We start from the raw sequence: 144179 nt of genomic DNA on the forward strand, positions 1-144179 counted from the left end.
ACAAGTTTAATTTGTCTAATAAACTGACCTGTGAGTTGTAATTCTGCACTTGCGTGTAGTTCGGTAGAATGAAATGTCCATATTCCTTTTGTATCCGCGGGACTCGCGTCGCGTGTGGGGCTGATAGCTGTCTCTTAGCAATCCCGACCTGCTTCATATCACAGTCATGATAAAAACATCGATGTATTTACTCATCCATAAACATTATTAGATCGGTCGGCTTGAAGTTGACGACAAGATCCATAATTCTTAGCAAATGTTGCGTCATCAAACTACGCCTTTGTTATTGTAAAGAGGTTAGCGACCCCTAGCGGCGAAAAATTCCATACTGTACGTTTAAGGCAGCATAAAACTAGGTGTTTAGCATGGCTAGAACCTAAAAGTCTGTTTTTACTTATTGAACCATCCATACTGCATTCAGAACTGCACACACATACAATAACATGTACGGGCATTTAACATACACTGTTATATTAATAGGACAGCACCTCCTCAAGATTTGTCTTCTCTTGACTTTGTTTCTCATCATTTTCTCCATCAGTACTTTTCCATGTGTCAAAATATGGTCTGAGTCACTAAATCATCTTTTCCCCACCAAGCTTTCCGTGGCGGTCCAGCTGTGCTGAAATTCCTCTAACTGAAGATACAGTGAAGGCCTTCGAATCACACTCATCAGTCCCACATTACATTAGAGGGGGAGTTAAGTGAATGCAGGCTCATTTAAAGGGTGAGCATTTCTTAAAACATCTGAAATGTCTACATTGCTCCTCTCACATGCCTGATGTCATGACTCAGTGTCAGTATCCCATTTTATTTTTCCAAACCAGGAAGATCTGAATCCACTGTTTGTTGAAACAGTGTTCTCATCCACTGTTTTTTTTTTTTTTTTTTTTAAATGAGCTAACCAAACCCAATCATGGTCAGATAATTCATTTAATTTCTGAAAATAGCATATGAAAAAATGAAGGTTGGATTTCTGGTGTAGGATTGTTTCTGTCTTTAAGGACACTTATTTTTTTTTCTTTAAGGACAGTTAACTTGTTTCTGTCTTTAAGAACACCTCTTAACAAGACCAGCTTTGACCAGCACAAATTCCATGTCAAACAGGTGTACCAGCAATCCCTAGCTGGTGAATGCCTAGCCAAGCTCTACCAAAATATTCATCAACTTGAAAACATAGAGCCATACAATAAACTTCCAATAATGTGATTTGTTAATCAAAAATGCATTCAGAAAATTATACAGTTTTGAGTTGGCCCTGAGTTAACTACATGATTGACTTTATACACAGTACATGCCATTGTAAAAGTTGTACTGTTGGTCTGTCCCCTGACAGCCTAATTTTTATCCATGAAAAACAAATCAATATGGCATGCAAAATGCACAGCCTCAAACAGAGAGAAAAGAGGTGCATGTTCAGCTCTTCAGATCCCAATAGGCTGTTCCCATTCACCAAGGTACCCCGGTTACCACCCCCTGCCTTAAATTCATACATTTATAACAATGGATAAGTCAAGTCCCTAACTTTTTGCTTTCGGAAAGCACTCAGAAATATGTCACAATACAGAAATCAAGTCGACCATACATTTCATTACATGACTTTACGTTTTCTGAGCAAGATACTGATTATGAGGTGACATGAAATCAAAAATCTAAATGGCAAGATGCAATAGAGGTTACATTTAAAATGTACATTTTTTATAAGGTAAAAAAATATTGACTTAATGAAATACAGTATTGTTTAATTGGACTCTTTTGGCCTTTTGGACTCAGACTTAAGTTTGAATCGGCTCATTTTGGACTCGGCTTGACTTAAACTCGATTGGTTAAAGATTCGTACTTGACTCAGACTCGACTAAGGTGGACTCGAACCCAACACTAAATATTGGTCAGAATCCTGGTGGTTATACCAGAATACAGCATATGATTTAGACTAGTATGCAAAATATGCTAGTCATTTTAGTAGGCTATGAAGAATGTTTTTCTTCTTAATAGTGGAATGAATAGCTGTGCCGTAAACTGCAGAATATTTTCAATACCTAATCTCCAGCCTAGGCAAACACTATTTAGTCTGCTGTGTTGAATGGTTGGAACTGGTTTGTGAGCACCAGCTTTTATTCTGCCAACTGCTAAACAAGAAACTCCACCTTGATGCCTCAGAAAACAGGGTGGTTCCACTCTGTGATAACTCTAAAACCTGGATTTACCTCCACTCCGCCCCATAATAAATGTGTGAAAGTGTAATTAGAGAAAAAGAGAGGGTACTTGTGTGTCTGGATTTTTTTCTTAGACATAAACAGATGGGTGGCCAAGTTCCTTATGTGGTCAGGCCTGCACTGTGTAATCATTGCCTGTCAGTGGGCACTGCACTTGAAGGGACACATCAATTGACTTACGCCAGGTTCAGAATACACATTATTTGTGTCTGTTACGATAGTCATTGTGTCAGATTATGCAATTTTGACTCCTTAATTCTCGTCATGTCGTGGACAAGAAACATGTCAGACTACTCATTTCTTCCTGACCAATCATTGCTTGCCGTCTTTAATGAAGTACGTGATGTCACAGACAAGCGGTACTAGGGACTGACTTCTGGAAAGAAGACCGTAAACAAACAATGGCTACCGAAGCAGCATGTTAGCATAATGCTAAATCCAGTTGCTAAAGCACCTCCGCTATCGTTCACACTCTGTCATGGTAGTCCCTCGAGGAAACAACAAAAAGGCAGGATTATTGTTGCAATAGCTCCACCAACATTCCCTCCATTGCATATTTCCTCCAGGCAGCACCAGTACAATCGTCTCTCTTTCATTTCATGTTTCAAAGCTGTGTGCAGAACAGTTGGAACACAGTTTGGGACTTTAAGCTGTTTGGAAACTGTCGTGTAAGACAGTTCTGGCAGGTAATTATACCAAACCACTTTGAAAACAGACTTTGCTCAGACACAGAATGAGCAAAACAGCATTTTAGATGCTGTGCAATGAGAATCGGTCCGCTGGTTGGTCAAGTTATACCATCCCATCGCAAAGTTACATATCTTTTTTGAAGTGCATCAGGAAATTGATTTGGTAAATTTGTTTCCATCGTTTATACGCATGTTTTCTTAACAGATAAAAAGTTTATCCGACTCAATTGAGTGCTTACGTTTCTTATCCGCATTTTTATAATTTATGCTTATCCTTAGTTTCCATCCAGTGTTTTTGTATGTGATATCCCAAAAATGTGCATAAAAATAGGTGGATGGAAACATTGCTATTGTCATTTACGTCAAATGGATTGTGCCAAATACGGACTGATATCGTGTAGTAGTTGGAACCTGGCATTACACGTTCAACAACGACTCTTCACAAAGCATGATTTCCTGTCTGTGACCTTAAATGGACACCTTGAATGCAAAATTTGTTAAGAGCTGTTTCAAATAGCTGTCTTTACAAATTAAACATTAGGTAAGCCACTCATAGTCTGATTTCCTGAACAGTGGAACTACTTGTTTTTCTGAAGAATGGAAGATGTGGTAAATGTTTAGGAGGCCTTTTTGAAACCTTTTGAAGCTACTCTATCAGCTTTTTGGGAATTCCATTTGGTGTTGCAAACATTACACAAAATGATGTTTTATAAACAAAGTTCGGGAGGAGCACGTTCAAATAATCAATCAATCAGCCAATCTATCAATCATCTCATCAAACAATTACCATGTCTACCCTATCAGCATGAGAAGAAGCATATATATATTCACTCTGTCAACTCACCTAACTTCCTTGACAGTTTCAGCATCCCTCCACCACCCCGACTCCTCACCCTTGGCTTGTTCTTTCACAGCCAGGAATACGGGGGGAGTACTCTGGGTTCGGGCCGAATACCGAGCCCGGAGCCCTCTCCTCGGACAGCACGCCAAATACGCATTTATTCTATCTGACTTATTTGTAAGTGTGAACTAGTGAAACGGTTTTAATGCTTACCAACATGTAACATGTAGGACCCTCTCGTTGAATGTGCAGAGTATCAGAAAAATAAATAAATATGGTAAAGTGGCCTGATCTGACTTCACACTTCCTGGTCACTTTCACATTTTACACTGATCGTCTTGACTACAGATTTCCCTCTCAGCTCTGTTTGATAAGTTATCCTCAGCAAACCTGTAAGTTTATTAACCTTGCAAGTTTCCTGTGCCGCTGCCCTGCATCAATGTCATCTTTCAGAGCAATGAGCAGGGGGAAAGCGGCCACAAAGGGGTCTTTCTGTAGCTTGCTGCTGCGCTCGTGTCTCTGACCTACATGCCTCCCTCCTTCGCTGCATTTCTCAGCAGCTTCTCAAACCCGCAGACACAGACGGAAACATTGAACAAGTCAGGGATCTCTTCCCAGCAAGCCCCAACCAACAGACGAAAGATGAAGGGAAGGAAAAAGATCTCACACCTCAGCATTAGTGGGCATATCCGCTCCGCTACCTTCCATCTCCATGGCAACTTTCAAACTTTACTCTGTGGTCTACACCGAAAGTGCATTCACATTGACAAGACTTGCAGGTACAAAGAATCATGAACTCATTTGCTTTCAATGACAGTTGAAGTCACATGAGTTACAGAAACTGCTTATGCAACATGTATCAATCTACACATGACTGGGTTGTTTTCTACTTACATTTTATTTATTTTTATTGGACAGGAAAGTATAGAGCAGGGTTCCTCAAATCCGGCCACTGTCCTGCAGAGTTAGCTCAAACCCTGATCAAATTCAACTACCTGTGATTTGCTAGTGATCCTGAAGACTTTGATTAACTTGCTCAAGTGTGTTTGATCAGGGTTGGAGCTAAACTCTGCAGGGAACTGGCCCTCCAGGGCAAGATTTGAGGAACCGTGGTATAGAGGACAGGAAGTACACGGTGGAGAGAGGGGAAAAGGATCGGCAAAGAACCTCGAGCAGGAAATCGAACTCGAGTCGCTTGAGGTGCAGTTGCATTACATGTCGGAGCGCTGCCCACGAGGCTATCAGCTCCGACGTGACTTTGTCTGGTTGATTATATGAAATTATGTTTTATTAACAAAGTTTGGGTGGAAAACATTCAAATGATCTATCCAGTTAGCACGAGATGAGGCCAATTTATATACGTAGCTGACTCACCTATGTTCCGTGGCAAATTTCTGCATCCCTCAGCCACCCTGACTACTCACTTTTAGCTGGTTTCCTATCCCAGCCAGGGATACAAGGGGGTACTCTGGGTTCGGGCCAAAATACTAAGCTCAGAGCCCCTCCTCGGACAGCACGCCAAAGACGCATACTCTTTACTCAATCTGATTATTTGTAAGTATGAACTCGTGAACTCACTTATACCATGAACTCACTTATACCATTCAGACAATAATAATTTAAAGAGTTTAACCCTCTACTACACACATTTTGATGGCACATGATAAAAATTATTCCACATTATTTCTTGGGTCATTTGGGAACATTTTATTGATTTATTGATAATTCCACCTCTGTTGCCAACATTGTGCAACAATTCATAGAGAAATCATAGAGAAAATTATAATACTCAGAGAGCAATACAACATTTTTTTTTTTATATAAAATTTCAAGAAATAATTAAGTAAAAAGGAAACACATTGATATATTTGATACATGGGTTTGTATCATGTAGTATGTCATGTCATATCATGTACATCATGTATCCTAATGTCAACTGTTAGTGGTACTGTATTATAACAAAGTGGAAGCAAAAGTGGTAGGCCACGCAAAATCTTAGAGTGGGGCCAGCGTATGCTGAGGCTCACAGTGGGCAGAAGTCGCCATCTTTCTGCAGAGTCAATAGCTACAGACCTCCAAACTTCATGTGGCCTTCAGATTAACTAAAGAACAGTGCGTATAAAGCTTCATGGAATGGGTTTCCATGGCCAAGCAGCTGCATCCAAGCCTTGGGGCTTGGCCCCTTAGTTCCAGTGAAAGGAACTCTTAATGCTTCAGCATACCAAGACGTTTTGGACAATTTCATGCGACCAACTTTGTCAGAACAGTTTGTAGATGGCCCCTTTCTGTTCTAACATGACTGCGCCCCAGTCCTGACCGTAACCCGATAGAACACCTTTGGGATGAATTAGAGTGCAGACTGCGAGCCATCTATCACTCTTTCTCCTCCACCAATAAGATAGTGTGTGGTGGGCGTTCTGGCGCAGTATTCATAAAACCTGCCAAAAGGCTTCTCTACACCTTCATACACACACACACATTTTTTTTTTTTTTTATGCACAGTTCATGTCATTTTAAATAAGATTCCTAAAGCAAATAATCTTGTCTTCTTCTCACACCATGTGTCAATGTGACCATGTGTCAGAAAAGGATGTCCCACCTTCAAATGGTGCATGATAGCGACTCCCAAACCTTATTGGAATGTTCTTTGATACTTTTTCAAACATTATAATTGGTTGCAATCATTTAAGAAACATGTGCTGAACATAGGACTTAAGAAAACTTTCCATTGCCAGAGGACAATATTGTGCGAAGGATAAGCTCATCTCTGATTCCACTTAAAATGATCCAGCTGCATGGAAGGAGGAACCAGTTTCAACTCCCCCGCACAATCCTTAAATTGCTGCATTAAAATGGTATCATCTCATTTATCATACTAAAAGACAAGTTCAAGTATGTGTATCTGACACTGACCATGTACTGTAACAGCGATTGCACCAGTCTGGAGATGCATGAACACTGTCAACACATTCATTTCTCAGCTGTGACTGACTCTATAGAGACATGCATGGTTTGACAAGCCAAGTGGCATATGATGTATGACATGCAAGTGTTCACATACACATACTGACTGTATTACATTAGTATGACATGTGGAATGTGCATGTTTCAAGATGTCAAGCTTTGAACCATCACTGAACTTACTTAAGCTGGACTATGACGCTATTTTCTTCTAGAAACAAACTTTGTTGCATTATTTTCCTGTTATCACTGTAAAGCTGCTTTGCTAATCTGCTAATATGTATTGTAAAACGCACTATATAAATAAAGATGACGTCATAACATATTTTCTTAAATTAATGGTGTAAAAAGAAATCATACTTTTTTAAAGCTGCATTTTATTTTACAAGGTCAGTGTCTAAATTCTCGGAATGTTCCACATCTTGATCTTGTCTTGATCATATTTTTAGTGCAACAATCTTTTTTTATTAACAAATTTCAACACAAAGCATTTATTGTCAAATATAAAAAGCTTTTTCTCTTTAAAAAAACATTTTTATTATTTCAACAATTTCAAAATAAGTTAAGAGTTTGACCTGGCTGAGACATTTAAAAGGAACAAGAAAGTAAAACATTTGACATCTCTGAGATATTCTCAGTTCAGAAAATAAGGCATATTTTACCTTGTTTTTACAGTAAAAAAAAAAAAAAAAAAAACACCTTCAGCAAAACTTTAAAAAAAATAAAAATAAAAAAAACACTTAACCAGAATTCATTTTAAATCCTGTCGTTTCTTGTTGTGCAAACATACAAAATTATATGTATTTTGTTGACAGCATATTCATAGTTTCATAGTCATGTAACCTTGTCATGTAATGTAACATTACCTTCATGTCTTTAAAAACATGGTGCTACAACTGTTACATGGAAGAACTATTGAAGTCATGTTATTTCATTGCCTGTAACAGCTCTACAATCTATATTATTTTACAGTAATCTAGATTATTTTACAGTATTTGGAGCTCACCTTCCTTTGTACCAATTATCACAAAAAAAAAATAATGTGTTTTAATTTGAATTGAAAACTGAAATTAACAATTTTACCTTTTTATTTTATTTTACTGATGGTAGGAAGCTGACAGTGTAATAATTGCTGCCTTGAAATCATGTTTGAATAATTGCATTTATGAGTATTGTTCATTTGCACACTTTTTTTTTTTTTTTTGAGTTGGGGGCATGTCAGTTTGAGAATAATGGTGGAAGCTTTAATATTTATCATAAAGTTGTAACTCCCAATATTGATGGTAAAATAAAAAATTTTGACATTCAATGTAATGTGCTGATGATGTAGAATAGCACTAAAGTTTGCTAGCAAATAAAAGTTTAAAAGGGTGACAGGCTTGTGCAATGTTTATGCAATTGTATTCTAATAAGAATGACTTAAATGCACATCATATTGAAATGACAATTTCCAAACTAGTAAATGGGAACTTTCCAGGAGGACTTGAAGACAGCTATTATGAACGAGCGCCAATGCTAAACATCCCGGACCAAAGCTGTTTAAATGAAAAGTTACTGAGCTCACCTGATTTGTTTGTCAAAGTTATAGTAGAAAAATGATTATCAAATATCTCATGTAATTTTGAGTACTGACCGAGTTTATATGTATGAAGTCTGCCGGAGTGAGTATGTGTGTGTTTGTGTGCACCCACTTTATTAAACTTCAGATGAACAGCGTTTTCTCTTTCGACAGTAGTAAATGTTTCAAAAGACAGGAAAAACAAACAGTCACACAACACATAAACCAAGAATAAATCAGTAAAAACAAACAGCGGACACTACACAAACATACCAAGGCCAGTACATTTCTAGTGTAGAACTGCTAGAACTACCAGGAAGTCTAAGGATCTATGAAGGACACTGCTATGTAGCGTGTGCCGTTGGTCGTAGGTAGTCCTTCGTGAAGGTGGGTGAGTCTACCTGGATGCATGAAGCTCCAGCCTTTTCTAGGAGACTCTATGGAACAGTTATATCTGTGAAATCGGCAACCTCCGCCCTGAAATAGAAGGAAAAGTGTCATAAGTTTAACTACATGTGATTGAAGTATTTCAAATCTATTTTAGGAAAAGTAAGGCAAGCTTGCCTGGAAATCTAAGCCCTTGTTGTTGAGAGCAACATTAATGGTGAAAGTTGAGGAATCGTGATGTGGCCTCAGATAGGCTTGTCTTTCTGGAGTGTACTTCACCACAAAGTTCATAATTGCATAGCCCTGAAAGACATAAAAAGATAGGAGACACAATCAAAACCCAATTCAGATTTGCTTGACAACGATGTACTAAAACGTTTTTTTTTCCTTTGCGTTTTTCTCGTACAGACGACAATGTTGTCAATCTGTCCCTTTAATGGATGACCTACAAAGAACTCAGACTCATGGTGCAACCGGAGTTCACATTCCATGAGTCAAATCAACCAGAGACCTAATAACGCTCGCCCACTCAATAGAGCACAGAGCCTTCCCGAAAGAACAGCGAGAGAGGGAAAGCTGAAAATTACAGAGAGAAAAAGATGACTTGACTCATTCCATGAATCACGTCAACCAAAGACCTAACAAAGCTCATCTAGCAAGCTGTGTTTTAGCTGGCTGCTGTTGTAAGCCTTCGGAAATCATGCAGATGTGTAATGTACAAAAAAGATCCATGTGGCTGACAAAAAAAATAAATCTTTAAATTGCTCAAATTATAGAAAATGCCCTATTTATAACTAACAAGCAGCAGCTCAATGGTTTCATTAGAGTGTGAAGTCATGAGTCAAATCATCTAGACTTAACGGATGAATTTCAAGAAGCCTGTCAAGTAAATGTCTGGGTCATATTTCACCCCGCAAAGATTTTTTTTTTTTTTACAAGAACCAGTTATGAGTTCAAAACCAATAGTTTCCAATTAAAATGGTGGAACATCTAGTGTGGAATTTAAAAATACTGAACGCACTGAAAATGCAAACACTGAAATGCAAATGTGCAATAATTCAACAAATAAAACAAATTTTCACATGCTTACAGGTGTAAGGATACAGCTGGCTTTAAGTCTTTGGCGAGTGTTTTGTTTTGAGCATGCCACCTGTGTTTGGTTTAAATTAGTAATTTCAGATAATAATACAGAAAGACCTTTATAAGTAAAACATGCATTACTGTAATGACAGTGATTAACTGTAATAAAAAAGTCACAACACATGATCTTTTGCTCTTAATGTTTTTAATTGCCTTAAATCTTAAACTATTTTGACTTGGGGGTGTAAAATAGCCATGATTTTTCTATAAGCTTCACAGATGTTTTTTTAATAGTCTTTTTTATATACTTTAAGTAGGCTATTAATATTATGCAACATCATGCAGTTGTCATGTAAATACATGTATGGCACCTTTGAGCAACTGCATACTGTCTGTGTAAATAAACATGCCATGTCAGATACAGCTTCGATGACTTTTGCTGATTTGGGGAAACTGTCTATAGTATTCTGGTTGAAGTAATTGATTAAATAAAAGACGACACATATACATTTAATAAGGTAATCATACAAATTACCTTTACAAAGTAAAAAAAAAAAAAGGCCCCTTAATTGAAAAGTTGATTTTTGACACTGGTTTCAACCTAATAAACATAGGAAGACATAATACCTTACAAAAAGATGAAGTAGAGTAGAAGAGACTGATTTAAGAGCTGATTATGACTCAGTCCAGACCCAGAGAGACTGGCTCACCTTGGTGTAATAGCCAGAGAAAACCTTGAGAGTGACGGGGGAGATGAATTCTCTGATAAAGTGCAGCCATTCTTTATCGAAATCGATCTGTCTCATATGAATGTCATCTGTCGGGACACTCTCATAGCCTCCAGTGATACGCTTGTCCTGCAAAGAGAAAACACAATGACTGGGCAAACAGTCAACGATAAAAAACGCACAATTGCACTGCTGTGTAAAGTCTATTTTAAAGTTAATTTACACTGGGGAAAATCTCCAAAATAAGGATTAAATATGTGCATGAGTAGATATTCACACATTTTCTTCTGCTAATAATTTTCTTTTGTATTTACACATTTTTAAGTAATTTTCATTCAAGGGTGATCCCTGTACAAAGTGTGCAGACTGTTTTAAGGCCGGCGGGTTTATCTGACCTGGTGATTTCCACCAGACCATGATCCGTACTTTTCCATCTCCTCCACCAGCTCATCGCAGGCTTTCTCCGAGAACACGGGGAACCAGAAAACATCTGGGCATGGCTGCAGAAAGATAAACAGGTGAAAAGGATTCATATTTCAAATTAAATCATGAGAATAATCTTTATGAGCAAAAAAAGAAATATGAAGTCCGCACACTGCAGATAGATTTATTGAAAGCACAACGTTTCGACCATCAGGTCTTCATCAGGTACAATGATGAAGTACCTGATGAAGACCTGATGGTCGAAACGTTGTGCTTTTAATAAATCTATCTGGAGTAGCTTGCAGTGTGCGGATTTCACTTTTCTTTTTTTGTTTATGTTACTTTGATGTTCTGCACCTGAGCCCAATCTGGGTGTTTGGGATGTGCACACCAGTTTTGTATTATTGATTCTCCAATAATCTTTATGAAAACAGAATAATCATTATGAGATCAACAATGAGCATATTAATATATGGCTGGCTGCTCACATTTACATATCTATCTGACAATCATAACAGAAGCAACTTACAGATAGAAGTCTGAAAGGTACAGTCGCAAAAACAGCCAGTTTAGGGATCAAAGAGGTGGAAAATGATGAAATCTAAATTACAATTATTTTCAGTGCACAAAGCTTGACTAACATTACAATTAGAAAAATGAATTGCTACAAAAGTGTAGAGGGTGATTTTTCTGCTTTAAGGCCTCCAAATCCATTCTTTCTCCAAACTGCATTTCCTATACAGTATAGCAAGGGCGGGAAACTCTGGCCCTTGAAATCAGCTTTCCTGCAGGGTTTAGCTCCAACTCTAATCAAACACCTGGAAAAGCTAATCAAGGTTTTCAGGATATCTAATGCTACAGGCAGGTCAGTTTGATCCAGGCTGGAAATAAACTCTGCAGGTCAGTGGACCTCGAGGGCCTGACTTGCCCAGCCATGCTATATAGGGTTGCGGGAATGTTGGAGCCCATGTCTTTAGGTGCTCCGGTTTCCCCCACAATCCAGAGGAAACCCAAACCAACATGGGAAGAATATGCAATCTCCACACAGAAAGGCTGGGACTCAAACTAGCTTGGATTTTTTTGACACTGTAAATCGCCAGATCCTGCCATAAACTTTTCATAAACATCATGGAAACTGCTGGTTTGAATCCTATCTCCTCTGTATTTGAAGAAATTGCCATCAAGTAACCACAGTGGACTCTGGGTTCAGTGCTTTGCCTTATCTTCTTCTCAATATACACAACGTTGTTTAGACTTATCATTAATACCATGGATTTTCCTAACACTTCTATTTCCTAACAGTTCTAATTCTCATTCTTGCCTTTGGCAGCCCAAATCTCGGCTCAGCCTAACAAAGACAAAGCCTCTTGTCTTCAGCATCATAGTTCAGCTTGGCCCATTATAGAAAACAACATCCAGGTCAGAAAAGAATTTGGAGGGAGTGTTTGATGACCAGTTTAGCTTCACGCACCACTGCAAAGGCTGTCCAGACCATAGACTGTAAAAAATATGGACAAAGCGTCTGTGACGTCACCCATAGACTTTCTGAAGAACGGGTTTGAAGCCGTTTATGGGGGGTATGGGCGGCGCCATCTTGGAAAATCTTGGGAAATCCTAACCCCGCCCACCTTCTAACGCAGCGCGCGTCACAGCTCGCTCTGCTACTTCGGTTATCTCTGTGTATATTTTAGGCAACGAAATATGTCATAAAACACCATACGAACTCTTTTCGTTTTCATTTAAAGAAATCTTAAACATTATAGCCACACAAATGTAGTTCAGGCAATGCATATTGATTATATTCAACTGCACATAACGTTTTCCTATTTATGAAAAAACAAAATATAAAACACAAACCTGCCTCTTTTCATTTTAAATATATTACACATTTTATGGTCCAGGCAATATGTGCATTTGTACTAAACAACAGATTTTGCAGTAAACAACATTACAGATCATCTTCGTTGTATTATAATTTAAAATGACAAAACTCAACCCAGTCTCTTTTTGTTCAATTTCAGTTTTATCAATATTAGCCATTATAAAAAGTATACGTAAAAGGTATAAGAAGCTATACAAATAAAGCAAACAATTCAGTCAAACATACAAAGTCAGCGCTCTATAGTACATCGGTAAAGTTATAATAGCTTATAAAGTTATGAAACTTCCCTTCAGCCAAAACGGAAAAAAATTTAGATTCACGAGACCAAAAATCGCCCATTAGATATACACAAGACGATATAAATATACACAATATCTCATGTTTAACCACTAAAGAGACGCCAGAGTCCGCGGCATTGGCGGCAAACCTCATAACGTCAAGCCGATGAAAGACTGCTCCAGGTGGGGTACATGAACGCCGAGCGCCCGGTCATCGCTGGATCAACTGGATAAAATTTCCATAAATCTTTAAATAAACCACAGATTTGAGCTTTAAACAACTACATTCTCGCCTGAAAAACTCTTAAAACTACATTTCACGATACGTAAACAGTAGTATTATATGTCAACTGTATTAAAAAATGGCGCTTCTTGTTGTCATTCTCCGTGGCGCTGCCTTGTCAGCTGTCAATCAAGCTGTCACTCAAAGTTAACCACGCCCTTATTGTCATATATTTTATATCTAAATACGATCTAAACTAACAAGTTAGAAAAAAATTCACCCCCCTCACAGTTGTCAGGCACTCAGAAGCTATCGAAAAATACAATAAAAGTCCATGGGACCAACTTGTAAAAACATGAATTTATGCTGTGAAAACGGACATTTTAACATGGGGGCTATGGACATTTGCTCCCTTTTGGGACCTCCCTCTAGCGGATTTTCGATGTATTGCAGTTTTTCGCACTTCCGGGTAGGCTTCATTTTTCAGATCAGAATGTTGCCGCTTGGTCCAGACATGCAGATTTACACTTGTGCCTCTCCAGTTCGTCCGCATGGCAGGCGGGCGCACTCTAACAAGGAGGCTAAAGACCGCAGTATCTAGTGTAATCCGTTAGAGCGCCTCTTGAGATTAAGGGAGTGAGGTTTACTTACACAGCTCTTACTCGCCTACGTCTGTTACACACTGTACTTCATCAAGAAGATCAGGTCTTATCTAGTTCTTATCTAAACAACGTGCACCTCTAGACTGGAATATTGCAATGCTCAGCTAGCTGCCTTCTTGCATGGACACTTAAACTGCAGATGTGGTTCATTTGGTCTTCAAAAGAGTCTGTGCTAAACACTACTTGCTTTGCTTCACTGATTGCCAGTTGCTGCCCTCAAAGTTCAAGGTACCGATGCTCTCCTATAGAACAACCACTGGTTCTGCATTTGTGGCCTCCTTATTACATCCACTTTTGCAAATCTGTCCGATAATCTGGTCGATAAGAGAGTGAATGAAGTCTCTTTCCGGAATATTAAGTTTCAATGTACGTCCATGGTGGAATGATCTTTCCCACTCTACCCAAACAGCATCTACTAAATTAATAAATACCTGCTCCAAGAGGTTGTCAGTAAAAATTCGACTGTAGTTGGGATGGATGTATTTCTCTCTCCAGTCCTGTGTAAAAGAAAGAGAATTAGTACTTGGGCCATTCACTGACCTGCACTGCGAACATTGATAAGCTTCTCAGCATTCATTCGGCAGACAGACTAAAACCGAGATGGAGGTCAACACAGACTTATGTTTACCCTGTCATCACTCTACTTCATTACTGATGACAAATGAACCACTAAATGAGAACTTCGGGTTTGTAACAGACAATTTGTATACAGAAAACATTCAATCATAAATTGTGTAGTCACTCACCAGAGGGTTTTCAAATATTTGCCAAAGGTCATTGTTATAATGGGATGTGTTATAGTTGGCAGTCGAAATAAGCCTTCCAAACTCATGACGATTTGTAACATACATGAAAACTCCCTGTAGCGGACAAAGGAAATGTAGTTAGATACTACAAATTATATTTATAATGGAAAAAGTCAAACATTCACAATTCAAAGAAAGTTTTTACATATTTTACATGCAAAATGAGCAATAAACAAAACCCTCATAATTTAAAGTCAATGATAAAAGAAATCACAAAAAAGCATCATCATCTGTTATAAATAATGTGTGATCAATAAAAATGGAGGACAGACGTTGGGAACGGCTTTGAGAGGGAATGGAACGGGAATACAGGGAAAAGTGCAACTCCAGGAATCAACATTCCTGTTTACTATACTACAAGCAGGGACAAGGTTTCTTGCATCTAAATGTGGGGAGATCCAGGCTTACTCTCAGTCTAGGTTTTTCCAAATCATTTTGCACCCATCTCAAAAATATTACAATAATTGTTGAATCCAATGCAAAAATACAAAAGTAATAAGTACTACATAAGTACCTAGGCTGAGATAAGTCTTGAAGCTTATGAGGGTAAGTTTCATGTTATTGGTATTGGTGTGCTTGGGAGAGGGTTGCTCTTGGATATAGAGGTCACTGCAGGGAAAACTATAATGCAGGATATCTATTAGATCCTTCATTGGCTTTTCCACCACTTAACTCAGAAGGGGTGTTTAATTTTATGGTTCTGTGTATATGTATATATATATAAAATCTGGTGCTTTGTCCAGGTTAACCCCATTAAAAAGCAGAGGTAGCTTATCAAAACAATGGCGTCAATTTCCCAAAGGGTTCTGCTGGTTAGCTGAACACCCTTGTCAGTGCAAGATGTATTCTAAAATGGCGTTATGTTTAAATCAAATGTTTGAATGCCTACTAGGACATGCACATACATGTATGAAAAAAAAAAACAAAAAAACATTAAACAACCACACTGAGCATTAAAAATGGGGGTTTATGGTTTTTCCACATGCACAGTAATTTATCTCAAATCTGGTTTACACTTTCCTTTTGATTACATGTTCTGTAATCTGATAACAATGCTTGTGATCTTGAGATTACATATTATGTACCTCAAGCAAGCAAATATTAAATGTTAGTGGGCCTTTTACTTCCAAAAATATGCATTTATTACTTCATTTAGTATTTTAGTATGGCTGGAATATAATTTTCTAAACATTTGGAAAAGTGACGCCTTGCTTTATAACATTTGAATCTTAAATTATATAAAATAGAATAATCAAAACAAAAGGAACCTTTGGGGGTCTGAGCATATGGAATCTTTCCGGAGAAGGAGATTCTCTTTCTCTGTGTACTGTCTAAAACGAAGGAAAAGCACCATGTAAATTATATAATGAGACATAAACCGTTTGAGTAACAGAGAGAGATTAAGAAATTTGCATATTAGGGAAGAATGTCCTTTTAGGACAGTTGAGGTGCCTGTGTTTTAGTTAGCTGGTTTTCTGTTTAGAAAAGAGCTGTGCACTGCCTTAAGGTGCCCTAAGCAGTAGACAGGAAGTATTTTAGTTAGAAAAACAGCAGAGTTAGTTATTAGTGGTGTAGGATGTTTAAGGAGAGGCAAAAACACACAGCCAGACATTCCCATTGCATTGGTTCAATGTCATGTAACTTGTGAAAAAGGGAGAGAGGAAAAGGATGATGAACACTTTGAATGCATCACAGAGGCTGCCATAAACGGACAGAGAGGTCATGCCTTCACAACAGCACATTGATATACTTTGAATACTTGCCAGTTACATCTTGGTCACAGAAGTGCAGCAGATGTTTAAAAGCAATGAGAAATCAGGCTAAAATGTCATATGCAAACTAATACAGAACAATGGCTGTTTAAGAGGTTAAGCTTTATTATCCACCTTCCTACATTCCCCCTTAGTCCAACTTAAATTCTATCGACAGAATCTGTAACATGCTGTCAGTTACCAAAGGCAATGAACTGATCCCTTAGTTTGTAAAAAAAAACAAAGATCTTATTAGCAGTAATGAAAGTACAATGGAAGTTTATGGGGAAATGTATTCTAGATGGATTCATTGGATAACTGGATTTAGCACTGGATTAACTAGTTATATGTTACTAACATAATTCATGTGGGTGGAGTTTGAATGTAAGTAAACAGTGTAATGTACACATAATGTATGTGTGTATCATGTTTCCGTGATAACGGACTCTAAATGTTCAAGATAAAACTTGAAATATTGGCCATAACTTTGCACAGAAAAGTTAGTTAAAAAAAAAAAAAAATGTTGTGACTACTTTCGAAATGGTATGTATTTTAAAAAGTTTTCCATTGTAAGTGCATTACTTTAGTTTAAAAGTGTGTTTTATTTCTTATTAATAAACAGCATGTCATTTATGCTGTTGATAGAGCTTAACTTAAACATTAACCCCCAGTTTCACAGACCAGGTTTAAGCTAGTCCGAGACTAAAATGCATGTTTGAGCGTTTTAAATGAGCGCAACTTATACTGATATTTCTTAAAATATGTCAGTGCCATTGTTTTGTCACAAGATGCACAACAGTAATGCTTTTTTTCTAATACACGTTTATAAAAGCTATTTAAACGTCCTAATTGATCTAAGGCCTAATCCTAGCTTAGTCTAAGCCCTGTCTGTGAAACCGGCCTTTATATATCATATACAATATTAAATGTATAAAACTTTTTAGTTAGCATGAATTTTTTATATTAATTGCACAGATACAAATTATATTAAATTGACATTGCATACCTAAATACTTGAAACCCCAGACTATCATTACATAAATTATATAATTGTTGCTGATCTAGATTAAAATTATTATAATTGTACAGCTTTGTGTTCCAGCGGTCATACCAAGTCTCTGGCATTCCTACACATGGCCATGTCAGGGTCCAGTCTCTCCAACACAAAGACATTCCTCTCTTTGAATTCATTCCTCAGAGTCTGGCCCTTAATGAGGTAGATGTGGGCCATGAAGGGGATGTTCCACAAACCACTATTTACACAAGAAAAGACAAAAGATTTGATTTATATATTCCACAAAAATATTAAGCAGCACAACTGTTTTCAACATTGACAACAATAACAAATGTTTCTTGAGCACAAAATCAGCATATTACAGTGGTTTTTGAAGAGGCATGTGACACTGAAGACTGGAGTAGTGATGCTGAAAATTCAGCTTTGCATCACAAGAAATAAATTACATTTTAAAATGTATTTAAAAAAAAACAGTTATTTAAATGTAATAATGTGTCATAATATTAAAATATGTACTGTATTTTTATCAAATAAGAGACTGTTAAAAAATGTAAAAAAATTGCAATTATTAACTTTTGATGGGTTATATGCTTGTGTGTGTGTGTGTGTGTGTGTGTGTGCGCATGCATGCATGTGTGTGTGTGGTTCTGGGAAACCCTACGTTATGGGGACAAAATGTCCCCACAAAGACAAGGATTTCAGGTATTGTGATCTTTCTGGAGACTCGAAATCCTTGTTTTTGTGGGGAAATGTTTTGGTCCCAATGAGCAAAAACAGCTTAGAAAACTTTCTGCATTTTTACATTTTCATTAAAACCATCTCTGTATGATTTCTGTGACGGTTAGGTTTACAGTATAAAAATCATTATGTCTATGGAGTCCCCACAAAGATACTGAAATGCGTGTGTGTGTGTGCATATGTAAATTATTTATTGGCCAATGAGAATAGAAAGCATGTTTGGTATTAAATAGTCATATTTTTAATAGATGGATTAAACTAGATTGACTTTGTTAAAGAAGTGATCTGGTGAGAAATGTACATGCTAAAAAGCAATCTGAGTTTTAATAGAGTCCTCTTTTTGATTCGGAGAAGGATAATTATGCATTTTCTTAATTGTCTGATAAGATTATAAACACTGACATTTTAGATCTAAATAATTTCTGAATCACATTCTCTCAAATCACTCACACACGCTTTCCTTGCACGATGTCAATGTAGTCTTCGGATCTTGCATAATAACCATCTAGGCTCAGGGCTCCCCAAAAGTTGGACCACAGTTTTCCATGACGAGTGACAAGAGGGCCAATTATTTTTCTGAGGTGGAGAAAGATAAATGACACAAAATTCAGCATCAGCTCATAAATGTACAATATACTGTAGGTCTTATAAGAAGGCCTACAAGAAAATCTAATGCTGAAAGATGACCGCAAAACAGGTGTAGATTTGATGTACTGAATTTTTGCAAGATTACACTATAGCATATTGCTTTAACATAGCACAAGTAAGTGGTTAAGATGATTCAAGTGAGAACATTTTCTTGTGTGAGGTTGTGAAGAGTGCAATCCTTTTATTCAGAAACACGAGCAGTTGTATATGGTATCGTTTCTATAATCATGAGAGTGACCCTGAAGGAACACAGTCAAGCCTTCACATCTAGTGTGACCTTAAACTCTACAAGCATACAGAATTTCACTTTACTGAGGTAAACATGTCATTCAAAACACATTAGTGGAAATTATAATGTTGGTCAACGATGTGAAAGCAAGCAAGTAAAATTCCACATTTCTACGGGCACCAGTTACGATTTCACTCCACAAGCCAGAAGCCAGCTGCGAGAGTTCCCAAGACCTCTCAAAATATCCAAAAAGGGCTTCCTCTATAGTCATGCGAAAGAGCGCTTAGGTTGTCACGTTAAATGTGACTGAGTTCAGGCTTGTTTTTTAGTTAGAGTCAAGTGCCATTTTAAGAGTTCATGCGATATAGAGCAGACTGTTCCTATGCGCCATGGGAAAACAGGAAGCCACCCATGCTTATTTTTAAACCGTAAGGGATTTGCATTCAGTCGGCTGTAATGTTCCTGTGGTTTTAGCACTTGAGGGATTCAAGTCCTTTCCCTCAGACAAAACGGTTACTGTGGAAGATTCCAGAGTATTGAAATGCTTAGCGCATCAAAGTGAAGCTACCTGTTTTGCTCGATGAGGAGTTTCAGGGTCTGTCGGTTGGTGAGCATCACATCTGCATCAATGCTGAAGTAATAATCACAAGAAAGATCCTTTCGGCACAAATCCCTGTAATAAAGCAATGAGGGTGTCCTTATTAATATTGGAAACATTCTGTGCAATGTTGATTCTCTCAACCTCTTTAAAGATCACCATTCTTATTTAACAGCATTTTTTTTTAAAAGTTGTCAGCCACCGGCAGCGCTTTTGATCATTGTTTACCAAAATTCCAGAATTTTCAGAATATTTTTTTGTATGAATATCTGAACATGCAATATTTCAAAAGAAAGAACAGAGCATCTGCTTTTAAACAAAAGACAATTATTTAATTCTAGCTTTCTTCATTCTTTTTTTATCAACACTTGAATGTGGGTAGGGGTTTCATAAAAAAGCAACATCTTGAAAAAAGCGCGTCTACCGAATATCAGTGGAAACATGGAGAGCCGTCAATGGCGGGGAAGCGTTGTCACATAAATTACGGAAAATTCCGTCAAAGGTGGGGAAAGAGTTAATCTTGAAACTGTGTATCATTAGAAAGGTTTAGGACTGTAGTTTCAATATTTGACCACTATTTGTGATTAAAAAATGGTTATAGTGACAAATTTCATCATTTCTGTCAGTTGTGCAAAATCAACTTGCAAAATCAATCAGTTTTTGATATTTCATATACAATAACAAGGCACATTCGCATCTGCTCTGGTTTATTTGTGATCACACGGGTTCGCTTCACAACATCCATTAGTGCTGTCACATGTTTACTTGATATTTCAGTAAGAACGATTGAATTGATAGCAGATGGAAAATTTTGCTGAAGTCTTCTGTCTTTTAGTTTAGTTTTTTTCTCTCAGAATTATGAAACACGGCTCATATTTGCGAGAAATATCAAATATCAAGTCTGCGAGAAAGTCCAAGTCAGAGATCTGAATATAAACACGAACATTTCTCAACATATTCATCCAAAATCAAACTGTATGAGCCCTTTTGTCCCACAGTACAAGGTATTTTAGAATATTAATATCTGAGACAAAGTTGATAATTACATTAAGCAAAGGACAATCCAAGTGTCTTTTAGCAATGTTCATTTGAGTATTTATTTATATATTACTCTATGTTCAGCTCTGAAGCACAATAATAGGTGTCTGAAACGAAAACATTTTTTATGTCTGCTCTGATGTCTTACGCAAACCAGCATTTTTCGAACCTACTAATTAAGACAAACAACGTGAGTGATATCACCATGACAGCAGCCACTAATGCCAAACACAGACATGCAGAGAAAATAGCATCAGGACCAGCTAAGATAATCAACATATGTATTTACACATCCCACTGAGTAGTCCTAAAACATATTTGAGGGTATATGACTTCATAAATTCAGTAAAATGGATGTTAGTTATTGGGATTGTCTGTGCAAATCTCAAACTGAAATTTAATATCTGAGTTTCGGGGTTTCCTGAATATGAACATTAGTAGTAGTGACACTTAAACAAGAAGCAATAATTACATTGGAACCAGCTGGTTATAAGTAATTGTGAAAAAGGCTCAGGTAAGTCGATTGAGAAAATATCATGCCATTTATACTTTTATTAAGTGTGTTAATTGCTTTTGGGGTCACTATATGAAAGCGATCATGTACAAGCAGATTGAAAGGGTTCTGGAGCTGAGCTAGGAATCTTGGAGACAGCTGTGCTAAACTGAGAGCAAATAGAAGGGTTCACATGAGTGTCTTCTGTGTTTTGTTGGTACATTGCTAAAGGAGGGGCAGATTTACTGCTTTGTGACGAGTCGGAAGTTGTTCCTGTGTTTTTTATTTGTAAGGAGCTGAAAGTGTGCTGACATGTGGCAAAGGTTTGTATTTATCTTTGATCAGGAGTTAGAGCTTAAATTGCTCAGATTTGCATTGTAATTTACTTAGTTATTTGCATATTTTCAAGAGTCACTCTTAAATTAAAGGGACGCTTACATTCCCATGTTCCTTGCTTCTCCTTGAGTTAAACTCTCCTCTGGGCCAACAACCTTAAAACTGCGGAATACATCCTTGTTCTCTTCCCAAAACTTCTGTATGTGCTTCTCATGGTAAACCTCCTGAAGAACAAGACATGGAACAAGAACGGTCAAAGACAGACTCTAAAATCCAAAAGGTCAAATGCCTTTCATTGCTTTGTCAGCCAGACACTCACACTGTTATGAACAAAGAGATTCAGTTTATCTTTGGGGTAATCTAGATTTAGGATCCGTCCGAGGAACTCTGGCAGGAATGGAGTTGGCTGCTCGATGTATACACCAACAGTCACTTGTGGAAAGTCCTGTTTAGATAAAGAAAAAAGTCTGGTCAAACATTAATACTTGTTCATGCAGTTGAGTTATTCACAATGTTTTCACTAAGGGTGGGAGGTATAACCAAAAAATATCACAGCAGGAGTCATTTTATTGCACAGTGATTATGTATTGCAACATAAATATTTTGCTGGAAAATTCAACTAAATATTGTTTATTTTTTAATAACCATGTTCCTCCAACCATTCTCCTTGGGCCGAAGGATGGATAGCCAATCCATCATAGGGCTAACACACAGAGGCATACTTAATAACCATGTTCCTCCAACCATTCTCCTTGGGCCGAAGGATGGATAGCCAATCCATCATAGGGCTAACACACAGAGGCATACTTAATAACCATGTGGTAATGCTTATTTTTTTAATAAACCAGTTAATTAAATATTTGAAAAACAAAAGATACTTAATCTAATTTGATTATTTTGTCTCTTTATTTCGTAGATCCAAAAGGTTATTCATAAAAATAAAATAAAAAAAAAACAGTCTACTATCAGTGCAAAAACAGTATCACATTATGTAACACTTAAAGGAACCGTATGTAAGAAATGTATTTCAATTAATCATAAAATGGCCCTGATATGTCACTAGACATTAAGAAATCATGTTCATTTCAAATACTTATATCACTGACAACAGTAGTCCGGCCAGGATATTGTCATTTAAAAAGTGAAGTTGCAGCCCTCAACTGATGTTTATGTTGTCATTTTGTGTTTTGGCCTGATGCCCCACCCTCCACCTATCTACCAATCACGAAGTCAGTAGTGTTTCGGCATCCAGGTTGCCAGCTCTGCTCTAGTTACCACAGCTGCAGCTACAAACGTGTCGGATAAAACGTGTCGAATTTGAAAGTGATTGCAGTACCAGTTTTGGCCACAATCTTACATACGTTTCCTTTAAATGAAAAACCCAAAAACTCAAAAGAGTAAAACAACTAGTAATCCTGAAAGGATAAACTACAATCTAGTAGTAAAATAGCTAATAGCCTATACCACCCCTTTGACTGTATCAGTTGAATTCTATAAACCCTAAATAAGATTTCCCCTTATCCTGGCTTGTTTTCGCTCTATTTTCACATTTCTTTATGTTCCTCTCTCACATGTAAATAATGAAAAGCTGTCCTGTCCTACACACTTATTATGGTATAGCAAAATAATATACAGTACCATCATACCATCCAGCCCTATTTCTCACATAAGTAAGAAGCGCTGCTGGAGGTCTTCGAGACAGTAGAAGCTTCTTTCCCATGACATTGAGCTTAAGGTTACATAGATCGGTCACCACTACTTTTGTGGTTCTTGACCAGTCTACACAGCTCACTAGATGAAACGGGAGCTGAGTGGCACCATGTAATTTCCCAGTTCCGACCTTGGCTCTGGGTTCCTGAAGGGAGTGTCCTAGAATCGAGCCAAAGGTCTTTAAATTCTTACCGACAGCAGAGCAGGGAATAAACAGGAGACACAGGGGATTCTGCGGAGTCTAGACCAGGACAGTTTCCTTTAAAAGACCCTTTCAACCTCTGCATAAGCAATGTGAGAATTTGAACTCTCGTCCCTTATTCAACAACCAGCCCAAAACCACTGAGCAAATGAGAGTGGTACGACCTGGCCACTTCCACGACAAACAACAGACTTTGGGCTGGGCCTCATCTCATCAGCCTTTCCAGTGCTTTTTAGCAATAAATCAAATGTATCTGATAGACATACACTATATTGCCAAAAGTTTTGGTACGTCTGCTACGTCAGTTATAACAGCTTCAACTCTTCTGGGAAGGCTTTCCACAAGGTTTAGGAGTGTGTTTATGGGATTTTTTGACCATTCTTCTAGAAGCGCATTTGTGAGATCAGGCACTGATGTTGGAGGCCTCGCAGTCTCCGTTCTAATTCATCCCAATGGTGTTCTGTCGGGTTGAGGTCTGGACTCTGTGCAGGCCAATCAAGTTCCTCCACACCAAACTCAATCATCCATGTATTTATGAACCTTGCTTTGTGCACTGGTGCGCAGTCATGTTGGTACAGGACAGGGACATCCCCAAACTGTTCCCACAAGGTTGGGAGCATGAAATTGTCCAAAATGTCTTGGTATGCTGAAGCTTTGAGAGAGAAAAAAAACAACCCTACACCATAATCCCCCCTCCACCAAACTTTACACTTGGCGCAATGCAGTCAGGCAAGTACCGTTCTCCTGGCAACCACCAAACCCAGATTCGTCCATCGGATTGCCAGACAGAGAAGAGTGATTCGTCACTCCAGAGAACACATCTCCATTGCTCTGGAATCAAGTGACGGTGTGTTTTACACCACTGCATCCGACGCTTTGCATTGCACTTGGTGATGTAAGGCTTGGATGCAGCTGCTCGGCCATGGAGCTCTACATGCACTGTTCTTGAGCGAATCTGAAGGACACACAAAGTTTGGAGGTCTGTAGCTATTGACTCTGCAGAAAGATGGCGACTTCTGCGCACTGTGCGCCTCAGCATGCAGCAGCATTTCCCGAATGCACAGGTGGCAACATATCACGGTACCATGCTTTAATTCACTGACCTCCTCAGAGCGACTTCCATAGTATTTATTTTTCCATAATATGGAAGTCAATGGTGCCCCACAACTGTTTTTTTTTTTTTTTTTCATGTTGTTTACAACTGTTAATTGTAAGTTGATGTTAGCTCAGGTCCATTAAAATAATATTAACAGATACAACTTTAGATTTTAATAATGTATAAATAAGATTAATACATGCCATTTTCATTGGAAGTTCATGTAAACTGATGTAGTTGGTTATGTTAACAAATGGAACCTTATTGTAAAGTGATACTACTCAAATGTACATCACAATGCAGAAAGAAATATCTGTTGCTGATTCCGTTTCATTGTGACTTTGATAATGTTCTAAAAACATTAGCAGTGTGTTAGGAAATGCTGATAAACAAAAAAGTTCAGCTCCAACATTGTGGTGAATTTTGCACAGGCAAGTACTAAAGCAGAAATTAGTTATTTCTGAATCAGTAACTCAAGCTTAATGTATAGAACTCAAAGTCCTTTTCGCCAACCTTAACTGAACCCTACGGCACATTATCAGGACAACCGCTGTAAGTTGCCCTGTGGATAAAACCCCACATTGAGCTGCCCGCTAAAGAGACGTCTGGTTGGCAGCAACACCCCAGTAAGTGAAACCGTTCTAAAACCAAAAGCCATTTCCTGCACCACAGCAGTGTACAACTTCCTCTTCCTGAAGTGGCTCCTCATGGGCATTTATAATCTTTTTAGAAGTGTTTAAAGGGACATAGGGTGCTTAGGATGCATGTTATTGTTGGAAACAAAACCGAATTTCCATGCCTCACTTTTTTACCTTATCTCAAAGTGAAAACTGAAACCTAGTCACTTAATATATACAAACATGTATTAATAGTGTTGGAAATGTTTCATTGTTTTAAATGGCAGTTTTAGGACATAACTTTCTGGTGCTGAGAGGAAAAGGAACAAAAACAGCCACTGTGGCTTTCATTGGATGACTCACTTTAAGCTGAGACAAATCCACCATGTCTTGGTCACAGATGGTACAGCCTCGCTCATAGTTCCACACATTGGGGATGTAGTTGGCTAAGTAATTCAAGTATATCTGTGGGGGGAAAAAAAGTCATTTTAGTTTAGTTATTCATTTTAAAATACATTTCAAAATATCTAAAAATATCTAAAAAATATTTTAAAATATTTATTCTACATGGTCCAGATGATTTAAGCTCCAGAATAGGAAATGTCCACCCATATTCCAGCCCAGCCTGTAGTAGTTAAATCCAACTTTGGTTAGGACAAAAACCCAAAAATGAATCCTGCTGTCAAATTGTCATGAACTACTGTAACTAGAACTATAATTATTGCTGGACTGTTGCTTTAGATGTATCACACAACACACATTAAAGAACAAGTTTTGTATCTCAGCTGGGAATTTACAAGACATCATCGCAGGGAGGGAAAACTTCCATCTGGTGGTCATTTTGTATTTAAACAGTGTGACTGATCAAGCAGATTAACTGTGTTGAAAGGAATAATGTTCTTGTTCTTGTGTGCTTGTGGGGAAACGCCTCTTTATCTTAGTTTAGGATAATGAAATTAACTTGTTACCATAAACAGGTTGCCTCAAATTTTGCTGAAAGAGTAAACCTTAAATATTTATTTTTGATTGGTGAGATAAAGGCGTGCATTTTCCAGGGACCCACCCCTCTGTGAAGCCCATGGGACCCCAAATCAAATATTATTTACACTGACAAACATTTATCACTGCTGTATATTTGTAACACAGAAACAGAAGACTACTGGCATGAACATTAGAAGTAGGGGAATCTGTCAAGAGACAATGATAACATGTTTCTATGTAAAACGACTTGCCTTTATATACAATTGGATATTTGCTAAGTGATATTCCACCTTAATTTAAAACTGTGCCAAAGATTTGAGTTTTTGTTCGCTGGAACACACGCCCATATTCCTTGTTAATTTGTTCACTGACTGCTGGATACAGATTTTGGCAGGACAACTGCACACTCTTGTCATGCTGTTTTCGATTACAGGAAGTTAGAACGTAATTGTAAGGAGGGGATCTTCAATTCAGTCCAGCCTCAACCACATTACAGATGGTATCCAGATGCAGTCTTTCTTACTCGTCCCATGTTAGATAGTTTTAGTTAATTTAACATTTATTGTTGACTGCTAAGACAGACAACCCCTTGGAGACACAGGTCATGACCTCTAGGTCAAAATGTCACTTGTTTAAACATTACTGACAGCAAATAGATATTGCTCCCTAATTCCAAATGAAAAAAGGCTATAAACCAAGCCGCTGAATTCATGTTCTGGTTGTAAGCTACTACTGTGTATCATTAAGCCTTGTTACTTTTATTGGACCTTGTTTTAGTATTTACGAGAACATCTGTATTCCCCAGGGCATGTTTAAGACACTGGAGATCAGAGAGATCATCAGGGACGGACACAGGGCAGCTTGAATGAATCAAAGAGCATAAGGGTGAGCTCTGGATGGATGATTATTCATTAGAAACAGCACAGATGGTTGGATATTAGAATATGGCTCCACACAGTGCTGTGTTTATTTAACCTGTCACTGAGACGCAGATGGAAAAGCTCTACGGGCTTGAGATTACATTATCACCAAGGCATCCTGCTAAAATGCCAAACTCTACTGCTAGCCTGAGAGAGTTGGGCAATCTGTGATATTCCGGCCAAAGGATTGTCTAGTATTGAGTCACTACCTGTACAATTACAGTCAGGGGCATCATTCTGAAAATAAGTCATGTAGTGTTATACTAGACAATATTATTAGTTTCGAGGAAGATGAAATGAATGAAAGCAACTGCAGAAGGTGCAACTTGAATGGTCAGACAAATTTAGACAAGTGAATATGTAAGTTCTGCCACTGGCAAACACTTGGTTTACCTACATAATCAATGACAATTAATTGATGTTTTGGAAGTTAATTTGCTTTGTTAGAATGACACTTCTAGTGCCAATTGAAAACCTCATTAAACCTACGTTCAAGTGTTCAATATCTGTTCGAATATGTGCATGAAGACATAACACTAAGACAACAGAAAACTGCAGGTATTTTGATCCAGGTCTACTTTCTGCACTGTTTGCATTATTCATTGACGTTTACCTTGGTGTTCACATTTCCATGGATAACCGCTGGCAGACTGTTGTAGACAGTATTTCTCACTCGCACTCGCTCCGTTCCAAACTTCAGGAGAACTTCATCTAAATAAAAAAAAATGGATCTTTACATTTTTACATTCAGTAAGTCCATGGATTTCAGTGTTTTATTGCCCAGCAGGCAACAATTGTAAGTCTGGGCACTGAGACTGGATATTGTACACCTCTTCTCAAGTAGGCCACATAATTTGAGGTGTCTGTAGACCAAAAGGTGTGGGTGCTTTCACACTGGCAGTTTTACAAGTTCACACTTACAAATAATCAGATCAGAGTAAAGGTTTATGCGTATTTGGTGTGCTGTCCGGGGGAGGGCTCCAAGCTCGGAATTTGGCCCGAACCCAGAGTACTCCCCCCGTATTTCTAGTTTAGAAAGTAACCAGGTGAGTGTGAGGAGACGGGGTGGTGGAGGGATGCTGAAAATTGTCGAGGAACATAGGTGAGTCGACTGTGTATATAGCCCTCCACTCATTTGCTGATTGGGTGTTGATTACTGATTGTTGACAGCTGGTTGGAATGACGTGATGATTGGAATGATGTGATGATTGGATAGATAAATTGAACGTGTTGCTCCCGAACTTTGTTAATAAAACATAATTTAGTTTGAAACGGGGCACGGTTCGCATGAAAACTTGCTAATATGAAAGCTGTCATGTGGACCCGAGTGCGCACTGGGATACCGAACTTGAAAGTACCCGGTCTGAGTTCGGTTGCAACTGTGGCTCGAGCAACACGGATTTTGGGTGCACACTTTTTCAGGAAGAAAAGTTACCTGCGCATGCATTTTAGCCGATAACGATGTATTTAGTTCAATAAAACACATGTAATGGATGATAGTGTTGATGGTTTACCTTGGATACGAGCGAGAGTGAGCCTGCAGTGTAATCGAGCAGAGCGAATGCAATCAGGGAGGCAAATTAATGGCTATCTGTTATCTCCTCTAAAGATTCCATTTGCAAGCAGCAGAAAGCCACCTTCATGCGACACACATACAGTAAACCCAAGTGTTGTTTACTCTATGCGCATAATGGCACCAAATTAATAAAAAACAATATATTGACTGCATTCTGTTTTCTTTCATGCAGCCTGCACGTTTGTGATGACATACAGTAAAATGAACGCAAGTGCACCAGGGTTCGATAGAATCAAGTTGAGTTTGAAACCAGACCAACGCTGCGGGGGGGGGGGGGGGGGGGGGGCGCCGGATCCGGACCACAGCAAGCGTACCCAGTGTGAAAGCACCCTTAGTGATGCTTGCCTTAATTACTTGATTACCATGAACTAATACTGAGACCAAAATTGTTTTGATGCAAAATCTAAATCAAACGTTGGCAACCCTTTATTCACCAGTATGATGCAATATATGAAAAAAAGGAATTGTGTTTAATAGCAAGTTTTACATAGCATCTTGGGATTGACTCACCCACTGCTCCATTCAAATTCTGGAAAATCTCGCACTTGTGGTCCAAGGTCATATTAAGCCTTTCCTAAAATAAAGAAGAGAACACACTTGAGTTTGTGTAAAAGTGACAGTGTGACCTTTGTCCTTGTGTAAACTGTTTATAGTTTAGTATTTTTAACCAGTTTGTTTTCTTTTGAATGGTATGATATGGTTGTAAGCACTTTATAAGTGCATGTGGTCAAGTTACAAGCACATTTGTGTTCTCGCAGAGTGCCTTAAGGCTTGTTTCTTCACTGACCCTCTGAAGTGGATCCACGTAGATCTTCGTGTAGAATAGCTGATCATCATCGTTATCATGAAGGTCCCACTGGTTCATAATCTTCTGTATGTATGGAGCATAGCCAATAAAGCCTGTGAAAGACAACACATTGGTTGTTTTATGGACTGTATGTGTTGTAAAAGAAAGTATACAATGTAAAAGATATATGTAAAGCGTTGACATTATGGGATGTCTGGATACAAAAATTCCAATTTCAATTATGCCTTTTCTGAGAATCTTAAATCTCACTCCCAATTCTGGTGCGGTTCCTCAAACCCTCAAAACAGTGGGAAGTCTGGCAGAAGTATCTGACCAACAAGCAACAAGTGTTGTGTGGCCACGTCTAACCTCAGAAGGCACAGACTTTCTACATCTACTCAGGACGGAGGACTCTGATCAGCATATGTGCTGGCTCTCTGTGTTTCTATAGTAACCTGCGTACGGATTTCTCATCATTTTCTTAAAGCTCTAACCACAGTTGAAAATTGTAGGGCTTGGTTCTCACATTGGCCTCTGTGCAGTTTTAGATACCATCATTCCGCAGGAATTAGGACCTATTTTAAGTAACCGCCCTAGACATTTTTAATTCCTAATAACCTTTTTCTATTGCCTACATTAATAGGCTGATCTGAAAACCATTTAAAACACATCAAATTTATGTTTCCAGTGGCTTTAGCAGGAATCTGTACAAATTTGTTTAGAAGGCAAAATCACACCTCAAATGATTTTACTGGACATCGAGACTTGAGATCTTTCAATGAATCACCAATCCGCTAGAATCCAGAAGAAGATAAACAAGGCAAGTTTTCAAGCAAATATGATTTACATGTCAGTTCATTCACTAAATTAGCAGATATTCTTAGTCTGAAGGCGGTCACCTCAGATGTGGTGACATGAATCTTGTTTTATTACAGTGCAATAAAAAGTAAAACCCTTGACATAATGCCCAGGTTCGAAAGCAATAGCTGAAGCCAGATGTAATGCATCATGACATGTGGTTTTAATCTAGAATCCAGAATGTTTTTTTTCCCACAGATCAAATCAACTCTACCTTCAAGAAGCTTGAATTTGGCCAACATAAGGGATGATCAGAAAGAGACAAGCTGTGCAATGCAGTCTTTCTTATTTCCACAAACGCACTGATCAACATGACATTTCTGGTCCAACTGAAACAAAACAGTAGTCACCGCAATCTACGGAGCAGCCGAAGGGATAAAACCAACCTTCAATTTTGGATGTACAGGCAATCAAACAGGAAGTCCAACACAAACAAACTTGTCCTGTTAATGACACAGGCTCAACGCCCTGACAGGACACTACACAAGACGAAGTGACCACTGCAGTCAAAGCAGTAATTGACCAGATGAAAATAGAAAGAATCAGGACTACAAAGTTTAGACGAGCAATGACCACAGGGTTTTTTGAGTACAGAGGGGCTGACGTTACTGTTCTTCAATGGACAATCTGAGAAAGATGGATGGATGCACACGTACACACACTCAAATGAATGCACCATTCATGAAGACCCCTGTATGAATAGTCCACTATGCCTGGTGGCCCTCAGGAAATTCCACAGGGTGAGTTGCCGCTTGGCAGTTTACACAGAAAACACTTTCTCTATCATATTATACAGATAAAAAAGTTCCACTGTTTGTACTTCGCTCTCTATAATCACCCTCCTTGCATTGTTCTAAATCCTACCAGACCAAACAAACCCACACAGAAGCGTCCGGGGCAAACTGCACTGTGATGATACGGCTGAATGGCAGCTGGCCATGACCTGTGGACCAGTGATATGCTGCCTGAGTTGAATTCTTGAAGACTGACCTCCCAAACACACAAGCAAAACATGTGTATAAATAACAAGGGATGTTGAAGAATGTAAACCATTAGGTATTACAAGCTGTGAAGAACCAATAGCACGTTTACAGACTAAACAGTTGTACAAATCAATTGTGCACAATCTTAACATGCATGTGCTCTTAAACCAGATTCAGGTAGCCTGTTATAAACAGTACATGTCAACCGTTTAACTAACTTTCTCAGCAAAGTTCTCTTTATCTGTTGCTGAAACAAAATTTCACACTGGTCTTTATAGTGCCCCTTATGGTAACAGTGTGTTTGACATGTTGGATGATGCATGAAAGCTAAAAACGTTTGTTCATATACTTGAATGGTTTGTTTTAGTCCTTACATTTGCAAAATGCAAAAAGTGTTTACAAAATGCTGATTAGTGAAAGTGAATATCTATAACACAACAAGAACATCGGTCAGGTTTTGACATAAACATACAAGATGTGTACACAATGAATAAGTTACCAGATTGGCAGTAAAGGTGCTTACATGCAGAAATTAGGGTAACATGCCTTTCCCTTAAAAAAATAATATTGATTAAGGCATTTACATTACTTTGCATGACCTTTATTTGGTTATTTAGCATAATCAGTATAAAATAGCACATGTAAATGCCCTCATACTGTTTTGATAGAATATAAGAGCTGTAGAAATCCAATTGAACCGGAATTATTGAGGAATCTCAATAATACAATGGCTTTGGGCTCATCTGATAAACCATTATGAGTAACTATGAAGCAACTTTCCTATTTTCAAATCCTATAGATATTTGCCATTCCCATGTTTACACACCTCCAGAGTTAAGAAAGCGTTTCCCACTCCGGACAGAAGGATACTTCTCTGCCAGTCGAGAATCTGGCCAGATGATTCCCTCAGCAGCGAACGCCAGCTTATGATTGGTCTGCTGGAACTTTCTGAGAATCTCCTCAGGTCCACCAGCAAAGATGAGGTCATAACTAAAGAGGGAAAATAAGTAAATTGTTATGTTCACCAAGCGTCCCAAGGACCAATGATTTTCACATTTAAGACATTATCAAGCAGTTGCACAAATTATGTTTGCTAATCCACATCCAGTTAATTTAATATGCTGTGTCTATTTTCACTGAACTGCTGGAAGGGAGTGAAGGGCATTTCTTAGGCATTTTGGTCTTCTATTTCAGACACTATTAATATGCCTGGTAACGTTAGTAACTATAAATGTCATCAGAGGAAGTAAACTGTGAGGGAGGCACCATGGTTTCCTCTCGTCTGGGGAACACCTGTGCACACAAATCATTTCCCTTTTTTCTATCATGACTTAAAATTCATCTCTGGAATATGTGACACAGCTTTAATGTGGCAAAATGGTCTCAACTACACCTGTAAAGGAAATAATACTGTAAAATATATTTCAGAGGAACCCAGAACTCTGATTTGCTAGCTACTTTCCTAAATGTTTAGCTTATACACAATGCTAGCTATTCACGAACGTGCGGCCCTGAATGTTATTCTAAACTTTTCTGAACTCTTGAGCTGTTTGGGAGACCTAGAAATATGTGTAATTCCAGATATGGGTGTGTATAAATAGCTGCTTCAGAGTTCAGAGAGTTCTACAATAAGGACTTGATTCGATTTGAGGTGATTTATATAAATGACCCCTTGATAAAACAGCACTGCGTGTGGCAGGTAAGCGTGAAGTTAACTTCAGACACTAATCTTTTTCTGCTTTGTGATCATAATAATCACTCACAATTCTGTAGAACACACCCAGACCTGCACAGCAAAAAAAAAAAAAAAAAAAAAAAAAAAAAAACTCGCCACACTTTCATTATAAATTGACATGCTGTAATTTCCCTTGAATGATGAAGTTAAATAACATGCAATTTATTATGGTTGATTTGCATAAATTGAGCAAAACGCCACGATTTCTGCAAGAGCCTTGGTTTTAAAGGAAGGTCTACAGAATTGTTGAACAAATTCCCGACTGTTTTGCCTTCACACAGTCTTGATGTTTCCCATTGAACTGGAAATGATACTGCAAGATTTCTCTTTCTGAGGTGGGTTGAAAAGGATATGCATTTATACTTATGACACATTTGCTATAGTTGATGAAAACCTACTATACATTTAGCCAGTTATTTTGCCTTTTATCTAGACTATATATTTTTCTGGATGTAATTTACTTTAAATTACAGGTATTACTAAGTAAATAATTATGGTAAGTATTGAGGCAAAGTAAGTAGTAAGCATTTTATGGCAGATTAGAGTCTATTCACAGCTAGTCCCCACATAGAGAAATGGATATTGGAACCTTTTCTGTCTCTGGTATGTGGACCAGTATTTTTACTGTCTAGTAAATCTGATTCCATTTATGGGCCTTTCACACATGAATTGTTAACAAAGTTTATTAATCCCTAACACTTAATATTGGGCTGTCTTGCTTCATGTTTCAGATTGTTCATATTTTACCCAGTATTAATAGTTGCCAAGCAATGCAGTTTAGACTTGTCAAAGGCTTCATAATGTAGAGTCTAAAGCGGTACTTTCAAAATGTAATTTCATATTTTGTTTACCCAAGGTTTAACGTGTCTTTAACTAGTAAAAAAAAAAATAATAATAATTAACCCAGGATTTAGTGTGGTATTTTAACAATACACCAGCTGTACATCTTTGCTAAGCATCTCAAACTTTTAAAGTCGTTAATGTTCAAGTTCATGATGTAACATTGATTACACTTTTGATAGTCCACTTTAGACATTCTACAAACTATAAGTAACTTTGCAACTACATATCAACTAACTAACATGTCATTAGAATATTAGTAGACTGTTAGGTTAAGGATACAGTTAGTAGAATAAGGCAGAGTTCACACTGCATGATTTTCAAAGAAGTCAGATCACAGTTATTTTCACACTGCACGACTATCTGGGGTAACATTCAGTTGCTGCTGTGTGCACACTGCACGATGGATCGGCGACAGGGGGTTTCACATTGCATGACTTTACAAAAGAAAGAATCGCCGACAACTTCTGTCTGGTCCGCAAACTACGTTTCACAACCAAACAAAGATCTTCTTTGAGTCCTCGCGCGAGACTGAAATTGTTATTAAAAATTATAGCCCGCAAGAAGCTTGCGATCCAAATTGTCTGTGCGCTGATTTGCAACGAAAAGGAGAAAAAGACAAACAGATTACGCAGGAGGAAATGGTTGGGGAGACGCGGGGAGCAAGGATTGTGTGTTCCGCAAAGAGAGTTGGGGGTAAATAAATAATTTTGTGTAAAATCTACTGCTGTTGCTGCTGGTCAAGCAAATGTGTGTGCTTTGTTTCTGTTTGATATAATTGTAAATATATCTGTTAAAATACTGATATTCTGGCCTATAACTCCTCCTCGAACACCCCGCTGCCCTGTATCTTGCTCTCTCATTGGCTGTAGGTAATCGCCGATGTAGTTTTCAGTCAGAACACATTCACACAGCAGGAGTTTTAATCACCGACAGGTCCAGATATTTAGCATGCTTTAGCGTCTTTGATAATTCACACTGCGTGATTGTCACTCGCGTGACCGAGCACCGATTTGCCTATGATTTCGGGCATTTGTCGGCAATCTCTCAAAACCTGTTGGTGAGTGAAAATCGGGGCTAAAATCGTGCAGTGTGAACTCAGAATTAGTTGACATGCACTTGCAAAGTTACCTATATTGAGTAGAATGTCTGTTGGGGGAGCATCAGTCTACTAATACTCTAATGACTGGTAGTTGACCTTAGTTACAAGGTCACTTATAGTTAGTAAAATGTCTAAAGTGGACTATCAGTATAAAGTGTATAGCCTGATAGCCAGACCATCTGAAAAGTTCTCAAAACCTGTACAAACCCATCAAACTACTAAAAGAAACCAGCTCCATAGCCAGATAAAGATCATCCAAATGTCTTTTTTTTTTTCAACACACAATTGACAAGCACACCTACCTGTCCACAAACAAGACCACCAAGTCCTCTTGGTCAGCCAGAGACTCCATGGCTTCCTTCAGCAGTCGGACCTTTTGACCTCCACCAATGGACTGACCGACATCCCCTCCTTTCCACTCCTCTCCCATCCCCAGCACCTGCATTCAGCATGTGTCAGTTCAAACAGCAGCTCAGTCAACATACTACCATCACACCTCCATCTACCTGCATGTTGTGAACGAGTTTAAAAATTAAGCACCCAGGTGAGAAGCAGTGGTCTCGCATTGGGGCATTGTTTTTTGTGTGACATAAATTAAGTGTGAAATAGATCGTACCTTCACATTGAAGTTGAAGTAGTTTGCTGACTGCATGAAACGGTGGAAGCCATCTGTCTCCTCCGTTGCAACAGTAAGTAGAAGCAGTTTTTCTGACAAAAGATAATCAAGAGAAAAAAGAAAAAAAAGAAAAACAAGTTAGAAATAAAGAGGTTCCAGGGCTATATTCCTTGAAAACCTGAAGATATTTAGGATTGATGAGGTTTTCCAAAACCCTGCCATTCACTAAAAAGACTCCTTACCAATATATATACACACACACATATATGTTGCTTTTTGCCTACAGTATGAAGTAGAGGGTATCTTGTTACTCCAAACCAAACTACAACCAAACCTCAAACCTATGTCAACACTCGCAAGACTGATTCCCAAAGTTCATCCCCTCCTCTTGTGAGGATAAATGCAGAGTAAAGTAAAAATCCCCATGATTTCAAATAGTTTTGGCAGGACGTGTTCCATAATGTGTACAAGTGTTACATCTGATGGTGGTAACAGTGGTGCTGATGGTTAGCTGCAGAAGAGGGTCTTAAGTTTCTTAAGCACCCACTACATTTCCTCTGGACGTGCCAGTGAGCAGGTACAGACCCTCTAGTAGAGCACTGTGGGAAAATAAATTCCAGACTGGGGTGTGAAGGGCTGGGTAACTTCAATCGTCCGTCATCTCTTGGTTTGGAAAACAGCCCCAGAGAAATCTTAAGCAAACTTAAGAGTAAGGAACAGGATATGTGTACGTCAGCTGTAACTCTGTAACACAGTGTAGGTTTTACAACTGTACTGATTCAAACAAATGACAAGCACGTATAGAACAAAACCTCAATTGTTCTTGTACATGATTGTGTGGCCTTTAGAAAACTGCTTAAAAGTCATATCCAGATACATTAGAGCAGCGGTCCCCAACCTTTTTTGCGCCACGGACCGGTTTAATATCAGACAATATTTCCACGGACCGGCCTTTAAGGTGCGGCGGATAAATACAACAAAATATAAAAAAAAAATAAAAATAAATTAAATATAATAATAAACGTGAATCCAATGTGTAGGCTTACTTGCAATTTTATTAGCAGGGTACTCGTAATATCGCGCCTAAAGACAACTGAGAAAGCCTGAACACAAACAAAAAGCCCCCCAAAAGAAAAAAATCTCCATGTTTACGGTGCTGATGCGATGTAAGGGTGGCGCTGCCAATAAAGCACCTAAAAGCTGTCACAAAGAACCGATTTTAAGAACCAAAATGAATGATTATGAATATGTAAAATATAGCAGGAGACATTTTAATTGTTTAAACAAGTGTTTTCTGTGCAAAGATGGAGTTGACAAGGCTGACTCGATCTTCGCAGTATGCCTAGTGAACGCGCCAGAGAGAAATGCACATATACGAATTACATAAGCAGAGAACAGTCAGTTTTCTTTTGTTTTGAATTGTTCTGTTTAAAATTAGACATTTCAAGCTTTCTATGTCTCAGGTCTGTGAGGCAAGTAGGCTACCTTATACGCTGAATTTCGGTTAATTTATGAGATCAGCTCCAGTTCACGCGCCCGCGCCTCCGTGTCCTGATTAAATATTTTCTATTATATTTACTTCTTATTAAATCCTGGCAATTGGGTGATGAAACATTGATTAAAATTAAGATACAATTAATACAAAACGAAATACAATTTAAAGACAGGCTTTTTGCTTTCTGTCTGAGGTCTCTGTGAAAGTTTTAAAGCAGTCTTTTTGTGCCGCTTTCAGAGCGCTGCACGTCCGTAAGGGTGAACAGTCCCATCCGAACAATTATTATTATTCTTTTTTTTTATATATTTTTTTTTGTGAAATAGGCTACATTTCTAAATTAATGCGACTTATAGTCCAGTGCGACTTAGGCTATATTATGTTTTTTCTTCTTCATGACGCATTTTTTTACTGATGCGACATATACTCCGGAACGATTTATAGTCCGGAAAATACGTTAAGTTATATATTCTTTCTGTGAGGCCCGGTACCAAATGTCCCACGGACCGGTACCGGTCCGCGGCCCGGGGGTTGGGGACCTCTGCATTAGAGGGTTTTGTCACATGGTATTTGTGGTTCAGGTGATTGGCTTAATAAACAGGTATACTGTACTGCCCATGAGCAAAGGTGGCACAATACTTGTCTTTGTTGAATTAACTGGATTAGAAGAAACTATTTGGGTTACCATATAGTGTCTTCACAAATCACTTTCACTTTTTGACCACTAAGAAAAACTTAGGAACAGTAGGAACTACGTTGGTGGGTTTCTAAATACACGGAACATCTAAATGGGTGGGTTTCTAAATACCCAGTCTGCCACATCTGTGGCATTGTGCTGTGTGATAAAACTGCACATTTTAGAGTGGCCTTTTATTGTGGCCAGCCTAAGGCACACCTGTGCAATAATCATGCTGTCTAATCAGCATCTTGATATGCCACACCTGTGAGGTGGATGGATTATCTCGGCAAAGAAGAAGTGCTCACTAACACAGATTTAGACAGATTTGTGAACAACATTTGAGAGAAATAGGCCTTCTGTGTACATAGAAAAAGTCTTAGATCTTTGAGTCCTTGAGTCTCCAAAAACAAAAGTGTTGCGTTTAAAATTGTGTTCATTGTATCTCTGGTGAGAATCAAGTTGAATGAGAAGTCACAACTGGTCAGTGCCTGTGCCTCATTCATTTCAGAATGGGTCACATTATTATACATTCAGCAATAAAATAAAAGTTATGGCAGGAGCAACAGGATTTCTCACCTTGTAAAATGGCTCAACTGTACAATTTCAGAATAGTGTTAGTACTCCATATGTGCTGAGCAAAGCATGGAAATATAACATTAACTATTTCTAGTTTTTCCCTAGTCACTGTTGCTTTTGGGCGTCCACTATTAAATTGACATATGCTGGCAATATGATCAGTGAATTAAGGACTATTGCACAAATTTATGAGCATAGGACGACTAGGAAGGGCCAGTTAGTCCTTTCCGATGTCACTCATCCATTGTGTGTTGATCTTCAACTACTTCCTTCAGGACGGAGATTTAAACTCCCCTTGTGTAAATCAAATAGATATAGAAATTCATTAATACCTGCTGCAATTAAGTTTTTAAATGATTTATTGTAATTTGTGTGTCGTGTTGTTATATGTGTTGTTATATGTGTATGTGTATACTGCTGTCTACACAAAGAATTGCCCTTGAGGACAATAAAGTTTAATCAATCAATCAATCAATCAAACATGGCTGTATGGCTCAATTGATCCAAAACGGAGAAAAGATGGCATCCTCCTGGTCACATATTTCGAGCGGGTCATGTACCATCCGAGTAACTGCCATTGAAATGAATGGAAATGACAACATATAGCTCTCTACAGGTCTATTAGATCTATTAGACAATTTGTTTCAGCTGTAGATTAGGGTGTGATACTTTCAGCAGATTTTACCATATTAAAGCCAATGAGAGAAAATTCCACTGAATTTCCTCCACAGTCAGAACTCAGAAGTTAGAAAAAGAGCACAGCTTCCATGGAAGCATGGATAAAGTATAAGTCAGTGTATAAGAAAAGAGCCAACATATTCTGAAGAACACAATACAATTGCTAGGGACTTCTCAAGAAAAGGCTGAAAGCCCTGGAGACCATCACAAAACTAGCTTCATTGCTTTTTTTGTTTGAACTGAACTATGATCCCTCTGATTCCTTTCTAAGTTCCAGACTGAAAGGCCTGGTTTCCTCTCACATACATAAGCTATATGCTGTTCTATAAGATGCAGTAAATGTTTAATCTGGATGCTTAGACTGTAATGTTATATCCAACGTAAAGCCACTAGAGTAATGATGGTCACGCCATGTGCACACAGCATACTATATACGTCCAGGTCTCATTGAGCTTCATTGTCTGAGAAAGCCCCTTTCTAAGAGCAGCTTGAGTTTAAAGTAACAGCTGGGGAATTCCATACAATGAAATTGTCTGGACAGCTGTTTTTGTTCAGTGGTTACGTCAGCCTTAAACATGGGTCATGTTAAAGAAAATCTGAAGGGTCTTTAATCACTGTACACTCCCATGGGCAAGAAAAAAACTCTTTATCTCAGTTGTTTCTCCTAGACAACAACACGATTAAATACAAATAGTGACCAAATGGTGATGTGCATTTGAGGTTTTAGGGGCCTTCAGCATCTCCTCAGGTTCAGAAAGGATATGCTTAGATTTGCCAATAGGCCAAGTCCTCTATCAAAATCTCAATATGAACTCATAGCCTACATTTCGTATCAAATTCTTCCAAGATAAAATAACCTTAGTTATTATGGCCACATTCATTGTATATGCTCAATACATATTTTTACTGTATCCCAGCAAATGTCTCCTTTGTCTCTATTTTGATTTCTCTTCTGGAATTTTATGAGAATTTTTACAGTTATATTGCAGTGAAGTATCAGTTTTTATTAAGATCTTAGAGACCTTAAAAATCTTTAGAGCTTTGAGAGAGCAACCACAGAAAAATAACATTTTCATGTGGGACTTGTAAATCATGGATAAATCAATGATTGCTTGTTTAACCAAGATATACTGAGCTATGTATCTTGTTTGGAATCGACATCTAAATGTCATTATTTTCAGAATACGCCAACATTTTTCATTCACGTATACTTCATGCTTTGCCAATATAGAATTTATTACACCACTGGGACTGTTCCAGCATGTATCTTTCAATGTTTTCTCCTTGTACTTAAAATAAAATTTCACAATAATCCATTTCTGTGTATAATCAATCACTGTACGATATATATCTGACTATATTTCATTCTGGCTATGCAGATCTGAAAAGTTACACCAGAAAATAATTTGGAGGCTATTTCCCAGCATGTCTCAAAACATTTACATAACAGATGAGGGTGGGCGATCGGGGGTGGATTGTTACATTGTCGATAGTCTTCTCCAAAGGCCAACAAATAAACACCAATTGCTTTGACCCACAAGTGACCTAACCTTCCCCTGATCCTTTTAAGACAACATCAATAAATAAATGACCGCAGTACCCGACAATGCATACACTAGCCACTGTCTTTCTGCTTGCCATGCAAGAGAGATTGAGGGCTGGATCACAAGCCCAGCTCACCAAACTTAGAGACAATCAGTTGCCATGGCTATAAATATACAGTACACACAACAAGTATGTGATGACGCACAACTTGTGCTGTAATGGTTGAACAGCACCGTCTGCAATGATATGAATATAAACAGGTGACTTAAACATTCCACTCAGCTCAAATACAAGATTTCACAGGAAGATTTGTCTTCTGTCTTGTATAATTTCTATTGCTGTTGTTAAGGTGTTTAGAGTAATTTATTTTGCAATGACAATTACAATGAGGGTTCTAGGTGGTTGATTGGGTACTGTAAGGTCAAGGATGGGCAACTTTGGAAGTCCACCAGGGTTGCCAACTCTCACGCATCTGGCGTGACACTCACGCTTTCAGCATCAATCTCACGCTCTCACGCACACGCAAGAAATGTCACGCCAAAATCCACGTTTCTCCCCTCTCAATCCGTTAATTTTCTGTTGATGACTATACTAGACCACAGCGTATTAATGACAGGAGAGGAGTTTAAGGCACACAGCTGTAACATCTGCCTACAACGTTCTCACTGCAGTATTCTCTGATCGTTGATTCGCTGAAACCTGATACGTCAGTTGCGTGTGAAAAGTTCAGAGAGAGAGTTCGAACTTCGGAGCATAGGTTCGGAGTCGGAGCCACTGATGTGCGTTTGAAAGTTTGGATGACAATCAAGGTAAGCTGATAATAAAATGGTGTGCCTTGTCACTACAGACATAGCCTTGACTAATCAGTCTGTGTGCCGAGAGTACAGACTTCAACTATAGTTGCAAACGTTGTCTGACGTGCGTTATGTGGGCTAGCTATTTGCTCAATTTTGTCAAATCGGGCAAGTGGCATTTTAAAATTCCCCAAATTATGAAAGGTTACCCAGATTGTGTTGAGTCTGCCACAGTCAAATGCGGAGCGAACCTTTTCAGTTATTGGCCTAAACAAGACTGACACCAGGAACAGACTGTCACTTGATGGCACCCTGTGAGTGATGGGAAGTTCGGATCATTTTACTGACTCGCTTGTTCTACCTCGTTCATTAAAATGAACGAATCTTTTTTCGAGTCATTTCGTTCATTTAAGGGGCTTTAAATGTTATACTTTTGACAGCCAAATTCCACGAACACATCCACCTACGCAGTCTTTATCATATTCTGAATTAAGAAATCATTATAATGCAGTCAAAAATAATTTACAGGGAACATAAATAGGCTACTTACTTTACCTTCCGAGTCTTTCGTTCATTTGTCACGTGACTGACGCATTACGGTTCATGAACGGATCGAACCCTGCTTCAGATACGAGCTCCTGCAGAGGTGGTGAAAGCAGGCCAAACTGCCACTGTGGCATAGGCTACAACAGGCCTAATGTGTGAAACTTTTGTGTTGTGGTTTTCTGGGGAGGTTGAGTAACTATTATGTGTCCCTTTTGTTTTGAGATTTCTTATTGTTTTGATGTTGTTGTTTTACATGTTTGTTATTTAATCACCTCTATCTTATTTTTTTAATATCAATCGATCAATCAAATTAATTTTACGTTTTGAAAACACGTTTCCATTCTATTCGTTTTTTGTCTTTTTTTCCCCCATAAATCAGGGTTTATACTAAGTAAACAAGGACTGATATTTTTAAAATTAGGGTTAGGGTTGGCAAAAAAATTATCTGCGCGCGCACGCACTTAAAGGGTTAGTTCACCCAAAAATTAAAATTCTGTCAGTAATTACTCACCCTCATGTTGTTCCAACCCCGTAAGACCTTCGTTCATCTTCGGAACACAAATTAAGATATGTTTGATTAAATCTTAAAGTTGTCTAACTCCTCCATAGGCTTCCAAGGAACCGAAACTTGCTGGCCCAGAAAATGTATTAAAGACATCGTTAATATAGTCCAAGTGACTACAGTGGCTCAATCTTAAGTTTATAAAGCGACGAGAATACTTTTTGTGCGCAAAAACAAACAAAAATAACGACTTTATTCCACTTTTCATTTCCTTCTCTCTGGGCCTCGGGTCTTTTTGCGTAGTGTTTAAGCGTAAACCCCACTCACACATGACAAGCGTCGGCCAATAGTGAGCCTACGTGGTGACGTGTAACACAGACGCGCTGCGCAAAAACACTACGCGAACCAACTAGAGGTCCAGAGAGAAGGAAATAAATAGTGGAATAAAGTCGTTATTTTTGTTTGTTTTTGCGCACAAAAAGTATTCTCGTCGCTTTATAAACTTAAGATTGAGCCACTGTAGTCACTTGGACTATATTAACGATCTCTTTAATACATTTTCTGGGCCAGCAAGTTTCGGTTCCTTAGAAGCCTATGGAGGAGTTAGACAACTCTAAGATTTAATCAAAAATATCTTAATTTGTGTTCCGAAGATGAACGAAGGTCTTACGGGGTTGGAACAACATGAGGGTGAGTAATTACTGACAGAATTTTCATTTTTGGGTGAACTAACCCTTTAAGTTTTACAGAGTCTCACTCCAGCCAAAGTCCCAAAGTTGCCAACCCTGAAGTCCACTGTCCTGCAGTGTTTTGCTCCAATAATGATAGAACTCACCTGCCTGTAGCTTTCTAGTAATCCTGAAGATGTTGATTCATTTGTTCTGGTGTGTTTGATTAGGGTTGGAGCTAAACTCTGCAGGACAGTGGCCCTCCAGGACCAAAGTTGTCCATTCCTGTGCTAGGTGGTCGCTAGGTTCTTCAGTAAAAAAGTGATCAGTTGACTTAACTTAAAAAAGTGAGGAAACCCGTTGCCTTAAAATTATGAATTAAATGTTTTCACACATAACTTTTTATTTTCAATTACGCATGACATTTATTTACTTAATAATTTTAAGGCAATGGGTTCCCTTTTTTAAGTTAAGTCAACTAATCACTTTTTACAGTGTGGGTGGTTGACAGGATGTTTCTTAGTTGTTGCTAGGTTGTTCTGGATGGTTGCTTACTGGCCAGGCAAAAACTGAAAGTTTGATCAATTAGAAAAGCAATAGCATCATTAATCAAATGATTTGAGGTATTGGTCGTGACAGTTTGAGAAGAGTTATGCACCTACATTTAATACTTAAGGTATTTCACATTAACCGTTGTTCAGCGAATTTTCATGATCAAAATCAAGTAATTTCAACAGGGAATTCACTGCGTGACGTACATTTTTACAGATTTCGCATAAAGGCAGGGCCACACCAAGCCGATGGTCAGCTGTCGGGCAACGTCTGGCCGTTTTTTAGTGTCTGTCTGCTTCGTTTTTTGTTGTTGTTTTTTCGCAACGCTGGCACTAGTCAGATGTCATTGTTTTGTTTTGTTTTTTGGGGTGTGCGATTCAGCATATTGAATCGGCGCCAGGCTGTCGGTGAGAAATAGAACTCTGATTGGCTGTTCAGCTTAGAGAACGAGCCAGTGCAGGAGAATAAAGCAAAAGTGATGAAAGTGAGCATGTGCTAGTTGACAGTTGCCTTTAGTCCTTTTGGTGTGTTCAAGCGCTGCAGTGACCAACAGAAAGCTGCCCGGTTCTGTGTGAGCTGTGCTCCCTGCATCACTTTAATAGACAAAGGACTAACCCTAAGCTTAGCTTTTGAAAAACCAAGTATGAGCAATAGCAATAGGCTGATTAAAATAATTTTCCGCTCAACTAAATGTGATTTCTAACTTATGAGATGATAAGATGTGCTCTTTCTCTTATTTCTTTCTCAAAAGCCACTTTTAAAATGGTAAATAATAAATAATGATGTGATATTAATCTTGACATGTCTGCCATATGGAGCTTCGCGGGAAGATGAAGATGTGCTTAGTGGTTCTAAAGTATCTTCTCAAAGACAGAATCCTAGCCACCACATAGTGTAATCACTTAAAGCAGCTGCAATAATGCACTCGATCGAGATGTATTTTCCATGATTCATTTAGCCTACATGTAAAACAGTAAGAATAGCAAAACCAGAATAATCATATTATGGGAGTGTGCACCTTGTAGGGGCAATAATGTCTGTTAATGGAGTCCACAGATAGTGCGTAATGTAGTGCAGGCAGACATTCAGTGCAGACAGAGAAGTCACTGTCCAACACTCCAAAGAATTTCATTTTCCGCTCCTTGATGTAGGAACACTGTTTTTAGAGCAAAAAAAAAAAAAAAAAAATTGCGGAAAAAGCTGTGTGGGCTTTTAAAAGATGGCTATTTTGAATGTAGTACATAGTCTGGGCTGACTTGAGGAGACAGTGTTTGACAGATCAGTGTGAACTGCTGAGGTCCAGAGGAATGCTGCTTGAGACAGGCTAGCTGTTTCATTTCTCAGTGTGGTGCTTTAAAAGTTTCCCTGCTCACACAGTCCAGGGCTGTCTGTGTGAACTTTCACAATGCACTGGAAGGGCACCGTAATACGCTCAGAACTTCTACCACAAAGAACAATTAAGTCTCAGTGGGAGAGTCAGAGTCCAAGATAAAGCAAAATAATGCCCCTTTAGCATTTCTCAACAAAATGACTGGAAACTAGAGAACACACTTTGTTTTCTCTGTGGCCCTCTCAGCTTATCTTCCAAGTAATGCCTGAGGCTCTGGAGACGGGTATATGTTTAAGTAAGCTCTCAGTCTACAATAACATGGCCTTTCACACTTTTTCGGTCAGCTCTCTGGTGGCTCGACATACATCAGGTGGGTAAATCATATGGGGGAATGAACTAAGAATGAATTGTACTTGCATGGTATTGCCCATCTGGTAAGCTGGTTCTGATTGCTTATTTGTGAAAGATAACGCAGATTTATCTGGAACTGTGCGTTATCACTCCAGGCACTTGAATGGGCTCTTTAAAATGCTGAAAGTTCTTGACTGCACAGCGCATCTGCATTAATTCTGGTAAGGGTGCTGTTCTCCATCATTTCATCATTATTTGATGAAGTACTGACGCCATGAATGATGGTGAGGTGGTGCAACGCTATCGGAGCAGAGTTTTGGCGAATTTGGCTATATTTTACAGGCCTTATTCTAAAAGCAAATGAATAATGATGCAAATGATGTAGAAGAAATGCATATCACTATTCAGAAATACAAAGCAAAAATGTGTCTATTAAAAGTTTTGAAAGTTAATTTGAACAAGCCTTTGTTAAAAAAAATAGTAGAGTAAAATTGTAGAATAGGACTTTATATTGCCTCAATGATTTTTTTTTTTTTTTTTTATTAAAAGTTAATGGCCTGGTTTCACAGACAGAGCTTAGATTAAGCCAGGATTAGGCCTTAGTTCAAATAGGACATTTAAGTAGCTTTTATAAATGTGCGTTAGAAAAAAAAACAACAATACGGGTGTGCATCTTGAGACAAAACAATGGCACTGACATATTTTAAGATATGCAAGTGCAAGTTGCTTTCAGTTAAAACATGCATTTTAGTCTAGGACAAGGCTTAAGCCTATTTTATAAATTAATACTAATATTTACTTGCACTCCAAAGTCAACATTATTCTTCTCAAGAGGGTGCAATAATGGTGGGCTCAAGAGTTGAGGATTTGGAATTCTAAAAGAACAGTAGTCGATTGTATCCCAACTAAGACAATGTAGGACTGGACTGAGTACCGAGTACTTACAATTGTTGCACTATAAATGGATTTTTGTAAAAGTAAATGATAATGTTATCATAAAAGATAAAGTTTTTCAGCCCATCACCTGCAATAATTCTGCAGTCTTATTGCATCTATTCAAAGCAACACAATTGCCACAAATGCGACATCATATTTTATTTATAATATTTTATTTTATTTCATATATAGTTGTTCTTATCTCTATTCCATCACAATGTGAAGAAAACTGGCCAACCAATAATATTTGCACTTTTGGCGCATTGGTCTGAAATCAAAATGACTAAAACTTTATAGAAAATAGAAAAACAAAATCTAATTCAAAATATTAACAAAAAATATATAATAAAATAACACTGGTTGCTCAATGATCAGAAGCTACAAATGCAGTATTGTTAAACCTATTGGTCTCCTAAAGCAACAGGATGAAATAATTTTGTTTAGGAATCTAATAAAGAATGACACTGAAAAAGTAATTTTATTTTTTGTATTTTTGCTCAGAATTTATATCTGCTATAAAATTCTTTAGAATTACTAACATCAGCTAAATCTATTTCTATACATGAAGCCAGTTTTAATAAGAACACTGTGTTACGGCAGCAAATAAAATGGAGGCTAACAGAGGTGATCTCACTTCAGGCAGTTCTGGGAAACATAGAAACACTACTGAGTCATATAACTGACCTCATTAGGCAGTCTGATCCCTCAACAGCCAGACTTTGCCACAACACCCATTCATTTATTCATTCATCGTAAGTATGTCACTATGTTTCTCCAACAGACCAACACTTCCGAACTGATGTAGGGAGCACCCTGTTCTGCCCACTTAACATGAGCATGTTAGTTCAAACTCAACCAAAATCACCAGAATCAACTGCCAGAACATATATACACACAAATGTCTAGAGGTCAGACTTACGCCTCATTACACTGCAAGAAAAAAACGGAATCGGATCGGAAGAATTTGAATGTAAACAAAGGTAGCTGTGACTCAACAAGGAGATACTTATCTATAAACACAGGCGTGCTGATATTCCAAAATGCTCTAAATCTCTGTCTGTAGCCAGGTGACTGTCAAATGTGTTATCACTTAGGGACCAGAAACCAAATTTGAAGGCTGGGTGCAAAACAAACTAGTGGAAACTGGTGGTGGGGTGATTGTAGACAGACATTATTTCAGCTGTTCGCAACTTATATAGAAAAACTTTCTCTCTTGGGGCCTGGAAATTTCCTTGATTGTTTAACCATGCCCCCGTGTCTATAACCCGAGAATCTTGTAGTACACTGGCAGATGGGGTTGTGCTTCAAATGCACCCCTTCCAAAGCAGCTGTAATTGCCTCTAGAATGGAACATTGCATGACATCAGCAGCATCTGGTTTAACATGGGCTTGCCCACAATATTTCGGTTGGGGCTTTAACTTACCAGTAACTCTTATTTATTTTTTCCTTGGCTGGAAAAACAATCACAAATATGAAGAACAGAGAAAAAGGAGGAGGATATTTGGTTAACATCACCAAATTTGCGCCTACCGTGACCTAAAGCTCGTAATTACTGTGATCACTTCCTGTGCAGAGCTGAGTTGAGCGTTGCCATGGAGTTGCTGTTGGCAAGAGCATTTAAACAAGCCAAACAGAGGAACAGCTTCTGTTTGATTCTGGAAACCCTCGTAACCTAGAGATTGAAGACCGCACACAGTTATAAGAGTTGGATAAGGATATGAACTACGAAGGCAAGCATCACTGCTCATTCTTAGAGTTCCACTGTAAGCATACGCTTAGTATTCAAAACTGTCATAACTGAAGTATACTTCGGCCTTTTCTGTGGATGTCTGTTCAGTGCTGCTCAAAATTCAATCAATCCATTTAAACAATTTGATACACTTTTGTTAACCCAACTAGTCTAGTCACATTGACAGCATCCAAACTGAATTTGAAAAATATAGTTGTAAACCAAGGCAGACGTCACTACCTGCACCTCACTGCGACTAGCTGTCGTCCAGCTCCTCATTTTGCATAAAGTCCCGCTTTTCTCAACTTTTGGACTAAACCATTCCTAACGCTTTCTACGTTCAAAAAACCCATGATCCAACATATTCGTCCCGAACTTTAGCCTCCTTGTTAGAGCGCCCGCCTCCCATGCAGACCCAGGTTCGAGTCCTGCTTAGAGTGGGCGGTTCAAACTGGAGGGGCTACAGGTGGTGCCATGACCCGGTTGGGAGTGAGGTTTAGAGTAGTGAGTGCAACAGACGTACGTATGTATGCATGTAAACCTCACTACCCTAATCTCAAGAGGTGCTCTAGAGCAGTGGTTCCCAATTCCAGTCCTCGTGACCCACTGCTCTGCACATTTTGTATGTCTCTCTTATCTGACACACTCAGTTCAGTTCATAGAGTCTCTCCTAATGAGCTGATGATCTGGTTCAGGTGTGTTAAATAAGGGAGACATACAAAATGTGCAGAGTAGTGGGTCACGAGGACTGGAATTGGGAACCACTGCTCTAGAGACTACAGTCTTTAGCCTCCTTGTTAGAGCGCCTGTCTCCCATGTGGATGGGGCTGGGTTCGAGTCCTGCTTAGAGCTGGAGGGGCTACACAAGAGTACATTCGATTTACTGCTTAGTGCTCAATACACTAAAGGATACTGTACTGTACCAACTACCTCAGAGGGGACTAAATGCCACAAGGTGGAACAAAGTGTAATTTGCACTGCTGTCTGTTCAAAATTAATGAAAAGAAACCTAGCATTTATTTTTCTGGTAACACTTTAGTTTAGGGTCCAATTCTCACTATTAACTAGTTGCTAATTAGCATGTATATAAATAGGATATTGGCTGTTTATTAGTACTTATAAAAAAGCACATATTAGGTGCATATTACCAGCCCTGACCAAGTTGCTGCCCTAGGCAAGATTGTACCTGGTGCCCCTTGTATCACAGCCAATTCCACCACTGATCATTCATAGACTCACACAGAAACTGCATAAATACTGGAGTATATGTGACCATTGGATGATACAATTTGACATAAAATGTTGCTATTTTAAGGTAAAAATAACTGACGTTAACTCTAGCTAGATTTTTCAAAACAACCAACATTATCGTCTGACTACTATGCAATTAGATAAAATGTTCATTCAATACATCACATTACCTCTGTCTTTATCTCTCTTTTTCATCCTCTTCCTCTTCTCTTCTTCTTCCCTAGGAACCAGAGGGCTTCTTGGTATCTATGGCAGGCTAATGCTAATTTATCAAGTGAATGTGGCCATCTGTCACAATCAGGTAATTGAAGCTTGTAGTAGGTGTGTTCGCTGCACAGACCGATTGGTGTATGACATCAAATTATCGCGAGAGTGATTAGAAAGCAGACAGCTCTGTATGCTTTCGGAAAAGCTCCCACAGTACTTTGATGTCATACACCGATCGGTCTGCTCAGCGCCGTTTCAAGTCGAACACACCTACAAGCGTCAGTGTGGGCACCCCTATGGATGGGTGGCAACCCTAGCATTTGCCTATTTCGCCTATGCCACAGGCTGACCCTGGGTGTGCATGCTTTTAATTACGATTTAATGGATAAAACGGGTGTAAAATCCCACAGACTTCCATTGAAAGAGGCAACAAGCCTGCTCTAGTGACCGGAATAAAATAAACCCCACGAAGAACATTGTGTGTGTTTAGGGGTATAACAGCATAACAGCTTTCCACTGGGGCAGTACCCTTAAAAGGAAAACCTTGTACCTTATCTACCCCTAAAAGGTTCATTTTAGTACCTTAGAGTAGAAATATGTAACCTAAGGTACTAATATGAACTTTAATGTGTAAATAATGAACAATTTCCTGTTGTACCCCTAAAGGTAAAAAGTTAGTTTTTTTTTTTTTTTTCTTAGAGTTATTGTGTAAAGAATAAAACTCCTGTCGAAATATTTACAATATAGTAATGTATTTTACTGTAATAGACACTTTAACATGCTGCTGAAGGCTGATGTCTTATGTGTTGTCTGCGGGAACAGACATGCTGAAGTGTCCCTCAGAGCTCATAGTTCATCAGATAAAAGCCATAGGAACATAAATGGTAATTTCTGCCAAATCTGAGCAGCTGCCTGCAAAACTTGATCAGAGAAAAAGTAAAAACCGAGACTAGAGGCCACAAGGTTGTGGCACAAAGTTTAAATTTGACGATAAAACTGTATTTCTGTTTATGTGTCTTTTGGCTCGGACAGTCATTTAACGGTTTGTCAAAAACAGCAGACATCCATCTAAACTGCTTTTACAAAACCATACTTCTTTAATCAAGAGTGTGGTTGACTGACACCATGTTGCACAAGACCAATTACAGGCTTGTGCTGCCAGGTCCAGCAGTCAACACTATAGACTAGCATATACTGTATATGTTCTCTTTTACTGGGACTCGGAAGTTGTAAATCTGACCCTGCAGTTCAACTCACAGGGCAGTATTTCATTGTGAAGGGTTCACAGAGGGCTAAACGTGGGTGGACATTGAAAACTCACAGAAGGTGATAGTTCACCCACAGGCATTTGAGTAGAGATGACATTTCTGGGCTACGCAGGCTGACGGATGGGTTTTCAGACTGGGGTGATATCATGCCGCAAACACTAGAGATTTCCTGTGCCGTTCACTCCCTTTCTGCTACATAAGCCATGTATTTTTCTTTCTATATCTTCCCCTGCATTTAGGATAGCATGCGTCATCTACATACCAGTAACTGTTAATGACTGTAGCTTAATTACTGTGTAGAAAGGTACGGAAAAAAAACTCAAATCGGGGGCAATTAAGAGACCAATTTAGATTTTAATCTGCTGTGCACCTTAAATTTGGGAATTTACAGCCGGATTTCTTGAGGTCGGTGTGTGTCAATGCAGTGGTTTAACCGACAGCTTACGAAACGTGGTACAGTTTAAAGTCAACATGGTCAAAATGTAAATTTTTTAATTCATGTCAATTGTCTTATTTTGTGTGATTCATCTGTGGATGTCACAAATTCACATTTTTTTGACAAAATCAATTGCTGATGTCATCAAGCCCTCTTCTTTTTCAGCCCCTCCCCTCCAACTATCTGGCTTCCATGTGACTTCTTACAATCCTATCAATTTCTGATGGATAAAACCAAGTCCCACCCTACACTTTTTCTGGTTTCACTCATGTTTCTGATTATGGAAGTAAAATGGGAAACAAATGGTGTTGTCCATAATGAATTCAGCCAAATAGAGGAGCCTAAACAGGTACAAACAGTCAAGAGAGCTGTCTCTGTCCCATCTTAGACCAGCCTAAACTTGGTTCATGGTCTTGTCCTGGTCTGTTGGCTGATTTTAAAGAGATTTGGGCTCTTTTTAGCAAATCAGACTGGGAAACAATCTTAAACAAGCTAAGACCAGCAAACAATCTTAGGTTTTTGTAAGCAGAGCTATTTGATTGATTATCAAGGAATATAATTTAAATGGAAAGACCAAAAGATCGAAGAACAGTTGGAATAATAAAAGGAAATAAATTAAATAAATATGTGAACTGGCAGTAGATTTCTTTTGCTAGAAAATGAAAAGAGTGGGGGAAAGGGAAAAAAAGCAAATTTCTCGCAATGACAAATGATATGGAAACCGCACTTTTGGCGGGTGACAAGGCTCATTGACTTGTACAGAAACGCCTTACAAAGGCTTCAAATGTGAAACAGAAGATTGACTCTTTGAAAACAGTACTTTAGTTGTGTTATACTACACGGCAGATGTTACAAACGTTCTCAGCAGATAGCCTACATATATTCACATGAAATATTCAAACCTTTGCCCTTCATACAACTGTGAAATCACAGTCGTACAATACTCGAATGTGACATATGGCTGCACTTTGGGGTATTTGTTCTTGGAAAGTTTTACATAGTGACCTTTCTATAGACAGATGCTTTTTAGATGTGATGTTATTTAGTAAAGCTTGCAATAAAGTTCTGACACTACATTTGTCCAGAACTTGACCTACATGTCGTTTTCATTGCCTATAACTGCATTAATAAAACCTAATGACTTAAGTCTACAGGCCCAATTAAGAGCATTTAATTAGATGATCCAGAGCACTGTCACAGTGGTGTTTAGTTTAGTTTGTTTTCATTTGGACTTGTCTGCCTCATCATGTCATGTCTTGTATTTTGATCATCATTAAACCTCCGTGTTGAAAAGATACCTTCATCTTCTTCTGTCTTCCTGCAACCACCTGTGACAAGCACACAGGGTTGTTTTCTAAAATGTTTGACATTTATTTAAGCAATACATTGTGCTCTTAAGCACACATCACTTTGTCTTGAAGCTGGGTTGATAGATGCGTTAGGCTTATCGCCTTGTGCATGCACTATAAATGAGGCTCTAGGACAGTCAAGTTTAAAGATTGACACATTTCTGTTGCATGGAAATGATGAACGCCAAAATGAATAAACTCTATGGGTCATATTTTTCCCTCTGACTAGGCTTGTTGAAACTCAACAGAGTGACTTTATATTCCTGTACAAGTAACTAAACAGGCAACTGTGCACAAAACATAGAGAAGGTTTAATTATTTAAACAGGTTTTTATACTGTTAATGGTTTACTATTGCAAACAAATTACTGTACAACCTAATGGAATCCAGAAAGTAATTAAACTTGTTTGAGCTTCAAAGAAATGCTTGACTCATTATTGTGTGCATTAACTGTGTGCTTTGCAATTTTATAAGTGTAGTTATTGCGCTAGACAACTACACTCTCAGCCTTGTAGTTTGAACAGCATAGTGTTATATCTCTCACTCACACACATTCCCTCACAACACAAATGTGTGAAAAAAAGGTCTACCTGACATCCCTCACGTCCCAGCAAGAAGCAAGGTGCTCTGTAGTGGAGACTGAGGCTAGTTTTCAGACTTTTTTTTTCTCCAGTGAATATTTCTCATGGTGAGTTATTTTTTAAAATCATTTTCTGTATAGGAACAAACATTAAAATCTTGGCTACAAGAAATGGCAGCCTTATTGGGGAATATTGTCACATATGTGGGCTATATGAGGACCCCCTCATGTTAGGTGTTCCTGTTTTATGGGGACATTCCATAGACATGTTTTTTTTTTATATATTTTTTTATACTGTACAAACTGTATATATTATATCCCCTAAACCTATACCATCACAGAAAGCTTTCTGCAGTCCTTTGTTTAAAAAAAAAAAAAAAAAAAAAAACACTTAGTATGATTTATAAGCTGTTTTTGCTCATGGGAACCAAAAAAGGTTCCCACAAGGACAAGGATTTTGGAAATTGCCATCTTTGAGGGAACATTTTGTCCCAATAACGTAGGATTTATCAGGACCACACACACACACATTAGGTGACTTAAAATGTCCCCTTGTGACAACTTCACCATGTGACTATCTTTAAAGGGGCATAAGCTATTGATCAGATGATAATGTTTTAAGGTTATCATTGGTAATTAGAGTTACCATATTGTTCAGATCATACTTTTTAAAGACGTTTAGAGGAAGCTTAATTCTAGTTCTAATTCTAGTTGCGTCGCATTCAGTGTCACAGCAGAGCGCGCTCCCAATATAACGGGCTCGCTTACCTGTTGGAATATCCTTGTTCCTCTCCATGCTCAGGGAATAATGAACACAGGACATCAGCATCAAAACGAACGCGCAAAAGCACCGATAATGCTCCATCGTCGCTTCGGTGAAGTCCTAAGGGACAGCGTGGACGAGCAAGTTTGCGAAGTTTTGTTTAGCTCTGCTGCTGGTCAGCGCGCGGTGAGTCCGAGAAGTCCTGGGGTCAGTAGCTAATAAAACATTTCTCAAACATGTAAAGTCATTTCAATTGGAAAACAGTAGCAATACACGTGTTGATTAGTCCCTCAAGAACGAGCTGAGTGTGATGGTGCCCTCGATGTTCCCCGGACAGGGTGACAGGAGCGTGTGTGATTGAACAAGTCCAGCTGTGTTTGAGCACCCCTCCTCCCTCCTGCAGTCCTCAAACACGAGCTCAAATAATGCCCCCCTGCACCGCCCTAATTCACACCCAGAGTCACGCTGCGTCCACTGTCAAATAAGAAATGTTTTAAAAAAAACAGCACACTAAAAGTGAAAACTTGCTCTTATTTTTTAAGTGCTAGTGTTAGAGCACTTTGACCACTTTGAAATTAGTTATAGATTAATAAAACGAAGTTAAAACTTTGAAAATGTAAAGAAATGACAAAATAGAAAACCGTGTGACGTTAATTGGATGCAACAAATGATGTTAGAATAAAATAATGGCATTTTTACAGAGTGCATATGGGTGATTCTATAATTGCAGGTACATTTTGTGTCCAAACTAAGTCTTTTTTTTTTTCTGCTCTTTTCAAATGGTTATATTTTTAATTATTTTATTAATACTCATTGTCATGCACAAGACATTAAATACCATAACAATATAATATATTATCTGTCTTATCTGAAAATCATGATTTCTTGTTGTCCGAATTAGTCAGTGCATTTTTCCCCATCGTGTAATCAAAATATTTTATTTTACTTTTCTTTTGGTAACATTTCATTTATTTTATTTATAAAAGCCCTAAATAGTAATTTTCCTAATTCTACCACATTAAATTGTTTATAAATAACTTTTATCTTATACAAATGTGTGTCTAAATCTTGCGTCAATTCTGTTACCATACCATATTTTGCCTTTAAATTGGAGCAATTATCTCCCATAAGATACCGGAAAAGATGTCACTTTCCCTCACTGACAAGATATGAAGCACTGGAAGGTATATGTGCTCTCTCTGAGAAAATATTTTAATCTAAAAAGGTCTTACACAAGTTATTTTGTGAAACGTCAAAATTGTTAGCACAATATCAAAAGAAATGCAGTGGGTTGTTTAAAAGTCTCTTAATCATGATTTCATTAGTGTCATGTGCTTTTAGCATTTGTGCTAGCAAGTGGAGTTTTTGGGTAAAAAGTGTCAATTCTGTTACCATCAAACTCTATTATCAAGGTAAAGTAACAATGTTGACATGTAACAGAATTGACAGTTGACAAACAATACTATAGGGAAAACTTTTTTATGTAAAAAAAAAAAAAAAAAAAAACCTGCATTATTAAGATTGAATTGTGCTGGCTGTGCAGCTGCACTGCGTTTTAAATTAAAGGCTTCAATATTCTCGAGAAAAGGAGTTTTCCCACTGCGTATAGCTACGCAATACAAAGTGAACGTTCTCGAAAGGGAACTTAAAATTCTTGTGGAACAGCTAAAGGAACTAAATAGTATCCCATTTAAAATGCCAAAAGTTTGGGTTACTATAGAATTTACAGTTAGCTTTATCTAGGGAGGTCCTCATCATCATATAAAAGCAAATGTACTGTATGTGTGTAGGGGGTGGGTTGGGCTTTACATTGTGAGCACCAAATGACCCCCAAATGACCATAAAACCAGAAATCGTCTCAGGTTACGACTGTAACCTATGTTCCCTGAGAACAGGGAACGAGACACTACGTCAGAATGACGCTATGGGGAACGCCTCAGGCGTGACAGGTGTCTGAAATAAATATCAACTCACGTCAATCATGTTGACCGGCGACAGCCTGTGCATCATCAGCTTGAATGATGAGCGCGCGACCTGGATGTATAAAGGGGAGCCTTGCACACATGACAACATCCTATCGTCTGAAGGGACTGTTGCAGGCAGGCCCCGAGGCATGGCAGGAAGACGTAGTGTCTCGTTCCCTGTTCTCAGGGAACATAGGTTACAGTCGTAACCTGAGACGTTCCCTTTCGAAAGGGAACTCTACACTACGTCAGAATGACGCTATGGGGAACGATATACCAACGCCACCATGCTGAGGGGAGTGCGTGCCCAAAGGCAGTGACAACTGTCCGAACCAGTAAATCAGAAACACTGGAACCACTCACCCTTAGGTCACATCGGGCTGTCAGTGACAGCACTCCCTACCGGTCATAGCCCAAGCTAATGAACCAAGAAACCGCCAGAACATAGTTAATGGGGGGTATATCTGGGCCAGCTCAAAGGCTTAGGACCACAACTTCCAATAGAAGGGGTCCCTTCTAGGGAGTGTGGCTAGGGGACCCAAGGGACTCCCAGCCAGTCACTATTCAGGGGAGCATGCCTCCTGAAATGCCACCAGGCTGGCCTGGTGATCTATACTAAGACACACAGTCTGGCCATTGCCTGTCTGTCCGAGACAGAGCCTCTGGAAGTTGCCTTGGATAAGGCATCCAGAAACTGAAGGCCTGTAAAGCTGGCAGAAACCATTCAGTTCCGGATCACAGAGACGGGATCTCCCGGAGAGTGTGACTCAACCTCAAGAAACGACGGAAATCGTTCACTCAATCCCCGGGTCTACCCAGTGCTCGCTCCGAACACTGGGGAAGTAAGAGAGGGTTCAAAACCAGGAAGGTCTACTGAGACCTAAAACCTGATGACCCCCTCATGTGGGGAGCTCCAGAACATGAGGGCTCATATCAGGAAGGCCAGTGAGGCCTGTAACCTGACGACCACAGTATGTGGGAGCTCATACTCAGGAAGGCCTGTGAGGCCTGAAACCTGGCGACCACCGTATGTGGGAGCTCATACTCAGGAAGGCCTATGAGGCCTGTAACCTGGCGACCACAGTATGTGGGAGCTCATACTCAGGAAGGCCTGTGAGGCCTGAAACCTGGCGACCACCGTATGTGGGAGCTCATACTCAGGAAGGCCTATGAGGCCTGTAACCTGGCGACCACAGTATGTGGGAGCTCATACTCAGGAAGGCCGGTGAGGCCTGTAACCTGACGACCACAGTATGTGGGAGCTCATACTCAGGAAGGCCTGTGAGGCCTGTAACCCGGCGACCACAGTATGTGGGAGCTCATACTCAGGAAGGCCGGAGAGGCCTGTAACCTGGGGACCACAACCTGTGGGAACTTACTTACAGAAAAGCCCTAGAACCAAAGTCTGGGCCACATAAAAAAAAGGGAATAAGCGTACAGCGCACAACCCTTACCATAAATATGGATATAGAAAGAACATGAAAGAAAGTGCATGTACTTAGCCATTCTGAATCCAAGAAGGCCGGTGAGGCCTGTAACCTGGCGACCACAGTATGTGGGAGCTCATACTCAGGAAGGCCTATGAGGCCTGAAACCTGGCGACCACAGTATGTGGGAGCTCATACTCAGGAAGGCCGGAGAGGCCTGTAACCTGACAGCCACACAATGTGGGGCTACCTTCAGAAAGGTCTAACAAGGCCTGTAACCACAAAATGTGGGAGATAGCTTGAAAAGGAGGCGCCTGTCGTAAAACATTGCGACAGAAGACTCATCTAAAGTGGGACCCAAGGTGAAGAACCGGAGTCTGAGCCACGTAAAAAAGGGAACGAAGCGGAAGCGTATAACCCTTTTAAAAAGTACACGAAACGAAAGTGCGTATACTTATGCTAGTCCGAATCCAGGAAGGCCTGATGAGGCCTCTAACCTGGCGACCACAGCGTGTGGGAGCTCATACTCAGGAAGGCCTGTGAGGCCTGAGACCTGGCGACCACAGTAAGTGGGAGCTCGTATTCAGGAAGGCCGGAGAGGCCTGTAACCTGACAGCCACACAATGTGGGGCTACCTTCAGAAAGGCCTAATGAGGCCTGTAACCACAGAATGTGGGAGATAGCCTGAAAGGGAAGCGCCTGTCGTAAAACATTGCGACAGAAGACGCATCTAGAGTGGGACCCAAGGTGAAAAACCGGAGTCTGAGCCACATAAAAAAGGAAATGAAGCATACAGCGCATAACCCTTACCATAAATATGGATTTTAGAAGGTACACGAAACGAAAGTGCGTGTACTTAGCCAGTCCAAATCCAGGAAGGCCTGGTAAGGCCTCTAACCTGGCGACCACAGTATGTGGGAGCTCGTATTCAGGAAGGCCGGAGAGGCCTGTAACCTGACAGCCACACAATGTGGGGCTACCTTCAGAAAGGCCTAATGAGGCCTGTAACCACAGAATGTGGGAGATAGCCTGAAAGGAAAGCGCCTGTCGTAAAACATTGCGACAGAGGACGCATCTAGAGTGGGACCCAAGGTGAAGAACCGGAGTCTGAGCCACGTAAAAAAGGAAATGAAGCGGACAGCGCATAACCCTTACCATAAATATGGATTTTAGAAAGTACACGAAACGAAAGTGCGTGTACTTAGCCGTTCTGAATCCAGGAAGGCCTGGTGAGGCCTCTAACCTGGCGACCTCAGCGTGTGGGAGCTCATACTCAGGAAAGCCTGTGAGGCCTGAGCTCGTATTCAGGAAGGCCTGAGAGGCCTGTAACCTGACAGCCACACAATGTGGGGCTACCTTCAGAAAGGCCTAATGAGGCCTGTAACCACAGAATGTGGGAGATAGCCTGAAAGGGAAGCGCCTGTCGTAAAACATTGCGACAGAAGACGCATCTAGAGTGGGACCCAAGGTGAAAAACCGGAGTCTGAACCACACATAAAAAAGGGAACGAAGCGTACAGCGCATAACCCTTACCATAAATATGGATTTTAGAAAGTGCATGAAACGAAAGTGCATGCACTTATCCATTCTGAATCGAGGAAGGCCTGGTGAGGCCTCTAACCTGATGACCACAGAATGTGGGAGCTTGTATCCAGGAAGGCCGGTGAGGCCTGTAACCTGGGAACCACAGCATGTGGGAACCAATGATCAGGAGGCCAGACGAGGCCTGTAACCTGATAGTCACAATGCGTGGGAGCTCACATTCAGGAAGGCCTGATGAGGCCTGCATCCTGACATGTGGACGCTCACAACCAGTGAGGCCTATACCCTAGCGACCACAGTGCGTGGGAGTTCACATCCAGGAAGGCCTGGTGAGGCCTGTAACCTGACATGTGAAAACTCATAACCAGGAAGGCCTAGGAGGCCTGAAGCCTGGTGACCACTGAATGTGGGAGCTTAACACTCAGGAAGGCAGAGAGGCCTGAAACCTGGCGACCACAGCATGTGGGAGCTCATACTCAGGAAGGCCTATGAGGCCTGAAACCTGGTGACCACAGTATGTGGGAGCTCACATTCAGGAAGGCCGGTGAGGCCTGTAACCTGACATATGGAGGCTCATAACCAGGAAGGCCTGGTGAGGCCTATAACCTGGCGACTACAGTGTGTGGGAGCTCATATTCAACCACAGTATGTGGGAGCTCATACTCAGGAAGGCCTCGTGAGGCCTATGACCTGATAACCTATGACCTGATATGGGAGCCCATATTCAAGAAGGCCTGGTGAGGCCTATAACTTGATAACCACAGAATGTGGGAGCTCATATTCAACCACAGTATGTGGGAGCTCATTTTCAGGAAGGCCTAGTGAGGCCTATGACCTGATAACCACATTACTCCTTGACAGTCAAATCCTGGGAGCTCACCTCAGGGAGGCCCAAGCGCTGTCCGGTTGCAAAATGGGGACTGTATGGTCAAGGAGGCCTGTTAAGACCTACTACCTGACCATCGAAAAAGTAAATCAAGATTTTCTTACCCAAAACATTTTGCCCCAGACTCTAAAACAGGAGACATGGTCTGAAAAGAAACAGAAATATGTTAATTTCAAAACAGACAAACAGTCCCTGAAGACGAAAAGATGTTGTCATGTGTGCAAGGCTCCCCTTTATACATCCAGGTCGCGCGCTCATCATTCAAGCTGATGATGCACAGGCTGTCGCCGGTCAACATGATTGACGTGAGTTGATATTTATTTCAGACACCTGTCACGCCTGAGGCGTTCCCCATAGCGTCATTCTGACGTAGTGTAGAGTTCCCTTTCGAAAGGGAACACCTTCATTGTGGGGAGCAGCCAACAGCCCTCGTGAGGAAAAGAGCTTATAAACATACTAAATGATGCTTTAATGGAAATATAAAAGCTTTGGGGGTTAAATTTATAGTAGTGGATAGAAAATATCAGTGGTTCAACTATGACATAAAAAATATGAGCATATATAACTCATATAGGTAATATAAGTACCTTATAAATGTTATGGTCCTTGAATGCAGTACTGTACTCATTTACAGTAGTTCCATGCCAGTTTCTTTATTGGAATTGATGGTTCCGTGAAGAACCCTTTACATCCATGTAATCTGTCCAATGCACAGGAGGTTCTTTATAGTGGAAAACAGTTTGGTTACGCATTTTTTAAGGTGTCCGTGTTACAGTGTAATTATACATTTAAAGGGTACCTATTATGACTCTTTTCACAAGATGTAAAATAAGTCTCTGATGTCCCAAGAGTGTGTATGTGAAGTTTTAGCTCAAAATGCCCAACAGATCATTTTTTTACAGCATGTTTAAATTGTCATTTTTTGGGGCTCAGTGTGTGCCCTTTAAATGCAAATAAGCTGCTGCTGCACGGCACAGGGGGCGGAGCCTCACGAGCTCACGCTCAGAGCCAGGACAATCTCATCTGATAATCAGAACAGAAACTCTCAGTTGTGGTGTTCATTTCGACTTGGAGTCGGACAATAATGCCTACAGAGCCAGAGAATATATGCTGTATGGAGATAGAACAGGTATAGTTTAGTTTAATTATGGTTATAACTTATTTGTCATCTGCTTTTATCCACTATTAATACAAGCCTGCTGTAGCAGACCCTGTCCGAATGATGACCAAAATATACTGATGAGTTCAATGAAGTTTATTGTACATCACACAAAAGATGAAGCGTTGGTTTTACTCCAGAGAATCACAGTAAGAGCTGAATAAACACAGTATAAGAAGTGAGTGTAACGGAGGCCAGCTAGTAGTTGCTGTGCGAGTAAACCTCACTCCTCTGATCTCAATAGGCGCTCTAGCGACAGACGCTAGGGGCTGCAGTCTTTAGCCTCCTTGTTAGAGCGCCTGACTCTCATGCCGGAGACCCGGGTTCGAGACCCGCACGGAGCGGGGTGTGAAGGACCCGGGTGAGAGGGGTTACATGAGCATTAAAGTCTTATCCATAAACACTCTCTCTCACCCTTTCATTATCATCAACATACACAGCGAAGTACACAAAACACTCATTACAACTAACAGTAAACAAATATATAAACACCTTTTCAGTGAGTGCTTAATAAACTGGTAAACCTTATATCCGTAAAACGACTCCATGAGCTGTCATAAAGTACGCGCTCTCACTTTCATTTTTGCCGTGGTCAGTAACATTAGTCCTGTCGCTCAGGAGACCATAAGCTGGATCACAAACAGTACAGATCCATCCTTGACTAACAACGAGAGTAAATGAAGACTGCTATGTTCATTCTTACAACAACAAAACACCTCAATCGCTTAGGAGACATTCTTGTCTACAGCTGCTCAAGCGTCGAAACAATGGCGGACTCTGTGTCCAGCTCACTCAGGGTGGGTCTATGCTCAAACTGTAGTGTCAATCAACAGTCGTGGGAGGGGCCTGTGCAAAGTGACGTCACATTGCCCCGAATCTGAGAACAGCTTGTTCTGAGACAGTGCTTATGATTTATGGGGATTATAAAAAAAGCACTGGGTGGATTTTTATCATTATAGGGTGGTTGTGTACACACACTGCCAACACACATTTATGTTCAAACACCATGTAAAAGTGAATTTTGCATAATAGGTACCCTTTAAGAACTGAGTAATAATAATTAACTGCATGCACTTACTATTAGGATTAGGGTTTGGTTTATAGTTGCATGTACTGTAAGTATGCATGATTTAAAGTTATTACTACAGTAACTACAGGACGCAAGGACACTGTAAAATAAAGTGTTATCAACGGTTCTGAATTCTGAATTCCATCACATAATACCACTACTGTACTTTTTTTGTGAAGATAGCTATACTTTATGGATCAAATTGCTGATAAGATAACTATACTTTGTGGATAAAATTGCTGATACTGCCTGCAGAGCATTCTTTTGGGGATGTCAGCTGAAAGAAAATGGTTAAAATATACAACAAATATTGTCTAAAGTGTATTTTAGGGTTAAAGTTGTTATTGTTAATAATTTTTAAGAACAATATACGTCATTTATTAATGTTAGTTAATATTAATTGCAACATTTACTAATGCATTATTTCAAATTAAAATGTTTATCTGTTGTCAATGTGCAGCTATCTGTATACTGTAACAAATAGCTATTACTTAATGTTAGTTAATGCATTAACTAATGTTAACTAATGGAACCTTAGTAAAGTTTTAATAAAAGTATAATACCATAAACAATCGCCTGCATTGTGAGAACCAGGCAACAGCCCCCAATAGGAAATAGCATATCAAGCTTAATAAACATTCTAAATAATGTTGTAATGAAACAGTTCAGCATTAATACAAAAGAAATCCCCAACTAGGAAAAACAAATGTGTTGAGGCTGCCCACATACATTCCCTGACCGCTTGATTACTGCTGTACTTAAATATTGTGTAATTTTCCCTGCGGGCATATAAATTGAGCTCTATTGCCATACCACAATGACATTTCAGTACATTGAAAAGAAATATCATCTGTGCCAAACAAAAACTATATGTCAGAGTTGGATCTTGATCATGCCATTTATGCATTTTACTGTGGTCTCAAGCTTTCAGACATATGGTGTTGTTGCACACAGTGTTATAATGAGGTAATCTGGTTCACATCCAACATTCTTTATAGCCACTGATTGATATCACTGAGGCCAATGTATTCTCATTCATTCCTTTTTACAAGATTCAGTTTCACTCATGCATTTAGCAGCCGAGTAATACAAATACTCAAAACATAAGTTCATCAAAGGTTCACAGTTCTCTGTGAGCCATTAAAATGTCTTGTCACAGTCTTTGTCACTGCAGATGGAAAATGTATCTGAGATAAATAATGGCAGGAATGATAAATAAGTGCAGAAATGCTCTCCAATACTGTACATCCTGTGACATTTCACAGCTTTGTGAGACAGAGGGGTTTGTTTGGATGTATTGGGGGGATGGAAGCGGGGGCCACTACTAAAGCGTGAACAGCTGAAATAACTTATGTATTATACAGTTAGAAACACATTTGCCACATCTGGTCTTGGTTATTCATTGTGAAACAATATAGATGTGAGCATGGATGTGCAAATTACATGCATTTTGTGTGGGCAGTCAACTGTATGAGATTGCTTTTACATCGTTATAACTTTAAAGTGAAGTGAATGCATATCTTGATTCATAGAGGCAGAAGACTGCCAGTGATTCAGAAAAATATCAAAAATTGAATTATGATGTTGTCTAAAATCTGTCAATTCAAATGTGTAGTTAAAGGGTTAATCTCTCAAAGCCCCACTTCATATTTCAACCCAAAATCAAAAGAGAGTATAATTAATAATTTAAGACTGACATTTTGCTTAAAGAAACCAAATATGATTTTTCTACATTAAACAAGTACAAACAAGTATAACGAGTAAAAAAATTATTGAATTTAATTTGTAACATTTTTACATCATAGTAGTATTTATTGTATACCTTTTAAAAATTCGCAACACTTTACAATACGGTTAACAATGTAAGTTTAGTGCATGTAACTTAACATGAACAATGAACAAAAAAATCTCCACACTTCCTCTCGTGAGTATGGCCCTCAGGTTTTGATTTATTTGAATATCCTGGGGTTGAGAGACTATGGTTATGGCACAGTGCCTAAGGTGGAGCATCGTCCCTCAAGGCCCCCGACCCTTCCCTCCAAGCCAATTAGAACTTCAGCTTATACGACAGCAGGTCAGGCCAGTGCATGCCTGCATACAATGGATATACTGCAGGAATACCAGGACGACCTGCTAAAAGACCTGGATGAGGGAGAGGGAATTAATCCTGATACAATTCGAGAACTGCGTCGGGCCACAGACCTGTCTCTTAGGTCGGTCTATGGCAGCCCTGGTAGCTTTGGAGAGGCACCTGTGGTTGAACCTAAAATAAAAAGGACAAGTTCTTTTTGATGGATGCCCTGCTTTCACCTCCTGGTCTCTTCGTCAACTTCGTCAACACCCCGTCAACTCAGTTGTTGAGAGGTTTCAGGAGGCCAAAAAGCAGGTGGCGGCATTCCAGCAGGATCTCCCGCGCCACTCTAAGGTCTTAGCCGGAAACCAGCTCCTCACAACGAGCACAGCAAAAGCAGAGCCTTGCCTCTCAAGCCCCCCGCAAAAAGATTGGGGGTTGGAGAAACGCTCAAGGTCTAAGTCTGACAAGGGGAAGACGGATCTGAGGAACGTCCTTCTAGCAAGGAAGGCTTCAGCCAAGAAGTCCTGATGCCACCAGCGCCAGGGAGGGAAGTGATGTACACTTCATCATACGGTGCCCACTTCTCTTCGGTGCTCACAGGGGACTGGTCAGCTAACCCTGCCACCTCAGGTGCTTTGGGGCGCAGCGGTTTCCAACGAGTCGATATCCCAATCTATCCCATCACACCATTGGACTGATTTCACACATGCTTCCAGACTATGCGCTCCAGCTAACTGGGTCCTCCTGTTTGCCCCGACACGACCACAGAGGTCATTCCTGAACTGCCTGTCTGCCTCGACATGGCCGCAGAGGTTGTTTATGAACTGCCTATCTGCCCTGAAATGATCACAGACATCGACCTGGAACACCCTGCCGGTCCCGTTATGACCATGGAGGACGCCCTTGAGCTCCCTGCTTGTTTTGACACGGCCTCTGAGGCCAATCCTAAGCTCTCTGTGCTCTGTGTTTCAGTTTCGCCAGATCGGCCGTGGTGGTCTCCAGTTCCACCAGATCTGCCTTGAGGATCTTCAGCTCTGCCGTGGTTGCCATTAGCTCTGCCTGCTCCACCTTAGTGGTCTACACTGCTGTGGTGGTCTTCTGGTTCGCCGTGGGGGTCTTCAGCCTTTGCTGCCCAGCCTGCGGTGCCGCCTGCTCTTCCTTTGTCTTTAGTTCTTCTTCCATTCCATGGACCTGGCCCTCCACCCCACCCCCTGGTCCGCCTCCGCTGCGCCTCCCTCCTGGACTTCTCTGTCCATATTAGGAGCATCTAAAAGTCTATGTCACGATCACCAGCTGGAGTGCCCTTGAGAGCCACCAGAGGGCACTCCACCCCCGAATATTGTCATTCCCCATATAGTCCAGGCAAAGTAGCGTTTTACGACAGACTAATTGTAAAATAATTTTTTGCAGCTTAGATCATTTCTATGAGGTGTCCAGAACAAAAAAAAGTCCTAAGAAATCCTAGTTGAGGAAATATGTTAAATTCTCTTCAATCCGAGATGTGTGCCAGTAAGGCCAGACAACAATACACCCCAATGGGGCTATTTTTTTTCCTTTACTCCTATCAAAATGAAACTTTACACAATGAAAGTACCCATAATAAGTAAAAAATGTTGTATTACAAGTTTCTTTGAAAATGAGTTTTAATATGCAAATGAGCTATACACTAATCGAATATGCCCCAAATAGGCTTAATTTTTTCCTTTACTCCTACCACAATAAAACTTTAAAACATTTTGTATTACAAGTTTCTTTTGAAATGAATTTGAATATGCACATGAGCTCCACACTTATTGAATATGTCCTAATTAGCATAGGCAGAAACACCATTCATATGTATGACAAATACATCGGCCCAATCTTCATCCAATCATCCTACTGCCAATGGGTGATGGCAATGCTGCTTTTAGACTGGCCTCTAACCTGAAAACTGCCTGGCTTGGTAGTACCTGCCAGGGGTATAACCCCCGCCGGTATAGTCTTCAGGGTCACAGAGGCTCACAAGCCTCCCCACCATGACAAGGTAGCAACAACAGGGGTGGGGTTTTTTGGTGTTTTTTAATTTATTTATTTTTATCCAGCCTGGATCCTCGACCCCTTCTCTGTGGCTCTTGGTTCTGGCACCCCCTATATCAGTTCCTGGTTTGTTCTTTGCTTAGTTCTTCCCCTCTGGGTCATATGCATCTGATAAATCAGGCAACTGTGAGTTTGTGCAGCTAGTATAATACTATAATATAATATAATAATAATACTAGCTAATAATCCTTTGCCCGGACTCATCACTGATTGTCTACAGCTGTGTCTCATTACCTCTGCCTACTGTAAATAAAGCCTAGTTAATCAGTCACTCTTTGCTAAGTCTGGTTTGTGTCACTGCAATTCTAAGCCATAGTATCCTGTTTTTCCCGTGTCCTGGTTTTGATTTTCTGCCTGTTCCTTGAATTTCTCGATTTGCCTCTGCTCTGTACACAGTTAATGTTTGGATTGTGTGTTTGTGTATGACCTTTGCCTATTCTGATTGTGGATTACCCTTCTAATAAATACTGAGTTTGGATCGTAAACCTTCGTGTCCCCGTGCAGTTTGTGACAGGTTGGTTATGTCTGGACACACAAATCTTATTTGATCACTTGCAATCAATAGTGTGGACAGTCTACCTGAAAAGTTCTGACTTTAGAAAAAAATCTGATTTGCCTGCAGTCTGAACATAGTTTAGGTTTTTTAATGCATATTTGTATGCTTACTTACACACGTTGGGTTTTCATTTCCATAGACATAATGATTTTTACACTGTACAAACTGTATATTCTATCCTCTAACCCTAAACTCTATCCCTAAACCTACCCATGATAGGAACATTTCTGCATTCTTACGTTTTCAAATAATAATAATAATAATAATAATAATTTAGTAGAGTATTTATAAGCTATCTTTGTTAGGGGCATTTGGTCCCCATAAAGTAGGGTTTACCAGGACCACACACACACATAAACAAAGATAATTGTATAATTGTATAATCGTTGAGTTATGAATACAACAAAAAATACAAAGTAAAACTTATAGATGCAATATGATAATAATAATTTCAAGGTAAAATGTGCTTTATTGTCATGGAAATATTGTCTGAATGCAAAGAACCTAATTTTTGGGATGAAATGTGAGAATTACCCTATTTTCTATTCTTACTGGCCAAGGTTCAAGGCAGTTTAAGATTTTATGGTGTAAGATCCCCTAAAAGGGAAATAAAGTTAATCAAAGTGTTTCTTTTTGTAATTTCTTTGAAAGGCAAAGAGATTAGTTTGAGGAGACATCAATGTCTGCAGGCAATAAAGGCATTCATGAATCTCCATCTATATTTCCATTCATCGGAAATGTCAAGTACAGTGAATTTTGATGTTGATGACAGAGTCGGGCAGTGGTAGAACCAATAAATGAATCAGGGATAAACATTTTAACAGACGTTGAGACCTTTTGTCTTGAAACTACACAGTAAGACGACCTAAAAGCATTAGCCCACCTAGTTTTTTCCCCTAGTACAGGGAACAAACCGAAAATATATATACGTGTCTTTTTGTGGTACTGGCAGGCCTGGCAAATGGTTTCTCGATTACAATGATGAGTCACCCATCCAAGACGCCATGATCTCATGGACCTGATGAATCCTTTGCTATAATTTTTTCCAATAATAGCTTTTTTGTTTCAAATATATGCCTTTGATCCTGCCACTTTGCGTTAATTACAAACTGGCAACGATAGAAGACCAATGCCTCTTGATGGACAAGTCGCTCTCAGTCTGACCACCTCATTTCCACATCTGTATACTGGTTTGAGTGAAGCTAAGATGGGAAATCCCACACTTCAGCCAAAATCACAAAGAGAACTTGACCTCCAGGGAAACATTTGTCATCTTGCTCTATAACCATCCTTAAGAACCCATCATTCATATGGGTGGCAATCTATGCATCCGCAATGGCGCCATTTGCAAGACTGAAGACAGGCAGATGACAGTGTTTCAGAAACACACAATATATTTCAGAAACACACAATATAGGGTATGGAGTCAATTGGCCACACAAACAGGAAAGCTAATTTGCTTGAAAAGACTACTCTTGTGAAAAACTGTACATAATATTAATACACATATTATTAAATCAATGAAATATAAGGCCACTAAAGTCTAAAAAGAACAAACTTTCATATCTGTTTCTTAACACACTTTGATGTGTTGACTAACATACTAAAGTACCTGATTATAATTTCACAATTTGTGTCATTTGATTTTACATTTAGTTAATGTATATTTAAATATTCTTAATTACAATTTCTTTATTACAAATGTGTAAATACAAATATATATATTTAAATACATCACATGCAAGTTTAAATAAAAATTACATAAGGAAAATACTAAAAATGTAATTTATAAATATTGTATTGTTATTGTCACTGAAAATCTTGACATTTGCTCATATTTAATTTGAAATCGTGCGTATTCAATCTTGCCACATTGATTGGTCATGCAGGAATCAATGGTGTTCAATATTATAGACCTCAAACCTAAGGTAATATGTTTTCGCACTGAATATGAATATACTTTAAATATAATTTGAATAATTTACATTTCAGTCTGTTTCTCACACAAAGCTGTCATTTGACATGAGATGACTTTGAATTAGTACACAACCTTTTAAGTATGAGCTACTTGGTGCTTTTTTGGAGTGTACTTTTCAGTGACCATTCGAGACATGGTCACACAACGGCATCATACGTTTGACCAAAGAGATGGTTATAAATCAATGAGAACTTAGGTGGAGCCAAGGAAGGATTCCATTGGGTAACTTTAGTTGTCCTCTTGGGAGACATCTTCATTTTAAGTTTAATTATACAGGGTGAGCTTCATGAGCAGTCTCTCATTAGAGTAATACCAAACATGATCATTAGAGAGGCCAGCCTGAAATGAGATGCTCGGAAATATATTTATACACCCTGACCATCACCATTTCCCCGGGGAAAAAGAAAGGACAAGCCTTTTGAGGAATGTACACTATAAGCAGGATTTAGAGTATATGGTTAGAACAAAGTATATCTGAGAAAATCTCAGGGACAAGACCCATGAGGAGAGTCTCACCACGGCATTCTCTAACTCTGAACAATAACTCAGCTGGAGTGGATGCTTAAACATTGCAGTATTTAGTGGATTCATTCAGCTGCACTGTATCTCAAGCCAGTTCTCAATGTCCCATCCCACTGGAGACTGTATCTCCAAGCTTTGTTTGCACAGATGTTAGTAGGACCTCTGTTTGACTGTGTGGTCTTTACACACTGATACAGGAAATTCCATTGAGTATGTTCTTTCTAGGGGTCCTTGAAGTTTGTATATGTAAGCAATGACATAATTTATTTGTTTGCAGGTATGCCAGCACATTCCTAAACTTCCTTTATACTGTATACAGTAATCAAGTAGCCCGGTGACTGAAAATAATGAAAATAATAATGCACTCAGATAAGAAAACTCACACTGTTGTTTTTTCTGACATATGCACTTCAGTTGAACCCTATAAATCAAAGTAAAGTGTGCATTGTATCTGGAGCTGATGTAGTGTAAATCCCCCGATCTTCTAGGACTGTTCTGGTATTTTAGTATCAGCTTGGAGAGTTGTTTATCATGGAATTCATTTAATAAGAAAAGTGATGGATGTCTTAGGCTATATTAATTTTTGAAGTATTATTATCATTCACTGTATCATAGACATAATGTACAATATTATGTTCTTGGTCACTTAAGCCTTGGGCGGCCTACTGTGATTTCGCCAAGTGGGACATGTTGCTGGATCAGCATCCTTGTTGGTCTTGGAACAGCATTTCAATGATTTCCCAATCCATTTCCCACTCCTTAACCTAACCCTGCTAGTGCACTGTAAAAAACCTTATACCTTAAACCTTAAATAACCCGTTTTCATTGCTTTCACTCATCAAAATAAGTTAAGCACCTTTCACCTAGTCATTTTAATGTCATTTAAGTTGAAATAACACACATCCAAGTTGATTGATTACAGTGTGGGGCATGAGCAGACCCTACGAAGACATGGGGATGGAAATGCAGACAAATTCATCATCAATTTTCCAAAATGTTAAACAGTTATGAATTGCCATGATAGCTTCTTGACTCTGACACTTCCAGTGAGCGTTCTCTTTCAGCGTACATGCACATTTATAATCGAGCTACACTGGATTTTTGCGTATTTGAGCAATTGTTTTGATCTTTCCAAATAAATATGACAACGCATAATCGAATGTTTGAAGGATTAAATCTATGCCACATGTTACCTACTGTATATCTTTCGGAGCAGACCCACAATGGCAAGGCCAAATGTAAACTGATTAATGTGTATGTATACATTCTGGATAAAGCCAAGCTATACTATCTAGGTTTATTAGTCTAACTTTGCAAAAAAAAATAATAATAATTACCTGGTACATTGTATGGGTTCAGTAATAAGATGGCTTTTATTCAAGGTTAACCAGCATCACTTAAATGATGACTGAATGATTATAACTACTTTGTAGCAAAAGTTTAAATGTGATCGGTTAATTCCAGACAGTACCATGCCCCATTATAAAAGGGTGTGCACATTTATGCAACCAGGTCATTTTATACTTTATATAATTACACACCTTTGTTAAAGTATAGGTATTGTGTAAAACTTACTCAATTAAAAGTCAAAGTATCCCACTAAAGTATATCACTTTAAATACTTAAGTATTTAAAAGAAGAACACTTTTTCAAATGAAGAAAACAATTACTTGATGTTGTAAGGAGTACAATTTATCATTTTGGCTTAGAATTGTATTCAGTACGATGACTGACTGTGACATTGTGTTCACTTACATAAATATATTGTCTTTGGTGGCTTACCAAGATTTAGCTAACAGGACATGTTCCTGGATCAACATCCTTCTGGTCCTGAAAAAACATTACTCTCGACCATATTTTAAAGACAGAGAAAGACTCTTCATAGAGAACATTCTTATAAACCAATTTACTTTGATATAGGGGTTGACATAAAGGTTGGGTTTTGGGTAAAGTTGTTACAGGACAAACAGAATATATTTCTCCAGGTTTTAGATGAGAGTACATTGAACTTCCAGGGAACCATTTCTTTCACTGTCATTACACAAAAGGGGAGACACAAGCCAGAGATGTTCTCTTCACACCGATCGCAGCTTAAGTAAATATTTAGCAGTTTCAAACCAACCCTGCTATTTAAGTTTGACAAGTTCAGTGATGAACGCTTTATTTATACCATTCTCCCATCACAGGAGATTACAGCATCAGGGGTACGTATACCTTAGTCCTTGTCCACAAAAAAAAAAAAAAAAAATCTTTTGAAATAATTTAGAAATCATGAAGAGAATGAGTACACGGGTCTCCTTAAAAAAGGCTCTCAAAGCCACCCTACAAGGTTAGACTATCCAGATAACATTCAGTTACAAAAAGGAAAATGTTCAAATCATAAAATCTGGGTCATTGCACATGATGACACCACAATGGTCTTGGCCAGATGTAAATATCCCTTTATAGAAAAAAGGCCGGCTCTTCAAAGGGCGTAGAGTCGCTTCAATCCGTCATCTGATTTTTTTGTTACTCATAGCGGTTTGTGGTAAAACATTGCAACACTGGCCTGTAATGCTACCTGAGCAATTATAATTCTTTATTTTTTCTTTAGAAACGAATAGACAGCACACAAACCAAGCTTCACTCAGGGACATCCGAGAGGAAACCTTCACGTCTTCATTCTGCTTGGCAGATTGATTTGGCTCTGTCCAATCTTGGTATTTTGAGTGAGTCGTGAGAGCCAGTTTGCCTAACTGATTGACTTAAAAATTCTCCCTTTCAATAACAATACTGTAAAAACTCAGACATTTGAGCCCCCCAACAGTCTTTCCAAAATAGACAATATTAGTCCAAAAAATAGTTTTGCTCCCTGAAAGCAGTTATTGAATGACTATAAACTCACAGCAGATTACAGTACATGGAAGTGAAATAGACTATAAAATATCATAATAGCCAATAAAACCGCACAGGTAATATTGTAATAGAACATCACAGTAACACTACCTGTCTGAAGTGACTTAAAGGAATAGTTCATCCAAAAACTATTCTAAGATTCATCATTTATTTACCCTCAGTCATCGTATTACTTTCTTCTTTCTACTCTGAAACACAAAAGGAGATATTTATATCAAAATGTTTAAGCTGTTTTTGTTTTCCTCCACTCAATGAATGCCTGCTGTTGAGCAAAATGTTCAGAGCAAGATAATGGAGCACTTTTACATTTCTTACATTTACATGTAATCATTTAGCAGACGCTTTTATCCAAAGTGACTTACAAATGAGGAGAGCAATAGAAGCAATCAAAGTAACAATAGGGCAACAATATGCAAGTGCTGTGACCAGTCCCATTTAATCTAGCACAGTACAAGAAGCAAGGTGTTTAAAAAAAAAGAAAAAAAAAAAGATATAGAATAGTAAGTGTTAGTATTAATGGGCCAAGTGTTGCCGAAAGAGATGCGTCTTCAGCAGTTTCTTGAAAATGAGTTAGGCAGGTCATTCTTCCAGCAGTCCATGTCCAGGTAAAGGTCCATGAAAGTGATTTTGTGCCTTTTTGAGATGGCCTCGCCCTGACCTCAATGCTATATCGCCTCCCACTAGCAACTAACGTTAGAGACTAAGGTCTTAGCGACTTGACTGCACTGACCCTATTGGACGAGAACTGAACTGAGCTGGATAATCACTGTTTTATCTGTAACCAGTCTTGATCTGCTTCGAGTGGCATTCAAACCGGTGTCTCCGGCATGGGAGGCGGGCGCACTAACAAGGACGCTAAGACCGTAGTCATTAGCCTCAGTCGCTAGTGCAAGGTGATCGTGCATTGAGGTCAGGGGAGTGAGGTTTACACGCACAGCTCTTACTAACTTGCCTCCATTGCACTCACCCCCTTAAACCTCGCTCCCATCCGGGTCACGGCACCAAATGTAACCGGGCCTACTTGACTCGCTCAGAGCGGAATGACACAAGACTGCAGCCACTGAACTGCTTTAACGCAATAATGACTGCTACTATTGCCTTTTTAGAGCCGTTTTAAAACATAATTTAATTCTGTTCGCAGGATTGAATTAGTATTTTCCTGTTTATCACTGTAAACTGCTTTAAAACAATCTGTATTGTATAAAGTGCTATATGAATAAAGGTAACTTGACTCGACATCTATTTTCATTGTATGGAAGAGAACAGCTCAGACGTTCTACTAATCTTCTGTAATTGTGTTCTACGAAATAAATAAAAGGTTTAGAAAAACATGAGGGTGAGCTGAAGTAGTGGAGGTCGTTAGAGATGATTTTTTTTTTTTGGTTCCAACAAAATAGGGTTATTTAATAATTCTATTAAAAGACAAGCAGTGACACATTACGAATGGCATATGTGCAGTGTTTGCTTTGATGCACTTGGCATTATCCAGCAGGATGAGAACTGAATATCAGGGCCCAGGAGAAATGAATCCTCAGCTAAATAATTATCTTTATTGCATTCCAGAGATCAGTGCCTCATGTGTTTCCATTACACTACATTTCTACTTTCTCTGCACTACTTTCTTTGTATTGATGACATGCTTGACTGAAAACTCTCTGCTAAATTGTAATAAATATATATTTTTTTGTATGACGTACAGCTATGATCTCTTACATCAGTATTCATAACTAAGTTCTCATTAGGAGGTATAACTGCTGACTTGTTGACGGTAGCTTAAGGGTAAAAAGTATGAATAACCAAATATTCATATCTACACTGCAACAAACAAACAAACAAAAAAAACTTTCTTATTTGGTATTTTTGTCTTGTTTTCCAGGTACAAGATACAGGATACATTTAGCTGAGAAGCAAAATTACTTAATATATTATTTAAAAAACTATTAAAATGAAAACAAGATATTTTTTTCTGATTCCATGGGGAGATATGTGTTCTCTTTTAAAGCATAAACTCACTTCATTTAGACCAATTTTTCAGAAAACTATTTTTCAATTTCTTTAGGTAATTTAGCATCTCAAGTAAATGTATCTGGATTTAAGAATGTTTAGATATGTGTACTGGAAAATAAGACAAAAATATAGAGTAGGAAATTAATTTATATTTTTCTGTGTACACATGCATATATTCCCTAAGTTCCCCAACAAAAAACAAAAAAAAAAAAACACTTCAATTAAGGGTTTATGCAAGACACAATTTTGTGTTAAATAATAACTAGTGACTGAAAATAACAGTACATCGGCTACACAATGATTAGACAAACGTGTGTAGTTTATAAAATTATGTTTAGCACTAGATATAATATTTATAATATACATTACATTTTAAACAAAACAAACAAACAAACATAAGAACAGTGTCTTGATAAATACATTCTGTTAGTCAGACATAAACTATAACAGGCATTCATGAAGCGTCATGAAGATGAAGATATGCCTAAATTGCAAACCTGAGTCATAACAAACATTAACACTTAATAATAATTAATATCTTGCCTAAATAACCTAAAACACTGACATTTTTATATACTTACAGTAAAGACCAGCATTGCCCTCTTCTGGAGAATTTGAGTACAACGAAAGAAGTTTTTTATAAAACAATCATATTTATAAGCTTATTGTTGACACTACAAATTAAACTAACAAACAATATATAAGAAAAATAAATCACACAATAAATAACAAATTACTACATGTTCATGAACATTTTAAGCAACTGTTAAGCTGTTCACATGCAAAATATATTTTTGTGAAGTAATCAATAAAACTAAGTGTTGAAAACACTGTTTCACAATAAATTATAATTTTGTGTTGTAATGGATAATACTGGTCATTCAGTGCAGGTATTACTGCAGAATTGAATATGCATAGTCGTACTGACAGCTCATAAAGGAATAGTTCACTTTCTGTTCTTCACACAAATCTCTCGTATGGCTGTTGTGTCTATTTAATCTCATGGTGAAAAAGGAGCAGCCAGGACATGCGTATATAGCGACAGATTTATTTATTTTGGGGTGAACTATTCCTTTAAATGCCATTCATAGCATGAGTTATTTTTATTAATCTGTTATGTGTCGATACAAATATAAAACAATGCACTTTAATCGGTACAACCAGTTCTATCACACACCTGAAGCTACTTCAGTCTCTAAAAGCACCGTTATTCCCTTATACTTCTGGCTTTATATTCACATGCATTCCATAGGGTTTCACAGATGTATGAAGTGCAAAGGTAAACATCTCTTTTCACCCATTTCCACAGAGCTGGACGTTACGACACCCTCTGCATAGCAGTTAGTTATTCGACTCAAAAAACATGAAGTCCTGAAAAAAAAAACATAAATATCATTACTAACACTTTCTTGGCCTTTCTCCCACACTACAAACCATATCCTCCATAAACTCCAACTCACGATGAGAAAGCAGGCTCCGATCATCACTGCCTTCATTCTCACATCAAGATCCATAGGGAACTGTATCCCAAAGTTGTCAGAATCCGTGAAAGCCTCTCGGAGAAGTCCTGTCCATTGTTTGCTGATCTTTCCGATGCCAACTTCATCCATGGTTAGAATCTAGACAGCATAAGTAGTAAATAACATTTTCAATTGTACTTACAGAGATAGTTCACACAAAATTGAAAATTCTGTCATCTTTTTCTCATCCACATGTTGTTCCAAACCTGTATGAGTTTATTTCTTCTGTTGAGCATAAAAGAAGATATTTTGAAGAATGCTGATGGACAAACAGTTGATGGACCCCATTGACTCCCATAGTATGAAAAAAAAAAAAAAAAAAATTCTATGGAAGTCAATGTGGTCCATTAATTCTTATTTACAAACATTCTTTAAAATATCTTCAAACCTGACTGCATCCACACAAGCAGTGTGCATATGATAGAGCGTGCACAGTATGCTGCCTTAGCAAATCAAGCTACATTACTGCCGTTCTCAACTATGTACCTTGGGTTTTTAGCACTTACTAGCATGAAGAACAAATATAGACACAGACTGTGCATAGAGATCGATTTAAGACTCGGACGCCGTTCGATACAAAAACACGCCCTGTTTGAGAATGTTGTTTTTAAATTTCATAATATATTATACGAGCAAGAATGCATTTTTTTTTTTTGAATATCCACACGATTGTCAATGTGACATTTATTTTATAAAATTGTAAGGTAATATTAACGACAAAAAGGTAATATTATGTGATGTACATTTTAAATTTTTTTTTAATGCTGCCCAATTGACTTTCTACTGATTATAAGTAACTTTGCAAGTACATATTAACTTATTCTACTAACCCTAACCCTAACCTAACAGTCTACTATAGTCTACTAATACTCTAATGAGAGTTAGTTGACATGTAGTTGCAAAGTTACTTATAGTTAGCAGAATGTCCAAAGTGAACCAACAATTTCTATTTAAAACATATAACATTATTTATGCCATTGTAATTGCATTCACGCCACCTCTGAGCAGCATTTAACAGTGCGTAAACATCTAGATGTGGTTTGTGCCACTGCAGTGAAAATATGGCTTTTGTTGATACTGATTTGATTAATAGGGTTAGAAAAACGTTGCCTTTATAAAGGTAAAAAATGCACCTGAAAACCAATTTAAGGGGGAAAATATTGACCCTTAATGGAAAAGGTGTGACTGCAATCTAAGTGGAAGTACGCAAAAGGATGTTAAATGCCTGAGTGGTACGCCACTCTAAAAAAGTTTGGGGACCACTGATCTCCTGAATAACAGTTCCCCCTAGTGGGCATTTATAGACAGAGCCAAACAGACAGCAGGCAGAAACGGAATGGCGGAAAAAGACTAAAATGACTAAAATGCATGTTTGAGCTGTTTTAACTGAACGCAACTTACACTGGCATATAAAAAAATTGATATTAAATTGATAGATATTGCACTGGCATATCTACAAAAATGTCAATGCCATTGTTTTGTCTCAAGATGCACATCAGTAATGTTTTTTTTTTTTTAAGACACATTTATAAAAGCTTCTTAAATGTCCTAATCCTGGCTTATTCTAAGCCCTGTCTGTGAAACCAGGCCTATAACAAAGGTTTTTATGATTATTATATAAATACTTTTTCTGACAATTAAGCATGTTACATTTCCCCCAACAAATTCTAATGCCTGTATTGCAAAAAAACTTTTTTTTCTAACTAAAATTAGCATAAATGAAAGATGCAACAAATAATATAATGATGTTGAATTATTTTTAATTGAAAATAATGTCAAAAAATCTTAATGATCCTAAAAATAGGCTTTATGTTCTTAATGCAACAAATAATTCGTATTGTTTTTGCTAAAACATCAGTCTCAGTTTGCCAGCCTAAACAAAGCTGTCAAGGGAATTAAAGGGTTAGTTCACCCAAAAATTTTAATTCTGTCATAACCCTCATGTCTTTCCAAACCCATAAGACTTTCGTTCATCTTCGGAACACAAATTAAGATCTTTTAGATGAAATCTGAGAGCTTTCTGTCCCTCCATTGACAGCTACGCAACTACCACTTTGATGCTTCAAAAAGTTCATAATGAGATCGTTGACACCTGAGAACAAACCTCATTGGTTCTTGCTGAAGCTCAAACGTGTTGCGTAACATGAGAATGAACCTCATTGGTTCTTGCAGAAGCTCAAACGTGCTGCGTAACACGAGAATGAACCTCATTGGTCCTTGTAGAAGCTCAAACGTGCTGCATAACACGAGAATGAACCTCATTGGCTCTTGCTGAAGCTCAAACGTGCTGCGTAACACGAGAATGAACCTCATTGGTTCTTGCAGAAGCTCAAACGTGCTGCGTAACACGAGAATGAACCTCATTGGTCCTTGTAGAAGCTCAAACGTGCTGCGTAACACGAGAATGAACCTCATTGGCTCTTGCTGAAGCTCAAACGTGCTGCGTAACACGAGAATGAACCTCATTGGTTCTTGCTGAAGCTCAAACATGCTGCGTAACATGAGAATGAACCTCATTGGTTCTTGCACATCAAGCGAACATGCTAAAGCTTCCGTTTACCACAAATTATGTGAGTTGATGAATGTTTATATGTAAATAAAAGCCTAAATTCAATCTGTTCATCATATAAAGCGATAGTGTCTCTTCAGAACATGTGGACTACACCGCTCAATCATCTGGATTTAGTTTACGATCTTTTGAACTTTTCAAAGCGTCAAAATGGTAGTTGCGTAGCTGTCAATGGAGGGACAGAAATCTCTCAGATTTCATCAAAAAGATCTTCATTTGTGTTCCGAAGATGACCTAAAGTCTTAGTGGTTTGGAATGACATGAGGATGAGTAATTAATGACATCATTTTCATTTTTGTGTGAACTATCCCTTTAAGGGCTGTGTGATACAAAAATCATTCATTTTCAGTGAATGTTAGAAGTATTTAGTGTCTGTGAGCATTTAATCACAAATGTTTGAGTTGATGTACCTCAAAGTCCACGTCTGGCAGGCAGCTCCAACCACAGAACGGCCCCTGGAGTTTGAGAACCGGCTCTCTGTTCTCATTCTGTATAGTAAACTTGGGGAGGAAAGGGTGCCATTGCTGTAGAACATATCCCACTGTGTTCCCTGGAGGAGCCTGGATCTCCAACTAAGAGAGGAGAGGAGAGGGTGAAAAGAAGGAATCAACAAAACTGTTCCATTAATCATAACTATTCTGGTAATTCAAAGCAAACGACATCTGCAAACAAATGCTGCAATTCTCATAACTACAGTTGTTATCAAAATTATTCAACCCCCATTGCAAACCAGGTTTATTGGCAAAATGTGCAGACTTTCAGCTGTTTGCAATGAACTAATCAAACAAAACTAATTGAAATAGTTCAACACAACAAATGTTTCAAGTTGTTTCCCCAAATTCAACTGAAATGCAACTTCTAATGACTCGAAAGTCTCAAAATTATTCAACCCCATGAATAGAATCCCTCACAACAGCACAAATCTGCAAAACAAGTGTTGTCTCAAGCACACATGATGCAACTAATCAAGGGCTTCATTAGTTGCACCAGGTGTGCTTGAGCTAGAACACATGAAATATCTGGCTAGATATTAGGTTTGTTGAGTGTCACGTTTAACTGCATGTTAGAAATATGGCTAAGTCAAAAGAATGGTCCAAAAAGTTAAGAGAAAATATCATCGTCCTTCACAAACAAGGAACAGGATACAAAAAGATTGCAAAGGCACTAAATGTTCCTAGAGACACCATTGGAAGCATAGTTCGCAAGTTCAAAGTTAAAGAAACAGTGATTAAACTACCTGGACGAGGCAGAAAAAAGAAGCTATCAACGGCTGCAACCAGATTTCTGAGAAGGCAGGTTCAGAAAAACCCTTGAGTGACCGAAAAAGACCTGCAGCAAAACTTGGTGGCAACAGGCATTGAGGTTTCAGCTGCACTGTAAGGCGCGTACTAAACACATGCGGTTTCCATGCCAGAACTCCAAGACGTACACCAATACTGAGCAAAAAACACAAAAAAAGTGCTCAAAATTATATAAATAAGCCACATAAGTTTTGGGATTCTGTTTTCGGCCCAATGGATCAGCAGTAGCCTATGTCTGGAGGAAAAAGAATAAATCATATGCTGAAAAGAAAACTCTGCCTACAGTTAGGCACGGTGGTGCTCAGTGATCCTCTGGGGCTGCTTTGCATCCTCTGGCACTGGAAACCTGCAGCATGTGGAAGGCAAGATGGATTCATTGAAGTATCAGGAAATCCTAGGAGAAAACGTCATGCCGTCAGTGAGGAAGCTGAAGCTGAAGCTTGGGCATCATTGGACCTTCCAACAGGTCAATGATCCCAAGCATATACTCAAATTCCACTAAGGCTTGGTTGCAGAAGAAGTCCTGGAAGATTCTACAGTGGCCATCAGTCACTTGACTCTGATGGAATTTGAAGGCGGCGGTTGCAGCACGCAAACCCACGAATATTACTGAACAGCAGGCCATTGTTCATGAGGAATGGGCTAATATTCCTCAGAAACACTGCCAGAAGCTGGTGTCTGGTTATACATCTCGTCTGCAGCAGGTCATAACAGCAAAAGGGTGTTCTACTAAGTACTAAAGATGCTTGCCATGAAGGGGTTGAATAATTTTTACACTTTCAATTACAACTGCATATTGGCTTTACAGAGCCATTTTAGCCTTCCAGGCAGATCACCTCTTGCAGACAACACGGGAAACAGCAGGACATGCATTTTAGAGGGCGGTTGACTGTGATGATTTCCTGTCCGATGTTATCGAGGACACGGATGGTAAAGGATCTCAGGGGGCCACAACACTGACGGGTGAGACAGTCGTTCTCCTCCACCGCATAAAACACGTTCTGACCCATGGAGTTACGGATATCATATTTATTGTTGCTTTCAAAGCCTGCCAAAGCTGCATAAAACACACAAAGGACTTATTATTATTAATGAAATATAAAGTATTTCTATTAAATTACCTATGGATATTTAGGTTTAGGGCAAAAATAGGTCCATCTGTAATAAACTGTTATACATACCTTCAATAAGCTCAACTTTCTGTTTAATAAGAAGTTGATCTACCTGAGAAAGTTGGAAAAACAGGTGATTTATACATATTATACATATATATGTGTGTGTGCGTGTGTACACACAGTACAGTACAGTACAGTACAGTACAGTACAGTATTCCGGTGGGAATATTTGTTTTTAATTAATATGAGGAAAGAACAAAACACAAAACTTGGTTAATGGTTTTTTTCTGTCAAAAAAGAAAGAAAGACAAACTACAATTTTTTTTTTTTTTTTTTTAAATGCATAGAAAAACAAAAAGCTCACAGGAAAAAAAAAACATGCATTGACTACAACATAATCAGTTATTCATATTTTGTTAATTCTCTGTTGTTTTTGCATGTGTTCATAATTTATACGCATCACAGCCTGGCCAAAAATTATGTCTGCACAATTTGGCATGTTTCATTGCGTTATCACAAATAAAACAATTGACTCCAAGCACAACTTCTACACAATAAGCTTTTTAATAGTATTTGAATAAAGGGTTAATATTTAAATGTTGCTACAGTAGGCCAGATATCACTTTTGACCTGTACTATATATATATATATATATATATATATATATATTCAGTTTTATTTTTATGATATTGATGCTGTTATCTAACCTGTGTCAGGTACTCTAATCCCGGTGGACAGCCTGGTATCCCTGGATTGGGAACCATATACATATTCATAGGATGCATGGCTGCCTTATCTTCGTGGTGAAGATGAGAAAAGAAACATTTGTATATTGGTCAAGATACGTTTTTAGCACCAACTACAGGTGGTTCATTGACAATAAACAAACATGGACATGAATTTAAATAGTCCTGCATAATTGTTCAATAATTCGAAAAGATAGCTTTTGTAACAATAATACTTATCAAAATCATATATAATAATCATACAATGTTCTCAGAAGAGCAGCATTCATTGAGAGAAAAGGCAATAAGTCATCTAAATCTGAACTAGATGAACATATGAGACTATTTAAATCCTAAAATATCCGTGTATGGAATAGCCTGGAAATAAGAAGATCATAAATCATAAAATGATTGTAATTTAAGAACATAACAACAAGAATCACAGCAGTTTATGTCATTCCGCGCGTGCGTTCAAGGCTGATCTGCCTGTAGTGACTGACCAGATTTATCCCTCGTACAAATAAAAATCAAAAGTATGCTTTATAACCAGAATGACGCTTTCGGATGTGTTAAATCTACTGTACAAATCTATTTACAAGATTAAAACTCACCTGCGTCCTCTTATGATAAGGAGTATAACGGGCTGACTTAAGAGTCTCGGGATCGGCCCCATATTGAACACCACATCCTATTGGCTGGCATGCTGCTCGCGTGCTCTAAAACCGATTTTACGTCATTACGCTTTGGTCGAGATTTCCCGGAAGCGAATTAACAAATCCTACTATGGTAAAGACTTGAGTCATAAATATTAATTACGTAAAATGTAACATTCGCCATATAATACTATTTGATTGGCTCAAAGGAAGACAAGACGTTTGCAGAGGACGTTTGTAAGTGGGCGCGTGGGCGCTAGCAGAGCCGCTTTCAACCATAGGCTATGGACGCTAGGAAAGACTTGAATCATGAATATTAATTTAGCCACGGGTCGTCTCCAACGTCAGCACGTCCTAATTAATATTCATAAAGCATTTGCTGAACGCAGACTATGGTCGAGATTACTGTCACCTTCGCAAATCATCATAACGATATATGTTTTATTAGAAATGGATCAGTACTGAATGTTGACTTGAGTCATCCTATTATATTTCTTGTTTATACAAATGGATGTATTATGCATTTAAATGTATATTATTTAAAGTAATAATTTAGGATAATAATAGAGGGCGCTTATAGAGTGGTGCAGGTATGAGTCTGGAAGTGAGTTAGCATTTTAGCACTCTTGGTTCCATCGTCCTGAAGTCATGGGTTTTTGGTTAAATGGCAGAAATAAGGTCTGTGCTGAACACAAACTCAAGACACTTTTACGTTTTATTCTACGACACAAAATAAATCAGTATTACACCACTTGTGATTTTTCTAAGCTGTTACGTGTCTTGAAAAAGGTGGTTGTTAACAAGTGGCGAAATGGGACTACACTAAAGGCGAAGCTTGATGACACTGGGAATGAGGAATCATGGGAGTTGTTGTCTTCACCTCCACAGCTGCTGAAAAGCAATCTGACTGGACTGGCAAAAATCTTGTTCATGGCTGAGCTAATGTATTAAAGTTATATTCAAGTTTTGTGGTATGAATCAGGGTGGGGCCGAGAGCCCGGGACATTTTACATTGCTGCTTGTATTATGTTTACACGCCACAGTCGGCCGCTGCCGCTCCTTTCGTTTTGTTGTTTATTTTACATTTAAAGTTAAGTTTAACGTCCCCCTTCTTCTATGAGCTCGAACATTGTTACAGTTACGCTTGATCACTTAAATTCACATGCTGAATTAGCCTAATCATACAGGTCACTTTATTTGGCAAATTGGAATTGTAGGGTAATGCAGCAGTTTTTCTTGGTCAAAACAATCATACTAATACATCTGAGTGTGTTAACAGTTGTTACGATACTCTGTGCGTTCGCTCGGTGGCTGGTATGAGACCCTTGATACATAAGCTTGATCGATAGCCTATCATATTAATAAAAGCATGATGACTTGTTGATGACAACATATGTTGTCATGACTTATTGATCATAATTTATTGCTATAAAAAAAAATGTGTATGAATTGTATTAAAATCAGTTGTATTAAAACATAACAATTCTTAATTATAATAGCATGGAACCCACAACAACTAAAAAACAACAACAAAAATGCATTGTCTTATTTATTTTCATAGATTATAACAAGTGAGATTTAAATTATATTTTGACAACTGACCTAGGAAATGTCCCTTGTTTTAATTTCAGAAATCTGTTCATCTTAGCCATGTATGAAACTATTTTCCCTTTGTTTGGAGTCAGACTGATACACCTTGGTTTGGCATTTGTCTCTACATGGTCTCTAGAAGATATCTCAGCAGTGACCACAGGAGTGCAGTATTGAGCTAGCACATAGCCGTGGCTATTATCAGTGGAGAAATGGTCCAATAATTGTGATCAGGTTGTAGGATCACCTGGGTTGAGTCCAAGGTTGAAATCCGGACAAGAATTTGTTTGTGTCCAAAACCAATTCAATCTCATAACGCACCTAAGAAACGAGTGTAAAATCAATGTACACTGAATGGCGTGCCGCTAGACTAGAGAACACCCATGATCCACCCACTGAATTCGATCACTCATTTTCATTCAGTCATTCAGCAGACTATATTAGTGGAGTCATGTAGGGAACAGTGAATGAGGGTATAGGAGGTGATTTCAGATACAGCCCAATACTCCTGTGTCTGATTACAAACCAGTTTGACCAAACCGTTACAAAGACCAAGACTGTCAGCACAAACATTTAATGCAGAGGGGGGAAAAACAGCTCAAATATTAAAATAATTTAGTTTTTAGGCTTATATTCATGCTGGTTTAAACCAGCTGTTCTCAGCTGGTTAGTCTCGGCCCAAAAATGAATCAAAGGTCTGTTCTGATAGAACAGAAGGGAATATACTAAAACATGACCCAGGATATTTACTTTGCAACATGATTTGTGCAGTTAACAATGCTGTCCAGCGGCCTACAATTTTTAACTATGCTTGGACTATTACCACCTGAGATACTGCGGAATAGGTTGTATTTAACTATGACTCAAATTCGGAGCATGTAATGTTTGCCTGTCCTACATAATAGGGCATGATAACTTTTCAAAATTATGAGGTCAGAGAGCATTCTGTTACTGAACAGGCACAGTGTGGACTCATGATTAAACCTGTCTGGATAAAAATTATCTCCACTCAGTAAAGTAGGCTAAAATTCCTCTTTGCTGGTGCTGGAAATGTAGGCAATGGCAACTTAATCCAGTGTATTAAATAGTTTCAATCTGTCCCTGTTTTAGTCCAAAAGACAAATCGCACTTCACTTCCTGGATGACAGTACCCTTACGAAAAAGAAGTTTATTTAAGTGTGCTATTAGTATATATATATATTTTTTTATTAATAATAATATTTTTATGTACCTTTAAGAAATATACTTTATGTTCTTTCTTAGATATATACTTAAAATTGCCCTTTATATAGCACAGTATATCTATATTTGTACTTAATCTTTTGATGGTGATCTACTTAAAAGTATAATAAAACTTGATACTTTTTTTCTGAATTTTCCGGCAATCCATGTTTACAGTATCCATGATATACTGTAGGGGGCGCCATTACGCATCTTCTGAAATAGTACAGAATCTCCGGATCAAAACACAGGCGAAGAAGAAGCAGAAACAAGTGATATGCTGCGTCTCAATTTGCCTACTTATGTTCTTTGTGAAGAAAAAGTGCATACTTTTGAGTTGCTGTATTTATACTGTATTCCCTCCAGTTGCGAATGAAAGATAATTTATTTAATTAGACAGAAACAAGATCAAGACTGGATGGACTGATGTGAGATGCAGGTCGGTGTTCAGGTCTTGGCAGCGAGGAGACTGCAATGGGGCTGAAGTCCGATGACCCTCGTAGAAGTACATCAATAGTGAATTGATCAGTCCAAGTCCAAGGCTAGAGCAAGGCGGTAACTCAGAAACTGGAGACAGAAAAGCACTGACAGGACAAGGAGACAAGGTGTTAGCAGTAGAACGATCTGACACTGAACATGACAAACACAAGACTTATAGGACACATAAACGAGCCACACCTGCGGCTGATCTGATTGCTCGTCAACGCAGTTGGTAATTAAGCGACGCTGATAGGCAATCAGACCATTTTTGACCAACGACGTAGATGGGAGGCTTCGACCGGTGGCGATCGGCCTGGGCCTTGGTGCGCAAACTCACCCGGAGGAGAGTCTCTCTGGCTTTCCTCCAGGTGCGTTGGCACCTCTGGACAAAGGCCTGAGCAGAGGGAACTGTGACTTCGGACTCCAGACTAGGAAAGATTGGTGGCTGGTAACCTAAACTACACTTAAACGGAGACAGGCCCATGGACAACACTGATAATGAGCGTACTGAATGTGCGTACTCAACCCATGAGATATGCTGACTCCAAGAGGATGGATTCTGTGACGCTAAACATCACAACCCCCGTTCCAAATCCTGGTTGGCCCTCTCCGTTTGACCGTTGCTCTGGGGATGGAACCCGGAGAAAAGACTAACACTCGCCCCCAGCAATCGACAAAACTCTCTCCAAAATTTGGATATGAACTGGGGACCCCTGTCAGAGACCACGTCTCTCTTGAAGCCATGAATACGAAAGATGTGGTCTGAGACAGCAACCGCTGTCTCTCTGCCAGAGGGTAATTTGGGTAGAGGAATGAAATGAGTAGCCTTCGAGAACCTGTCCACCACGGTTAAAACCACCGTGTTACCCTGTGAGGGAGGGAGGCCCGTAACGAAATCTAGCGCAATGTGTGACCAGGGTCTCGAAGAAACTGACAACGGTTGAAGGAGCCCAGCAGAAGGTCGATTGGAAGTCTTACAACTGGCACAAACCGAGCAGTCCAGTACAAAACAATGTGTGTTGCGAGCCATAGTTTGCCACCAGAACCATTGCTTAATAAGAAAAATAGTACGATTAACCCCCGGATGACAAGCCACCTTGGAACAATGACCCCACCGAATGACATTGGACCGTAATCTCTCAGGCACGAATGAACGATCCGGTGGGCACCCGGGCAGAGGCGTTACCCCATGTAAGGCAGTGTGGACCTCCGACTCGATCTGTTATCTGTGGCTCGATCTCTGTGGTACGATGGACTCGGGAGAAACCGGGCGTTCAGATTGGTCAAAAACATGGGACAACGCATCAGGTTTGATGTTCTTGGACCCTGGACTGTAGGAGATAGAAAAATAGAAGCAACCAAAAAAAGTGCCCACTGAGCCTGCCTAGAGTTTAGTCTTTTAGCGGATCTGATGTTTTCAAGATTCTTGTGATCGGTCCAGATGATGAAGGGTACCCTCGAACCCTACAACTAATGACGCCACTCCTCCAAGGCTAACTTGACCAACAATTCTCTATTACCAATGTCATAATTGCGTTCGGCGGATGACAAACGATGAGAAAAATAAGCGCACGGAGAACCGCACCAACCCCCACCTCTGATGCGTCGACCTCCACCACAAACTGACGAAAAGGATCAGGGCGTTGTGTAGGTCCAGCTTTGTGAAAAAGGAAGCACCCTGCAGTCTCTCGAAAGCTGAAGACATCAGCGACAAAGGATATGTATTCTTTACCTTGACGCTGTTCAGTCCTTGATAATCAAGTCAAGGACACAGGGAACCGTCTTTCTTTCCCACAAAGAACCCCACCCCTGCAGGGGATGAGGAATGGCGGATGAGTTTGGCTGCTAGAGAATCAGAAATATTTTTCTCCATGGCCTCCCTCTCAGGAGCGGAAAGTGAGTATAATAATAATAATAATAATAAACTTTATTTTATAGAGCGCCTTTAAAAGCAGCTTCTCAAAGCGCTGTACATAAAATCTGCAAAAAGTTTAAAAAAATGTGTTTTAAGAAGAGCTTTAAAAATGGCAAAAGTCTGTGCTTCCCTGAGTTCAGGGGGGAGAGAGTTCCAAAGTGTAGGAGCATAGACAGAAAAAGCCCTGTCACCCATAGATTTTAGGTGCGTTTGTGGAACAGTTAACAGATTACACTGTGAGGAGCGCAGTCGGCGATTTGGAGTATAAATGGTTAATAAACCAGATAAGTATTGCGGAGCTAAGCCGTGTAATGCCTTGTATGTCAACATCATGATCTTAAAATCAACACGGAGCCTGACCGAGAGCCAGTGTAAAGACTTCAGAACTGGAGTAATATGGTCAAATTTCCTAGCTCCCGTCAGGATCCGGGCAGCAGAATTTTGAACATATTGCAATTTATTAATTGTGGTTTTAGAAACTCCAGTTAAAACTGCATTACAGTAATCCAGCCGTGAGACCACAAATTAATTAATCAGCTTTTCAGCGACAGATAAGTTTAGCATTGGGCGTAATCTGGCTATATTTCTGAGGTGGAAAAAGGATGCCTTCACAGTACTCTGGACAAAAAAATCAAAAGTGAGGCTGGTGTAAAAAATTACACCAAGATTCCTCATCTTACTATGGGTCTCTAAAACAGAGCCATCAACAAACAGGGACAGTGGAGCCGCTTTGCGAATTTGATGACGGGAACCTATAAGCATAATCTCAGTTTTCCCGCTGTTCAGACAAAGAAAGTTATTGTTTATCCATGCTTTAATCTCAGAAATACAGCCAGAAAGATAACAAGCATCAATGTCTTCACCAGATTTAGAATGGATGTAGATTTGGGTATTGTCAGCATAAAAGTGATAATTAAGGCCAAGCGATCGCAGCAGATGCCCAAGTGGAGATAGATAAATATTGAAGAGTAGAGGGCCTAGAACTGATCCCTGAGGAACACCAGTGAGCACCGAGCAAGTGTCAGACCTAAAGCCACACATCGAAATAAAATGGGAACGGTCAGTAAAATAGGATTTAAACCAGTCTAAAACTGTCCCGGACACACCAAAAACACTTTCCAGATGGGTAAGTAATAGGCCATCGAAGGCAGCTCTAAGGTCAAGAAGAATGAGAAGTGAGGTAGCTCCAGAATCAGAGGCCATCAACAAGTCATTGGTAACTTTGACCAACGCCGTTTCAGTGCTATGAAAATTACGAAAACCTGACTGAAGGGGTTCAAAGAGGTTATTGGTTGTAAGATGATTACAGAGTTGAGAGGCAACAACACGCTCAAGTATTTTTGCCAAACAGGGAAGATTAGAGATGGGACGAAAATTGTTAAAATCATCCACAGGAGCATTATCTTTCTTTGGTACAGGCGTAACAGAAGCAGTCTTTAGTACTGCTGGAACGACCCCAGTTTCCAATGATTAATTTATAATGCTAAGGATAATAGGGCACCACACAGTGAAGCATGATTTAAATAGATTCGTAGGAATTGGATCCAGCAAGCAAGTGGTTGATTTCATGTTGGATACCTCCCTTGTGAGAGCCTCAGAATCAAGCAGTGAGAAATGAGTAAAAGAAACACCAGTGAACCCAGATGTACAAAGGAGTGAAGTGGCACAGTGAGGGTTAACATACATTTCTTTGCGAGCACTGACAATCTTCGAATTAAAAACCTGTAGAAAAGAATCACAGAGCTGCTGAGAAACAGGCATAGTGGTAACAGGATTAACTTGAAGCAATCTGTTTATGGTTTGGAACAAATGTCTGGGATTATTTTGATTATTTACAATAGCCTGAGAGAAATAAGAGGATCTTTCAGTCTCCATAAGAGCACGATAACCCCCCAGAAGATACTTCCACTCTTGGTAGTAGACACTCTGACCAGTAAGGCGCCATTTGCGCTCCATTTTCCGACAAGCAGCCTTTTTAGAACGCAGATTGTCATTATACCAGGGAGCAGAGCGGGCGAATGTGACCTTACATGACTTTAGAGGAGCAAAAGTGTCAATATTAGCAGCAAGAGTGGAGTTTAGCTGCAGAACTTTCTCCTCCAGTGATAAGGGATGAAGATCGCTTAGGATGGAAACCACAGAATTGGAGAAAGCTGTCTGATCGATAGACTTCCACTTCCGAAAGGTTACTGTTCGGATGGTAGGCTCATTTGAATTATATAGTTTGAGGTTAAAAAAGACAGCTGAATGATCAGACAGTCCAATATCAATAGATGAAAACTGTGATACAGATGAGCCATTAGCTATCACAAGATCCAGTGTATGACCCTTGTTATGGGTTGGGTCAGTTACAAACTGTGTGAAGCTAAAACAGTCAATTAGCGACAGAAATTCCTTAGCCGCTACTGAGTCACTCCGGCCAACATGAATATTGAAGTCTCCCACAATTAGAATTCTGTCAAACTTCATAGTCAACATCGACAGGAAGTCCGCAAACTCTGACAAAAAAGCTGCGTGTGTCTTAGCCTTAGGTGGTTTATAGACTGTAGCGATGATGATGGATACAGGAGCAGAAATACTCAGGACCAGACATTCAAATGATGAAAACTGGGGAACAGTCACAGAGCTTGTGCGCAACTTCAAGTTGTAAACCACAATAATGCCTCCACCTCTGCCAGATAGCCTCGGGAGGTCTAATACTCCAAAATCCGCTGGAGTGATCTGATTAAACAGGAGCTATAATCTGCCCTTAGGCGGAGACGTACCTGGCAATAAGTCTATAGCACAGTCGTAAGGACGATGTGGAGGAAAAGAAGCAGCTTGAGACTTACTGAACACTTCCTTAGGTCAAGGTACTCACTAGGCACATTAGACAGGTCTGCCTGTTCATTCTGCAACACAGAACAAGACACAGAAGAACACGCAGACAATTAACAAAAAATGTATTTCTTCCACATGGTTGCCTGATGTGATGAGACTCACCGGTCTGGTAGAGTGTGTGATGGATGACAGAGGTTGTCCACCCAGTGCATTGACGGAGATGGGACAGTGGAATGACTGGAATCCTGAGTCTGTGGGCCAGGTCTCGGTCCATGATACTCCCCTCCGCTCCAGAGTCCACCAAAGCATCACACAGATGATGCGTAGCAGCCCATTGCAGTCTGACCAGGAAGAGCATGGCAGATATGGAGGATTTTTCCAAGGAAATGCCACCCGTCAGTAACCTCTTAACTACTGATGGGCTTTGACTTTTACGGGACACTTCACAGCAAAGTGTCCCGCAGCTCCGCAATAGAGACACAGTCCCTGTGTTCTCTGTCGCTCCTTCTCCTCCCGGGAAAGACGAGCTCTGCCCATGACCGTATCACAGGAGTTGATGAAGGGAAGATCCCTATGGAATCCCTATGGAACCCGCTATGGAAGCTGGAACCAGGCTTCTCTGGACATGATGATCTCTATGCTGCAGCCGCTCGTCCAGTCGTATGGCCAGATCAATCAAGTCATCTAACGCTGTGGGTAACTCCAGGGCGTAGATCTCGTTCTGGATACGGTCGACCAATCCATGCAGAAATCTGTCCCACTGCGCCTTGACGTTCCCCTTACACTCCGCAGCCAGCGTGCGGAACTCGATGGAATAATCAGTAACGGTCCTCTTACCCTGACGTAGATCTGCCAACACTCTGGCCGCTTCTCTGCCTGACATGGCACGATCAAACACCTTCTTGAGTTCATCACTGAAGGTCTGAAATGAGGCAAGACACTGATGTCCCTGTTCCCACACTGCTGTTCCACTTGCTGCCGCTTGTCCTGACAACAGTGTTATCACGAAAACCACTTTGGACTCTTCAGTGGGGAATGATGTCTGCTGTAGAGCAAAAAACAGCGAACACTTGGTCAGAAAGGCACGGCATAATTGTGGCTCACCAGAATAGGCAGCTGGCGGTGGCAGTCAAGGTTCCGTGCTGCGAGCGGAGCGGTCTGTGAGTGGAACAGCAGGTGGTGGGTTGGGCGCAGTATGCGCGTGGGCAGGCTCGGTCTTTAGATGTTGTAGCTGGGTCTTCAAATCCGAAACCTGCGCTACCAAGGCCTGAACAGCATAACCCATAGCCATGATCTGATCTTCTTGACGTTCCAAACGAGCATTGTTTATTAGTCAGAATGTCTCTCAGTTCAGCAGCATTCGCTGGATCCATAATGGTCAGATCGTTCTGTCATGGAAACGAAACACAAGGAAACACAACACAAATTTCGCGAATGAAATAAAGGGCCCTATTTTAACGATCTGAGACGCAAGTATCAAGCGCGAAACGCAAGTAACTTTGTGGGCGGGTCTTGGGCGCTGTTGCTATTATACCGGCGGGATAAATGACTCTTGCGCCCGACGCAAATCTAAAATGGGTTGGTCTGAAGTAGCTTCATTATTCATAGGTGTGGTTTGGGCGTAACGTGAAATAAACCAATCAGAGCGTCATCTCACATTCCCTTTAAGAGCAGGCGCGCTTGTTCTATAGCGGATTCCTATTATAACGGCGGATTTGCCAGGCGCACGCCAGGAGCGGTTCACAGCCGAGGAGACCGACGTTCTCGTCAGGGCCGTAAAACACAGAGAAGTGACATTGGGGATGGAGAAACACACCCAAATTAACTTCGGTTAAACAGGCGTATGATAATTTGGGTAAATGTGTAAGCTAGATGTATGTCTTTATAATAAACTATCTATCTATCTATCTATCTATCTATCTATCTATCTATCGTAATAATGTATGATTTGCAAAAATGAAACCGGGTGCTTCTGTCTAGATGAGAGAATCAAAGTGTATCCGCGTTGTGCACACGCTACATTGATTATGGCCAAGCATGCGCCCTTAAAATAGCATATGAATAACATGCGCAACGCGCCACTGACTTTAAAGTAGTTTTTTTCGGTCAGTGGCGGAATTGTTTTCTAAACCTGCAAAATAGCATGAGGGAACGTTTGCACCGGAACACGCCTCTTCTTTGCGCTGAACCGCCCCGGGAAGCGCAAGTGTATTTCTTAGTTAACCGACGTGCGTCTGTGGAGGGAAAAGTCCGCTGTGCGCGGGTGCAAAAAAGGAATGATACATGCGTCGGTGTACAAAGTCAATTGCGCTGGGTGCAAGATAGGGCCCAAAATGTATTTAAGTAGAGTGTGTAGACTATTAGTCATCAATAGTGAATTGATCAGTCCAAGTCCAGGGCTAGAGCAAGCCGGTAACTCAGGAACTGGAGACAGAAAAGCACTAAGAGGACAAAGAGACAAGGCGTGAGCAGTAGAACAATCTGACACTTAACACGACAAACACAGGACTACTTTTTTTTTTTTTTTTTTTTTTATTTAACCAGGTTAGTCTCATTGAGATATAAAATCTCTTTTTCAAGAGAGACCTGGCCAAGATAGCAGAACAAATTTGATCACACAAACACAAAACAAATACAAAAGAGGCAAAGACAACTCAAGTGCATTTCAATTAAATAAAAAGTGCCATTAATTAAAACATTTGCACTTGTGGATGGACTCGCGTTCTATATTTTTAACATAACCTTTAAAATAATTTAAGGAAATTAGACACTGTAGTTTAAGTGTTTTCTGTAGGTCATTCCAAGTTGAAGGTGCAACAAACATGAAAGCCTTTTTGAACAACTCTGTCCGAGCTTGAGGTACATTCAATGAAATCGTTTTCTGGGACCGTAAACCATAAGTACTCTGTGTAAAAGAAAGAAATTCGGATATGTAACATGGGAGCCTGCCTATAATGCTCTTATATATAAAGATATAAAGGTGAGTAAGCCGGCGATTTGACTGAGAGGGCAAATTCACTGTGGAGTAAAGTGATGAGTGAGGGGTCTGCAATTTGAAATAAACCTTAAAGCTCCATGAAACACAGCATCCAATATCTGAAGACACTTTGATGGGGGCCATGGGCATTCATATACAACAGATCACCATAATTAATAATAGAGAGAAATGTGGTATCGACTAGCCTCTTTCTGGCAGAAAAAGTAAAACAAGATTTGTTCCTAAAGAAAAAACCTAGCTTCAATAGCAACTTTTTTACTAGATTCTGTATATGAAGCTTAAAAGAAAGGTGATCATCAATTAAAAATCCTAAATAGTTATAAGATGAAATTACCTCAGTTGTTTTACCGTGATCAGAAACAATATTCAGGTCTAACAATTGTTTCCTTGAGTTTGAAAAGACAAAGTTTTAAGTTTGAAAGTAGTGACTTTGGTCTTCTCTGCATTAAGCACAATGTTTAATTGATAAAGCTGTGCTTGCACTCTATTGAAAGCAGTTAGCAAGCATTCATACACCTTCCTAATGGTGGCTGCACAACAATAAATAATTGTATCATCTGCATAAAAATGGAAAAATGCATGTTGGACATTTTCCCCCAGACAGTTTATATAAATAGTGAATAAAAGTGGCCCCAGGATGGAGCCCTGTGCGACCCCTTTACAGACTGATACATATTTTGACATTAGGCCGTCAACTTGCGTAGCTTGAGTCCTGTCAGCGAGGTAGTTGATAAACCAGCCTACAGAGTGCTGAGACATACCTATACTGATCAGTCTCTGAACTAGTATGCTATGGTCAACAGTGTCACATGCTTTGGACAGATCAATGAACAGAGACACACAGTGTTTCTTATCATCAAGTGCTTTGACGATATCATTAATTACTTTTATAGCAGCAGTGGTAGTGCTTTGTTTTTTCCTGAAACCAGATTGATGCTTAGATAAAATTGACTGAGCATTTAAATACTCTTTCAGTTGTTCACTAACCAAAGATTCCAACACTTTGGCCAATGCTGAAAGTTTGGAAATGGGTCTGTAATTATTAGGCAAGGTAGGGTCACCTCCTTTCAAAAGTGGTAAAACATAAGCAGACTTCCATACCTTGAGAATTTTGTTTGTGACCAGTGAAAGATTAATAAGATGAGTCAGAGGTTCAGCTATATCCACGGCTAATTTCAAAACTTATAGGACACATAAACGAGCCACACCTGTGGCTGATCTGATTGCTCGTCAGCGCAGTTGGTAGTTAATATATTTAATATGAGTCTGAAACTGCAGAGGGTCCCATCACTATGGAAAACATCCTGCCTGGTTCCTGTCCCCAAAAAAATCAATCCGTCGACCCCCAGTGACTACAGGCCAGTGGCTCTGACTTCATACATCATGAAGACGCTGAAGAGACTCATCCTGAAACATCTGCGTCTGTTGGTTGAGCCTTGGCTGGATCCACTACAGTTTGCATATCAACCCCGTATCGGTGTGGAGGATGCAATCATCTACCTGCTGGACCAGGCACATTCTCATTTAGACATTGTTGGGAACACGGTGAGGATCATGTTTTTTGACTTCTCTAGTGCTTTTAACACGATCAGACCATCACTGCTGAAGAATAAGCTCACGGAAATGCAGGTGGATGACTCAATGGTAGCCTGGATTACGGACTATTTAATAAATCGACCACAGTATGTACGGCTGAAGAGCTGCTGCTCTGATAACATCCTGAGCAGTACGGGTGCGCCATAGGGGACCGTCTTATCACCCTTCCTCTTCACCCTCTACACGTCTGATTTCAGGTACAAGTCTCAGTCATGTCATCTGCAGAAATTCTCTGATGATTCTGCCATTGTGGGCTGTATCAGGGATGGACAGGAGGAGGAATATAGGAGTGTGGTGGACAGCTTTGTTGAGTGGTGTGAGCTAAACCATTTACAGCTTAACATCACAAAGACAAAGGAATTGATTGTGGACTTTAGGAGGCAGGCTCCTCCTCCCACCCCTGTCATCATTAGAGGGACTGATGTGGAGGTAGTTGAGGACTACAGGTATCTGGGGGTACATATTGACTGTAAACTGGACTGGTCTAACAACATCAACGCTGTTTTCAAGAAAGGGCAGAGTCGGCTTTTCCTACTGAGGCGGCTTAGGTCTTTTAACGTATGTAGGAAAATGATGACCATGTTCTATCACTCTGTGGTAGAGAGTGTCGTGTTCTTTGCTGCTGTGTGTTGGGGCAGTGGGGTGAAGACAGCTGATGCAAACAGGCTGAACAAGTTGATTAAAAGGGCTGGTGCTGTCCTGGGTGTCAGTCTGGAGAACTTGACAGAGGTAACTGAGAGGAGAATGCTAAAAAAGCTTCTCGGTATCATGGACAACCCCTCTCACCCCATGCATGCCTCTTTGATGGGCCATCGGAGCACACACAGCAATAGACTCATGGCCTCTAAATGCAGAACTGATCGTCACAGGAAATCTTTCCTACCTGTGGCAATAAGACTGTACAACTCTTCACTGCCCTGTAGGTGATTTCTCAGGATTAATAATAATGTCAATACTAATGTTATTTTGTTCCGTAGGCAAATTGTGCAATATTACACAAATGTATGTCATTAACTGTTTGTTTCATTCCACTATTATATGCTTATACTCTCTTTATTTATTTTGCACTGTCATTTTTCAGAACCATTTGCACTAATAGTTATATTACTGTATTTTATTGTATTTTATTTATATTTTATTTGCACTATTTCATTGTTGTTATTATTATTTAATGTACTTTTTCTTGTTCTTTTGCTGCATTGAGCATGCTTGTGACAAAAGAATTTCCCTCGGGATAAATAAAGTTTGTCTTATCTTATCTTATCTTATCTTATCTTATCTTAAGCGACGCTGATAGGCAATCAGACCAGGACAGTACACACAAACATGAACAGGCAAACCTGCGAACCGTGACAACCTTTACAAATCAAAAAGATTTGGCATTACCTTCAGGTTTTAAGCACTGTCCGCTGGTTAGAAATTTCAGGGGGAGTCCGTGCCAAACTCAGTCTGGATTCGGGTGCTCTTGAGGCTCGATGGGATTACTATCCAGGTTCAGATAATAGGTATGAAGAAAATTTACTCTGAGACTTGTTTTAGAGAGGTTTATGAATCACCATATTCAATGGTTTCATTTTAATAACAAAGTACAGAATAAAAAATCTGCATTAAAAAAAAACAAACACGAGAAGTCTTCACCACGAGGTCACTGTCATTTTATACTCTTCAGAGTTACAAGATTTCCTCTAAGTACAGCATTTGGAATAACAGAAATAAAGCATTCAGCAAATTGATCAGTTTAGGCTCCTTGGAGTTCCTAGAACTGTGTATACAAGTTCCTCTTTTTCTGGTCCCTTGTAGATGCAAGCTTGTTGACATAACTGAACATTTGCTGAGCTCTTCTTGCCTGCAGCAACGGTTTTTCACACATTCAACAATTTTCATAGCAAAGCAAATGCTATATATGGTTTGCAAGCTCTGGTGTTTTTTTGTTGTTGTTGTTGTTTGTTTTTTTACAGTAAATGTATGTATCAACACTTTAGAAAATGACAGGGTTGCATGGTGCTTCCATCTCTAACGGACAGTTTTGATGTTTCTCTTTTTTCAGTAAAAAGATCAACTCTCTCTGTTAGTTTTTCCATTTCATATTTTAAACAAATTTCTTCACTATGCTTTTCCCCAATTAACTGTTTTAGAAGTTCATCAATCTTTTATTTAATCTTTCTTGTTGCCTAATTATTCACATCATCATCTCTCTTTCTTTGGGGATGATTTTCTTCTTATGAGGATTTTCCCTTCCTCCGTCTTCATTCCTTCTTGGCCTCCTTCTTTGCTTTTTTGTCTTGTTTCCTTTGCAGATTTTCTACAATCAAATCATCCATAAAAATTTCAAGTTTTTTACTTGGTACATTTCTTTCCTTAGTCTAGAGAGTTTATCATGGAAGATAACTTTTTTTTCGGTCAATTGTCCCGACAGAGTGCGTAGCAGAAGAGTAGACAAGCTTACTAGACAAACTATCACGTCATCAAATTGCGTATTTAATGGTTGCTCTCTGTCGCTTAGTTACACGCATCCTGTCATGTAAACTGACCTGTCAATCATCTTGTCATAAAAATATCCCCACTGAAACCCCGTCGATCAGAGGATCAGAGGAAGTAGTTACAGGAACTTAGTTATAGGAACTGTCCACTTCTAAACAGTTCTATGAACTACTCTCCCCCAAACTCAGTTTTGCTGTTTGCGTTCGCACTGGCCAAGTGGCCATAGGAACTGGTAGGAGGGGTAAGGGAGTGACGCAAGCACAGCGACTTTTATTTTGACGGCGCGACTGACCTTTATTTTGGCGGCGCTGAGAACACCAGAGCAAACAATGCTCGCATTCTCTGTGTTTATTAGTTAGCGATCTGTCTAACAGTACTGTTTAACATGTTATTAGATAGAACTGTTATAGAAAGTAGACAGTATATGAAAAAATGGTTATTAGCCTATGTCGTGTGGTTGATGTCCAGTGTTGCTAGCTGGGCAGATAAACATAATCATGTTTGGCTTGGTCCCCTCAAAGTTGCGTTGGATTTTCTCTTCAGCATAAAGGTTTAGAGACCCATCTATCACTGTTTTCCATGTGTGTATAGTTAGTTTCTGGAGTAAATATATAGGCTATAATCTGTGTGTTTACATTATAGCTGTTTTAAAAATGGCGGGTGCTGGTGTTCCGCGTGCGTTCGGTCAATCAGCGTACACTAACGTCACGGGTAGTTCCTATAGTGCTGGTTTAGACCCTACTCTGAAGTAGGACCTAAATTAGTTCCTCCAAATGGAGTTCCTAGAACTAAAATCGTTCCTAGTTCCTGCGGTGCGAACACGCCGACATCCGGGTACTTTAGCCAATAGTTCTAGGAACTGTGAAAAGGTTCCTCCGGTCGGAAAGCGGCTTATCACTCAGGAATAAGGTCTCAAGTGCTCCACTAAACAGTTTCACTTGAGAATAGAAGACCTCTAGTGTTTACTCTGCTGCGCAGAAATAATCAAACAGACTCCAAACAATGCCTTCGAATATGCTTTAATCATGGCCGGAGGATCTCAAACCAATTTCAGAGAGAATCCCATCAGCAAAAAGAATACAACAGTTTTAGTATAGAATAGGAGCATGGCAAAGGTGAAATGATTCATTAAATCATTTTTCTAGAATATGATTGGTTCTTCAATCTGTGTAGAGGAAAAATTTGATTCATTCATTGCTATAGGAGAGGAAGAATTTTCTAAACTCGTTAAATCATCTAAATCGACAACATGTATGTTAGACCCTATACCGACTAAGCTATTGAAAGAGATGCTTCCAGAGGTCATAGATCCTCTTCTTAATATCATTAATTCATCTTTGTCAGTAGGATATGTACCAAAAACCTGTAAAAAAAAACCGCAACTTGATCCTACAGAATTAGTCAATTACAGGCCGATCTCGAATCTACCTTTTCTGTCAAAAATACTAGAAAAGGCAGTATCCTCACAACTATGTTCCTTTTTAGAAAGAAATGGTATCTGCGAGGATTTCCAGTCAGGATTAAGGCCGTACAATAGTACTGAGACAGCTCTCATTAGTCACAAATTATTTGCTTTTATCATCCGATCGTGGCTGTATCTCTCTATTAGTGTTACTCAATCTTAGTGCTGCATTTGATACTATTGACCACAACATTCTTTTAAATAGACTCAAATTATGTTGGCATTAGTGGAATTGCATTAGTATGGTTTAAATCATACTTATCTGACCGTTATCAGTTTGTAGCAGTAAATGAAGAGATGTCTTATCAATCAAAAGTTCAGTATGGCGTACCACAAGGCTTAGTACTAGGACCATTGCTGTTCACTCTGTACATGCTACCCTTAGGAGATGAGGAAGCATGGCATTAGTTTTCACTGTTATGCTGATGATACTCAGCTCTATATTTCTTCACACCCTGACGAAACTTACCAATTCACAAAATTAACGGAATGAATAGCTGATATAAAAAACTGGATGACTAGTAATTTCCTACAACTTAATTCAGAAAAAAACAGAGATTCTAATTATTGGACAAAAAAACATCTTCACGTAATAACCTAGAATACTGTTTAACACTTGATGGCTGCTCTGTCAAGTCTTCCTCGTCGGTTAGGAACCTGGGTGTGATCTTTGATACCAATCTTTCATTTGAAAGTCACGTGTCTAGTATCTGTAAAACTGCATTTTTCCATCTTAAAAATATATCTAAATTACATCATATGCTCTCAATTACAAATGCAGAACAATTAAATAATGCGTTCATGACATCAATGCTAGATTACTTTAATGCTATTATGGCTGGTTGCACTGCACGCTTAATAAACAAATTACAGCTGGTCCAAATTGCAGCAGATAGAGTTCTTACCAGAACCAGCAAGTATGACCATGTCAGCCCGGTTCTGTCAACACTGCATTGGCTCCCTATTAAACACTGCATACATTTAAAAATATTGTTGATTACTTACAAAGCACCAAATGGTTTAGCTCCCCAGTACTTGAGCGAGCTCTTAACGCATTATAGTCCTTCACGTCTATTGCGATCTCAAAATTCCGGCCAGTTGATAATACCTAGAATATCAAAATCGACTGTTGGTGGTAGGGGTGTAATCCCGGCATCCTTGCCAAATTTGCCCCTTGGCCTCTGTCCATCATGGCCTCCTAATCATCCCCATATACTGATTGGATTCATCACTGTCTCCTCTCCACCAGTAAGCTGGTGTGTGATGGGCGTTCTGGTGCAATATGGCTGCCGTTGCATCATCCAGGTGGATGCTGCACATTCCATGTAAAAGCGCTCTGAGTACCTAGAAAAGCACTATATAAATGTAACGTAGTAGTAGTAGTAGTAGTAGTAGTAGATCCTTTTCCTAAACTCTGGAACAGTCTTCCTAACATTGTCCAGGAAGAAGACACACTCTGTCAGTTTAAACCTAGACTAAAAACACATCTCTTTGACCTAGCATACACATTATAGACTTCTATAAATAGGCTGCATAGATTAGGTCAGCCGGAACTGGGAACACTTCACATAAATCCTGATGTACTCGATACATCATAAGAAGAATGGCGTCTACGCTAAACTTAGTCTCTCTGTTTATCCCGAGGTTTACCACAGTCCGCCAGATTCAGGCCATATCCAGATCTGATGAAGGACCAGCACCTAGACACACACACACACACACACACACACACACACTCACTCACTCACTCACTCACTCACTCACTCACTCACTCACTCACTCACTCACACACACACTCCAGATCTGATGAAGGACCTGCGCCTGGACACGACGACAACGCAGTCCTGAAGTGTCAACTAGTCTCTCCCCTGTGAAGGCCCCTTCTCCTTCCCTTTACTTCTGTACAGATAAAATGTTGTCCAAAATAGTTACGGTTCACATGGCTACGCGGAAGCGATAAATAATTCAAGTCAAGTATATTTGTATAGCGCTTTTCACCAAACAGATTGTATCAAAGCAGCTTCACAGTATTAAATTAAAATAATACAACAAGGTTTGTTTCTAGTGGAATTTATTGATTGATAAAATTAAATATCCCCAAAATATCCCCAACTGAGCAAGCCAAAGGCAACAGTGGCAAGGAACCGAAAAACTCCATTAAGTGACCTAATGGTGACCTAAAACTCCATCAGGTGACTTAATGGAGAAAAAAAAACCTTGGGAGAACCCAGGCTCAGTCGGGGGCCAGTTCTCCTCTGGCGTTTATGAACTAGAGACAGGATTTAACTGTAAGATTAAAAATATTATATGAATGCCTGGCTGAAGAGATGCGTCTTTAATCTAGTTTTAAACTGGGAGAGCGAGTCTGAGCAACGAACAGTATCAGGAAGACTATTCCAGAGTTTTGAGCTAAATGTGAAAATGCTCTCCCTCCTTTGGTGGATCTGGATATCCTAGGTATGACCAAAAGCCTCGAATTTAGTGATCTTAAAGAGCGCGATGGATTATAGGGCGATAGAAGATCCGTTAAATAGACTGGAGCTAGGCTGTTTGGGGCTTTATAAGTCAGTAGCAATACCTTGTAATTAATACGGGACTTTATAGGTAACTAATGTAGTGATGTTAAAATCGGTGTTATATGATCATATTTTCTTGATCTAGTAAGAACTCTAGCGGCTGCATTTTGGACTAACTGTAGCTTGTTTATTGAGGATGCAGGACAACCAGCTAATAAAGCATTACAGTAATCTAGTCTCGAGGTCATGAATGCATGAACTAACTTTTCTGCTTCAGAAACTGATAGCATATTACGTAGCTTAGCAATGTTTCTAAGGTGGAAAAAGGCTGTTTTTGTAACATATGAAATATGATTTTCAAAAGACAGGTTGCAATCTAGTATATCACCCAGGTCTTTTACTGTAGAGGATAAAGTAACAGGACATCCTACAATAGCCGCTTTCCGACCAAGTAGTTACAGGAACTTAGTTATAGGAACTGTCCACTTCTAAACAGTTCTAAGAACTACTCTCCCCCAAACTCGGTTTTGCTGTTTGCGTTCGCACTGGCCAAGAGGCCATAGGAACTGGTAGGAGGGGTAAGGGCGTGACGCAACCACAGCGACTTTTATTTTGACGGCGCGACGGACCTTTATTTTGGCGGCGCTGTGAACGCCAGAGCAAACAATGCTCGCATTCTCTGTGTTTATTAGTTAGCGATCTGTCTAACAGTACTGTTTAATATGTTATTAGATAGAACTGTTATAGAAGGTAGACAGTATATGAAAAAAAGGTTATTAGCCTTGTGGTTGATGTCCAGTGTTGCTAGCTGGGCAGATAAACATATGTTTGGCTTGGTCCTCTCAAAGTTGCGTTGGGTTTTCTCTTCAGCATAAAGGTTTAGAGACCCATCTATCACTGTTTTCATGTTTGTATAGTTAGTTTCTGGAGTAAATATATAGGCTATAATCTGTGTGTTTACATTATAGCTGATTTAAAAATGGCGGGTGCTGGTGTTCCGCGTGCGTTCGGTCATCAGCGTACACTAACGTCACGGGTAGTTCCTATAGTGCTGGTTTAGACCCTACTCTGAAGTAGGACCTAAATTAGTTCCTCCAAATGGAGTTCCTAGAACTAAAATCGTTCCTAGTTCCTGCGGTGCGAACACGCCGACATCCGGGTACTTTAGTCAATAGTTCTAGGAACTGTGAAAAGGTTCCTCCGGTCGGAAAGCGGCTTATGTTAAAGTTGTATTGTGAGAGGTTTTGTGGGCGTTTTTTTGAACCGATAAGTAGTACCTCTGTCTTGTCTGGATTTAATAAAAGAAAATTACGCGTCATCCAATCTTTTATATCTTTAACACACTCTGTCAATTTGGATAATTTAGCGTTTTCATCCGGCCGTGAATGGGTGGTGTGGCGCAATGGATAAGACACATGCCTTTGGTGTGAGAGACCCGGGTTCGAATCCACTGTGAGACACCAATGTGTCCCTGAGCAAGACACTTAACCCCTAGTTGCTCCAGAGGCGTGCGACCTCTGACATATATAGCAATTGTAAGTCGCTTTGGATAAAAGCGTCAGCTAAATGAATAAATGTAAATGAAATATATATTTGAGTGTCATCAGCATAACAATGGAAACTAATTCCATGTTTCCTTATAATATTTCCAAGTGGCAGCATATATATTGAGAATAATAGAGGGCCTAACACAGATCCCTGCAGCACTCCATAGTTTACTGGAGTTATGATCGATTTTTCTCCATTTAAATAGACAAAATGGTAGCGGTCAGATAAGTATGATCTGAACCAGCTTAATGCTTGTCCTTGAACACCAGTATAATTTTGTAGTCGATCTAAGAGTATTGTGTGATCTATAGTATCGAACGCAGCACTAAGATCAAGTAAAACTAATATTGAGATACAGCCTTGGTCAGAAGCTAAAAGTAAATCATTGGTGATTTTAACAAGCGCAGTTTCAGTGCTATGGTGCGGTCTGAATCCTGACTGAAACTTTTCATAGATGTCATTTTCTTGGAAGAAAGAGCCCAATTAATTCTGTATTATACATTTGTTTTTTAAGGCCAGACAAGCTAATATTGATTTGTTGAGGTACATTTTTAAAGAAAGACTACACGCCGACGCACATATATTTTAAAACGTGCATACCTATAGACTAAACGCGTAATAGTACGCATGTGCACGCCATCAGCGTTTTCACAGGTTTGCGGTTTTAAAGCTTACGCAGAGATAAAAAGTTTTTTTTTTTTTTTTTTTTCAAGGCTTGCACCTTGGAACCTATTTCAAGTTTTGCATTCTCAAGCCACCAGGCACTGTTGTTGTGCGAATGAGCAGGTCGGAGTGCGTTAGGGGTTTTCTGAAAATATGCGTCCTTGAGGTCGATCGTGACAAACCAACCATTGTGTTGAATTTGAGACACAATCATTTTGATCGTCAACATTTTGAACTTGAAATTTCTGAGTGAGCGATTTAGCTCGTGAATGTGTCATGGCCCTGGGCACAAAGACCTCAGGACTTTTTCTCTTTGGCGCAGATCAAGGATCTCAGGTCCATCTTTTTCTTTGGAGGCTGAGCGTGGCACGCCAGTCCCCAATCTTTGCGAGGGGGAGGATGACTCGCCATGCTCTGTTTCTGAGCTTCACTTTTCTGCGATGGATGGGGTGGGGCTGGGTGGCTGACGATGCCGACCTCGACCCTTGAGCACGGTGGGGGAGAAACTTCACAAACTCCTCCTCGCATCACTGAGCCTCGCGGAACCTACTGACGACAGTGTTCGCTGAGTCGCCAAATAGGCCGGAAGGTGATTCGAGAGCATAAAGGAGAAAGATTTTTCTCTCTCCTTAATACCACTAAGGTTGAGCCACAGCACCCATGGAACGGCCGATGGCGGGGGGCGTTTGCTTGGTCGTGTGCAAAGACAAATATGTGGCTTGGCACAGCTCAGCAAAAACCTCCTCATTGACATTTCCCCCACACATGCTCAATTCCTTGAGCAGGTCAGCCTGGTACGCCTGTAACACCGCCATGGTGTGCAGGGCAGTACCAGCCCGGCCCGCTGCCTGAAAAGCGTTCTCCACCAGTGACGATGTTTATTCTGCATGGTCTGGAGGGAAGTGCAGGCTTCTTTAGTGATGATACGCTGCCAGGGGAGAGATAGCCCGCAAGTGTCTCTTCTACCTGGGGCATCATCGTATACCCCTGTGTCTTCACACCAATGATAGTCGAATATACTGTTGTCGCAGGTACGAAGACACATGAGAGGAATATGGTTTACTCCATGACTTTTGTAATTCATCATGGAGATCTTGAAAGAAGGGGAGGGACTGTCTTTCTGGTGCTTCCCCTAATTTAGATTGTCTTGGGGGTCTCTTGTTCTTGTGGCCAGTCTAACTGAAGACTGTCCACAGCACAAGTGATAACCTCGAGAAGCCATCGTAAGATCTATACGAGAGGAGCACTCGGAGGCACCCCACATCTATCTCCCCAAGAGAGCTTGTGTCCTCAGCCCGGTCTGAAGAAACGCCGGTGTGCGCTACAGAAGCTGGCTCGCGGACCACACAATCTGGTGAAAGAACGAGAGAAAGGGAAGGACCCGTATCCAGCTCTTCACACAGATCGACTCGCGAACCCCATGAAGGCATCATCGAGGACGCGGAAGCTTGCTCTTGTCTGACATATGCGAGCCTGGAGCAGTGCACTTTGACGGGAAATGTCTCGCAGTGCTCACACTCTGCGTCTTCGAGGGCTGATAAAGTGTGTGTTTCCCCCAGACATTCTACACAGAAGTCATGCGGATTGTCATCCGAAATGGGCTGTGAGCAGGGCGGTACCCATTTCTTTGATTCTCTCGGCATGAATCTTTTTTTCTTCTTCTACTTTTTTTTTTTTTTTTTTTTTTAAACAGAGAAAGAGAGAGAGAAAAAAGGTGACAAAGCTAAATCCTAACAAAAGGGATAGTTTTCAAGAGATTTTGAGTGCACACACGGACACATTTCTGAAGATAAAGGACCTGACAAGCGCACCTGTCACATGTCTATTTATGGCCTCTGACGTGCGCATTCAGATGACGTCATCATCAGTGGTTATTTAAGCCAAATTCTTTGGCGTGTTTGCCACACGTGTTTACAACCGGTCAAACAAAGACGTTTTCCCCATACCGTTTAAATCAAGCGCAACATTGAGAGTAGCTTTTGAAAGGGAACACACATTTACATATATGAAATAATATGATATCTTCTTTCTCCCATACAAGTAAAAAAAAACATGTAAATGAAACTTCCAAGCTCATTTAAGTGAGTTAAATGATGGTCTGCTGGAATGCAAATATTGATCCCTCTACGCATCTCTAATGAGAACATACGAGCGTCTTCAGCTATAAGCATATTAAACTATATTCAATAACCTTATGTACACTTGCATGCAAAGTGCCACTAAATATTTTAGTATGCACAGGTGTATAGATAAATACATGAAAAAAAGTATACATTATTAATTAAGCTGTCAAGGTATGCGCTGTGAATTGGCATCATTTGGAGTAAGATTCTCGCCCATTTGTGTCACGTTAAGATCAAACAACATTATGCAACGTGTCTGATATGAACCCAAAACACCAACTGAACAAACAAACAGAGTCATCGGGTGCCATGTGAGGTTGTCTGAGTGCACATTTAAGCCTTGCTCCCATAGTGAGCGTGTGTTTGTGTGTGCGTGGCTGTGTTTATTGTGTGTATTTGAGCATATGAGGGTTCTGCGCTTTATTCACTTGGGTAATCTGGCGGCCAGTCCTAACGAGCTTGTCACAAACCCCCATAATGAGCCTCAAAAAGATGAATGTAAAAATGTATCCATTACGGGGCCTTCATCTTCCTGTTCATTAGCTTAGCATAAGGTTACAATACATTACTCTAGCCCCTAACAACATCTCTTTCTACCCCAAGGAAGAAAAACTCCATTGAGTAAGTCTAGTCTCATGAAACAACTATGCACATTCGAGAATTATTATGATGGCGCTCTGCAGATATGCTGTCACTCTATTTCTCATCTTTCTATTGTATTTCTTCTTTCTTTGTCTTGGTGTCTTCTTTTGCTGAGCGAAGACAGTATGGTTCGTTTTTTTGGCAGGCGGCCTCTGTTTCCACGGCAACTTTATAATTGCTTTGGAAGCGGTCCAGACGCTACTGGATGCCGAGGAATTATTGATGTCAAAAAGAAACATGTATGAAATGAGGAAATATGTATGCAGCCATATGGTCCTGTGCACATCCGTGTACAATGAAATTGTGGCGTTGCCTTTGCGATGTTTTTCAAAGACAATTAAAATGTCACAACACATGCTCTGTAAAATGCTTAAATGATTGGGCGTATTATGACTCAATTAGGGCATTTTGCATGTCACAATATTACTTCACCTGATGTAAGTGTAAAATTGTTGTACTTAATGGCTGCAAAATCTTCAAAGCCATAAAGGTGACACTCTATCTGTGTAATAATGAAAATACTGTATACACTTGCACAGTTTTGTGTCAATCCAAATGAAATTCAATTTATTTATGAATGAGAGTATGTTGACTTGCACACTTCACTGTGCATCTATGAGAGATATTTGTTTTCAAATTATTTCTTGAAGTTTGATGAATTTGTTCTTCTGTTTAACAATATTTTAACAGATTATATTAAATAATATTTATCAAAAATATTATGTTTAATAAAATATGAAATATTTAAGCATTATTTAATGGATCAAAATTGTTTTTGTTGGCTGAAACTGATTGTAAACTGAATTCTAAACTGAAAAATAGTTTTTGTTAATTGAAATAAAACTGAAGTTAAAATAAAGCTAAATGAAATTATAAAATAAATACTTAGCAGAACTGAACATATAGAAATAAAACCTAATTCAAAATATTAGTAAATACTATAATAATATATACTGTGTAAGAACTAACAGTGTAATGGATCAGTACCTCTTTTAATCAAATTTGATTGACCTCCATCAGCTAATATTTTTCTAATTCCAAATGAGCTATTGGAATATTAGGTCACATATAAGCTACAGTAGCACTTTATTTTACAGTCCTGGTCCCCATCTGCATACTATGTACGTATTACAGTAATTACAATAACTGGGTAATAACTATACTAACTTTGAACCTACACCTAAACCTAACCTTAACTATATTTATCTTATATTACCCAGTATTTTCTTAGGTAAGTACATTGTAAGCACATGCAAGTACACATACTGTAAAATAAAGTGCAACCGTAGCTACTGCAAGATTTTCTACTTTGATTTGTGTGAGTAATGTCTTCGAGAAGTAGGACAGCGCCGGTTTGACGAAGAATCTTCTAAGTTACATCACCTTCTCTGTAAGATGTTCCCAATGCTGCAAGAGTCATAGACACATTAACCCGGGCTCTGGTGACACTCATTAACGTAACATATAGTGTCCCTAGGTGAATTAGCAGGCAAATGCTTTATTGCTATGCACGAAAATAACGTTATAGTGTGAACGCAAAACACGTAGTCCCCTTCGTCTTCAATACTGTGGCTGTTTTCTCATTGTGTTATAAAGAACATGGGCTAATAAGAGATGAAAATGACTTCCTGGCAGGTCTTTTTTTCCCCTCTCTGCTTTTTGTGAGGTTAATTTATGCCCTGTGAGCCCCTCTTGAGTGAGAAGAGGCTGAGATTGGTGTGAAGTTTGCTGAATGGAGCAGGGGCCAACAGGCTCGCCAAACACACACACACACACACGAGCGCTAACAGTACAAAGACAGTATTCACAGCTGTGGGCAGAAGAAATGGGCTACGACAGGGCTGTGCTAAATATTTGAGCTCATCAAAATCACAGGTCAAGATCATGTCACCGCCCAAATTAATAGTTGTGTTTGCTAAGGCAAGCATCACTATTATGACAGTCCATGCCTATAGAGATAACATTTTCAAACCCTTAGTATTCAACTTTAGTATGTAACTTTTGCATCAATCTGACTTACAATTTTCACCTGGCAGAAGATATAATGAGCTGAACAAAAGCCAAAGATTGAGGGTGTTCACACTTGTAGTTCGGTTCTCTTGGTTCTTTTGGTCCAGACCAAAAAAACATGATACATTTAGTCCTGGTTCGCTTAGCGTTCACACTGTCATGTTTAACATCGAATCTAAAGATGAAAATTAATAAAGAAAATTGCAATGGAACTTTCCAAAACAATGCTGTGTTCTGGGTTGAATTCACTCGCTGTGAGTATATATGATGGTATGTGATGGAGCTGACAACTCCTGACAACTTATAAATGTGTAAAGGAGTCAAAACAACATCATCTTTTGACATCATGTCCTTTTTTTTGGTTCATTTAGATGTCTTTGGTCTGTGTTGCATTCATATTTCAGTCGAACCGCACCAGAGTTTGTTCGAAAGCAGACTGAGACCTATGTTTTAAGGTATCTTGGTCCACTTGTGTGGTGTGCACCAGGGTTCACACCTATTCAAATGAACCACACTGAGCAATCGCAGCAGAGTTTGTTTTAATCGAACCAAACATGCCAAGTGTGAACACTCACACCCTAAAAGAATCCACAAGTAAGCAGCTGCGAAGCAACTAATACCAACACAGGTTAATTGAAAAAAAATATGGAAGCTCATTTCTGCCACTGAATAAAAAAAATGAAAAAGTTATTGCGACTTTTTTTCTCACAATTCTGAAATTTTTCTCAGAATTGTGTGATATAAACTCACAATTGCGAGTCCAACACCGAGGGGGAAAAGACTGACTTTTTTTTCTGTGATATAAACTCGCAATTCTGACTTTATAACTTGCAATTGTAAGTTTAAATAGTCAGAATTGTGAGACCTACAGTAAAATTGCTATAGCGAGAGAAAAAGTTTATCGCAATTCCGACTTTTTTTCTCCTCATAATTGTGTTTATATCTCACAATTATGACTTTATTTCTTGCAATTGAGAGTTTATATCCTGCAATTCTGATTTTATAACTCTCAATTGTGAGAAAAAAAAGTCTGAATTGTGAGATAAAAAGTCACAATTATATTTTAAATTGTTTTATTCCATTAAAATGTGCTTGTGGTGTCATGTTCGCAAAACTCAGATCACTGCAGTTTCCAGCTGAAATGAACACTAGAGGCAGTAAAATGTTAACAACTTTTATTCCTTTTCACAAAAAAAATATTGTTACAGGGGCAGATTATTCATTTTATAAAGACGTCACACAGTTCTCTGCACAATATTGTGTTATGACCTTAAAACACGTTTACCATTCACTCCCATTATAAAGCTTGGAAGAGCCAGGATATTTTTTTTAAATAACTTAGATTGTGTTTGGTTGAAAGAAGAAAGCCATATACACCTAGGATGGCTTGAGGGTGAGTATAAATTATGGGATAATTTTCATTTTTGGGTGAACTAACACATAAGGTAGCTGACGGTATAAATGCGCATGCCACAAGCCATTTGAGTTGCGTGAGAGAAATCATCTAATGAATAGTCAGTGTATAATTTACACACTAGTTGCAGCAACTTTTGCACAGGCAAACACCACTCACATTTTCTTGAGGAAATGTAAAAAATCTAGTTATTATTGTCCTGGAAGGCAAATTCTGAAATTCAGTAATCAGAAAAGGTTTGGCTCTGTTACAGCTCAGAAACTGCAGGTCCTTTCACAAAGAAAGGTACAAATGAAGTGAGAAGAGTATCAAAATACACGCGCTCCTCCGAGCCTGCCAAAGCCAATGGAAAGGAAAACAAGCCAAAAGCAGATCACCTTTGCAGAGGGTTTAGTGACTGCAGGAGACCCACTGCGGCACGGGAATGCTGGCTGTCAGGAACGCACTGTCAAAAAGCGGTTATCGACTGTCAGCCACAGCTAAAAATGATTTCAGAAAGTGGGGTTAGAAGTTCAGCGCTCTGCTTCTCCCCATCGCTCTCAGGCGGCTGGAAGGGGAAACCCTGTCACCAGCACTGGCCCAGTAGTGATTTATTCATCTCTACACATACTCCACAAGACCACCACATCACGGTCTGGTCTTTAGGTTTTCTACAAGCCACCACTGACACCCCTGTATCAGTGCTGTCAGCTGTTTTGAACACTTAATGCTAATTACTGCCAGCATGCACAGTTTCTTTCTGCCTGTGCGATAAACAACGAGAAGAGTCCAAGAGGACATACAGTGCAAAAACAGTAGTACTCTTCTTAATCAGTGTCTTTGTGTAGATAGAGAGCAGGGTGGCCGAGGACTGATTTGTGGGATACAGTAGAATACTCAAAATTCATTGAAGAAATTAGGACAAAAACTGTCTCTATTATATTTGACATGGTTAGATTATGGAACTGAGGTACCACTTCTTTTAGTCAGCCATGGTATAGCAGAATGCGATTATCACAAAACAGCCAAATATTAGATAATTAGCCTGGCCAATCTGTCTATAATATCCTTAAAATACGATGCATTTACTTGTGAAGCAAATTTGGATATTTAGCCTTTTTTCAGAGAATATGTTTTTTATAGAAATATATATATAGAATTAATCACAAACCTTATTAAATGTACTATTGTGTTTAGTATTTCCCATTGTTTCCCATGTAAAGTATATGAACCCTTTATAGTACAAATATATTTTATTTTTATCTAAATATGAGGACATCCATGACATTTGCATTCAGTTATTATTTTAAAAAGTATTTATTAGATTTCAAAATATTTATTATATGTTGAGTAACGATTAATCGCGATTAACTTCATCCAAAATAAAAGTTTGTTTACATAATATATGTATGTACTGTGTATAATACTTTTGTATATATAAATACACACATATGCATGTATATATTTAATAAATATTTGCATGTATATACTGTATATATATTTATACACAATTTATATTATATATAAATATAAATAACACATTTATATGTGTTTATATATACAACGTAATTATACACAGTACACACATATATATTATGTAAACAAACATATATAATATATAAAGTTTGTTTATATAATATGTGTGTACTGTGTATAATTACTTTGTATATATGAGTATGTCTAAATGTATATGTATAATGCATGTTATTTATTTTAAATGATTCCAACTTGAAGCTTAACTGAAAAAATTAATAAATAGATCAAAATCCACATTTGTTGCATTTCTTTTTCCCAAATGAACATTTTAAATGTTCATTCCATGCACTTCAAGTACTAAATCTTAATCACAACAAACAGTAATTGTAAAATGTTCAGGACATTTAGTTAAACATGCCTAAAATGCGTTTGCTTTCTTTGCAGGCAGGAGATTCACAACAATCATCCACCGCTCCCGGGACAACTTGTTTCCGTGATAGAGGATGATATTTTGGCATTAATTCAAAGGCCACTCTCTCCGTCTCTCTCCCGTGTTTCTGTTCAGCCAGAGATTGCTATCCGGTGGCTCTTTCTATGCCATCTGCAAACCACGCTCCATCCCGAACACAGGGGATCACAAAGGTGTTATTTTTCAAAGCAGGCCCGTGCGCCTCCTGCTGGGACGGCCCAGCCGTTCTTCAAGGGAGAGGAGGGAAACTTCTGAGGGCGTGTGGCCCTCCCTGTCGCCCGCCTCCTCCGGGGCAGCCCTTTGAGGGGGTCATAACTGTGGCCTGTATAACATGGGTTACTGCTGATGCTGGTTGGTCACACTTGATGAAGCCTTTAAAGAATTCTCCCTTTCATGCTTGGTTTCTATTAAAATTCTGCAGTGGCAGGTCAAGGCCTGGTTCCCAGACGCCAGGGCTTCCACACGCTGAAGCTAGGGGGCACTGTCTAACCATGTTTCATCGCTTCAGCTCTCACACGCTCACTCCAAAAGAAAACGAGTATCCACTCTCCATTTTAGCTAGAGCCATCGTGGAAGTGTGAAGAAGATCCTCTGCTGGTGCTTCACAAAATGAGAGTCTCTTTTCCTTAACGTGAGAACATCCTTGTTCAAACTGATACTGTCGACACACACATATCTGGCGTTGTGAGGGTAGACGGTGTGTATCAGTATGTGTATGTGGTTGTGTGTGAGAGAAAGAGATGGGGGAAAAAGAAATACTCACTGTTGAAGTCTAGCCATTAAAACTATACTGTAAAAGTATAATTCAATTCAATTCACATTTATTTGTATAGTGCTTTTCACAATACACATCGTTTCAAAGCGCTTTTACAGAAAATGCACATAGAGTCCACATTACAATTTAGAGTGATCTGTTATCAGTGGTAACTGTCTTAGTTATGTATTTCAGAAATGTACATATACAAATCACAGTTAGCAAAAAATTCAAATTAATTTAAACAATGTAAAAGTCATGGTTATATAAATAGAAAATAATAAAAATAGAAACAACTGGGTTTTTAAATGTTGTACTAATCGGTATTATTAAATACTTTACATGCGTAAACATTTTAATATTTAAAACCACATCTTAAAAGGATTCACAAGAGCCACATAAAATTATGATCATGTTGTGGTGTTATTATTATTATTTTAGTAGTAGTAGTTGGTGTATTTTGTATTTATTTATTTTCTAGATTTTGTAATTCTCATTAATCTTCAGAGACCAAAATATTGTACATTAATGTAATATAAAAATAACACTTACATTTCAACTTTTTCAACTCTAAATTCAACAGCCCTAGTAATTATTTAGTGACATATAAGGTAACATATAGGCTATATATTTTTTAAAACAAATAAACAGTTTTGACAAACAAGTTTAAAAAATACCACTTAAATTCTGCATTCAACTCTAAAATCAACAACAATACTACTACTACTACTACTAATAATAATAATAATAATTATTATTATTATTATGTAAAATATTAGACACTGGATTATACATGGATGATCAAATGCAATCCTGTCATATTTGCAATACTCATGATCATTTTTTAATAAAATAAAATTTATATTAGACATGATCATTTTGAAATAATATATACGAAATAAAATATCGGAAAGTACAGCTTGCTAGAGTTGTAAAGTGAACCTCCTCCCTCTGACAGGACTGTAGCAGTGGATCAAAAGAAAATCATATTGCTTAATCGTGTGTGTGTGTGTGTGTGTGCCAAAGTGCTCTTCAGTGCAGCACGCAGACAGGACGAGGCCGAGAGACACTGAGCTGTTTGCCAGAACAATTCGCAGAGTTTCAGCACTTTTCCAAACAACACAGCAAGACAGGCAGAGGTCGGTCCCAGCCTGGCTCTCCTGAGACACACACACACACACACACACACACTCAAGGCAGCGAGCAATCGCTGTTCTGTTTACACTGACATACTGTACACACCCTCTAACATCACCAGAGTCCATTTACATATTTACACACTCAGCGTGGGGCAAAGATGACTGCGCTCCAAATGAATACAAATATGAATTGGTAGAACTTGCTTTTAATAGGTGTATACTTATATATATATATACACACACATACATGTTCAGTAATGATATTTAACTAGTGCCAATATTACATGAACTGAACTGCCCTTTCATGTATAGCCAGTGTCATTTTATATAGCATGTTATTATAAATTCTTTCTTAAATGTATTAAAATAAAGTATTTAATTTTACAAATATTTGTTTTTTTTCATCTAGGTTTATATTTGTATATTATTATACACGTGATTCAGTGTGTGTGTGTGTGTGCGTGTGTGTGTGTATATAGACTATAAATCCAACCCCCATTAATATACAAGTCATTATTAATATATTAATATTTTTTTATGTCCTGTTTCTTTATTATTGCTCTTGTTGTAAGAAGTAGTTGTTTATATCCTCAGAGCGAATCATTGTTTAAAGTTACTAAATGTGCATATATGTGTGTGTTTGTGTGTGTGTATGTGTGTGTGTGTGTGTCCATATATACTATAAAATGTACTTTAAGATGTCTTTTATTTTCTTTAAAATTGCATTTCATAAACCGGCTTTAATATATATATGTACTAAAAAGTTTAATTCCAAGTTCTACTTTTACACAAATGATTATTTTCACGAAGTGGCCTGATCCGAAACCCGAGAGCCTGAGAAACTGACAGTTTATTCTGCTATCGCTGGATGTCAGGCATCCATCCGACAGTGTTATTCCTTAATCCGATTCATTTGGCCTCAGCGTGGACTGGCGTTGTGTGTTTGGAAGGGGTTCATGTGCATGATGGATGTTATTGTCAGAAATGCCAAGGTCAATACACAACGCTCATGCAAAAAAAAAAGAAAAAAAAGGGACTTACTTATTTCAAAAGCACCTCCCATGTATCATCCTTGCAATCTGACCTTGCCTCCTTCTGTAATAACATTCTGCGAGAGGACAACTGCTGCGACTGTTCTGCTGTTCTGCGGTGCTGGCGTCGGGCTGTAAAGCGGCTCTCAGGCCAGCTGAATGAGGCCTGTCACACACACACACACACACACACATAGGGTACAGATTTCAGAGATAGGCCAGTTTCGGTGTGAGATTTAAAGTACAGTAAACGTTTGCCATCACATTGGTTGGGAACGGCATATAGCTTGATGGTTTTAGGTTTATTCTTAAGTAAAAGGCTAACAGCTAACACACACACTCTCTCGCACACAGTATTTTACCCAGCGTGTCTTGTGAAAACATCATGCATAACTTTAATGGACTTGTTTCACAGTATGTTCGACTTTCTGGCCAAAAGCAGGATCCCAGTAGCGGTCAACGCTATATCAGATTGATTGACAGTGTCACTCACGGTTAGCTTAGCCATACATTAGCCCCTTGTATACGCTACTTCTCTGTTAACACTGCAGTTCTGTGGTCATCTGGAAAATTCATAGCCTGAGTCAGGCCTCTTAGTGCAGCAGCGGGCGGCTACAGCGCTACACCAAATGACAGTTTTTTCCTTTCGTCTGTATGGGATAAAACCATATCACTAAGTTATTATCATATGCTGAAAAAATATATATATAATTCCATGAAGTTTACGATGAAAAAAATAAATAAATAAGCAAGCTGCTGTGGTTGCCAAACCTTTACCATTAAAATATGGTAGCAACATTTTAGGCTTTACATATTTAACATATATTTACTATATATTACTATATGTATTACTATATATTTACTATATATATATTTCATTACCTGATATAATGTGAATATACCAACCAGCTGTGGGTGTAATGAATCACTAAGTAATTAATTACTGTAATTTAATACATTTCCCCTTGAAAAGTAAATTAACGGATACTCTTATTTTTTTCTTTCTGTAATTTAATTACAGTTACTTCTGATGTAATTAGCCTAAATACTGTATAGACTACAGAACAAATCTATGTATGTAAAACAATAGTGGATTTAACATCAAAAATGTAATGTCTAATGGTAAAATCAGTTCAAGAATATTTTATGCAATTTTATTTAAAGACCCCCTGTGGTGAACATCCAGGTTTTAATGTTGTTTATATGTTTATGTGGTGTTTTTAATATGCTTTAAGACAAACCATGTGCAAATTCATAAGCCGACACCATTGCTGAGTATTTTCTCCTTAAAACTGCAGTGGACCAAAGACGGTCTCCAAAACATGGTTTGAAATCGCTGGTGTTTCTGACGTCACAAACTACCTTGTAACCAATCAGGGGTGCGTTTCCCGTACAACGACGTAACTCGCTGCTTAACTACCATATAGTGTGATGCATCGCTGAAGAAATCAAGCTAGTCACGACTGTTTCCCGAAACCATATTGTTGCAAAGTGGTCTTTCAACCACGTCAGTTTATGACGTCACGCAGGTGTTGGAGTAATAACTTCTTTTAATGAAACTGTTTGAGATCGAATTAACGCTAGATGTTTTGATATAAATTACATCTGAGAACTGTCTCATTTTTCTCAGTTATTTTGCTTTATTTCCAGATGCAATCATAGGCTCGTTCTTACGTAATAGAGCATGTACGCACATGTGCAGTCTTCAAAAACGACACTTTAAATCTCTTAAAGTAACAACATGTAGTTTTTCAACCTTCATAATATATTTCCAAGACCCTTGTGATGGTACATCGACTTACAATAGGTTGAATGAGACGTCTGCCAGAGCCTGACGGGGTCTGTATCGCTTTTACTGGCACTATGTAACTTCGGGGTGCGGGTAGTAACCAGAGCTCAAAAAGAACTACAAAATTCGACTGCTTTACGGCATACGTCACTTCGCCCACCAATTCGGCGGACAGGCCAACCAGCGCGTTTGTTTTCGTGCGTCTGTTTCCGTCATGGCTGAAGCAGCAGCGAAACGTAAGAAGTCCAAGGTTTTGTCGGAGTAGAGTCGGAAGAGGAAGAGGAAAAGGGAGAGTGATAAACTGAAAGGCAGGATGAGGATCAATATTGGTCGAGCGTTTGCTCGCTGGCGTGAGCTTATCGTCAGACCGATGCTGACTTGGCCGTCATGCTGTTGAACTTGTAAGTAACTTAATTGCTTGCATACTATCTTTAGTTTTTCTAATCTGTTGTCTGCCTGGCTACGTTACGGAAACTATCTGGACCTCCATTTATCTTCATGAATCAGCTAACGTTAGTAGATGAGCGAATTATCAATCTGGTAACGTTAGCTAGTAAACACTAACATGCTAGTTTTAGATGGTTAGGATGCTATCGCTATCATTCTCGTTCAGATTTGAGCATTGCAATCGACATGCAAATCACAAATGTTTGAGTTAAAATGTTTAGTCTACTAAACATGTATAAATTATGAAAGGAGGAAGATTAATAATATTATCATTGCCCATATGAAAAAAACCTGCATGCTTCATATACAGTAACAGCCCGTTCTCATCCCAAGTCGTCATATACTGACGCTTTCAAAATTTCTTCAATATCTGACGCACAAAGCACCCTTTAGCGTCCATATGAGACGCATAACCCTACCACAGACCTAAACCTACCCATAACCGAAGCGTCTCATATTGACGCTAAGGGTGCTTTGTGCGTCGGATATTGAAGAATGTTTGAAAGTGACGATTTGGGGATGAGAATGCGTTGACAGTAACCGTAAATCATTTTACGACAGCGGTAATGGACAATTCCGCTTCCAACCTGTAGGGCGACCGCAGAGGAAAAGTTCCATGTTGTTGCTTTAACAAACTAAAAGACGTAAATGACATTTGTATGTATTATAAATAAAAGATATAGATTGTACTGAATGTCAGCTCACTTATTTTGCTCAAGATAAGGATTTATTAAGTCCACATGTCATGCAAACTAGAAAATATGCTTCTAACCACAGGTCGAGAGCTGTCGTTCCAAACACACAACTTTGCGATGCTGTTTGCGAATGTTCGTTGGAACGATGGTTTCAGGAAACACCGACTCGTTGAACTATGCCGATAACGACAGAACTTGCGACCATAGTTGGCTAACGATGCTTTCGGGAAACGCACCCCTGGTCAACGTGTGATCGTCATCGAGTGGATCTCTGAGCTGGTGTGAGTGAGTGGAGGCGGGGATCATTTGCATATTCATAGAACCGCATATAGCCTACTAAATGAGGCAAGGGTGTCAAGTTACATTAAGGCTATTTAAAGGCATGACAAAAAAAAATCGCCTGATTCTTTTGATGATCAAAGATGAGTTTTAAGGGATGAAATGTTTGTCTACAGGGGGACTTTAAAATAATTAAAAGAGCAGTTTCATGTATATCCTTGTGTTGTTCAACTGGTCGAGTTTAATATGGGATTTAGAAAGTAATGCAATACTTTTTAGAGAGAGAGTAATTAGTACAGTAATCTAATTACTCATTTGAAGATGTAATAAGTAGCTAGTAATTCATTACTTTTTTTAGAGTAACTTACCCAACCTACTGAAGAACTAAAATCTGTTTTGTACCTTTATAACACACCAACAACTATCTTAAAAAACACAGGTGGTAATGAGAAAGCCACTTGTAAAATCAAAGGAATATCACAAGAAGCTGAGGGATATACTTCTATATAGATGGTGCAGTGTTTTACATACGATACAATTACAAAAACATCATCTTGGTTACTCAAATGACCAATGTTGGGGGTAACACATTAAAAAGAATGTGAATTATGTAATCAGATTACTTTTTTTCAAGTAACGCATAACTTTTACATTTACAACAAAATATCTGAGTTACTTTTTCAAATGAGTAACACAAGTTACTTTGTTTTCCCATTTATTGACTGACCAGGGGTCTCATTTATAAAGCGTGCGTACGCACAAAACGGGGCTGGAAACGTACGTACGCCAGTTCCCACGCAAAGGTTGTGATCTATAAAAAAACAAACTTGACGGGAGAATGTGCGCACCTTTAAGCAAACTTTGAGCCGTGCGTACGCACATTCTGGAGACAAAGGGAATTGGCGACACCGATGGTGAGCTGGTGTTAAGTGTCTTTTTGGTCACTTTTAGACAGAAAATCTAAAGAAAATTAAACATATACAGAAAGATAATACAAATATAATTTCACTCACCAAGCCTGTCACTTGAAGCAAATATCCATCCCTTCTTAAATGTTCGCGCCAGCGAGCGCGCTGGGCCGTTTAGTGAAACTGACCAAATAACAGTTTAAATAAATAAAATAATGATTTAAACTATGTTTTACTTATGACATAAACATTTAGATTAAATATGCCATTCAAATTAATGGAGTTAAGCACTTAAACATGAAATCATAACTGAGAAGTTACAACATTTTTATATTCAAATTCAGTCAATAGAAATATTTGTTGTGGATGCGGTGTTTTTGAACACTTTTCCTGTGGCGTGCTGTTTTAATGTTTTAACCACAGAGATAATTGCTTATCATGATAATACCAGACTGTCTGAGAAAATAGTTTCGTGCAAATAATGCCCAAGGCCCATCTGTTTCCATTAAAAATATAAATCAATTAAAAATACAATTCGGCCAGTGGAAAAGATTGAGAAAAACTTTCTCTGAAATATATTTTACACTATTTGATTTATGTATTCAAAAACAAGGCAAGGATAGGCAACTACTTGATTTTAATTAATGTAATGTGTCTTGTACCGTTAAACGTTATCACGTGGATGAATAATCATATGCAAATGATATGCAGATGAGGATCTGCATAGTAAAACTATGCGTTGTAAGCTCCATATATGGTTATTTCGGGGTGGAGACGCATGTGCGCACAATCTTCCGCTGACTGGGATTTATAAAGTGAATTCTGCGCAGGTTCTGGCGTACGAACGGTTTTATAAATCTGAATATTTCTTTGCGTACGGCATTTTTGGCTTTCGGGCACACGTACACTTTTAGTAAGGATCCTACGCAGTTTTATAAATGAGACCCCAGGGGTCTCATTTATAAACGTGGCATATGCACAAAACGGGGCTGAAAATGTGCGTACGCCACTTCCGACGCATAAGTTGTTATTTATAAAAACAAACTTGACGGGAAAATTTGCGCACCTGCACGCAAACTCTGACCCATGCGTGTGAACGTTTTGGAGATGGAGCAGTTTGGCGACACCGATGGTGAGCTGGAGTTAAGTGTCTTTTTGGTCACTTTTAGACAGAAAATCTAAAGAAAATTAAACATATACAGAAAGATAATTCAAATATAATTTCACTCACCAAGCCTGTCACTTGAAGCAAATATCCATCCCTTCCTAAATGTCCGCGTCAGCGAGCGCGCTGGGCCGTTTAGTGAAACTGATGCAAATAACAGTTTAAATGAATAAAATAATGATTTAAACTATGGTTTACTCCTGATATAAACATTTAGATTAAATATGCCATTCAGATTATGGAGTTAAACACTTAAACATGAAATCATTACTGAGAAGTTACAACATTTTTTTTATATTCAAATTCAATCAATAGAAAAATTTGTTGTGGATGCGATGTTTTTGAACACTTTTCCTGTGGCGTGCTGTTTTAATGTTTTAACCACAGAGATAATTGCTTATCATGATAATACCAGACTGTCTGAGAAAATAGTTTCGTGCAAATAATGTCCAAGGCCTATCTGTTTCCATTAAAAATATAAATCAATTAAAAATACAATTCGGCCAGTGGAAAAGATTGAGAAAAACTTTCTCTGAAATGTATTTTACACTATTTGATTTATGTATTCAAAAACAAGGCAAGGATAGGCAACTACTTGATTTTTATTAACGTAATGTGTCTTGTACCGTTAATAAACGTTATCACGTGGATGAATAATCATATGCAAATGATATGCAGATGAGGATCTGCATAGTAAAACTAGGCGTTGTAAGCTCCATATATGGTTATTTCGGGTGGAGACGCATGTGCGCACAATCTTCCGCTGACTGGGATTTATAAAGTGAATTCTGCGGAGGTTCTGGCGTACGCACGGTTTTATAAGTCTGATTTTTTTTTTGCGTACGCCATTTTTGGCTTTCGGGCGCAAGTACACTTTTAGTAAGGATCCTACACACAGTTTTATAAATGAGACCCCAGGTGTCAGTGACACCTCTCCGGTCCCATGTTGAGGGAAATTGGGAGATTTCACTTTGAAACTGACGCGAAACGTGCGCGACGCAACGTATTATGCGTTTTGCAAAAATGTTGCCAAAGGTACGTTTTTCTAATGAGCCTGGGCTGATTGTAACATATTTAAAAGTGAGTTTCCCTAACACTGCAAATTACACTAAAATAATGCAATAAGCATTAATTAAATTAATCAAGATAAGATGTAACATAAAACCCCCTACATAAATGACTAGAAAAAAAAAACTAAAAACTAAGAAGAAATAATTATTTAAATGAAAAACCATCAAATGTAGAGAATTCCGGGAATGTGAATTCATGTTTTTTCACCGTATCAGATGACTTGTTCTTTTTTTTCCCCAAAAATGTACAATTAACAATATTTTACTGCAAAATGTCCCATTAGATTTATTACAGTTTTTCACCGCAGTGAACAAGTGTACAATTAACAGGTTTAACTGTAGCATTTTTACTTTTACCATTAAAATGTGATAATGGTAAACAAGCGATTCTGAACAAGAATCAGTGGCCTTTATACAGTAAGAGACATAAGTGCTTCTTTCTTTCCGGAGGGCGTTTGGTTGGTCGACGCGCCCTCGAGTCACCGGTCCGCAGCCCTCACCCGTGCCGCCCTATGTAAGATTGACCTCTCCAGCTAATGGGAGGAAACACTCAAACAGACAATTAAATGGGGCCACTTGTGTGGTTGAAAATGGAAATCTTCCATTGAAATTCAGCTTGGAGCGCTCTGAGTGCTAAGTTTCCCTCCAGGACAAAAGACGGAGCAAACTACCCCGGTCTAAGAAAATGACTTCAATTAGCCATAATGTTAATCACCATAGCTCAGAACAAAAAAAGTCAAGCTGGGAAATCCCTTGATGGAAATTGTTATAATTGCCCCTAACTACAGGGAAGAATATTTCTCTGTTCTTAATTACATGTGACTTAATATTTAAATATACCATTTGCCAGGGTTTCAAAGTACCTTAATCATGCCCATTAATTTTTAATATCTAACATTTGGAGTGGCAGCGCGCACAGATAAACACATTTTACAGTTTGACTGGTTACAAGCGGCAGGTAAGAGTAACAGAATGTCAGCCTTTCATTATTCATGAGGCCTCGCTGACAGAACGGGAACGCTCCGACAGGAACAGGTAATTGTGCCATCCACCGAGGTGGTAGGGAATAATCAATAGCGTAGAGACTTGAGACGAAATCCATCCAGTCCTGCCTCATTCACTGTCACCGCCACGTATACGCTGTAGACAGATACATAGGGATAATGTCATTATGGAAAAATAAACCGAGCAAAGAGTTTTAAATGGTGACTGTACATCATTATTATACAGCTACTTATCCAATGAATAAATAGGTGGACATTAAATGTTGGTTTGAAAGTGTTTTGTTTTTTTGTTTTTTTTGTTTTGAGGAAAAGGAGAGGAAAATATGAGAGACATGGTACAGCGGTTCATAGTGGTCATTACACAGCAATAGAGTTCATTATGCAACAATATTTATTTTGAACACAGAATGTTGCAATTTACTAATCATAATCAATTAGAGCTGTGTAATAAAACAGTGTAAGATAAAAAAAAAAAAATTGAAAGTATAAGTGATCAGTGCAGGTACAATGTGCAAAGCAAAAAGTGGAAACCAGTTTCTGACAAACTAAACAGTTATTAATAGGACAATCTTGGAGAAGCTCTTTGTATTCATGTTGGTTTCATGTCAAATACTTTTACCATTTTTTTTAAGTTTATTAAATTTAATGACTCTAAAATTTCAAGTAGTGTAACCATCAACTAAAAAGTTAACAACATATTTTCCTTACACTTTTATAATTATAATCGTAAGTATTATCATAATCATTGATGTGAAAAAAGTTTTAAATACATATTATTAATGTATTCTTTATTTAGAAATATCAAAAATGTGTATTGTTTCTTTTGAGCCACATTAAATTGCCTTGATTTGGCGGACATTTTATTATTATTATTATAATTATTATTATTGTTAAGCATTGACAGTTACAAAAGACACTGTAACAGTCTGTCACAGGCAATTCTAGTTGCATTTTTCATCAATTAATTCCCTAAATTATCCTTTGACTATGTTCTGGCCCGCCATCCAGTGGCGAAAATTCTTTTTGGCCCGATGCAAAACTTATTTGCCGACCCCTGCTCTATGTTATCTAACCTAAAACTTAATAAATACTATACAGACATATTAAAAACAAAACAAAATTAAATTAAAATGAAAACTAATTCAGAATATATAAAAAAAATATATATAGCAGTAGGCCTATATTAGTGATATTAACATACACAATAATGGGATCAACAAATACCACCACCAAAAAAAAAAAATGTTTTTAACATTTTGAATGTGTGGTCACTGATCTGTACATAATCTGTCTAGAGCAGTGTGGCGAATGAATGACACATGAGCGGATCACAATCAGATATGTAAAGAACAATAGGCACATGGATTGTGATGATCTCTCTCTCTCTCTCTCTCTCTCTCTCTGTCTCTGTCTCTGTCTCTCTCTCAGGGGTCATTACTGCTCTTGCGCCTGCTGGTCATTAGAGAATCTCTGAGTTCTTTAAGCTCTGTAGCAGGGGTGCTAACCCCAGAGTCCTGGCTATAGTCCAACGGAGGCTCTTTCTCAATCTGGCCACCTTAATCATGCCCTTGTCTAATTGGCTAAATTAGTCAGTGCCTCTGCACCCCAGCTGAGACAAAGCTCGAACCTGTCGGCCTAATCCAAACTCTGCTCTGCGCCTGTAGTTTAACAATGGGCTTTCACACAAGGTTGGGTCTGGGTAATTGAAGGTCAGAACACAAATAACATGTTTTGCAAAGGCTATTGATGAAGTGCTCTACAATTCATTAGAATTAGCTTGAACAATATGAGAAAAAATGGGCTAAAAATCATATTCTTCTAAACTAGGCGGTCGAGCTAATGCTAAGCAAAAGACAAAGGTCAGAATTTCACGGGTGGCCCAAAGGTGTCTCGGCCCCTCACGCCGTCTCCCCTCCACTGTTGTCTGAAACTCGATGAAGCACCGCTGCGATAAACTCGGCAAGGGTCTCTTTCTCTCGGTCTCTCTCTTTCTCAATGTAGTTTGCGGTTGCCAGAGGGCCGGTCTCTCAGTATGTGTGCGGCCGCAGGGAGCGCCCGTTCAGAGATGCCCGTTTAATTGGCTCTCATTTCCACAGTCACCTGACTTATTCATCAGTCCAGCATATCCGCCTTTTCCTCACATCTTTTCCATGATTTCTTCATTCTTTTCTTCGGTTTTCTCCGTCGATCCATTCTTTATGTGTGCAGCTGTTGGCTCGACATCTAGAGCCGTGTTACTTTGATGGAAAGCACATGGTCAGGTATTATCCAGCAGTGTTGTGGAGGAACATCTCAGCAAGATTAAAACATTTCACAATGTTGCATTATGGTTGCAGATAGGTTACGTTAGTATATATAAAAAATATATATATTGCACATATTATGTGGCATTTTGGTCTTTTGTAACTCCCCGACAGCATTTGCCAGCCAGCAATTTTGATCATTTTCACAAAATTGTCATGGCCCTCAGAATATTTTGTTGTATGTCAAAAGAAAGAACAGACCATCTGCTTTTAAACAACAACAACAACAAAATCTTTTTATTCTAGCTTCATCCATTCTTTTTTTATCAACACTTGAATGTGGGTAAGTTTAATAAAAAAAAGCAACATTTTGAGCATAAAGCTAAGAAAATTATGTTTTTGTCAAAAACTACATCCAGATCGGATTCAGAATGATGATCAAAACACAGATGGAGTAGATCGAGTCCATCAACACCCCCAAAGCTTCACAGTCCTATAGCTCATCTCGGGTCGACATTTCATTCAGTTTTGATTTATATTCTGTTTAATGTTGGTGATCACGTTATTTTACATATGCATATGATTACATATGATATCACTTATTTCTGCATATTTTTTTTTACGTGTGTTTTGATCAGGAGATTCAGTACTCTTTTAGAAGATGCGTAACAGCGCCCCCTGCCGTATAACAGTGAAAACACAGGAAAATTCCGTCAATAGCGAGGAAGTGTTTTCTCACAAATGACGTAAATGTCCGCCAATGGCGGGGAAAGTTTTATCAAAAAGTTTTATCAAATAAATTTGAACAAAAACCAGAGATTGCATCACCTTGGAAACACCTTTCCTTTTTGCTCTACACCAAACCCCTCTCCTTTATCTGCCTGGACTCATTTCGGTATATAGGTATATATATTTTTTTCTCATTCCCATGAACATACGTATAATTACGAAGTAAAATATGTCATAAACGTTTGCTTAGCTTGACTGTCTTTCCACTTAAGACTCAAATACACTAAACAACTTTTGCCCATATTTTTGCCCCGACTTGCAGTCTGGACGACTGGAGGGGAGTTGCCGAAAATCAGAACCAGTCTGCAGATTCCAGACAGTGTGAAATTTGTGCAGTGTGTGATAGTCACAGACTCCAATTTTAAGCTTCAGACTTTATCTATCAAAATAGTCGATTTTGTTTTAATTTGTCATGCAACTCCTAACAAAGAGGCGAGTCTTTCTGCGCGAGTTTGTTGTGTTCGGAATGACTTGAACATCTGGTAGTGTCCGATCCCTTGTTTTTTCTCTGTAACCAATTACAATGGCAGTAAGTGTGATGATGCGTAATGTTTTTTATATAAGTCGTGCAGTGTATTCCAGCCACGGTTTCGGGGTAGCTTTAACAGCTATTACCCCATCAGGTTGAGGCCTTATCTTTCAAAATTCAAGACATCACCAGTAAGTGGCGTTTGGGGGTGGAGAGGAGAAGGAAGGAAGAGGACGAGAAGAGTGGGGGATTACACCATTCTCTAATCAAACTCGCCTCAGTGCTCTTGTTCAATCAGACACCTGCTATTAAGTTGATAAATACGCTTTTCACAGTGTGGGGTGGCACTCGTTGAGTAGCCCTGGATACCATGCTGCCATCCTAAATCCTCACGGGCAGGGCTCTAGCCTTTAAACACCTCTTTTCCTATTATCTCACATTTCACAGACAGCACCAGAATACGAGCGAATGCCTAGCCAGACCGGGACGTCGCACCATATCAGTGGCACGCCACAATCAGGGCTGAGTGCATCCGAGAGCAGGGGTGGCTTTCCATTAGTACTTTGTCTTCCTCTTTTTCCCTTTTTATTCCTTTAGTGGTAATGAAGGAAAAACCGTAGAGTGTCTCTTTATGGGGCGAGATGCAACCCGTCCCCCTTAATCTCTTGTCTCGGCTTTTCAGCGACGGCTGGTGCCCCGCGCCGGGGTGGCCCGAGAGGATGCCCACCCGCTGGGAATCTTACTCAGCGCGGCGTCAGGCCCACTGCGGCGCCTGATAAACTCTAAATAGGCACCGTCACAAGAGAGTCTCCATGTGTGTGCGAGACAGTGTTTGCCACATTTCAGGTTTTAAGGGTGCTGCAGGTACAGAAATGTCACACGGCTCCATTGTATAGCCGGGACCATTGTGCGAGAGCATTAGCTGTTCCACTTGTTCTTTCTCTCTCCGCAGGGGTTCTGACACTCTCTCTGGGTTTCATCACCCCTCGGACACGACGACACCGTGTAAAGCCGAGCTGGACGCCTGTGCCATGCGACGCGGGGTTGCTTTGTACCGTCACAGATATAAAAGACAAGAGATCCTCGCGGTGGTGATCCGTGTTGCTTCTAATGTGCTTTATTTGATCGGTGTGAGACATCGGGCTGGTAATCTTGCATAAGTCTTTTCTTGCAGATTTCTTATTAAAGTACGAGGCTTGGACTGTTTCCTGTATCTGATCACGGGATTAAGCTCTTCTGATACAAGAACAAATTACAATGGTCTTCCATCACGATCCAGACACCTGAATCGGCTTTTTAAAATGCCAAATGTGCTTGTCTACACCACGCATCGGGATGAATGATATGTTGGTTATCTCCATCTTTTGATCCTCGTTTGATTAGTTACTGCTGCCATTACCCAAAGAACATGTACTGAACACAAGTAGTTCTGTAAATAAGGCGGGAGTACCGTTGAAAGAAGTCTCTTATATTCACCAAATGAACCAACCGGTATATATTTTAAAATGTAATTTATTCCAGTGCTGGCAAAGCTGAATTTTCAGCATCATTACTCCAGTCTACAGTGTCACATGATCCTTCTGAAATCATTCTAATATGATGATTTGCTTTCTTGTGTTGTGCAGCTTCATGGAAACTATGGTACATATTTTCTTTAGGATTTTTTGATGAATAGAAAGTTCAAAAGAGCAGCATTTATTTTAAATAGATTTTTTGGGTTACACTTTATTTTAAGATGACGTAGTTGCATTGTGTTTACTCAATTAAGTACTGAGCAATATTAATAAACTACATGTACTTAGGGTTAGTTACCTGTAATTATGCATAATTTACTGTTTTTACATGTAACTACGTCACCTTAAAATAGTGTTACTGATTTTTGTAACAATTTAAAATTATTTACTGTCACTTTTGATCAATTTAATGCAGCCTTGCTAAATTAAAATATGACTTTCTTAATAAAAAAAATAATAATAAAAAAACCTCTGACCCCAAATTTTTTAATGATAATATGACAAACCTCTCCATCAAGACTTTTTTTGGTCAATCAAGATATTTCTCATTTTTGATGGCTTTTTTTTTTGCAAACTTGAAACTTTTTCAATTAACATAATTCTAGATATAAATGCACTGATAATCTAGATTTGTATATATCATGACACACAATAATGTTAGATTATCTTCAAGAAATTCAGTTTTTTTTTTTTTTGCAAATGTTTCCCTCCCCTAGAATGACCTATATAATTTTGTAAAGTTAAAATTAGAAAAAAAAATAGAAAAGTATTATTTGCATTATTCTTGCATGAAATCTGATTGTCATGTGACTGAAATTCAGTTTCCAGAGATCCATTAGAGGTGTTATTATATTTCATCAAAAAATTCTGTATAAATATTTGAATTCACACCGATTTCAGTCAAATCCCACGAGAGAAGCCATAGCGACCAGCTCATTTCAATTGTTGTTTCAATTGTGCTAGTCTTTACGTTTCACAGTGAAAATGTTTTTCTCTTAAAACAACCTCCAAACGGCGTTTGGAAAGAGGCAATTTCCCTCGTTCGGGGTGAAAACATAAAAACAAGAATATCAAGTGTCTGTTGGTCCTCTTCAGACGTTCTCCACATTCTCCTGTTGCTTCAAAGCCAAAATTCATAACTTTGTGGTTAAAGTTCAAACCCTTTGGAAAAAGAAGACTATAAAGAAAAAAAAAAAAGGTGGAACAACACTGTATTGGAGTTCAGAAGCTGGAGTTGGCATATGTCACTGATTGAGTTGCACAGTCAAAGGGAGGAGGCGTCTGGCCCATCAGGAGTCTGTTGGCTGGATCTGCTCTCATACTTGAGTGGAATCCATCATGCGTGGAGGGGCCTAACTGAAGCGAGCTCGACCCAGTCCGGGCCAGACTTCAGATAAGTGATCAGAGCTGGGTCTCGGCCACTATATCACCGGCACTGAATGAACAACCCCACGTTGACCCAACCAGGGGAGGAAAACACATGTTCTCCGGCTCGGCTGTGGCTGGCTACCTGCAGAGAGGGCTGGGAATTCCTCCAGCGGGAGGCCAAGGGGGTTGCAGAGGAAGAGGAACGCTATCCCTACCGCTCGCTGGGTAGCCATTAGTGTGTCTGTGTGTGTGTGTGTGTGTGTGTGTGTGTGTGTGCGCACCGAGAGGAGAAATACATGGATGCACATTTCTACGACAGCATTTCACCCTGAGCCCAACCCGTCGCTGCCATTTGATATTTGCTGTATGAATTATAGGAACAGGGTTGATGGGAAGGAACAGGATGGAGATGTGGGATCATACACACCATATATCATTTTAGAAATGTTAACAAAGTCCTTTTCTTATGGCATCTATAGGTAGATACAAGGGTTATTATAGTTTTGAAAGTTTCACTTTTTATTTTGTTTTGTATTCTGATTTTCAATTTTAGTGGAAGAGTTTTTTGTATCTTGGGGAAACTATAGTCAGACTCTATTTTATTAATCATATTTTCATTTATCTAATTTATTCATTTATAATAATGTTGTGCAGTTTTTGTTTCTAATTTAGCGCTTAGTTTAGTTTTCATTCCTTTTCAAAATCTTTTTCTTTTTTTTTTTTTTTTTTTCTTGGGAAAAGGACTAAATTTAGTTTAGTTTATTATTAGTTATAGTTTTCATTCATTAAAACAGCAACGCAAATTGTACCATTGGGTTCTAATGTAATCCATATTTAATAATTAATATATGCAGTTTTTTTGTTTCTAATTAACACAAATTTTTGTTTTAGTTTAGTTTTCATTCTTTTGCAAACTCTCATTTTTATATATTTTCTTAAATATATACAAATGGCACTGCATATTTACCATATTTATGTACCATGGCATAACCCTTTTATATTCCATAGTTTCAACAAAAGATAATAGCATGATACTGTATTTAAAAAATACCATGGTATTTACATGGTAAAATACACAGTAATACTATGGTACCTTGGTATATCATTGTATCTACATGTAGGCTTACTCCAAAGTAATAAAAAAATTCCATAGTACTATATAATATACATATAATATGGTATTTATTTTTCATATTATATATATATATATATATATATATATATATATATATATATATATATATATATATATATATATATATATATATATATATTAATTAATGAAACTAGTTTTCATCTTTATAATAGTTCTTCATAACAATAACCTTATTAGATATACACACACATGGCTTTATGTGGGCACTTCTTTGAAATCGCTGAGCTGCTTGACTTTGCTATCGCAAATCATGTGTTCCTCTTTTGCTCTGCTCAGCGAGGACCAGCGTTACCCGTTGTTTTTTTATTGTCCGTAAAATTTTCGCCACCGTCCCAACACATGTGGGATATGTAGCTGCTTAGTCCATCATCTCCTCCATTTTTGGATTTCTTTTAATGGGATATTACTTCCATTTCATATTACAATGGCTTAGATCTGTGCATGTTGTTGAACTTGTAGAGACCAGAAAAATAATATTTGTGTGTGTCGGCAGGAGTAGAGGAGACATTGAAGCAGGAGGAGTACTGGTCGAATGGAGAATCTGTCTGTCAGTGGGTGGGGTCGAGGGAAGAGGCGGGGTATTGAAATGAGCCCCATGAGAGAGAACGGGGAGGGGGGCGGTACCTTCGCCCCAGTTATTTACTTTGACCCTCAATCAATGGGGTGTACTCGCAGGGCACATGCCAAACTCCCCAGGTGGGCGGAGCTGCTCTGGCCCTTCCTTCACCTCCACATGTTTCCATCTCAAACACAACTCATAATACCTCACGCAGAAATAGTGTAGGTATAATCACTGTAGTACAACTATTGATATTTGCTGTAAGAATTATAGGAACAGGGTTGATGGGAAGGAACAGTGTGGATGTGTGGTATCCTGCACACCGTATAGAATTTCAGAAAATGTTAACAAAGTCCCCTTATTTTGAACTTGGTGTCTGTAGATAGATACAAGGGTTAATATATAGTTGAAAATTTCACTTTTTAGTTTTATTTTGTTAGCATTCTCAAATTATTCATAAAGAGATGTTTTGTATCGTGTGAAATGACCAAGTTTAGTTTGTATTTTGTTTCAGTAATACTTGAAGCTTTCGTTCCTTAAAACAGCAACACAAATTGTACCATTAGCCTATGTCCAAGTGGGTTGGGTATAGGCTTTTTATTATTATTTTATTTTACTTAACTTTACTTTACTAAAGTAACTTTTTACTTTTACTTTTTAATTAAAAAATATTATAGTGCCGAATGTTTACTGCATTTATAAAATATGGTATTTACACTAGGTCTACTAACTGGAGGAATATCATGGTACTGCAATTGAATGTCAATAAAATAAATGTTGTACCATGGTTTTTTTTGGATAATTTCCATATTTTCTAACTTTATTTTTACACAAAAGACTTCCTGCAAGATAATTCCAAAAATACCCTGGTATTACCATGGTACTATTGTCAAAACAAACTTTCAGTAGTTTGGAACTGAATCATTACCACATAATTACCTATATATATATATATATATATATATATATATATATATTATTTTTTTTTTAAACCAAATTACTATCAATTCATAAAAATATTATACAGTTTTTGTTTCTAAACGGGCGGAGCTGCTCTGCCCCTTCCTTCACCTCCACATCCATGATTCCATCACACAAAAAAACCTTTACAATTCCTCATAACACCTCAGAAATCACTACTTCAGTGATGGTTTGTAGTACAACTAACCCAAACCAGCAGCTCAGTCCCATCAGATGTATCCGTTTATTCCTTAACACTGTGGTTTTCAATTGGATTTGTTTTGCTATGCTAACTACACACGTTCACATGCATTTAATTATTTGCAATTAGCATCGTTGACCGTATCAGGACAGATCTGTGATTCACGTTTATGTTGTGAACGACTAGTTGAGCACCACTGAACTAACAAGCACGGTGACATCATGATCTCGAATAACCTTAAATACGAGATTAAGAAAGCACATTATCAGAGAGTTTCTGAGGACGAGGTTAATTGCCCCGGGTATAGCGTCTACGGCGGAGTTGGGGGAAAATCGCACTTCCGACGCCGTGCGGTTGCTGGAGGACACAATTATCCAAATCAATTTCAGCAACAAACTCGCTATTGCAGGAGCCATTAAAATTTAATCCTAAATAAACTTAACATTTGTAATTCGGCGAGACAATTTCATAAACGTGTGTAAAACTATCTGATAAATTATGCATGGCTTCAACTTCAACGCATAAATAAACGGGCAATTAAAAGCAGCATTATGTAGAGGGAAATGGAGAGAGAGGGAAACAGTTTTAAGATGTTAATTATTCAAATGAGGGACGGAGCTCAAGTCTACCTGCCTGCCATTGATGTGATCAAGGTGATTAATATGGCGCTATTAGTACAGTGATCCCATTGCAGTGGCAAGGGACGGCCTTGATTTATTTACTTTGTACAATTAGGCTATGTGATTAGGAGTGCAAACATAATTGGATTTTCAAGACCCTACGCATGTAATTAGAACGGCAATGCATCTTCCTTTGTGATCTGAGCTGACGGGCTATTGGGTGAAGGCTGAGTTTAACCCCTGTTAGTGGCGGAAGACGACTCGCAAGCGTCGCCTTGAACGAGGATCAGAGAGCCGCTTCGTGCCGCTTAATTGATTGTACAGTCTTGTCAGAGTGTCAAGGAGGCAAAAAGCGAGTGATATGAAAGCGTGGGAGAGATGGCTGCGGGGGGAATTGCATCCGCCGCACGTATTGCCCTCGCCGCGGTTAGCCATGACGGGATACGGGCAGGTGAAACCCGCCACTGCACCACACTGGATGTGACACCCCGGTGTTAGAGCAGACGCCAACCGCCTCCATGTCATTTCAATTACCACCTCAGAGGTGCAGCAACCTGAGGAGACGAGGAATCAATGTTTTCACTCATTTACCCGTCCTTAATTAAAACACTGTGGACCTGGATTGTTTGCAAGGCTTCATTTGGCCCTTATGAAACAGTACAGTTACCGTACAGAGATGGTAATATCATGGGTATTTACGGGATACTCCATGGTACTTCGAAGGTAGTTTGATATGTATCACGGTATGTACACAGGCCTAATCCAGTGTCATTTAAATAATATTACAGTACAATGATACTGTGATATCATTGCATCATGGTTCCTAAGGTTATTTAAAAAATGCCACAGTATTAAATGTTTAGGCACATACGTGATATCTTCTAAAATAAATATTCCACTTTGATTGTATCTACATAAAAGGCCTCCTCAAAAAATTATTTCAAAATACCATGGAATACATAGTATTGTACTATGTACAAAATACATAGAATATTTACCATATTTATATACCATGGAATAACTATTTTATATACCATAATACCATTAAAAAAAAAAAAAAAAGGTAAATCATGATACTGTATTTAAAAAATATCATGGTACTTACAGTACATAGTATAATGTCACAAAATACACAGTAATACAGTAATAGTACTTTAGTATATTATTGGGTTACACTTTATTTTAAGGTGTCATTGTTACAGTGTAATTATATATTTAAGTACTGAGTAATATTAAGCAACTACATGTACTTACTATAGGGTTAGGGTAGGATTAGGATTTGGTTGCATGTAATTATGCATAATTTACTGTTATTACTATGGTTAGTACATGTAACAATGTAAAGTGTTAAATATTATTGTATCTACTTATAGGCTGAGTAATTAAAAAATACCAGAAGAATATAATGATATTGCAATGGTATGTCAAAAAAAAGAAATGTACCATGGTATTTTGATATTTTCCATATTTATTAGCTTTATTTTTACACAAAAAAACGACTGCAAGATAATAAAAAAAAAAAAAAAAAAAAACCTTGGTACTATTGTTAAAACAAACTCTCAGTACTTTGGTACTGAATAATTACCACTTTTAAAAACCATAGTAAAATGTAAAAAATATAGTATTACAATAGTAATATGATATATACCATGGCATGTACATGGTATTTCAAAACGCAAGTATATTTGCTTCATTTAAATTAATAAGTAAACAAATCATTAATCATCAGTCTTACAGAGAATATGAACTTTTGTGGTAACCGTGACAAATATTATTTATTTTTTTTGCAGTATGCGATGCAAGAATTAGAGGTTTGTGACCAGCGGTTGCAGGATTGGACACATTTTGAGTTTAAAGGGGGACGGCTCTGAGTCAGCTGGGCATCCAGTGTGATTGCCGGCCCCGGGCCCTCAATGGAAAGTTGTGGAGAGAAGCTGTGGTTGCCAGGCACCTCCTGAGGTGACTCTATCAGAGCCAGTCAAGCCTGAAATCAATCACTCAAACCTATCAAAGGCTGCCCTGCCCCGCCATTGTGAACCAGCCATCTGGGCCTCTGCAAACTGTCTGCGTTAGTGTGTGTGTGTGTGTGTGTGTGTGTGTGTATCTGCATGTGTAACTAAATGAATAGAGGGGTTTATGACAGTTACCACCATTGCACACAGGTTTTTGCGTCTGTGAAACATTCACTTCACGCTCATTCATGGCACTTCTAGGATGGACGGTGACATAATAGCCGAAGTCCGCAGTTGACGTTCATTAGGAACCCCAGTATTTGGCATCAAGGTCTGCTGTTCAGCTCCCTAACCAGCTGCAAGGGGCGACGGGGGCGACGGGGCCGGCCACGGGCAGCTCTCCCAGGCCTGCCGCTGACCAAACCAACTAACTGTCCTGCTCGCAGAACATGGGGCTAAACGCACACCGTCCGCCATTGGAGGGCAGTAGAACACAGAGCATATATCAGTGTGTGTTTCTTCACTGTAGTCTCACACATTGTGCTCTGACTAGGGGCCGCTCACAGCGGAGCCAAAGCCTGGAAGGACTGCGGAGAGGTCAGGTCGGTAGCGGCTGACGAAACTAGAAATATTCTGTGAAAACTGAAATTGTTTTTTAGAGACGTTCTTACGTGTGTTAGCTCAAGATTAAGACCTTAACATTACGAAATAACTCTGCAATTGTTCTTCCTTCAAAATTTATGGAAGAGCTTTAGTTTTGTTTGAATTGGATGGATCTGCATTTTTATGGCATTTCCCGCAGCTCCAACTGCAATCAGAAAATGCTAATTTTATGACCAACTGTATTTTCTGCGATGGCACTTGGAAAGATCAAAGCTATTACAAAATGAACGTAACACAGCGGAGGTGCGTGCAGTTTATTACTCCAGTCGCAGTGTAATATAGACAATCCTTCAAAACCTCCCTGAGACGGACTAACCGCGCGAGTGCAGACGGACACACACATACACACTGGATTCAAAGCGCTGCTGTCCCTGATCAATGATTCAATAAGTCTGACACCTTTCTGCTCTAATTCCTGCTCTGAAAATCCCCTTATATTCATTGGGCTGATTATCTATTATTCCATAAATTGAGATATAAAGCCTAGTTTATCTCTGTTCAGCATTGGATTACTTGTACACGGCCATGGTGGTAAATCTCCAATCTCTGTACTTTATCGGATAATATCAGTGTTTTAATGCCAAATCTAATTTTATTCAGCAATATATGCGTTTAGTATGGATCAGTAATAGAGATATACTGTGATCCTGAAACGTCCTTCCATTTGCTTTCATGAGAAAACTCAATACTAAAAATAGTAGTTAACATAACATATCGCCTGCATTGTTTATTAAAAAAATAAAATATATAAATGTCTTTTATATAGTTAAAGTCTACGAACATCTATCTATCTATCTATCTATCTATCTATCTATCTATCTATCTATCTATCTATCTATCTATCTATCTATCTGTCTCTAACGTCAATATTTAATTCTAAAAAACATTTAGGTTAGATTTTATTTCAACACTTTTCAACATTTTTATTAATAAAATGTTGAAATAAAACAATTCTTGAATTCAATCTGTAGCTCTTTGTCATTTGAATATGTACTGTATTCAATATTTCAGTTTTGCTCTTTCATTGTTTATTTGTCACCTCTTATAAAGGATAAAATAAACTATTTTGTTATTACATAGTTATTACATATTAGTTAATACATTTGTAATTTAATATTTGCAAAACCTATCGTTTAAACGAAAACCTCTTTTTCAAAACTCAAAAAAAATAGTGGGTTATAACTTTGATTTTAATTTCAACAACGTGAGAACACTAAAATAAAATAATATATATTTGATAATATCTTTTGCAAAAAGTTTGTTTGAAATACTGTTTAAAATGGTTAAGTGCCACAAATGTCGATAGGAACGATAGGCAGAAATAAACAAAAGCATTTTCTAATAAAACGACTTCAACTAAATTAAATTTTCAAGTAAAAGATGTTGTCTGCTCCTGTATATGTGTATATTTTTTTTGTCTCAGTTCATTTTGTAGCTTGTAGCATTAAGCTGCGGCCCGTTCAAAGTCCCGAGTGCAATGTTTCAGAGCTGACCTGCTCTTTTATGTACACGCTAACTCCTCGCTGTGAGGGGGTCCCAGAGTTAAGAAACTCACTTAGACAGACTTCTGTACACTTTAACGGAACACTTTATAGTCAGAATACACTGTCCCAAAGCCCAGCCGCAAAATATTCCGTCGTTTGTTGGGAGATTTATTTGCTATTCTTAGATATAAATGTTATTTACTTCACTTTATTCAGTTTACATTAAACAATGCTGGGTTGTTTCAAATACGGACAAACCAACCATTGGGTTTAAAAATGTTATAAAAAAATGTAAACCAACGTTTGGGTTTGCCCATATTTGACCCAAAGATGGGTTGAAACAACCCAGCATTTTTATAGTGTAGATTTACGGGGACAATGAAATGAGTGAGTAAGTAAGTAAGAAGTAAGTAACTAAATAAATACATATGGTAACACTTTATTTTACAGTGTCCTAGTTACACATTACATATACTACTACAGTAATAACAGTAAATGATGCATAATTACATGCAACTAACCCTAAACCAAACCCTAACCCTATAGTAAGTACATGTAGTTAATCAATATTACTCAGTACTTAAATGTATAATTACACTGTAACAAGGACACATTATAATAAAGTGCAACCAAAATGATAATGATTGTTAGGTACACTGCTCGTGTTGTATTGCAAAACACTTTTGCTGCTATACGGGTCAGGTTAGGGACATATTTAGTGGTATGGTTAGGTTTAAGGGTGGGTTAAGGGGAAGGGAAGGGTCAACAGTGTAATTACAATGTAATTACAAATATGTATTAAAGATGTAATTACATGCAAGTATTTATTTAAATGTAAGTACAATGTAAAAACGTGTATGTGCACAATAAGTGCATTGTACCAAATAATTAATTTAAGTGTTAGTACATAACATAAAGTGGGACCAAATTTTCAACCATAGGACCTAAAAACAGGATAGTTAAAATAAGACATTATCATATAAACACACACACTGAGTGTAAGAATAATTATAAGTACAGCAATAAGACAAAAAAAAGAGAAATTCTCTGTAAAGGAGAAATAAGAAAACCCTTAAAAGGAACAGAGAGAGAGAGAGAGAGAGAGAGAGAGAGAGAGAGAGAGAGAGAGAGAGAGAGAGAAAGCAAAACCTGTATAATAAAGGCAACATTTTCAAACATGGTTGTCATGTTTACAAGTGCCAGAGGGCAAAGCAGGACCTTTATTTCCCTCCTGCTAATTGTTTGATTTCTGTGCCACTTGAGAGTCAAGCATTGTGGTGAGGGAGCGGAGGAAGGAGAGCGAAAGAAAAAAGAGAAAGTGAGAGAGAGAGCAAATTTGCAGAGATCACACATTGCCCCTTCTTCATTTGTCTGTAACATGACGATAGCTTGAGGCATGTTTCTCTCTGGAGCTTTGCAGAAATACCAAGCGGTGAAATCCCCTGTCGCTTGCCTCTCAGCTCACAACACTCACACACACTCACACACACTCATACACAAACACACACCCACGTCCTCAATGTGCCACAAGCGCTTTGTTCTGATAGCTACACTAACTCGCAACACTATAATGCAACCGCGGTGATAACGAACTACGGTATGAAGTGGAGGTTTTGGTTCATTTCATTAAGAGTGCTCGAGATGGACTCTCGCGTACAGATGCATGTTGGGTAGACGGCTGAGCTGGATGCACGGCGTGATCTTTAATGCTCCACGCCATCTCCCCATGACATTGAGGCTGTCATCGGTCTGTTTCCGTGGAGATATTGTGGTCTCCTCCTGCGCTGATCTTGGTTTCTGCTACGGCGGGAGGTGCTTCTTAAAGTTCCTGTTAGCGAGTTACCGTGCAAGAGACAACACATTTAAGACAATCCACACAGCTGGATGGAGAGACAGGCCGCTGGAAACCAAAAAAAAAAAAGAACCAGGAAAATCCTGGACATGAAACACGGCATTGCTGTAGAAAAAAAAAAAAAAAAAAGAGGCTGCTGCGGCCTTATAATCTTGCACTTATTATCATGCAAATAAACGTTAATCAAAAGACAAGGAGATTGTTTTAATCGGATTGCACTTTTCGAGGCTGTTTTTGTTCGCTGCTGCCTTTCGAACCCGGGACAACGCCGGGAACAAAAAGCTAGCGGTGGGTCTGAGAAACTCCATGCGGTTTTCTCTAGTGTCGTGCCTGCGAGAGAATCTCTCGACGGGGCACGGCTCCACCACCACAGCTCACCTCCAGACCTGAACGCTGTCTCTTTAAATTAGCCGGGTGGGAGGGGACGCTAATGACAATCAGTGGGTCTCTGTCTGTTGCCCCTGACAAGCAGAACTCTATAGGAGATGAAACGAAAAAATGAACTTTTTAGCCCCACTAAAACAACATGATAAAGCGGGCATGGATTGTGGATTAGTGCTCGCTGTTCATTGTCGGAACATCCACAGTAATTAAAACAGCAAATGATCCCGCAGGGAGCTGAGAATATATATATAAATAAACATATAGAAAACGCACCGCATCAATTTACAATATGTCTATAACAGCGTCGGGGTTCTGCTTTGAAACCGCAGAATGCCAAGACACAAGCTACTCTCTTAATTTAAAGCAGTTCTGCTCTGCTAGCCTTTTAACAAAGTTGATAGTAAATCATAACTAAAGTAAAGCTAAAATTAAATGTATTTTTTAAATAAGTGATACATTTTGAATTATGCAGGTTATATAAATTATCATTATAGAATTTCATTATATTCTGGCTCCAAAATAATGAGAATGTCAGTTTGGAAGACAGTGTCAAGTAAGTAATATTAAAAACTAAATGGCCTGGTTTCACAGACAGGGCTTAGATTAAGCCAGGATTAGGCCTTAGTTCAAATAAGATATTTGATGAACATTAAAGAAAGGAATACACATAACTTTTAACAATAACAGAATTTGTTAAAAGAATGCAGCATGTAGCCGTAGCTGTTTTGTTTTGTCATGCTACACTGCTACTACCTTACTAGTAATTGGAAAAGTTTAAAATTGGAAAAATGTGAAAGAAATGGCAGACAGGCTTTGGTTGCATTGTGAGTATTTGCAGCGTGTTTCTGTATGTGGCTGCGTTGTGGGTATTTTCAGCATGTTTCTGTATTTGGTTGTGATGTGAGTATTTGCAGTGTGTTTCTGTTTTTGGTTGCATTGTGCGCATTTGCAGCGCATTTATGTATTTGGTTGTGTTGTGAGTATTTGCAGCGCATTTATGTATTTGGTTGTGTTGTGAGTATTTGCAGCACGTTTTTTGTATTTAGTTGCATTGTGCGTATTTGCAGCGCATTTATGTATTTGGTTGCATTGTGCGCATTTGCAGCGCATTTATGTATTTGGTTGTGTTGTGAGTATTTGCAGCACGTTTTTTGTATTTAGTTGCATTGTGCGTATTTGCAGCGCATTTATGTATTTGGTTGCATTGTGCGCATTTGCAGCGCATTTATGTATTTGGTTGTGTTGTGAGTATTTGCAGCACGTTTTTTGTATTTAGTTGCGTTGTGAGTATTTGCAGCACGTTTCTGTATTTGGTTGCATTGTGCGCATTTGCAGCGCATTTATGTATTTGGTTGTGTTGTGAGTATTTGCAGCACGTTTTTTGTATTTAGTTGCGTTTGAGTATTTGCAGCGTGTTTCTGTATTTGGTTGCATTGTGCGTATTTGCAGCGCATGTCCATATTTGGTTGCGTTGTGAGTATTTACAATGTGTTTCTGTATTTGGTTGCATTGTGAGTATTTGCAGTGTGTTCATGTATTTGGTTGCATTGTGAGTATTTGCAGTGTTTTCATGTATTTGGTTGCATTGTGAGTATTTGCAGCACGTTTCTGTATTTGGTTGCATTGTGCGCATTTGCAGCGCGTTTATGTATTTGGTTGTGTTGTGAGTATTTGCAGCACGTTTTTGTATTTAGTTGCGATTGAGTATTTGCAGCGTGTTTCTGTATTTGGTTGTGCTGTGAGTATTTGCAAAGCGTTCCTGTATTTGGTTGCGTTGTGAGTATTTGCAGCATGTTTCTGTATTTGGTTGCATTGTGAGTATTTGCAGCGCATTTTGTTGCATTGTGAGTATTTGCCGCATGTTTCTGTATTTGGTTGCGTTGTGAGTATTTACAGCGTGTTTCTGTATTTGGTTGCGCTGTGAGTATTTGCAAAGGATTTCTGTATTTGGTTGCATTGTGCGTATTTGCAAAGCGTTTATGTATTTGGTTGGATTGTGAGTACCAAGGTGGACCACATATGGTTTATAATAATTACAATAATTTAGCACTGATTTATAATAAATACTGCAAATATTGTCCATTTTGATTTCATGTTGACTTTAACATATGTAGATTCAAGTGAAAATATTTATCTCTCTGAATTTTTGTGGCAAACATTCATCTATATGTGAAGAGGTATTTATACAGGTACCACATATGCAACCTCTCAAGACGTTTACTAGCTTTGTCCACTGATAATACTGCCCTTTCCCAGCTCTTAAAATCAATCATGGACTACTTTTATGGTGTTCTTGTTCCTCCTTAACCACTACGAAAGATTTGTTAAAAATTCTCCTTTTGTATTCCTTGTTAAAAAAAATATAATAACAACATGATAATAGTCTGTGATAACACACTTCTAGTTAAGATTATGAAGGTCAGAGAAAAGTAAAGTGTAACAATTACATAGATTTTTTTGTTTGTGTTTCTGAAGGTTACTGGCTACTGACTGACTTTTGCCATGTAGCCGTGGGTGCTGTGCGACAGATGCCCCTGCCAGTTTTGGTGCCTGGGCCCCGTCAGCTGCCAGCAGGCCCCTAATCCTTCCTAATGGGGATTGTCTTTTCACCGCTAATTTAAACCCTCAAACCACGGGACTGCCTCAACCTGAAAGCGCTCAATCCCAGCAGCCCTCCACTACCCCACAGCCCCTCACCCCTTCCCTGGGCCAAGCTCCACTCAGGCCTGGGGCCCTCCAATGCCTCTGCAACAACACCACCTTTCTGTCATTCCACATGCTGATTGTATTAATCTTATCTCCGTTTAATTACATTTTTCAGGACTCTTGCCGTCTGCCATCTTTGCTCTCAGTGGGGGTCACTGAGAGGCCCTCATTTCACATGCCATCTCATTTGGGTTCAAAAATTCCTGACACAAGGCACCCGACCTCACTGTAGAAGATTGGAAAAAGTGATTTATTTAACATGGGAAGCTGAAGACAAAACTTTTCATGTTTACATTCAAAAATGTTAGAAATGGGAATCAGAAGGAAATTTCGTTAATATTTAATGATTCCCATTCCATAACGATTGCATACAAACAGTTATTTTAATACTCCAATAATTGACTTCTTTACACATTTTATAAACTCTTTGTGACTTCTCTGCTATATGTGTGTATAACATTGTTTTGGATGTTCATCAAGTTTCTGTCACAAAATGTTTAATACAAATCAGGTTGTGACCTTATCCTTTTGACTTGTTTTGTATCTTTAGGTCCGTTGTTAAAAAATGACAGTGTGAACGCTAAGCGAACCGGAACTAAATGTATAATTTTATTGTTTGGTCCGGACTAAATTAACCAAGAGAACCAAACTATGAGTGTGAACACAGGCAAAATCTCCCAAAACCTCCTTTTGGGGTATGTTCACACTAGCTGGGTTTCCATCCAAAGTTTGCAAAAAAAGAAACCAAATGCGAATTAGGTTAATTTCCATCAAGTTGTTCGAGGGGATGACGGTGGTATTGGTAACCTAGTAATCAACAGTAAATAAAACACCATATCAGATTTCGCATGGTTTATGTTTTGAAACAGGCGGAGACAACAGCACAGAGAAACCTCCTACATTTCTGCCGCTGCATGATAAGACGCAGTAGTTCAGCGCGATGGCTACACACTGTCACGTTGTAAATAAGACAACATCTGTATTGCAAACCCCTCCATGATAAGGTTATTGTTGTTGTTTTTGGCGTATGACTGTATGCTGTAAGACACATCAGACCTGTAGGCTTTCTGATTTAGGACCACATACTGTATGGAAGAGGTCAAAATCAGAATCGGGAAGATCAGATTCCATGTGGTTTGTGCCGCTCAGACTGTTATGAAAAAAATAGATCTGAGTTGCATATGAGCCAATTTTGCCTGCAATCTTAACATAGGCAAACACCCAAAAGTGAGCTAAACCTGACGCCATTGCCATAGAAACAAATGCAGATATTCTGGAAAACAAAAGAGCGGCATGGACACACAAATCGGATCTGAACAGTTGCGATGCACAATATGGACAGTCAATAATTTTAGATCTTATTCCAATTGGATACACAAATAATCGGATTTGGACTGACAGTGTGAACGTCTGGGTGTTTGGCTATGTTAAGACTGCAGCCAAAAGTGGCTCATAAGCGATCCACATGGAATCTGACATGGAATCTGATATTTCCAATTCTGATTTTGATCTCTTCCATACAGTATGTGGTCCTAAATCAGATAGCCTATATAATGTGTCTTTTACGTCACTCTAGATCCATATTCATCACAGTTCTGCGCTGATGGGAGTCTGTCACTGAATATGGAAGACGGCAGCGAAGTTAGTCAGTGGAGGGTTGGTGAGCTGTTATACCCGTAAGTATTACGGTGACAGCTCTATACAAGCAAAACTTGAGGAAAAAATGTATGAGAACAACTTTGCTCCCTTTCTCCTCATCATCGTCTGCGTCCTCTTTATCGCCTGTCCACAAATTCGCTTTATAAACGAATGCGTAAATGCTGACTTCAGTAACTTTCGTGTTTTTTATTTCCAAATAATTCCGTGCTGTGCGCTGTCTTTGTTATGTTACTTTTGCGCATGGGTCAGTTCAGGATAGTGACATGTTCCCACTCGAATCTGACATAGGCCACTTTTTTTTTTTTTTAATGATGTGAACATCCAAACAAAAACCAAAAATCTTATCTGAACAAAATCAAAATTGAACACTAAAGCTTGCAATATGAAACTTGTCCTCAAAATATGGTTAAGTTCACACACACACACACTACGCATGGTCTACAACCTATAAACAACCATTCAGTAACTACACTGATTTAAGTATCACATACACACATTTAACAATAAGTTATCAGTTAATTTCAAATCGGATGTGTGGCTATTAGACTGATTTGTGAGTCTTTTTGACCAATTCGTTAAAAATAACCTTTTTTTAAAACATACTGCTCCTTACTATAAAATGGTACCAGAAATGGCATGTTTCACTCTAAAGTTGTGTTAAGTAAACAGGATTTACAGCAGATTCATAGTGAGTAATGACTTGTGCACCTCTAATGTACAATCTGTGTACAGTTATGAGGAAAAAAAATGGCATTGATAAACAAGGTGACACTTGAGTGCTCTTGAGTCTTTCATTTGAGGACGCAAAAGGCAGATTCTGTGCAGCGAGACAGGTGGGTTTAATTGCGTGATGTCTAATTTGGGCCTGTTAGAGGAACGTGTGTATGTGTCAATGCGTGTGCATGTATGCATGTGTGTGTGTAGTCCAGATTAACACGAGCAGCATAACAGGTGTGCCAGTGATTTACGCTCAGCCTAATTAACCCGTTCCGCCAAGGAGAGAGTGGGGAAAAATCTCATGATTACCATGCAATCAGAAATAGTCTATTTTTCCCCCTCTCGCTCTTTTTGAGCAAATAAACAACATGTCAGCTGATCAAATACAGGAGAATGTTAGTGATTGCACTTTCTGGAACGTTTTATGCAAGGAACATTACTCTGGCATGAGGCAAAGGGTTAAAAAATATATTACTAACTTAACTTTAATGTAATTTAAATAGAGCGCAACTAATGAAATCGGATTACTTTTAATTACTCTTAGATTACTTCAAGACATATGAAAATTCACAAAAACAATTCAGGATTCTATGCATCGGAAGATGTTTGCAATGAGAGCCGTGTTTCTATCTTGCTACATTGTGGACAGTGTGACAGACTATTCAGCGAAGGCTGTGATTTAATTAAATAAATACATGCTCTACTAATTTCAGAGTGAAGCAAGGCACTGTGTTAATTTACCATGTGCACAGCTCATGATAGTGTTTCAGCATTTCAGAGTGGCTTTGTTCATTTACTGTGAATCAAACCATGCTGAAAAAAAAAAAAAAAAAAAAACGTATAATGAGCTGTAGGTGTGTAAATGATGAACACCTTGACGTTTAACTTGGAAACCAGCTTCTTGGAAACCAGTTCTAGAGTTTGATTATCACTGGGGAAAAGGCCCTGCCAAAAAGTTTGCAAAAACAGCACCAAACCATTAAATTCTGGTGACTTTGGGAGTCATATTTATCACTTAAATCACTTTAGGTAAAAAAACTAAAAACTAAGTATGTGCTGCAGATCATTTCATTAGTTCATTTTTGAATGTTATTTAATGTAAAGGGCTTTGCTAAAATTGCCACACGTCTCGAGTTTTCGAAAACAGCCACGTTTAAATTGCTTGGTTTTCAGGCAATTTGAAATAGGAATATTTCGCAAAACTGTAATGGAAACATTTCGCATTTACAGGTCACCTGGTGTAGGCTACGTGAAAGTCGATCATTCTTTAAAGATGACGCGGTATGTTTGAACAGAAGACGAGACAATGTTCTTTATTAAACTC

The 144179-nt window shown here is 38.9% G+C and overlaps 2 protein-coding genes across 3 annotated transcripts; both read right to left on the minus strand.

Annotated features, from left to right (window-relative positions):
- Window positions 1-7073: 7073 nt before the first annotated feature.
- plod2 (procollagen-lysine, 2-oxoglutarate 5-dioxygenase 2) lies at window positions 7074-54292 on the minus strand. Of its 2 annotated transcripts, XM_084398972.1 has the most exons (20): window positions 53842-54292; window positions 35604-35695; window positions 35290-35426; window positions 32137-32300; window positions 29470-29582; window positions 29193-29256; window positions 27720-27817; window positions 25569-25670; window positions 21900-22025; window positions 21683-21804; window positions 19684-19788; window positions 18689-18814; window positions 17597-17738; window positions 16003-16065; window positions 14675-14788; window positions 14360-14425; window positions 10856-10960; window positions 10443-10589; window positions 8830-8955; window positions 7074-8742 (listed from the first exon to the last, which is right to left on the minus strand). In XM_084398972.1, exons 1-20 carry the CDS (start codon window positions 53936-53938, stop codon window positions 8587-8589), a joined length of 2265 nt encoding a protein of 754 aa, XP_084255098.1. In that variant the 5' UTR covers window positions 53939-54292; the 3' UTR covers window positions 7074-8586. The 2 variants fall into 2 exon arrangements, with proteins under 2 accessions (XP_084255098.1, XP_084255099.1); XM_084398973.1 differs by lacking the exon at window positions 16003-16065 and having other exon boundaries at window positions 53842-54234.
- Window positions 54293-74202: 19910 nt separating this feature from the next.
- LOC311283649 (phospholipid scramblase 1) lies at window positions 74203-81938 on the minus strand. The gene is made up of 7 exons (XM_084398201.1): window positions 81833-81938; window positions 81204-81292; window positions 80563-80605; window positions 80218-80438; window positions 78491-78652; window positions 75452-75610; window positions 74203-75362 (listed from the first exon to the last, which is right to left on the minus strand). Exons 2-7 carry the CDS (start codon window positions 81279-81281, stop codon window positions 75333-75335), a joined length of 693 nt encoding a protein of 230 aa, XP_084254327.1. The 5' UTR covers window positions 81282-81292; window positions 81833-81938; the 3' UTR covers window positions 74203-75332.
- Window positions 81939-144179: the final 62241 nt, after the last annotated feature.

Source organism: Rutilus rutilus, assembly GCF_951802725.1.
Source record: "Rutilus rutilus genome assembly, chromosome: 24".
Taxonomy (NCBI): domain Eukaryota; kingdom Metazoa; phylum Chordata; class Actinopteri; order Cypriniformes; family Leuciscidae; genus Rutilus; species Rutilus rutilus.

Coding starts and splice junctions, on each gene's coding strand:
- LOC311283649 (XM_084398201.1), bottom strand. CDS start 81,281: ATGCATCCTATGAATATGTATATGGTTCCCAATCCAGGGATACCAGGC. Junction 75,611..78,490: donor TGCCAGACGTGGACTTTGAG/GTACATCAACTC, acceptor TATGCTGTCTAG/ATTCTAACCATGGATGAAGT. Junction 75,363..75,451: donor TCGGAGCCTGCTTTCTCATC/GTGAGTTGGAGT, acceptor TTTTTTTTTCAG/GACTTCATGTTTTTTGAGTC.
- plod2 (XM_084398972.1), bottom strand. CDS start 53,938: ATGGAGCATTATCGGTGCTTTTGCGCGTTCGTTTTGATGCTGATGTCC. Junction 32,301..35,289: donor GTGGTCTTGTTTGTGGACAG/GTAGGTGTGCTT, acceptor TTCCCTCTTTAG/TTATGACCTCATCTTTGCTG. Junction 8,743..8,829: donor ACAAGGGCTTAGATTTCCAG/GCAAGCTTGCCT, acceptor CTTCTATTTCAG/GGCGGAGGTTGCCGATTTCA.